General features: G+C 52.3%; 1 protein-coding gene across 1 annotated transcript; it reads right to left on the bottom strand.

Annotated features, from left to right (window-relative positions):
- Positions 1 to 64461: 64461 nt before the first annotated feature.
- TBX5 (T-box transcription factor 5) lies at positions 64462 to 126672 on the bottom strand. Its single transcript, XM_075534572.1, has 8 exons — positions 126526 to 126672; positions 124737 to 124831; positions 122542 to 122661; positions 121433 to 121580; positions 117100 to 117252; positions 96319 to 96410; positions 76619 to 76845; positions 64462 to 65033 (listed from the first exon to the last, which is right to left on the bottom strand). Exons 1-8 carry the CDS (start codon positions 126670 to 126672, stop codon positions 64462 to 64464), a joined length of 1554 nt encoding a protein of 517 aa, XP_075390687.1.
- Between the last annotated feature and the right edge of the window lie 16711 nt (positions 126673 to 143383).

Genomic DNA, 143383 nt, shown 5'->3' with positions numbered 1-143383 from the left:
CCAGGGCACCATGCACATGCCAGCTCCTTAGTTACCTGAAAAGCCAAGCCACGTCTGCCTTGAGCACTCCGCTCTTCTTAGCTCTCTCTGTCCAAGACCCAAGGGAGCTCCGACGGAGTGGTGGTGACATGTTGGGCTGCCCACGGCAAGGTCAGCAGTTCCACACCACCGGCTGCTCTGTGGGAGAAAGAGAGAGCTTTCTATTCCCGTCAAATGGGGCAGTGTTGGAAGCCCACAGGGGCAGTTCTGCCCTGTCCTGTCGGGTACGAGTACACATCAACTCACAGATCCAACTGACAGTGGCCTCTCAACAAAGGTTGGATGAGAACCGCAGGGGGACAGTGAGTTTTTGCTCTTTGGGGAGGGGGAACAACTCAACTCAGAAAGGAGGGTGAGAATGATTGGCCAACAGAAGGAATGTCATCGGGGGTGCGGAATTGTACTTGTGGAGACGGTTGAATCCATGCGTGCTTGTGTTGTGTCGATTCACGACAACAGACATAACACTTGAGACCAAAAAAAAAAAAAAAAAGCCAAGGGAGTTCATACTAAAGTCTCTACCAAGCCCAGGTGACCCTCTGGTTCTCAGAGTGCAGGTGTGCTGCACAGAAAAACAGGGCAGGGAGCTACGAAGGGCCAAGAGCTGCTGTAGTTCAGGTAAGGGCCAAGCTCTAGGGCTCCGGCTTAGGCTTAAGAAGAAGGTCAGAACAGAGGAGTCGGGGGGGGGGCACTACAACCAATGCCAGCCACACCACAGACCTGCCCCAAGTGTGTTCTGTACTCACCACTGGGTATTTGGTCCCTCTGAGATGCCAGGAGTGGACCCCAGGGGTCATGTGATCTGAGATCCGGGGACCAAGGTGCTAAGCAACACTGCTAACCTGGTAACACAAGCAGGGAGAGGAGAGAAGAATGAGGGGTGTCCCAGCCTGGCTGCCACAGGGCTCTCGAGCCAGGGCCAAGCGAGCCCACAGCCCGTCTACAGTGTGACCTGACTCGGTGGCCCCCTCTCAGTCAGGATGAGTTATGACCTCTGTGAGCTCAGTGGCTTGCAGGACATTTACATGAACCAGAAGATGTGTTATCTGATGGAAATTGCTTCATTTACTATCCTGTTTGACAGGCCCAAGAACTGTACCTCTCTGGAAGAATCTTCCGGGGCTGGGGGTCAGGTATGTTTCTTGCATCCTCTTTTTTTCTTTTTCCCAACCTTAGGACTTAAGGAAAACAACTGTTATCCCCTGCTCCTGAAGCAGAAGACAGAGAAAAGGTCACGGATCCACACGATGCTCCCAGGACTCTCTGACTACCTGCTTTCATTGGATGTCACATGGCCATGTTCAACCAGGTCCTGGGACTCATGTGATCTGGTTTTACGGAAAGATGTTCGATGCATCTCTTTGGGGTTAGGGGCTACTTGTTGAGGAATCATGATTCGGGGTAGAGATAGAATTCCTTTTTGTAAAAAAAGCACCCAGAGAGGCTATAACTAGTGTGCTAAGCACCCTGAAGGAACAGTTGTTAGAGATCAGCTGATGACTGGAAGGTCAGTGGTTTGAAACTACTGGCTGCTTCGCAGGGGAAAGACGAGGCTGACTGTGTTACAGCCTCAGGACTCACAGCTCAACATTCAAACTCACTGCCACTGAATCCATTCTGACTTGCAGCACCCCCTAAAGGATAGGATAAAACTTCCCCTGTGGGTTTCTGAGACTATTACTCCACAGGAGTAAAAAGCCTCATCTTTCTCCCACAGAGAAACTGGTGGCTGTGAACTTATGACCTTGGGATTCAAAACGCATGAGCAGCCATCTAAGATACAACTATCAATCTCTCCCGATCTGGGGGAATAAGGGTTATGAACATCTAATGATATATGGAAAGAATGGGCCCAATAGGCTAATGGACCATGCAAACCCCAGCCTTCCCAGTCCTGAGACCAGAAGAACTAGATGGTGCCCGGCTGCCTCTCCCAACCATTCTGAATGGGATCCCCTTAGAAGGTCCTGGAGGCAGGACTCAAAATCATACAAGAGACCAAGTATACTGATCAGATAGACACCTGTAGAAACCCTAAAAGTGCTGTCCATCATGACCCTTCAGGACTGGAACAGACTCACCCTCCCTGTTACAATAGCCAACTGTTTAAGACCAACAGGGCAGCCTTTCCTCCAGAGCCAAGTTCAGAAGAGGCTGAGGAAAGAAGGAGGGATGGAACAGGAAGCCCAGGGAGGAAGCCGGATGAATGAGGATACCCTGAGGAGGAGATGGAAAGAGATGAGTCCAAACTAAATGTGCATGAACTCTTGAATGTCAAACAGAGGATCTACTCTACGAACCTTCAGCCCCGCTCACACTAAAAAAAGAGAGAAAAGTTCAAAAGATAGAAAGACAAGGTATCTTTAGAAATTAAAAAAAAAAAAGATCACATCCTGCGTCTCCGCTCATTTCTCTTTAACACCTTGTTTCAATGCAAAGCAACTGAGGGCTCATCACAGGCTAGGCCAGTGGTTCTCAGACTCGGGCACTTGTGCTGGAAGACCAACGATGGACCATTGAAGAGATGGGGAGGTTATCTGGGCTATCCTGGTGCTCGGCTCAGCAAATTTTAATGGAAGATTTGGGAATGATAAGAGTTTCTGCCAAATATGTGCCCCGGGTTCTGGCTGACCAGGAAAAAGAGCATCAAGTGGAAATATGTCGTGCTTTGAAAGAACAACTCCAAAGTGACTCGGACTTTTTCCCAAGGTCATTACTGGTGATAAGACATGGTGCTATTCTTGTGACCCCCTAAAACAAACATCAGTCAAGCCAGTGGAAGATGCCATCATCACCTTGTCCCAAAAAAGCTCCTCGAGTGAAATCAAAGATCAAGACGATGCTCATTTGTTTCATTGATGTGAAGGGGATAGTGCATTTGGAGTTCATTCCACCAGGTCAGACTGTTAATCAAGTTATCTATTTAGAGTTTCTGAAGATTGCATAACAGTGTGCAGCAAAAGGGCCTGATTTGTGGCAGACGGGGGACCAGTTTTGCCACCACAACAATGCACTTGCTCATGCAGCCATCTCAGTGCACCAGATTTTGGCAAAACAAAACAACCTCCCCCCCAAAAAATCCCAGCATACCTCTTTTGCCCCACGCACTGTACTCACCTGACCTCGCTCCATGAGATTTCTTTTTTTTCCTCCGCAATTGCCGAGGGGCATAAAAGGACAGCGAATTGATGACATAGAAGAGGTGAAGAAAAAAAAACGAAGGAGGTGCTGTCAGCCATCCAAACAGTTAAGCTTGAGAAAAGTATTTCCAAGAATGGAATTGCAGATTTGACAAGTGTATTAAGTGTCATGGAGAGTGCTTTAAAGGTGATAAGGTTGTTTTGTAAAAACAAAAAACTTAAATAACATAGCTTTGGAGAAAACAATCCGGGTTGTTTTGCGGGGAGGAACCCCCTCGTGTGTGGTGTGTGTGTGTGTGTGTGTGTGTGTGTTTGTATACAGAGACTACAAGTTGGTGTGTTAGTCAGGGTAGACTAGAGAAACAAACTCATGGACACTTACATGTGTATAAGAAAGAGGTTTACATACAAGAACAATTGAGTATTGAGAAAACATCCCAGCCCAGTCCAGATCAAGTCTGATATTAGCCCATATGTCCGATAGCATTCTATAAAGTCCTCTTCAGACTCATGAAACACATGCAATGATGCCAAATGCAAGAAGATCATAGGCCAGCGGGTGGGAAGTCTTGTGGATCCATTGTAAGCATCTCAGCGCTGGCCGGGGTTTCCAGGGGTCTCCTCCAGCTCAGAGCACTGGTGTAGTTCCATGTGCTTTGTCAGCTGCAGTGTCTCCAGGGAGGGAGCCTTGGCAGTAGAGAGTCTCCAAGGGAGTGAGCGTGTGTCCCTCCTCCAACGAGCTATTTTATCTCCATAGTGCCTCCAAGTGAGGTCATCAAACTGCGATCCCATTGACAGACTAGACTCTCCTTCACTCTTCCATCTCAAATTGACAACAGATGATGTAACGACCACAGTTGGTTACTGCAAAGGCAGATGGAGAGGAGTGGAAAAGATGGGGGGTGGTGGAAACAGTGCCTAGATGGAAAGTGTGAGGGCAGCTGAGAGTGTTGATCATGTAAGGCTTCATAGCAACTTTTACAAATAAGTTGAAGAGCTCGATGTTTCTTCTTCCTATTAGGCAGTAAACCCTCCAGAACACATTTTAATCTATAGAAGTCGGTGGATGATTTGTGCTCGGGGTTTCAGAGGTGCCGTTGGCTTCTTTACAAGAAAACTTTGAACTTTTAAGCTCTTTCTGTGCGTTGGTAGAAGGTTGGGTCATCTTACAACTAGGCTGGAGCGTTGTGATTTCAATAAAGGAGTGTGAACTCTGCCAGATTTACTTTGGGTCTCTGATCATTTGAGTCTGTGTTTATTGTACCAGACTCACCACCCGCCAATCGGTTGGGGCTCATAGTGACCCTGTAGGACAGAGTGGGACTGCGTCTGCGGGTTTTGAGCCTTTCCATCTTTACAGGAGCACTGAGTCTCGTCTCTCTCTTGCAGAGCAGCCAGTGGGCTCGACGAGTTGACCATGCGGTTAGCAAATGCATAACCCTTTATGCCATCGGGGCTCCTTATTTATTGGGCAGTCACGCCTCTTTCTGCCCCCCCCCCTTAAGATAACAAATTGGCACCACCGGCTATTCTGTTCCTATGTGGTAGTTATATAATCTGGTGTCAATTTGAGGATTAAGAGTGAAGAGGTGGAATCTAGCCTGTCAATCAGATCACAACCAATGAGGCCTCTGTGTGGGCATGAGCTTTTCCTGTGAATTCTGGGAACTCCTGGATTTCCTCCTTGGAGGCATGAGTCTCTCTCTCTCTCTGCGAACTTCCTAAGGGATGATCTACTGACAAGACACATGGAACTACGCTAGTGGCCTGAGCTGGAGCAGCCACTGGAGACCCCTGCCAGCACTGAGATGCTTCCATCACCACTGGAGCCACAAGACTTCCCACCCACTGGCCTGGGATCTTCCTGCATTTGGCGTCATTGCATGTGTTTCCTGAGTCTGAAGAGGACTTTACAAATTGGTATCGGACATATAGACTAATAACAGACTTAGGGACTTGATCTGGACTGGGCTGGGATATTTTCTCAATATTCAACTGCTCTTGAATGTAAAGCTCTGCCTTATACACCTATGTGTCTCCCTGGATTTGTTTTTCTAGTCTACCTGGACTAGCAAAATCATAGTAAAGGCGAAATGATACTTGATAAAATTCCAAGTTCATGAAATATGCAGTGTTTAAATATATCCTTGGATCAAAGGGCACCGTGTGAAGTATAACCCAACGTAAATATGTAGCACAACACAAACTACTTTAAATAAAGCAGCGTGTGAGTCTCTCCCTCAGGCTAGCCAAGACTAACACTAAGTTCTCTTTATTTTAATGGGTGAGCGGGGTGAAGAGCGGTCGAGGGTGTAATTTTGTATCTCAAACACTAGCCCACCGGGGGAAACTGGTGTCATTGTTGCCATCAAAGATACCCAGAAACAAGTGTAACAGTTGTGTGCTGGACCGTGTTAGTTCCATTGTTGAGTGGTGAGGTGATACATCTGTCCCGGTGAGCGGGAATTTGAGCAGATTTTCCAAGGACCCATTCCCTCTCTTTCGAAGCCGTATTGTCTAAGTCCTCACCTACACCAACCTTGTAGATGAGGAACTGTTTACATGCTCTTGGTCCAAGCAGGCTCTGGTCCTCTTCCTGTTCCTGTGGGCTGGTGAAGTCTTGCTTATTGGCAAGGCATTTGCAGTCCAGATCCAGAGGCCCTTGGGGACTTTGCCAGCGCTGTCTGTGCATCCATCCCACCACCAGTGAATCAGAATCAACCCGATGGCAGCGAGTTAGGTGTTGGATAAATTGCTGAGCTCAGGGCTTAGAGCAGCAGTTCTCAACCTGTGGGTCAAGACCCCTTTGGGGGCTAGAAAGACCCTTTCATAGGGGTCGCCTAAGCCCATCAGAAAACACATATTTCCAATGGTCTTAGGAACCCAGACACCATTCCTCTATCCATCTCCAGACATGTCCACTCATGCATATACGCCCACATATGAGTACCCGGCGTGAAGACTGTTACCCATGCTACACCATGCTTCAAGACAAAATGTCATTTACTTGTCATTAGAAATAAATATTTCACAATATAGAGTGACATAGTTTTTGTGATTAATCACTATGCTTTCATGATGTTCGATGTGTAACCATGAAAATACATGCTGCCTATCAGATATTTACATGATGATTCATAACAGTAGCAAAATGACAGTAATAAAGTAGCAACGAAAACGTTATGGTTGGGGTCACCACCCCATGAGGAACTGCATGAAAGGGTCGTGGCCTGAGGAAGGTGGAGAACCACTGGCTGAGTCTGGCTCCTAGCCTCTGAAGAAACAGCGCTCTGAGCACCCACCACAGGGCCAACTTGCTGGAAACCGACCCAACAGCACATGCTTCATGTTTGCCCGATGGTGTGGGCGGGGAGCCAAGCAGGTCTTCCATTTCAATTAGGCGCCCTGTCCAGATAACTTGGGGAGAGGCAGGGAGTAACTGCGATAGTCACAGGCACAGAAGGGGGTGGCTGAGGGCACCCACCGCTCTCTGAAATCTCCCACGCTCTGCCCTTTGCCCCCACTCCCAGCCTCCTCTCTCTCCCCTGCCTTCAGAGTGGGGGTCCCTCCACCCTCCCACTGACCGCCCAGTGGAAAGGGGGCTTGGGAGAGAGGGGAGTGGGGAGAATACTGGGCTAGGGAGACAGCCTCTGGAAAAGTCTCCGAGGGCCAAAATATGAGCTCACTGCGCGTGACAGCTGCCTCCAACCCAGGGCACGTACAAGAAGCACCAAGCTCCCAGGCTCCTGTGGCCTGTGTGGGGCAGCCTCCATCGCTGGATCTAGGTTTTCAGTCCCTCCCATGTAGCAGAGAAGACCAGCCCCATGGGGGTTCCCAGGATTTCTTCTTGGATAAAAGGAGGTGGCTGGGTCTTTATCCCGTGGGTCCCGTGGTCATTTCCAGCCTCGAACTCTTTGGTGGGCAGCTAAGCGTGCTTGTGTTTGGGGGCACCATGGAGAAATCCAACCCAAACCAAACCCACTGCCATGGAGTTGGCTCCAACTCATGGCAACACTACCTAGGGTTTCCAAGGCTTTACATCTTGACAAGAGCAACTAGCCTCACCTTCTGTCATGGAGCTGCTGGTGGGCTTGAACCACCGACCTATCCGCTAGCAGCCCAATGCTTACCGAACAGCACCATCGGGACTTCCCACGTGGATAACTCACTCCCTTTAGAGAGGCCTGGTGCGGCAGATTCACCCAACGCAATGCATCCTTGGATCTCTTGGCTGCTGCTTCCATAGGCTTGGATTGTAGAAATCCTTTATGGCACGACAATCCTTCTCAATCAATGACTCACTGTCATCGAATGGATTATGACTTACTATCACTCAGAGCCCTGTGTCCCTGGGGGACAGTCCTACCTATGGCGGTCATGAGTTTTGACTGGCAGTTGTAGGCTCCTTTGCATGTAGAGAATGGACTGTGATAATATGAGTGGAGAAGAAAATAGGTCTTTAAACAAATGTTTATGGCGGTACCATTTCAGCGGGGACGATTCAGTGACATTCCGGAAGCACTGCATTGGGCGACTCTATGACCAGACTCCAAACCAAGCCCACTGCCAGCCAGTGGGTTCCGACCCTGCCGGGTGGACCTGCTCCCTAGGGTTTCCGAGGCTCTGCATCTTCAGAGGAGCGCAGTCTCATCCTTCCATGAAGTTGACCATGGATTTGAACTTGCAACCTTGCAGTTAGCAACCCAGCATGTAACTCTGTATGCCACTGGGCTCCTTTGCTGGAAAAGACCTCTTTAATGTGTAAATAATAATAATGATAATTCATTAGTATAAGCAAAGGTTGTCACCTGGAAGATTATGATGGGTCAGTCCCAAGCCTGGTGTTCTCAGTCACCTCCAATTCATGTGAAAGTTGGGCAATAAATAAAGTAGACTGAAGAAGACTGGGTGCATTCGAATTAGAGTGTGAGAAAATATCCTGGGGACTGCCCAGATAACAAACAAATTGGTCCCGGAGGAAGTACAACCAGGATGCTCCTGAAAGGGGAGGAGGGTGAGGATTTGTCTTGCTTACTCTGGACATGTGGTGAGGAGAGACTGGTCCCTGGAGAAGGACACCATGCTTGGTACGAGCAGAGGATGACCCTCCATGAGATGGTTTGACACCATGGCTGCCCCAATGAGCTCCAACGTGACAACCATGACAGCCATTGTGAGGACAGTGCAGGGCCGGGCAGTGTTTTGTTCTGTTGTGTACTATGAGTGGGACCAGCCCTGCTAGCACCTAACAACACAAGTCATGTTGGCCATGCCGTGTAGCCAACACCACTCGCCAATTCCAAATCTGCCATTGCCTTTAATAGAAACTCAATACCTTTGAAGCAGCACATCCCTATTTCTCCCTCCCACCTCCTCCTGGGAATCTCTGAGAAGCACGTTGGTCTCTGTGCATTTGCCTATTCTGAATCATTCAATTGAGAATTCGATCTTCTAGGAATGCCGATAGCTTGGAACATCAATTGCAAGCATGAAATATGCATGCCAGGCGTACTGTGGGGATGAGAATGATGGAAACCTCTGATCCAATCCAACCCCCTTTTCAAGAGCTGAAGAAACCGAGGTCTAAGGGAAAAGTGCTCAGACTCTCCCATGGTGATCAGGCCAGATCCTATGCTTGTAGGATGCTTGTTTGAGACTTGCTGACAGGCGTGGGTAATTGATTAATAATAAAACCAGTCACCCATGGCCTGAGACCCAGTTTACAGCCCTGATGTTAATGGACCCCAGAGAGGCGCAGGGTGCTGGTAACCACTTTGCCCTCCTCTCCATGGGCTAATGGCTTTATGGGGGCCATAAACTACTGAGTATTCCAATGATGAGCCTGACCTCCCTTGGCCAAATGACCCACAGGCCTTGATTGACATGCAGGCTTGACATTCCTCAGAGTTGCAGAAACCAGTGATTCCCTGGACCTGTGGGTCTCCACCAAGGGGCCCTGGAGACACCCTGGCTAAGTGTTCCTCTGCCCACCAAAAGGTTGGTGGTTCGAACCCACCTGCCACTCTGCTGGAGAAAGATGTGACTGTCTGTTTCCATAAAGAGAAACTCTATGGGGCAGGTCTAATCTTTTCTTGTAGCCTCCCTGTGGCTCAGAATTCAATTCAGTGATGAGGAGTTTAGGTTTGGGGTTCGGTGGCACCCTAACCAAGACTCCTCCTATCCTGGGAATTTTCTAGATGTGTTTAGGAGTTGGAAGCCTTGGCTTTCATGACTCAAAACAAGAGGCGTGGAGTTTCTGTAGTGAATGGGTAGCTTAGCCCAAACTCAGTTCCCAAAGGTGGTAGTTATATAATCTGTTGTCAAGTTGAGAGTATTAAGAGCGAAGGGGTGGAGTTTAGCCTGCCTATCAGGTCACAGCTTGATGACCTCAATTGGAGGTGCTAAGGAAATAAATAGCTCGCTGGAGACAGGATACACACACACACACACACACACACACACACACACACACACTCCCTGTGTGACATTTCTGCAGACAAGACACATGGAGCTACACTAGGGCCCTGGAGCTGGAGGAGCCATGTGGAGACCCCTGCCTGTATTGAGAAGCTTCCACTACCACTGGATCCACAAGACTTTCCACCCACTGGCCTGTGATCATCCTGCATTCAGCATCACTGCATGTGGTATGTGAGTCTGAAGAGGAATGCCTAGATTGTTATTGGACATGTCGGCTAATATTGGAGTTATGGACTTGATCTGGACTGGGCTGGGTGTTTTCTTAATGTACAATTAATTACTTTTTATATAAAGCTCTTTCCTATACACATGAGTGTCTATGAAATTGTTTCTCTAGTCTACCCGGACTAACACACCAGATCATTCCCCCATCTCTGCCACAGGAAAGCTTGGAAGGCACGAAGAACCCGTCTCATCTAGTTCAGCCTCGTCTGATCTTGCACCCAATCATTTCTTCAGCATGTGCTAGTGGTGTGGTGGGCAGCCTCCAACTTGATCCCATTGATCCCAGGCCTCCTGTAACTCCTCTCACTGGACTCTCCTACACGAAACAGGGCTGACCTTTATGGAGCACGATGGACGCGACAGAGTGTGACTTCAGACGCCAGGTCCTACAAGACACGGTGCTTTCTGCTTTGCCCCCGATCTTGGATCCCTTCTCTCAGGGAACCCAGCCGCCACCTTGGGAGGATGCTCAAGCAACCTTGTGGAGAAATCCACATGACAAAGAACTGAGGCCTCCTGCCCACGGCCAGCATGATCTCAGCAACCACAAGAGCATGCCACCTTGGAAGTGGTTCCCCCGGCCCCAGTTAAGCCTTCAGATGATGACAGCGCCAGGCAACACGCGGTCTTCTTCAGCCTCATGAGAGATGGCCCCTGAGCCAGAGTCACCCAACCAGGTCAGTCACCGATTCCTGACCGAGGGACACTGTATGCGAGTCTTTTTAGACCACTACATTTGAGGGCAATTTAGATAAAGACAGTGAGTTCCTATGCATGCCAGACCTCAAACGAGACACAAAATTGAGCAAAGCACTGATCTTCTCATAATCTCAAAGCCAGCCTGACGATGAAGGCGGGGTTCACCTTAACAAGATCCGTCCTGGATAGAAACTGGACCCTGGTAGAAGCCCCGGTGGTGCAGTAGGCTACAGCATTGGATTGCTAAGTGCAAGGTCAGCAGTTCAAAACCACCAGCTGCTCCTCGGGAGAAAGACAAGGCTTTCTACTCTCATAAAGTGTTACAGTCTCAGAACCCCACAGGGGCAGCTCCTTCCTGTCTGATGGGGTCACTGTAAATTGGAATGGACCCTGTGGTGGTGAGATTGGTTGTCTTTGCATTAAAATTGTGCGTGTGGATCTGGGGAACAGACACAGACCTTCTTGTGGTGATCTACCTTCGTGTGGTGATCCACCTTCTCCTGGTGATCTCCCCAGCAAAGGACAATGGAAGCAACAGGACATGCTGCCTGTTTCTGTGTGGTTTTATTGGGCTGTGGTTTGGGGGCTATGTATGTAAATACATACTCTTACTTTGGCATACCTTGCATTTATTTCCTCTTCTATTTTGTTTAAAAACCGCAGGTTGACGCATGGGAGTGTGCTGAGCAGGCTAAGGGGCTGGATTGGAAAGCGTGGATCCCCGCAGGAATGTAGATAGAGATTTCCAAACAGATTTCCATGGTTGTTTCTGCTGTGACCTGCTGACTAGTTGACCCCTGACTTGTGGCCACCCTATGCTCAATGGGACAAAACAGGGTCCCATCCGGAGCCTTCTCCATGATGACCGGGGGTCAGAATACCATGGTCTGTCCAGTTTTCAGCAACTGGCCTGCAGTAGTAGATGGCCAGGCCCTTCTCCAGAGTCGGACGCCCTGCAGAAACCAGCTCAGCCCCATAGTGGCAGCACGTGAGCCCCCACTGACCGACAATGGGGTGCATCGACTGGGGATGGAGCTCCACTCTCTGGGCTGGAAGGAGAGACTTCTTTCTCTGCCACGCCACTGCCCTCCCCCCCCCACCCCCCACCCCCACCGGCCCGGAATCATGAACCTCGAATGCAGGAGAAAGAAAGGGGAGACTTCCGGCTCCTGTGAAGATCCACAGCCTCAGAGACCCACAGGGACGGTTCTACTGTGTCCTATGGGATCACTATGAGTCTGAATTGATTTGATGGCAGTGTGTGTGGAGGGGTTGTTTTGTTTTCTGGTTGGTTGCTTATTTGTCCTTCCCTGGCAGCTGGGATAGACCAGTCCCCATGTTCTGACTGGCCTCTCCACTCTTGTCAAGAGATCCTTCAGCCTCTGGTCCAGTCCTGTGGGTGGGAGACACCCTGGGTCCTTGGTCCAAATGAGGAGCCCAGCTCTCCTTCAGGAAGCCCAGATCCAGTAACACATCCCTTCATTGGGGAAGATCCACCTCTCTCAGGAGCCCTCGCAGAGTCAACAAGCTCTGGCCAGCAGCCCCCAGCTTTGGCTCCGAGGCCGGACAATGGAGGGGCCTGATTTACTGCCGCCCAGGACCGTGCAGAGCGCAGCAAGAAAGCCGGCAGCATTTCCCACCAGGACGGTCCTGGAAGGATTTGTGACTGAGGCGGAGAAGCTTTTAAAAGACCATAAACCGACTTCAACGAACAGGAATTTTATCGGATTGAAATGAAAGTCACAGAAGAGGAGGCGATGCCTTCAAACTTGGCCTGGGACCCCCTCAGAACAGCTCAAGTACAGCAGGCAGACCCGCCCGAAACCATCCCGCTGCCTTCGAGCACCAGAGGTCCACGGCCACGCGATGCCAGTGACTTCGCTCCAGTATGGCCTGGTGGGAACTCATAGCATCTTCAGAGACCCGGTATCCAAATCAGGTCACCTCCCCAGGTACTGGGATCCTCACCCCAGTCAGCACCTTCGGCGCCGTCTTTGTGGAGAAGCAATTCAACCCACAACCCACCTACAGAGACCTGAAGCTGTGGCAAGAATCCGAAGGGCGCACAGCACAGCAGCTGCCTGGGCGGAAAGGAGAGCAGGGCTGTGCGGGTTCAACTCCCAGCTCTGACACGGAGCACCAAATGACGTTGCACAATTGAATGCATGGCTTTGTTGGGAGGTTTATAGAAGTTCATCTCTAGAGAGGAGACAGCACTAGGCATAGAAACCCTGTAAGTGCCCCCCGTGGGCACTTTACAAGACTAAATCTTTACACGAGTCAACAGCCTCCTATTTCTCCTATAGAGCAGCTGAGGGGTTTGAACCGCGGACCTTGCGGTTGGCAGCTCAGTGCAAAGTCCACGGCACCACCGGAGCTCCTTGGCCAACACCAATTCATCCAATTCAGCTCAAACAGAACTTAAATGTACATTGTCAGGAGCCATTTTCAAGTGCGGCGCGATCCTTCCTCTTGTTACGCAGCACCTGGAGATAACGCGATGTCGTTTTTTTTCTCCATCCAAGACGCACCGAGATCCATCCCGGGCTGGAAAGCGGTCCAGGTGGCTTTTCCCACCAATCCGTATCCCTCTCTGGTTAAGGGGCCCAGCTCCGTTCAGAGAATGACAGGCGCTGATGTAAATGCTCGCTGCCACCCACAAGAGAAATTGGGTAGACTTCAGGCGAGGTTTATCTTTCCCGCCCAGGGTTTGGGTTCAGGGCCTCTCCAGCCTGCCTGGCCCCGCCCCGGTGGAGGCGGGTCTCCATGATGAGCAAGAGTCATTCATCAGCCCTCCCCCTCCCACTCCTGCCCACCTCGCCGGCCCATGTGGAATGAGCTGACCCAGCTTCCCGCCTTATCAGTGAAGGAAATATTTCCCCCAAGTCTGTGTGGAGTTTTTCTGCATTTCTAGCCTGGATGGATGCTTAATCTTGACAACCCCCAGAAGATGGAATGGCAGATGTCCGGATTTGGATTCATCAGATTGTCTCGGGAGCGAAGGGTGCTGGGAGTGGGGGGTGGGAAGGAGGCTGGGTGCTGCTGGGTGAGAGTGTTGGAGTTTGTATACAGATGACACAGGAAACGGTGCTGTAAGCATCGAATTAACCCAGGAAGCAGGGACATCTGGACAAACATCAGGGGCAGAGACAGTGCTTTGAGGAGGGGACTAACAAACAGACACTCACGGGGGCAGGACAGACACCATGACACAAACACTTCAGGAGACCTATTGAGTCTAGGCCCTGGTTGAACTTCAGACCACAGGCTTCCTGTTCCTAAAAGACCGGGTTCTCCTGGGTTAAGAGACCAGCACAGCAAGGCCATGTGTGACTTCCCCAAACTCCCTGCCATCGAGACCATGGGAGGTAAAAGCCCCATCTTTCTCCTGCAGAGCAGCTGGTGGTTTTGAACTGCTGACCTTGCCGTGAGTAGCCAAATGCAGAACCCCTATGCCACAGGAGTGTTGAACCTGTGTGCCGCCCAGGGCTATCTCGTGTACAGAGGGTTTCTGAGGTAGTACACAACCTCACTTTCTCCCATGGAGCCGTTGGTGGATTTGAACTGCCGACCTTGGAGTTAGCAGTCCAATGCTTCCCCAATAGCACCACGGGGCCTCCTTCTAGCTCACAGCAGATGCCCCAGAAAGATTTGTGAATTCCTAGATGTGTCTTTCCGGTTCCATCACTGTACTCTCCCAACGAGATGGCAAGTTCTCGTTAGAAATTCCATTTAGGCTAAGACAGGAGCAGTATCCAGATGGCCAACTGCTTCCCGGGTCTGCCTCCGTGCCTGGAGCAGAGTCAGCCCTGGCTAGCTGCCTGCTGAAGGAAGGAGCGATCATTCACCCAGAATGGAGAGGTTGACAAGAGCGGCTTCCATGTGCTCTCTCCGGACCAGTCCTTTTCTCGCACTGGAAACTGTGTTTTTTTAAAAACCCACAAGCACAGTTGCCAGCAAGAGGCTCAGGCCAATTGGAATGAGTGAGCGAATGCCGCGCCCTGGCGGAGGATGCCTGCGGAGATCACGAGGTGTCTTGGAAATCAGATGGTGCTGCGTGGGCTTTGGGACCCAACAAATCCAGGTTGGACAAGTTGTGTGCAAATGAACCCAAATCACAGGGTTACGATCCTCTTGGGGCGCGACGTGGCTTTGGAACGAGATGGGCTCGGCTGCGAGAGCTGTCCTGGCCTGCCTGCAGCTCCTTGGAAAGTTGCCCGGTGGCGGTAGCCTGCCTCCACAGCTCGTAGGGGAGAGGAGTCGGGGTTGGGTTTCTGACCACCTGGAAAGACAGCGCATCTGCACCTGACGAAGGCCCTTCTCTCTGTGACACTGGGGACTAAAGCCTTCTTTAGCACAGGACCAACTGGACCAGCCAGCAGGACCACCAAGGCTGGGGGCACAAAATGCTCCCTCCCGGGGCTCACGGAGCAAACCGTGGAAGCCAGGGAGCTCCAAGTCTGCTGGGCCAAAGGACGTTTCCAAGTTTGTTTTCATGCTTTTTGCTGGTTTGTCCGGCTCGGGAGGTGTTACTTCCTGGAGAGGATCCTGGGAATCAGTGGTAAACAATGGGTTTCAAGACTTGGGTGCTACAGGGAAAGTTTGGAAATGGAGACAGGCCACAGTGATGCGATGGGATAGATGTATTGGAGGTCACTCAATTGTACCCAGAAAAAAAGCATGAAAAGAGCAAATGTGAGGTCTATCTCTATCTATCTATCTATCTATCTATCTATCTATCTATCTATCTATCTATCTATCTCTATCTACTTATCTCTGTCTGTCTGTCTAGCTGTAAGGAGCCCTGGACGGTTAAGGTTCAGCCCTTTGCTGGAGTTCAAATCACCTCCAGCAGAGGAGAAAAAACGTGGCCCTCGGCCTCTGTAAAGATGGACAGCTTGGGAAGCCCACTGGCCAGTGCTGCTTTGTCTTACAGGTCGCTCGCTGCTGCTCATTGGAAAGCGGCCGCATGGCGCCTAACAACAAGAACACAACAGTGTAAAAAGCCAACTATTCGTAAACAAACGAAACCCACCCTGCGATGTCAGAATTGATCCAGACTCACCGGGATCGACAGGACCTGGGAGAACCAACCCCCTAGGATTTCCAGAGCTACCACCTAGAAGAAAATTGAAGGCCCCTTCTTTCTCCCGCAGGAGGGCTGATGGGGTCCACCATCAGAGCTCCCTCAACAGCCCATACAACCCCATGGTTCTAGAAACCAGCCAGTACGGTTTGCAACCAAGCACCCGGGAGTGTCCTTGTGCCTACACCGTGTGTTCTTCCACGATTGTCCCCCCATGCCCCCGAGGGGGAAATAAAGACTCGCCGGAAGATCTTCATGGTGCACAAGTCTTTTTTTGGCACTTTCTGCTCCTGCCATGCTTGCCTTCTTGAACTACCACCACTCCTGGATCCTTTGCATCCACTGTTCCCTCTGCCAGCCATACTCTCCCCTCGAGCTTTCTCAGAACCCAAGTCCCCTTTCAGATCTGAACCCCAATGACTCTTCTCTGGGGTGGACTTACTTCCCCTCCCTCTCCCCCTCCTGATACCTTGCTGTTTCCCACTGTCACAGTCGCTCACTTTTGTTATTATTTCTACTTAGCATCTCACTATCCCACTCAGGAGGTCTGGGGGAGGAAACTCGCTTGTTTCCTTTGTGACGGTGGACCCCTCTACCCAATCCGAGGGCTCATCTTCCACTGAGAAGTCCTGGCTGTGCTGGCCAGAGTAGCTGTAATGCCGTCTTCCGGGGAAGCTACAGCAACCCGGCCAGGGCTCATAGAGTCCAGAGCCATCCATCACTGCTTGACACATGACAGCTGGATGGATTAATATCCTGGCAGGCCTGAAGCTAGCTGGTAGTCTGGCTCCGGCTTTCCCGTTGCTTATAAATTCCTGTGGTGGCATGGACTAGAGTTTGCCCACCTCATCCTTCAAGCCCAGCTCAGACCCCCGTCTCCTTCCTGACGCCTTCTGCTCTGGATGAAGTGTCTGCTTCCATCTCTGAGGTCCTGCGTGAGCCCCGTCTGTCCCCCACCCCGGCTAATGAATTGTGCGGGAGGCTGAGCCCACCCTACTAATGGAGAAGACTTACTTCACTCTCTTCCTGTATAATTCTCAGCCCCCGTTCGTTCTTGTCCTTTCTAGCAGTCACTTCTTCCGGGGCTGTCATGTGGGCCACAGACGCGAGCAGTCAGTGATCTCATCTAAGACACATATGAACGCATTGTCGCCTACTCAACATCTCCAGGGGCACCCGGCTCTCTTCGAGTAAACTCCTGGATCCTGACAGGGCTCTTTAAGTCCCACATGAGCAACTTAGTTCCGACCTCTTGGACCCACTCGCAGGCTTCCTCAGACATAGTGAATGTGAGAGGTGGGTTTGCTGTCCACTTGGCCATGCCAGGCTTCTCAGTAGTTTGGCAGTAATTCCCCGTGATGTGTCCTAACATCAAGTAACCAGTTCCATGATGGAATCTGCTGTGAGCAGCCAACCCGTTGTGGAAACATTCGGGTGGAGTACAACCCCCTAACTCAAGTCCCAGCCCTGACGCAACTGGACGAGCATTTGTTCCCTTGGGGGCTAGGGGTGGTGGCCTATTTATGATCCAAGTAGACTCTGTGGAGGCCTTGTTTGCTTCTTGCTGGCCTGGATCCTGCGTCTGGCCCCTTTCCTGCTGGTGCCTTAGATTTGAGCTCACAGCTTGCCCTATGGCCTGAGGACCTTGGGACCCATCAGTGACTTGACTTTCCAGTTTGGAATTCACTGGACTCTGCAGCCACGAGCCTGACCTGCTGACCTTGGCTCCATCCACCTCTGTAGCCACCTGCCCGTGGTGTTCCTGGTTCATCTTCCTTCTTCTTGGTTCATCTGCCCTCAAAGCTACTTGGTTCAAGAAGAGCCTCCATCTTTGCATCTGACCCACTAACTTGAACTGGACTGGACTTACCTAAAATTATGTGAGACATTTTAATCATCATCTTCATCATCATCCTCCTCCTGACTGGCCTGACGTTAGTTGGTAGCCCAGTCTGGCTCAAGCTTTTTCCTTTACTTATTATAAATTGGGGGCATTTTGATGACAACATAGGGAACAAGGATCTCATCTCTAAAACGAATTGGAAATGTCAGCACCCCACCAACAAAAAAGAATGTACAGATGTGCTTTACACAATTGATGAATGCATATGTATGGATTGTGATAAGAGTTGTATGAGCCCCTAGTAAAATGTTTAAATAAATAAATAAGACACACAACCCACTTTCAAAAGTGAGCAGGATAGGAACAGACACTTCACCCCAACAGGCGTTCAAGTGGCCGACAAATGTGGAAAGAGATGCTTGTGATCGTTAGCCATGACAGAGATGCAAATCAAAGCGACAGTGAGCTGTCATCTCATGCCAGCATTTCCAGGAAAGTGGCGAAACTAAACAGAAAACAAGTGCTGATGAAGATGAGAAGAAGCCACCCACACTGCTGGGGGGAGGGGGGGGGTGCGATGTGAATTGGTACAACCACTGCAGAAACCGGCATGGAATTTCCTTCAAAGGCTGGAGATCAAAAGATCCTATGGCCCAGGAATCTCTCTCATTCACTCACTGCCATCGAGTCGATCCTGCCTCATAGCATCCCTCTAGAGCAGGTAGAATGACCCCTGTGGGCTTCCAAGAGTGTAACTCTTCACCGAAGTAGAGTGCTCCATCTTTCTCCCACAGAGTGGCTGGTGGTTTCAAACTGCTGACCTTGTGGTTAGCAGCCCGGCATGTAACCACTACACCACAAGAGCTCCCTACAGCAATCCCTCTACTTGTTCTATAACCTAGAGGGATAAAAGCTGTGACCGGAGTAGACATAGGCACACCCATGTTCATCCCAGCATATTTGCAAGGGCAGGCAGAAATAACCTAAATATCCAGCAGTGGAAGAATGGATAAATTAACTCTGATACACACACACACACACACACACACACACACACACACACACACACACACAGGAGTACCAAGCAACATTAAAGGATAATGAATCTGCGAAACGTCTCATAACATGGATGGACCAAGACGACATTGTGTGGGGTGAAATGAGTCCATCACAAAGGGATAAATATTGTAAGAGACCACTAGTGTGAAAATACAAAACAGTAACAACAATGCTCCACACAGAAAGAAGTATACTTTGAAGGTTACCAGAGGTGGGAGGGGAAGAGAGGTGAAATCACGAACTCAAGAGGTGACACTATGACCTTGGGTGCCGGAAAAGGCAAGACACAATAAGAGGGGGGGGGGGGTAGCACTAAAGGATCCGGGCAAAGGGAGACACTGGGAAAACACAGACGTTAAATACGATCACCTACCCAGCCTTGAAGTGACAGTGACAATAATCTCTGAGCCGACACAGAGGTAGGAGCTCATGTTGAGCAGGTGTGGGAAGGTACATGGCGTCACACCAATGAATCTATGAAGGTTTGACAGAGGATATTTCTACATAGGTATGTATATGTGCTGCAAATATATCTGTGAATATAATGGAGCATCCAGGGGACAAACTTAAGAAAATTTTTTCTCCATAGCCAAGCACCTTAAAAGAGGGAGCTGCGGAGTTGCAAACCCGCTTAGCAGACACAAAAGGAAAGAGCAGGCAGGCATAGTAAAGAGGAAAAAAAAGTCTGTGACATCTCATACCTTTTCCTCACAGTGAAGAAAGTCCCATCAGAAACCCAGGTGTGCACGTCCCAAAGGTGGGAGGCCGGACTGCAGTTCTTGGGAAAAGCAATGTGGTTGGTGGGGAATGTGGACCTGGTTGTGTCTCAGACAGCCCAGGGAACCTTCTCAGGATGCTGACCCAGTGGAGGGTGGAACTATGAAGCCGCTTTGGAGACTGGCTTACAAACTCTCCAAGAACAAAGGAGGCTGTGCCCCCCAAGAACAGAAGCCATCAAGCTTCTCCTGCCCCTGGAAGATGCTATGAAACCCTTGGAAACCAAGAAAGTGGTTAAAGAAAGAAGCACAGAGGCGTGGAGCCCCCTGGGCCAGGTACCTGCCCTCCCCATAGCCCTCCGGTCGTCAGCGTTTTAGAGATGGGAGCCCCCCACCTCACTCCCCTATTCTGGAGAGCAGCTCCCCAAGCATTATCCCCACCAAGGGGCTTCCCTGGCCCATCCATTCTCCACTGTCAACAAAACACACCTCGGGACCAACCAATCTTCTCTAGGTCCGTATCACGTGGAGTCGCAGGTACATCACTTGGTGAAAGGTGAGTTCACACACCTTCCATTGCATCTACTTCAAGCATCCAAGAGTAACAGCAAGGCAGGTTTGTCTCCACCCATACATGTACTTCTTCATTGTGTCTCTTGTAGTTACTAATCCTTTAACCCACGCCACCACCATACAGGAATCATACAGCAGTGACATGCACATCAATAGCTGACCCTTTTTAGAGTCACATGATCAATATTAGGATTATGATATTTTGACACAATAAATTATACATGCCTCTTACAAATCCATCAACTTCATCTCATTATCTCTGTAGGTAGTCTCATTCAGCTATTTTTGTTGTCATGAACTAAAATAATCTCAGAACACGGTACATCTAAACCAAAGCCAAACTCAAAGCCAGGGAGTTGATGCCGATTCATAGTGACCCTCCATATAGGATATCACAGAACTGTCCCCCTGTGAGTATCTGAGACTACAGCTCTTTATAGGAGTAGAAATCCCCGTCTTTCTCCCTCGGAGAGCCTGTTGGTTTTGAATTGCCGACCTCGGGGATCAAAGTCAAACTCCTAACCACCACCCCACCAGGGCTCCTTAGAATGTACATAGGTTTCACTAGGCAACATGTCCTCTGTCACATTGAGTACAATCAAGACTTTTACACCAGAAGCCACACAAGGGGGACACACTTGAAACTCAAGGTTTATTTTTATATAAAAAGAGGTCAATTCACGCTGGTTAGAAGAGTAAGATTATTTGTCATTGTAAAATTTGATCAGCATAAAAATAAAAAAGCAAAACCCTAAGAAGAAAGTAAAATGGTATCCTGAGTCCCAGGGCGCAAGGCTGAGAAGCAGCTAGAATCAATTCTTCTGGAAGCAAGAATCCTGAGGAGACAGCCCTATGAGATCGTACCACCAAAAGGTTGGCAGTTCCCTGCTTGCTCATTGTTCTGGGGCTGAGTGTTCCATTGTTTGGGGGGTGGCTGTTTGTATTTACACAATGCCATAGCCCATATCCTGACAATACATGGTGTACTTTGACCTGACTTACCAGGAAACAGGGTACCCTGTCAATACTCATGGGTTATGGCTCATGTTGCAAGAGCTGAACCTGAGGGTTGATCAGTCCATATCTAGTTTTGAAAGCAGAGTCACCCAACCAGCTAATTCAGCAGAAAGGATATCATCTAAGCCACTAGTTACAAGGGCAGTGTTCGTTCTTGTCTCTGCGTGGCCCTGGGTGACAAAGTAGAGCTGCCCAATAAGGTTGGGAGAGATTCCAACTGACAATGACCTCACGTGAGGTAGTTACATAATTTCCTGTCAACTTGATAAGTAAGTGCAGGGGTGACCTGATGAAGTCTCCTTGTGGGTGTGGTCTTCTCGTGAGGATTCTGGGAACTTTCTCTCTTCCGGGAGGTGGGCCATTCTCTTGCCCTCCCATCCTCCCATCCTCCACTGGAGTTTCCCATTGACTGAGCCCAATCAGAAGTAAGGAGGGTGCATGAGGGGGGCGGGGGTCACTGAGAGTCCTGCTTTTCCATGGTCAGCTTTCTACAGTGGATAAAAGAATGGGAACACATACAGAGGCCTGAGTGGGGGGGGGGGGCTGTAACCTGGCCTCCTCCACACTGTTGTTGGCTCCCAACATGGCGGCCGAAGGGAGCCAACTCAGGTGCAGAGAGGAAAGGGCATATGGTCCCTCCGCAATACCATTGTAGAGCCATCGCCCAGTCAATCCTGCAGCAGGGAGTGGCGCCTACTACAATCTGGGCCCAGGACTTGCCTGCCTCTGTTCGCATAAAGCCCACCAGGCCTACCGGGAACCAGAGGCCTGGCTTTGGCTGGCTGGCTCGCACATCCCTGGAAGCTTCTGGCCTCGGCTGAGCTCCAGGCCTTGCCAAGGTGGCAGCGGCCACACCCTTCCTGACTTCTACCCTCAAGATGCAAAATAAATAAATAAATAAACTGCTTGGGCAGCCCGCCCTGTGACCGTGCTTCCCCGGTTGTTGGCGCCTCCCCGTCCCTGGGCCCCAAGCCTGCCCTCCGGAGTCGCAGCCAGAGCGCTTGCTCACAGAGGCTTGGAAAGCCGTGTTTGGACCGGACGCGAGAAAGCTGGGCCAAAACTCACTTTGTGGGAAGGTTTTATTTCCACCCGTGTCCACTTGACGGGGCGGCCAGGGATTCATGCTGTTGGCTATTTTATCTCCAAAAGAGAGTGTGCTGTGTCTTTCCACAGCACATTTGTGGAATTGGTAGGAGGTCGTGTTTTAAAGGATGGAGACCAGAAGCCCCTTCTTTGGGGCTAGACTGCTAAGGACAGGCTAAGTGAGAGACGTTCGGATAGCTTGACTTGGTGCCTTCTAATCCAAGACCTGCTATGACCCAATGCCACCAAACCCAACCAAACTCAATGCCATCAAGTCGATGCTGACTCATAGCGACTCTATCAGACAGGGTAGAACCACCCCCCCCCCCCATGAATTTCTGAGACTCAAACTCTTTACAGGGGTAGCAAGCACTGCCTTTCTCCCGAGGAGTGGCTGGTGATTTTGAACTGCTGACCTTTCGGATCACAGCCCAATGCGTAGCCCCTATGCCACCTCTGGTGTGATGCCACAGGGGCCGGCTAGTTCCCACTTCACTGGTTTGGATTTGAGATGAGGCAAAGAGACCGTCAACCTCAAATGGCCTGACTAATGACCATCCCCTGCATGGCACAAGCCATTTAGACTCATCGGAGTCAGACTCCACCCGAGGGAAGTGGGTTTGCTTTGGGGTGGCTAGCCTAAAGGTTGGTGCTGCCAAAGAAAGGCCAGGCTATCAGCTTTCTGTTCAAGGTCACAGCCAAGAAAGCCCTTGGGAGTAGCTCCAGGATGTGACACCTGAAGTTGTGGTCATGAACCAGGGCCAATCCAAGGCATTGGGTTAGGGTGTTCACTTTGCTTTTCCACAAGACAAAAATGGAAAGTGGAAAGTGAGGATTTCACCGATTTATGTTCCCTAGGCCAGTGACTCCCAAGCTTTCATGTAGATGCTAGTCTAAGAGGTCTGGGACAGGCTGGAGAAGCTACATTTCTCACACATGCTCAGGGGATGCTGCTGCGACCGCTGCTGCTGGTGGCACAGAAACCGTGACTTGAATAGCAAGGCCCTAGGCCATGGTCCTATTGCTTGTACTCCTTGCATTGGCTAAATCTGTGGCACAGGATCTCTCTAAAGTCTTGAAAAGCAAGAATACTCCTTTGAGAACTATGATGGGTTTATTGTGCCACTGGGCCAATCGGAACTCATGGGCAGAGTACAACGGTCATCCATCTCCCTCTTGCTCTCTGGAGATCGGACCAGCGTGCTGCTGCTTTAGCTAGTTCTCTGCCTCAACCTGTGTGCTTCACTACCTGTGGGCCAAGCCAACCTGTGGATAGCATCGTTAGACCTTGAGGCTCCTCTGAGACCTGCTTTAACCACACTGCTGGTGCCTGCATTGCTTCAGCTTAAGGCTGGTGATCGTGTTGTTGTGCTCGAGTTCGAGATCCAATCAAGGCCTGCCTAGATAAGCTCCCAAGCTACTGAATGTTGCTGATCCACCCTGCTGTCTGCTGCCTGTGGACAGACTCTGCCTTGCCTGAGGGAAGACTCCAATGTCTGCTTCCTTGACCTTGGACCCGACAGCCCACGTGAGTTGGAGGACTTCCAATATGTTAACTGTTCCACAAAAAGTGAGTTGATTGCTTTACTCAATTGATGTATGTGTTGATTGTGATGAGAGTTGTATGAGCCCTAATAAAATTATTTATTATATAAATAAATAAATAAATAGTTGAACTGCGCCCTCTGTATGACTGCGTGGACTAATTAACTGTTACATTCTTTCTGGCTGTATAAACCTATTTATATCTTTATATCTATGTCTCTATCTATTTATCTATGTATAATCACAAGTATCCTGATTGTTTCTCTAGAGAACCCTGCCTAACACAAGGACTAAGGTGCGTGCCTGACCCAAGCCATGATATTCTCAATTGCTTCCTACACATGGGACAGTTGGGCATTGACTGAGAAGACTGGAGAAGAATCAAGGCCTTTGCATTATGCTGATGGTGAAGAATATTGACAATACCTCAGCCTGCCAAAAGAATAAACAAATCCATCTCAAAAGAAATACAGATAGAGGCTCTTTAGAAGCAAGGACAGTGAGACTTCATCTCAGGTCTCTTTGGACATGGTATCAGGAGAGACCGGTCCCTGGAGAGGGACATCATGCTTGATATAGTAGAGGGGCAGTGAAAGGGAGGCCCTCAACACAGTGGCTGCATTGATGGGCTCAGACATCAGGAGAGTTGTGAGGATGGTGCTGGACCGGGCAGAACCTAAGAAGAATAACAACAGACTGTGGTCGCTTCTGGTGGGTTACTCTTAGATTGCTAGCGTCAAGGTCAGAAGTTTGAAACCACCAGCCGCTCCTCGGTTGAAAAATGAGGCTTTCCTCTCCCATAAGGATTTATAGAAATGCACAAAGGCAATTCGGCTCTATCCTATCTGATTGCCATGAATCAGAATCGTCCAGAAGGCAATGAGTGAGGTTCTCGTCTACAAAACGGGGTGCATGGAAAAACTTATTTGGGGTTGGCAGGAGCACAGCAGAATTTCCACGAATATTCATTTTGTAGTTTCTATTCAAATTTTTCCATGGAGTTCAATGTTCCTCATGTATCCCATGGCACTCAGAGAGCAGCCATGCACCAGAGTGTGCACACTGCCTCCTTGTTATCTCAGGGATGGGGTGAAAGCAGTGTGTGTGCAGTCTCTGATCGGGTTTTGGGGTTCCCTCCTAGTCTGGTTTCTTTTGAGGCTGAGATGGGTCAGTGGGTAGAGTTCTCAGCTTCCAGGAGGGAGACGGACCCATAGGGCAGGGTAGAACTGTCCCCTGTGGGTTTCTGAAACTGTCACTCTTTATGGGAGTAGAAAGCCTTGTCTTTCTCCCTCAGAACAACTGGTGGTCTTGAACTACTGACCTGGCAAATAGTAGCCCACCTGTAACCACTAAGTCACCAGCGCTCCCTACAGGGTCACTATGGGTCAGAATCGACTTGATGGCAGTGAGTTTGGTTGTTGGGGGAAGTGGGGCAGAGACTCGAGGTTTGGTTCCTGGCCAGTTCACCTCATGTGAGGCCACCACCCATCTGCCATGGAGGCTGGAGTGTCCCCGTGAGACTGCAGGACAGGTTTCAGCAGAGCCTCCAGACTCTTAAGACTGGGAAGAAGCTCCGGGTGATCTAGTTATACAAATGATCCAACAAACACCCCTAGACAATCCAACGACCCCATTTGGAATGGGGCCACCAAGAGTTAGGGGCTGACTCAGAGGTAGGGAACAACAACTGTGTCATTTTGGAAAGAAGCTCCCTATTTTCCTTAAGAGCTTGCTATGCTGCCGGGGCCTCGGCATAGCTTTCGGGATGCACGAGCTCACTGAATCCTCACAGAAGCCACGAGAGGGAACCACAGTGAGGACCCCTGAGGATTGCTAAGGGAAGCCCACCGTTCACAAGGCATGTGGCAGGCGAGGATACCCAATGTTAGGTTTGGCGTGGGCACCAGCTGCATCTGTTCCCAGCGTGCAGGGTTTTAAGTGAAGGCCCCTCTCTCAGCCACCTGCGGCCCATGCTGTGGTCCTGTGTTCAACAGGGTCACTGCCCTGACATCCCGCCAGCTTGGAGTGTGGAGAGGCACCGTCACACCGCAGCACCGCCCTGGGGCCCAGGTGACAAGCGGACAGGGGTCAGCCACGGCCACAGACACTGCAGTCCCAGCGAAGCACCCCGGCAGCAGCATCTCCAGGGGCTCACAGTTCACCGGGCAGGGGTTCTGCCTTCCCAGAGACGTGGTCTTTGGAGCCAGTCAGCATGGGGCCTTGGAGCAGCCAACAGAGCCAAGGAAGCTGCCGCCAGGGCAGGGTTGGGGAGAGGAGGATGCTTCTTTTTAAAGTCACAAGTTGAAAGGGTCTCTGAGCAGAAATGGTCCCAAGTGCCTTCAAACCACCCTTCCTTCACTGCACATGCCTGGGAGGCTCGTGTCGTTGGGGGTGGGTGGGTTGGTGGGGGGTTGAGTGAGAGGGTGAGTAGGAATGTGAGCGTGATAGTGTGTGTGTGTGTGTGCGTGTGTGTGTGTGTGAACGAGTGTGAGCAAGAATACGTGTGTGAGAGGATGTGTCAGGATGAGTCTGTGCAGGCGAGTGCATGTGAGTGAGAGTATGTGATAGAATCTGGGAGGGTGGGGTCGAATATGGGAGTGTATGAGAGAAGATGTGAATGTGTGCAGATGTCTGTGTGTGACTATGCAAGTGCACATGTGTGAGTGTGTGGGAAAAGGGCTGACGCCCAGGGACCCTGTGGAGCAGGGTGGCACTGCGCCCTGTGAGTGCCCGGAGACGAACTCTCACGCGAAGCAGCTGGTAGTTTCCAGCGGCTGACCTTGTAGATCGCAGCCAGACAAAGAACCGCTGCGCCACCAGCGTTCTCAGCCTTCATGTCAACACGAATTTTTCCCAATGGCATGAGCCCTATCCCTGCTACACTACCAACATTCAACGTGGTCACCTTGATAACCAGTGCCCCCCAATCCCCCAAGTAGACACTCTGCCCAGCGAAACACTGAGTGGAGGCGGGTGTATGAACGGGATGGGCAGTTCACACACCCCTCCTTCAGTTGAGACGTGAGGACTCCGTGAAACTGAGATGCAATTTCAACCTTGAACCCAAACCCAGGTCACCTTTGAGCGAAACAGCAGGTTAGCATGCAGAATAAAGGGTAGCACTCAGGAGTAGTGCACCATTAAGTCCCATCTATATGAGATCTCAAGGTCAGGCTACCACCCCCTTTTAAGAAAAAGAAAAGCTCAAAGTCCCTCTGGCCAATTAAACCTTTTGGACTCTAGCCCAGTGGTTCTCAGCCTTCCTAATGCCACCACCCTTTCATACAGTTCCTCAAGTGGTGGTGACCCCAACCATAACATCATCTTCGTTGCTACTTCATCACTGTCATGTTGCTACTGTGATGAATCGTCATGTCAATATCTGATCGGCAAGAGGTATTTTCATTGTTACAAATTGAACATCATGAAAGCAGAGTGATCAGTCACAAAAACAATGTGTCATTCTATATTGTGAAATATTTACTTCTAATGACAAATCAATGACATTTTGTCCTGAAGCATGGTGTAGCATGGGTAACAGTCTTCACACCAGGTGCTTGTATGTGGGCATATCTGTATGTAGGTGGACCGGCCTGGAGATAGAGGAACAGAGTCTCGGTTCCTAATACCATTGGAAATTTGTTCTCTGATGGTCTTAGGTGACCCCTGTGAAAGGGTCATTCGACCCCTGTGACCCACAAGTTGAGAATAGCTGCTCTGGCAAAGTGTGGCCGTTAGATTTTATGTCAACTTGACCCTGTGTGAAAGGGTAAGAGTGGAGCCTAACCTGTGAATTAGGTCACAACCTGATGATGCCTCCCTGGGGGTGTGGCTTTTTATAAGGGAGAAACTGGAAACCTCTCTCTCTGTCTCTCTCTGTCTCTCTCTGCCCCTTCACCTTCCTGTTTGCTGGGACTCTGTGCCTGCCTCCAGGGGTGACCGCATGTTAGCCTGTTGACCCTGAGAGCTGTCCGCCACCCTGCCCATGTATGTTCCCACCAACCTTGGATCCACTCAACTCTGTACCCACCACCCTGAGAGCTTCCTGCTTCCCACTTCACCTTTCTGAGTCATCAGCCTGCACCTAAGTGAGTCCGAAGAGGGTGCCTGCTAGCGTCGGACCCATGGACTTGAGTTGGACAGGACCAGGTGCTTTCTTGATACAAAGTTACTTCTTTATATCAAGTTCTTTCTTACACATGTATGAGTGACACTGCCTTTGTTTCTCTAGACAACCCAGTCTAGCACACCCCTCGTCTGGGATAAGTCTAGGTATCTGCTTTTGCAGCTAATGTGCAACATTCCAGCACCCCGATTTTGGGAAACACTGCTCTAAAGCAAAGAAGAGAAGACGAGGGGACAGGGAAACTAGAGCCCTGGGGAGAAAACAACCTGAAAACAATTACAGAGACTGTTGACACATAGTGGAAAATTAAAAGGAGCTCTGGTGGCATAGTGGTTGGGCTGCGGTTGGAAAGGTCAGCAGTTTGAAACCAACCGCAGCTCCTCAGGAGAAAGATGGGCTTTCTACTCCATAAAGAGTTAGTCTCAGAAACCCATGGGGCAGTTTGACCCCGACCTAGAAGGTCTCTCTGAGTCAGTATTGACTGGATGGAGGTGAGTTTAGTTTTTGCCACTGTTATTTGGTGGCACAAGGGTTACTCAAGGTCAACCGTCGGAAACCATCAACCCTTCCACGGGAGAAAGCCAAGGCTGTCAATCAGGAGTTACAGTCTCAGAAATCCTCAGGGGCAGTTCCTCCTTGTCCTATAGGTTCGGTCGAAGGTAGCGAGTGAGAATCCCTGACATGGTCAAGTGACAACTTAATTGGCTGTATAACATTTCACCCCGAATCAAACAAACAAACCCCCAAATGTAAAATATTATTTACACACTAAAATATTATTGATAAAATAAACTTTAAAAAAAATCATATTCCTAAGAAGGAAAATGCCACCCACCGCACTCAGACCTTTGTCTCGGAGTGCCCGCTGTGGGGACACTACCAAAGACAACTGATGAACACCATTAACAGCAGCAGTAAGCCAGCTGGCGTTTTGCACGTAGGGCTAGGGGAGCTGTACTTTGTCCTCCCTGTCTTCTCTTTCAGGCAGGGGTCCCAGAGATGCTGATACAAACTATGGATGCGCTCAAGGGGTGGGGGTGGGGGGCGCAAGTAATGCCACCTAGACGTCACATTCCTTGCAGCCCAGGTTGGGAATGACCGCCATATCTGCCAGGGGACCACCTGGATCAGCAGGCTGGGAACACACGAAGGGATGCAGCTCAGCCACTGAGAGACTGGAGGTCCCCGTGTGACCCCGGCCTGGGAGAAGCGTGAGAGCCTGGGCTCAGTGTGGAAGCGCGCTGCAGAAGGACAGTGCTGTAGGCGCTCACCGGGGAGGAAGTAGACGCAGTGCTGCCAGAGCTCATGCGTGGAGAGCGAGGGCACTGGGTTCCTGTCAGAATGGCCATGGGACGGTTTGGAGAAGGACAGTGAGGGTGGCCGCAGCGGGGGCGGCAACCCACGCCACCGAACACCACGTGGAGGAGTGGTGGAGTGGGTACCCCCTTTTATTCCGTAAGCGCAAGCCCAAACAGCAGCCCAAGGGTAAAACCAAATAAATAATGATCTCGCGTGAAGAATGTAATAATGCTTACTTGCTTGTACATGTAGAGCTGGCCGGATTTCCAAATGTTTGGATGTATATATATTCATAGTAGAAAGAAGAAGAGGAGGAGGAGGAGGACAAAGGAACAACAAGTGATTCAAAATTGAGGGCAAGGAGGGTGTGGGGGACCTGGTAGGGCTTGATCAAGGACAATATAGCCAAGAGGAATTACTGAAACCCAAATGAAGGCAGAGCATGATAGTGGGACAAGAGGAAAGTAAAAGGAAATAGAAGAAAGAACTAGGAGGTAAAGGGCATTTATAGAGGTCTAAATACAGGCATACACATATGTAAATATAAATACATATATATAATGGGGAAATAGATATATAGGATGGGGAAATATATCTGTGTGCATACATTTATAGGTTTAGTATTAATGTAGCAAATGGACATTGGTCCTGTATTCAAGTACTCCCTCAATGCAAGAACACTTTTTTTTTTTTGGTTCTATTAAACTGGCATTCCATGATGCTTACCTTCCTGACAGGATCACTGAAGACAAAGTGGGTGCATAAGCAAATGTGGTGAAGAAAGCTGATGGTGCCCGGCTATCCAAAGATATAGCGTCTGGGGTCTTAAAGGCTTGAAGATAAATAAGCAGCCATCTAGCTCAGAAGCAACAAAGCCCACGTGGAAGAAGCACACCAGTCTGTGTGATCATGAGGTGTCGATAGGATCAGGTATCAGGCATCAAAGAACAAAAAATCATATCATTGTGAATGAGGGGAGTGCTGAGTGGAGACCCAAAGCCCATCTGTAGACAATTGGACATCCTCTTACAGAAGGGTCATGGGGAGGAGGTGAGCCAGTCAGCGTGCACTGTAACACTGATGAAACATACGACTTTCCTCTAGTTCTTTAATGCTTCCTCCCCCCAAATATCATGATCCCAATTCTACCTTATAAATCTGGCTAGACCAGAGGATGTACCCTGGTACAGATAAGAAGTGGAAACACAGGGAATCCAGCACAGATAAACCCCTCAGGACCAATAATGAGAGTAGCGATACCAGGAGGGTGGAGGGAAGGTGGGGTACAAAAGAGGAACTAATCACAAGAATCTACATATAACCCCTCCCTGGGGAACAGACAACAGAAAAGTGGGTGAAGGGACATGTCAAACAGTGTAAGATATGACAACATAATAATAATTTATAAATTATCAAGGGTTCATGAGGGATGGGGGTGGGGAGGGAGGGGAAACATGAGGAGCTGATACCAAGGGCTCAAGTAGAAAGCAAATGTTTTGAGAACGATGAGGGCAACAAATGCACAAATGTGCTTGACACCATGGATAGATGGATGGATTGAGATAAGAGCTGTACGAGCCCCCAATAAAATGATTTTCAAAAAGAAAAGGAAAAAAGAAGAAGATAGAGGAGCAGGAGGATAAAAAAAAGAGAGGGAGGCAGGGAAGACCTTCACACATAATGCCCCTCTAGGGCTCTGAGTCTCCAATGGTTTGCCCTTTCCGCTGCTAACTGAAGTGTTGGCGTGCAAACGCTGGGTGCTACGGACCCACGTCCATAAGGATCACAGCCGAGAAACCCCTCTGGAGCGGTTCTACCCTGCAACACAGGAGATCACTATGAGAGGGAATCAAGGAGGAAGGCTGTGTGTGTGTGTGTGTGTGTGAGAGAGAGAGAGAGGGGGGGGGAGATGGGGAGACTCAGAGGAAGCCCTGGACAAGCCAGCTTCTTGGTCCAGCGCGGTGGCTTGCTCGTACCTGCTCATTGCAGCAGACCCCCGGTGGGCGGACCCCAGGGCCCTGCTTCAGCTGGCTTTGAGCACATCTTCCTTCAAGGCTCCAAACCCCAGACTAAGCAAAGCGCAGGCGCAGCCCTCTGTGGGAACCTCTGCCCGCCTTGCGACCGACCCAGAGGGCCCCGTGGTTGTTTAGGTTGCTTATCTGCTGGCCCCGCGTTCACCTCTTCCACAGCGCCCTGACGCCTCGCCCTCCACGGAGTCGCCACCGACTTCAAAGCCCTCTCCGCCCTTGGCAGTGGCTCGTGGGGGTGGGGTGGAAGGAGGAGGGGTGCAGGGGAGGCCCCCCGGTCCTGGGAGTACTGGCTAGTCAGGGAGGGCCGCAGCCACGGAAAAGCCAGTCTGGGCCGCCCCACCGGCCCACTCCCATTTCCCATGGGTGGACCCTGGGTCACCACGCAGGGCTCTTGCTTGGCGATTTGATCATGTTGTAGTGGTGAGGCAGGGCAGGACCGAGGCAGCCTGCCTGGCTTCCACCGGAACCCGGGGCTCGCTTCCTCATGCCTCAGTTTCCCTACCGAGGAAGTGAATCTCTTCCACATCAGGTTTTTTGAGTTGTTGTTGTTTGTTTGTTTGTTTTGAAAAACAAAACAAAACGGGAATCGGTGCTGAATGAAGGAGCAAAGGGCACAACAGAAACCTCTGTCCTGGAGTCAATTCCAACTCGCAGTGCCCCTTGCGTGTCAGAGTAGAACTGCACTCCGGGGGCGGGGTTTCAAGGGCAGCGGTCTTTAGGACGCAGGTGGCCAGGCCTTTCTTCCAAGTCGCCTCCGGCTAGACAGCCCCCCAAGCTTTCCTGTTGGCAGAATTAACCATTTGCCTCAGCCTCCGTGCCTGTCCCCCGATAGACCTCCGGCTGACTTGCCCCTCCTTGACCCTTCATTCCATGTTTAAGCTCTCTCCTCTTCCCTGGTTAAGTGCTCCCTTCCCCAAAGCCCTCCGAGCTTGAAATGTTTCCCCCAGGCATTGCCCAAGGGCATGCCACCTGGCATCACCCCAGGGGTCCCTCTCGGAGGCAATGAGCTCTTTCTTTGTGCAAGAGACGCCGGGCATGTGAGATGTGGTCTGGCTACAGGCCCCGCATTCCACCCCGAACAATATCCGCTCTATGGAGGCTGAGCCATAAATACCAGCCCTGCTTATCCTAAGCTGGGAAGAAGTCTCCAGGGCCAAGGGGTTGCTTGCTGCTCGCTTATTGATGGGGAAAACTGCTCAGACCCCGCTGGTGGTGTCTGCAAAGGCCCTTCTTGATGTGGGAGATGGGAGGATCCGCCTGAGACAAGTCACTTCATCGATCAGTGCCTCGATGTCTTCATTGGGAAATATGCCTTGTCCTGCTGGTATTTGCACAACAGCTAACAGTAAGGATGGCACCCTGTGAGAGGTCAAAGGGCCCACTGCATTGGGTAAGTCTGCTGCACAAGGCCTCTCTAAAGGAGGTTGCTTTGAGGACTCAGGTGGGCCTGGCCCAAGCCATGATATTTTCCCTTGCTTCCTTCTGATGCATATGCAAGCTGGACGCTGATGTATCAGAGTTGAGGTGCTATCAACAAATACCGAACATACCAGAGACCAACGAAAGAAGGGACAGATCTGTCTAGGAAGAAGTACGGCCAGAATGCTCCGGACAGGCAAGTTGGTGCGACATGGTCTCCAATACTTTGGGCATGTTCTCCGAGTGCACATCATGTGTACAGAGCAGAGGGGCAATTGAATAGAGGAAGGATTTTGACAGGATGGACTGACACAGTGGGGCCACATCCAGGGGCTCAAACATAAAAAAAATGGGGAGGATGGTGCCGGATCTACCGGTCAGTGTTTTGCTCTCTTGCGCATGGCGTTGCTATGGGTCAGAACTGACTCGATGGTACTTGGCAACCACCGTAGTGATGCTATTAAGAATAATAAGCATTAACCGTGTCCCAAACACTGCGAGGAACATGGTGGCATCGTCACTGTACCCAAGTCTCGAGTGTGGGAACTGAGGTTCAGACAGGTGACATTACCTGGTCAAGGTTATACATTAGTCAGAGGCAGAGGCAGGAGTTGAACCTGGGTCCACTGGACCTCACCGGTTGGCCTTAACCCTGTACCCCCTATAAGCTGTCGCTCCGAGCCTGCTCCCCTACTGATGGATGATCTGATCAGAAAAACCCACAGCGTGTGATCAGCCCTGGGTGAGATGGGATTTGTTCTTTCTGGTTATTATTTTTATTATAAGGCCAGTACATCCTAGTCACGGCCAGCCCCCGCGGCCCAAACAGGCGGTAACCATGCTTGTTGTTAGGGTCAGCCTCACCCAAGAGCTAATAAAGCATTCCATGCGACTGTGGTCCCTGGGAGCTATGAGCAAGCTCATTCCCCTATAAAATCAGAGAAGCCAAGCTGGCTCTAAGCTGCTGCCTTCGTCATACGGAGGCGGAAAACGCCTGCGCTTGCTCCCTCGGGGTCCGGCCTGATTTGACTGTGGCTTTGGAAAGACCCCGGGGCTCAAGCATGCTGATGGGAGCATGCTCTTAGCTCCAGGAGAAGGAGAGTGGACTCAAGTTCCTCCCCTGGGAAACCTTCCGGAGCTCGCATGGCCCCATTCTCCTCTAGGACGCTCCAGAAGAATCAACAGATGGAGGTTTGAAGTTGCAGGGGCACCCCAGAGTCCAACTGCCCAGACCAGAGGGAACACCCCACTCGCCAGAAGCAGCTGAGCTGGGCAGATCTGATGCTCTCTGTTCTTGGGAACCTACCACGTACCAGCTTCAGCTCAAGGACAGGGATGGAGTCCCTGATCTCATGGAGCCTCAAGGTAGCAAACTTGGCTCTCCCTCTCTAGACCCTTGACTGTCTCTTCCTTGGAAGCCCAAGATACTCAAGTCTTTTTTGGACATACGGACTGGCTGCTTCCTTTAAGCATCTTTCTTCTCCACCCATCTCTCCTTCCTCCCCTGGCCTTCATCCACCCCACAGTGGTGACACTGAAAGAAGATGCAAATGCACAATATGGGGGGTGGGGTGGCGTGCAAGACTGGTAGGAACCTGTGCATACATCAGTGTTTGTTGCAGCGCTAGTGACAACAGCCAAGAGCTGGACACAAACCTAGTGTCCACCAGTGGGATGGATGGGTGGATGCAATGCACCGTCAACCTACAGTGGGGTATTATTCTGTCATGAAGAGGGATGCTGTATCACACATGAACCCGGAAAACAAGTCACCTGACAAAGAACAAACGGTGTGTGTGAGTTCACCTACACAAGACAGGCGCCGCATGAAAAACCAAAGGTTGTCCGTGGTGATCAAGTGTAGCGGTTAGATTTTTATGTCAACTTGAACTTGCGTGAAAGCGTAGGATGGCGCCTCGCCTGTCAATCAGGTCACAGACGGATGATGCCTCTGTGTGGGTGTGGCCTCTTTATAAGAGCAACCCTGGGCCCTTCGCCTTTCTCCTTGCTGGGATGTTGTGTCTACCTCCTGGGGTTACCCACCTGGGAGTTGTAAGCACCCCGCCAGGTTTCCATCGACCTTGGATCCACTCCACTGCACCCACCCAGCCTATGATCTCCCTGCTTTCTGCTCTGCCTTTCGGCATCATCTGCTCCTCGAGTCTGAGGAGTCCCCGGCCAACATCAGACCCATGGGCTTGAACTGGACTGGGCTGGGAATGCCTTCTTGATAGAAAATTACTTCTTGGCATAAGTGTCTTTGGTTTTGTTTCTCAAGACAAACCAGCCTAAGGGGAAGTTGGGGGGTGTGGGGGGGTGAAGAATGGAGAGCAAATCATCCTGAGTATCAGAGGGAAAGGAAATGTTCTAAAATTGATCGTGGTGGCGATTGTACAACTCTTCTTATGCTGACTGAGCTATTGAATTGGATGACTCGTGAATCATATGCCAATATGTCAATTAAAAGTAAGTAAATTAAAAAAATCAATCAAGAAAGCACACCAGCAAAAAGGCAACCCACTGGAGCCTAGCACTCCAGGGACGGGAGGGAGGGGGTTGAGGAGTCATTACAGAGAAAGCACTGCGCGGCCGTCAATGGCAGTGGAATAGTTGGGAAAGGGTCGTGATCCCAGTTGCGTAACATAATGAATGTTCTCTGTGTCGCCGAATGACACATGTACAAAAGGGTTTATTGCTGCCCCGTGTTGTGTTCTTTCGTTGTCACGTATTTTGTTATTTAGCACAATTTTTTTTTCAACTAAGAGGACATGACCTTCAACAGTCAGCAATGGGAAGGCAGATCCATGTGGTCCTCGATGCTGGACTGGACCATGCAGATCCCTGCTCGGGACGGGAGGGTTTGGTCCCTCGCTGGGTGCTGGGAGTGGTGGCACTTCACTGATTGCTCTCGGGAATTGCTCTTGGATGGAAGGAGCTCACCCACTTCTTGAGGCAACCCCCACTCAACAACTACCCCGTGCTGGCCCCCCCTCTTCCAATGCAGGACAACTCAGAAAGACTCTCCCGCCTCCGGTGCTTCATGTGGGGTTAGCAGAAGGCTTGCTGTAGGTGCCTGACCTCTCAATAGCTCTCTCTTCACAGTCCCCTTCTCTTCCACCATGGTGGGTCCCCTTGGTATAACACCCTGCACATCCATCTCCATCTGAGAACTCATTTCCCAGGGGGCTCAACCCTCACTGCTAAGGACTCCTCAGGGGAGGCCTGGACTGGCAAGGAAGGCCAATGGGCCAAAGAAAACTCCATGCATGGATGACAACAGGCATGAGGATGTCAGGAGTTCATTCCAGTGTGCATGGATGCAGACACCATGGGTCAGGGGCCCACATGAGGGCAGCTAACAACAACACACAGAGAAAGACATGGAAGAGTCCCAGGCCGGCACACAGGAGTAAGTGCTCAATTGCTAACCAGAAGGTTAAAGGTTTGAACCCACCGAGAGAAACCTCCAAAGAGAGGCTGGGTCACATGTCTGGGTGGCTCTAAAATCCCTGGTCTTCAGCATTCATCCAGTCTTGTGCCTCCCACCCCAACACAGTCCTGGGAGACTAGCAAGGCAGAGCTGTTCGCCCCCACTTCACAGAGGGGTCATTAGAAGCACCGGCATTGAAGAACACCTTCCCAGCCATCCATCAGTGTCCACGAGGGCACCGGGGACCAGCTAGCCTCTTGGAAGAGAGCGCCTTGCGTTGGAAGAAGGGTGGTAGAGCAGAGAGTCCCGGCAACAGCGGATTCTAGACATGCGTGTGAATTGAGCACTTGGCACGCACTCGGGGCTGAAGCGCTGGGCTCCTGACAGATGGGAGTGCAGGCTGGCTCCTCCGGTGATGGATGGGCGCTCTGGGTGCCACAGAGACCAGCGTCCACGGGGGAGAGGTGGGGGGGGGGGAACGCTTGCAACTCCACAGCCCCCTCCCCACATGGATTTCCCAACCCCAGTCTGCGAGGCCCCTCTCCCCCACCCTTGGCTCCCCAGAGAGGGCACTGAGCTTAGTGGAGGAGCCTTATCAAGCGTTTCCTGCCCCTGGCCTCGCCTGTAAGAGCCCTGCCCCCACCCCTCTCACCTTGGCTCCAATATCTGCTTCTCATAAATCACACCGCCATGTGAACTGTCTCTCAATCAATCTCTTCCAGGTGTTGGCTCAGACAGTCTCTTAAGGAGAGCGTCTCTCCCCGCAAGGCCTCCTCGTCTGGGAACAGTTTGTAGTCAGATAGCTTCTCCTCCTTCTCGGGGTCTCCTGGCTCAGGCTTGAGACCCCAGGAACCACTGACTGCAGAGAGTGTCGTCGGCAGTCCAGGGGGTGTGGTAGGCCAACTCCGAGGCTCTGGAGACATGAGCTGGTGGCTGTGAGCGATGCCCAAAGGGCTGGTCAATATGGCTGTCACTGGATTCTCCCGCCAAGCAGGGATCTGGGTTGGGGGAGCTGAACCCCAAAGCTGGGGCTGGAAGCTGAACGTGTTGGGTCTTCCAAATTCCATTGTGAACAGTGGGCTGTGGTGGTGGAGAACTGTCATCTCAGAGTGTGGCAGAGATCATCCCAGGGGAGCATAACACACCATCCTCACCCTTTCCTTCTTGGGATGGGTCTTTAGATCCAAGACGTGTGACTCGCTCCTGGCCACTGGGAAGTACGAGTTGTCATGGAGAGGGCTCTTAACTCACGGAGGCCCCGTGTGAGATACGGCAGAGCTGCGTTCTATGAGATTTTCAGTGGTTGCTTTTATTTTTTTTAGCAGTAAATCAATAGGCCCTCCTTTCGAGGTGCCTCTGGGTGGATTCGAGCCACCAGGCTTCCAATCAGCAAGCAAGCCCATTCACCCAGGGTTTCTTCAATGGGCGACAGTCAGACTACATTCACAACATCCAGACTTGGCCGTAAGACCATGAGACCCCTGTACACAAGCTTCTTCCCTTTCCTTGCTGACCCAGGAGGCTGTGCATTGAAGATGGAAGGTACCGGATCCCTGAGTCACCCCTGGGAGGAGAACTTCCAAAGATGGTTGTCCGACCCATAGGAAGCGGAGATGAAAGTGAGAGTGTACGCCACAAGGATTGGAGAACTTGTTGCTGAAGCATGGCCTGGCCCGCCCTGACACATCCACTTAGATCCCAGGGAAGACTGTCCACTTACGACTGCCTCCCACTCACGTGCCACTGTGCACAAGCCAGGGAACGCCAGAGACTCTGATCAGGGGACGTCTGTGGTTGACATTATAACTAGAGTATGTAAACCAGTCCCTGGAGGAGGACATCATGCTTGGTGAAGCAGAGGGGCAGCGAACAAGAGGAAGTCCCTCAGAGAGATGGATGGCCGCAGCCATGGGCTCAAGCGTAGGAACGACTGTGCGGATGGCGTGGGACAGGACAGTGTTTCGTGAGGGGTGGGAACCAATTGGATGGCACCTAATGTAAACCAGGCTATCAGTTTGCCCCAAGCCAGAACTTTAAATTCCATCAGGAAATCACAGAGCTGGTCGAATGATTGTCCCTTGGTCCACGCACAGGTTCCACGTGAGCGCAGTGAAGGGTTCTGGAATTCCCGTTCTTCTCAAGGCTTTCCGAAGTCGTGGCCTCGGGCAGACTTGGGTTCAAATGTGGCTTGGTTGCCTAAAGCAGGTGAACCCGGGCCGGCCTTGGATTTCAAGTTCCTCCTCTGTGATGTGGGATGTTCTTGGAGGCCGACACTGCAGGCTTCCCAGTTATCTCTGTCTTTGGGCTTTCAACTACTTGTGTAAATCCCCTTCCTTTGAGGAAGGGCAGGCTTGGAGTCGTGCTTCCAATGGACGCTGTTATTTGTTGGCATCGGTCTGGCTTCTGCTCACCGTGACCTTATGTAGGACACAGGGGACTGCTGTCCGTCCTGCGCCATCTTTGTGGCTGCTGCGGCTGCGTCTGTGTGTCATTTTCCCTGACCCTCTGCGTTACCAAACAGGATGCTCTTTCCTGGTGATGCATCTAAAGTAAGCGAGCTGACGTCCTGCTCCTCAGGAGGATTCTGGTTGCATTTATCTGAGACGGATTGGTTTGTTCTTCTGGAAACCCATGGAATTGTGAATGCTCCCTCCTTCTGTCTCTTCTAACCAACAAAACTCAGCCAAGGTGTGAGGATAGTATCCTTTCCAGGATTGCATTCCATGAGAATCTAAGGTCTCTCTTGCTAGAAAACTCTTTCCCTTGTTGGCTTGGATGTGTTAAGTAGCCATGTTGAAGAGGTTCCGTGGGATGAAAGGAACTAAAGGGGCTGAGAAACTGAGACTTTGGTATCTATAGTCTACGGCAGTGGTTCTCAACCTTCCTGATGCCGTGACCCTTTCATACAGTTCCTCATGTGGTGGTGACCCCAACCATCACATTAGTTTCGTTGCTACGTCATCACTGTAATGTTGCTACTGTTATGAATCATCATGTAAATATCCGGTAGACAAGATATATTTCCATTGTCACAAATGGAACATAATTAACACATAGTGATTAATCACAAAGACAATATGCAATTCTATAGTGTGAAATACATTTCTAATAACACATGCATGAAATTTTGTCTTGAAGCGTGGTGTAGCATGGGTAACAGTCTTAATATAACAACAGTAAACGACATTGCTATATTTTGCGACAGCGTGCGTAAAAAGTCAATGTCAGTGTGAAGGTTGAGATAGCTTCTTTCTCACCAGATCAGCATATCTGCATGTGGACAGACCCGCCTGGAGACAAAGGAGCAGTGTCTTGGTTCCTAAGACCATCAGAAATATGGGTTTCTGATGGTCTAGGTGACCCTTGTGAAGGGTCATTCAACCCCCCAAAGGGGTCGTGACCCACATGTTGAGAACTGCTGGTCTACAAGGAACTGAATTCATCCAACAACCATCTAAGCATGGAAACAGATCCTTCCCTCCTTGAGCCTTCTGATGACAACCAGCCCTGGCCAGCACCTTGACATTAGCTGTTCAAGGGATATTGAAGCAGAGGCCCCGTGAAGCTGTGCTAAGACTCTGGACTCTGACCCCCCAGGCACTGAGCTAGTCAACGTGTGCTCTATTCAGCAGTTGTTGGCAAAAGATGACTAACACCAAGTTCTCGATGAGGTCCGTTGACCGCCTTACAACCCAACTCCACTGCTCACTGCCCCTTCCTCCCTTGCATCAAAGGACTCCATCCCAAAAGGATGCCTTCGTCACCATCATCCCCACTGAACTCCATCTCCGGGTCTGTGTGATAGCTGACGTTCTGTGTCGGCTCGGCAAGGCCATGATCCTCAGTGGTCTAGCAGACACCGAACCGGGCTGCCGTCGCACTTGTTTTTAGGTGCCAACAAGTCGGTTCCGACTCATAGTGACCCCACGAACCATGATCCATCACTATGACTTAATGATGTTCAGTTTGTAACAATGGTTTTGTGCCATGGTGTCCGCACAATTGTTTCCCTTGAATGCATTGTGGCGGCCACTGTGTCAGTCCATCCCGTTCAAGGATCTTCCTCTCTGTCGTTGCCCTTTCTAGTGTATCAAGCGTGATGTTCTTTTTCCAGGGATGGGTCCCTCCTTATGTCCAAAGGATGTGACACCAAGTCTTGCCGTGCTGAGGAGCATTCTGGCAATGGCCCTTCCATGTGCTTCAAGTCCCCCTCCTTTCGCCGAGCAAGGCTGTGTCCTCTACACACCGCAGCCTCCCTGAAATCCCCATGCCGTGTTCTTCTTCACAGTCCGGCTTCTGGGATGGTTTGCTCAGCACACAGATTGAATAAGTAGGGTAAGAAGATACAACCCTGACACACACCTTTCCTGATTTTAAACCCCGCAGCCTTCTCTTACTCTGTTTGAATGGCTGTATGGCAGATGCGTTTCATGAACACAATGAAATATTCTGGAATTTCCAGTCTTTCCGTGCCCCGTGTAGTTGGTTGTGATGCACACAGACGAATGCCTTGGTATAGTCAATAAGACACAAATAAACATCTGTCTTGCACCTTCTGCTTTCAGCCAGGATTCAGCCAGGAATATCAGCAATGATATTCCTCATTCCACGTCCTGTGCTGAATCCAGCTTACATTTCTGGCAGCTCCCTGTCAATGTGCTGCTGAAATTATCGTCAGCAAACTGTTCCTTGCATGTGATGTTAATGATTTTGTTCAATAATTTCGGCGTTCTATGAGGTCACCTTGCTTTGGGATAGGTAGACATATGGACCTCCTCTAGTTGGTTGGCCATGTAGCTAGCTTCAAATTTTCTTAGCATAAAACAGTGCATGCGTCCTGGGCTTCGTCCACTTATGGAAACATTTCTGCTGGTTATTTTGTCAATCCCTAAAGCCTTAATTTTCCCGACTGTCTGCAGTGAGGTTTGGACTTCCATCTAGCTCATATGCCATTGGTTCTTGAACTGGTTGGCTGTTGACTAGTGGTTTGGGTTCTACTAACTCTGTATTCCGTCTATCTTCTTTGGATGCTTTCTGCATCGTTCCGTATTTTTCCTATTGAATCTTTCAGATTTACAACTCGAGGCTTAAATGTTTTTTTTCTTCCGTTCTTCCAGCTGGAGATAGGTTCATCCTTTGGGTTCCATTACTCCAGGTCTTTGCATAATTCATTCCAATGCTTTATCTTGACTTCTCCGGTTGCCCTCTGGAATTTTCTGTTCAGCTCCGCATCATTGCTTCCATTTGCTTTTCCATTTGCATTTCCATGGAGAGCAAGCTTCAGAGTCTCTTCTGATGTCCACTTGGATCTTTTCTTTCTTTCCTGATTCTCTCTTTTGAAACAAGCTCTGGCCAGGTTTATTCAAGATAAATATTGCAGGATTTATTTTTCACCTGTCTGTTCTGGCATGCTTCTAACGATATCAGAAGCACCTGGATCAGTGGCGGCCAGGGTGCATACTCTTTTTAAAATTATTGTTAAATTCTTTTCTTGGGGGTTCTTACCTGTCTTATCACAATCCGTACATTCCTCCAGTGTGTCAGGCACATTTGCCCACCTGCTGCCATCATCATTTCTCAGAGCATTCTCTTCCCACTTTAGTCCCTGATATCAGCTCCCTATTTCTTCCCCCTCCCTCCCCCACCTGCCCTCCCTCGTGAACCCTTGATAAGTTATGGATCATTATTTTCATATCTTACATCATCCTCCATCCCCCCTCGCCCACTTTTCCATTGCTCATCTTCCTGGGAGGGGGGGATAGGTTGATTCTTGTGATCGATTCCCCTTTCTGCCCCCACCCTCCCCTAATCCTCCTGGTATCTCTACTCTCATTGTTGGCCCTGAGGGGTTTATCTATCCTGGATTCCCTGTGTTTCAGGCTCTTATCTGTAGCAGTGCGCATGTTCTGGTCTAATCTGGTTTGTAAGGTAGAACTGAGATCATGATAGTGGGGGGAAGGAAGCACCAAAGAACTAGCGGAAAGCTGTGTGTTTCATCAGTGCTATACTGCACCCTGACTGGCTCATCTCTTCCCTGTGAACCCTCTGTGAGAGGATGTCCAATAGTCTACAGATGGGCATTGGGTCTCCACTCCATGCCCCCCACCCATTCACATTGGGTATGGTTTTGTTCTGGGTCTTAGATGCTGATACCTCATCCCATCGACACCTCGTGATCTGCTGTTCTTTCTTCTTCCATGTGGGCTTGGTTGTTTCTCAGCTACATGGCCACTTGTTTATCTTCAAGACCCAGTGTGTCCACTCCTGTAGTACGTTCCAATATGGTGCCCCAGTTGGTATTTTGGCCCCTGTAATGATGACCACCGGTTTGGGTCAACATGGCATAGTACTCTATTCCGATTGCCTCAAGGCCAGGCAGTTGAGGGCCAGCAGGACCAGTTTCTCTGCGTCTGGCCCAGCACGTTATTTTCCACGTTTCATAACGAACTGGAGCCCAGACTTGATGGACTCCAGGGCCTTTCCATTTTCTTTACGGCCGCCTTCCTGCCTTGTGTGTAGGACGGCCCCCAACCAGGATTGCCACCAAGATGACCGGGGATGGAGAAAGCTGCTCCCTGTCTTCTTAAAGGCAACTTCTCTTCATCCTGTATCATGTTCTTGATGTCGTCCCAACAGCGCATCCGATCCGGTCTTCTGCCACTTGAGTTCAGTGAGTCAAATCTGTTCTTAACGTGTTCTTGAAATCCCGGCGAGATACGTTCAACGTCGATATCTCGACCGTTTCCACCACCCAGGGCCTCTTCCATGTTCCCCAAACTAAGAAAACCCAATTCACTACCATCGAGTCAACGCTGACTCACAGTCGCCCTGTGAGTTTCCAAGATGGTCACTCTTTGTGGGAGGAGAACGCCTGTCTTTCCGCCGAGGAGCTGCTGGTGGTTTTGAACGGCTGACCTTGAGGATGGCAGCCCAACAGGTACACTACACCAGGGGAGCTTGTTTCTATGCTCCCGTTAGCTAGTGAATGCTGGCACCTAGTCGGTGCTCAACTAACATGTGTGGCATCGATCACGGCTTTAACTGCCTCACAGAAACTCACTGCCAATGAGTCCATCCTGGTGCACAGTGAGCCTACAGGACAAAGCAGAGGGGCTGCTCCCCTGGGTTTCTGAGAACTCTTCTTTTGGGTTCCTGAGGCTGTCAATCTCTCCAGGGACAGAACGCCCTCAGAGGGAGCAGCTGGTGGGCTTGAACTGCTGCCCTTATGCTCACAAGAAGATAGATAGGAGGGATTCCTTAGACTCCCTTGAAGAACCACAGAGTCTTCCAGCGTCCCTGTCTGCTTTGGCTTCCCCAGTCCAAGTGGGGCCCTCTGCATCTCGGCATGTGACAAATGCATCAATGTGCTCTGATCTGCCCCCATCCAGCCCCAGACATCAACACAGCGCTCGTTTGATCGCTGACCGCCACCCTGCTCTAAGAGAGAGAGAGCTGGGAAACAGAGAAACCTGTCAATGTACACTCCCTGGACACGACACTTATTAACAAAACCAGCCGATGTCAGTCTTGGCTCCAACCAGATGTCCACAGCCCCGGGAGGCTATGGAGCTTCCAGGGCAGCTGCAGGGTGGCGTGGGATAGATCCTGGAAGGGGAGGGGAGGAAGGCGGCATCTCTGCCTCCAGAAATGAGTTGCATAAATTACCCCTGGCCTCAGAAAGGCCTGCTGCCCTGGGCGCTCTCAACCCTGTTACAGTTTACCTGCCTCCTGTGACTATTCTCTGCTCACCTGTCCTCCTGTGGTTCAAAACCCAAACCAAACTCACAGCCAGCAAGAGGACGCTGACTCATAGCAACCCTGTAAGTCAGGGAAGAACCGCCCCTGGGACTTTCCAAGACTGTCACCCTGGAGGGGAGTAGACCCCCCCCACCCCCGTCTAGTTAAGTTTTCGGCTTGTTGTTGTTTGCTAAGTGTGGTTGGGTTACTTCCAACTCCCGTGCAACAGAGTGAAGCACAGCCCAGTCTTGCTCTCTCCTCAAATCTTCGCTACGTTTGAGCCCATTGCTGAAACCACGGTGCCGATCCATCTTGTCGGGGCGCCTTCTGAATCTCCACTTGACCAAACATGATGTCCCTCTTCAGGAACCGGCCCCTCCCGATGACGTGTTCAGAGTACATGAGGTGACGTCTCAGGAGCATCCTGGCTGTACCACTTCCTAAACGGATTTGTTCATTCTTCTGGAAGGCCGTGGTCTAGCCCAGACCACCACCCCCACCCCCCACCGCCATCACTGTAATGGTGATGTGCCAATTGTCCAGCTTTCCCATGCATGTGAAGGGATTGAAAATAAATACCATGGCTTGGGCCAGGTGCATGTTCGTCTTGAAGTAACATCTTTTATGTACTGGCCACACCGATCTGTTCTCCTTGTTTAAAATGACTTAACGTTACAAATAAGATTGTGTGCCCTACACACACACACACACACACACACACACGCTCTCCACGTTGTCCCCTCATTCTATCCTAGGCTGAGCTACTGACAGCATTCTGGACTCAAGGACAATTAACAACATCAGCAACCACGCGTGGACCTTCCCAGCATTCATCTGATGCTAGACCTACTCTGCACTCCATGCAATAGACGGGCTTGCGTTGCATGTGTAACTGTTGGTGGGTAGACTTGCCAGGAAGCAGCTCTGGCGGTACAATGGATAAGCATTTGGCTGCTAACCAGAAGGTTAGAGGTTTAAACCCAGGAGCCGCTCTTCAAGAGAAAAGAGCTGTTCCCCTGTTTCCAACAGCCTCAAGGACCCAATGGGGCCGTAACCCAATGGAGCCATAATCTGATGGGGCCATAACCCGATGGGGCTGTAACCTGATGGGGCAGTAACCTGATGGGGCCATAACCCAATGGGGCCATAACCCAATGGGGCCATCGATGGGGCCATAACCCAATGGGGCCATAACCCCATGGGGCCGTAACCCAATGGGGCTGTAACCTGATGGGGCAGTAACCTGATGGGGCCATAACCCGATGGGGCCATAACCCAATGGGGCAGTCCTTCTCTGTCCTATGGTAGAGCTGCCGTGAGTTGGAATGGGACCCAACACACACAGCATGAATGGAGTTGGCTGGTGGACTGGAGTTGGCATGTTTCTTCTTCTTCCCCATCCCCCTCCCTGTGGTCAGTACGAGGAGTCCTGGTGGCGTAGTGGTTACCAGTTGGCCTGCCATCCTAAAAGTCAGCAGTTCGAAGCCACCAGCCAGTCTGTGGGAGAAAGATGGGGTTTCCTGCTCCCACCAAGAGTGACCATCTTGGAAACTCCCAGGGCAGTGCCACCCTGTCCCCTGGGGTCACGATGAGTCGGTAGTGAGTTTGGTTCGGTTTGGTTTATTTGTGGTCAATATACAAGAGGACTTCCGAACATGTGTGGGAAAATGGAATTAGAGAAGGGAATTTCCCCCGGAGCTTTTTGAAGCCCCTTCGTGTGTGTAAAGAAACACGTGCCATTTCAACATCCTTCGCACGGAGAGTTTGGTGGCATTAGCTATGTTTGCTGTGTCGTTGAGCCACCGCCTCTCTCTGGTTCCCGTCTGGCCTATCGCCTTCAAGAGGCTGGGTGTCTAGTCCGTTTGCCTCTTTTTGCCTGGGGGATGTCACCGTAAGCACATGCTTCTGCAACTGGCTTCTTCTACTCCACAAATATATAGGAAGTCTGGACACCCAGGACCATACAGGTCACCCCTCCCCCTCCCACGGATGCATGACATGCTGGTAGATCTAAAATCTAAACCAAACCCACCACGGTCAAGTTGATTCTGACTCACCATGACACTTTCCGACAGAGTGGAACGGCCCCAAAGGGCTTCCAAAGCTCTTTTTAAAAATCATTTTATTGGGGGCTCTTACAGCTCTTATCACAATCGATACATTCATCCATTGTGTCCAGCACATTTGTACATATGTTGCCATCATCATTTTCAAAACATTTTCTTTCTACTTGAGCCCTTGGAATCAGTCCATTTCCTCCCTTCCCCCTTCCTCCCTCATGATCCCTTGATAATTTATAAATTATTATTATTTTCATGTCTTACACTGACTACTGTCTCCCTTCACCCAATTTTCTGTTGTCCGTCCCCCCAGGAGGGGTTATATGTGGATCAATGTGATCGGTCCCCCTTTCTCCCCCACCGTCCCCCTACCCTCCTGGTATCACTACTCTCATTATTTGTCCTGAGGAGTTTATCTGTCCTGGATTCCCTGTGTTTCCAGCTCTTACCTGTTCCCGTGTACATGCTCTGGTCCAGCCAGATTGTAAGGTAGAATTGAGGTCATGATAGTTGCGGGGGCGGGGAGCATTAAAGAACTAGAAGAAAGTTGTGTGCTTCATCAGTGCGATACTGCGCCCTGATTCATTTGTCTCCTCCCAAGCCTCCTTTTTATGGAAGCTGACCACCATGTCTTTCTCCCGTGGAGTTTCTGGTGCATTCCAACCACTGACATGTTGGTGAGAAGCTGAGCGCTGGACTTAACAACTGAGAGAGCACCTAGTTTATTCCATGCTGGCTGCATCTCCAATAAGAAAGGGGGGGAAGGGGGGTGTCAGTCAGAGAAGGATTGAGTCAGAATCTCTGAGAATGGCATTGCTGTGGCAGAACTTCTGCAGCATGGGTATAACCAGCATCCTGCTGCCCACTGCCTCCCCCAGCCTCCAAGTCCCAGAATGCCACACTGCTCTGTGTTCTGGAATCGAGAGGATTAATCCAGGACTCCGAAGGAGAGGCAGGAGTGGAATTCTCGCTGAAGGGGAGGGCAAGACACTGATTCCTCCTGCCCCCACCTTCAGGTTCGGCAGCAAAAGGGGAGCATAGACCCAATCTGGGTCCCTCTGAGATCAGCGTGTGTCCTGGTGGCTCCTGGGCTGTACAAGAGAGGGGTAGGCTAGGGAGAGGGAGCAGGATGAGGTGAGCTGTCCTGAGAAACAGGAAGAAGCTCCCCGGTGGGGAGGAGGGGGTGTGTGAGGGTGAGGGTGCCTAAGAGTGCGTGTGTGTGTGTGTGTGAAGGTACAAGTATTTCTCTGCACAAGCATGGGGGAGTGGAGGTGTCTGCATGTGTCAGGGAGTGTGAGTGTTCATGAGTGTTTTGAGAGCATGTGTTTGTGTGAGGATATTGTGCATTGGTGAGTATGTGTGCACATGTGTGTCTGTGTACCTAACTGTGTACATTTGTGTGTGTGAAGATGTACAAGAATAAGTGTATGTGTCGGAGAATGAGAGTGATTAGATGCATGTGAATATCTGAGTGTGTGTGAGCACGTGTGAATTCATGTGTAAGTGAACATGTGTGTGTGAACGTAAGCCTGTGAGTGTGTGTTTGTCTGCCTGTGTGTGGGTGTGTCTCTGCTTATGTGAGTGTGGAAGGTGTGCATGATTATATAAGTGTGTGAGTGGATGTGTCAGGAAGTGTGAGTCCATGAGTGTGAACATACATGTATTTGTGCACGTGTGTGAATGAGCATTATAAGTGATCATATGTGATTCTGTGAGTGTGTGCATGCGGGCACGTGGGTGTACTAGTGAGTATGTGCGTGTGAGAGGGTTGTACATGGGAGAATGTCTGTGTGTCTGTGCATGATTTTGTGAGGGTGTATGAGCGGATGTGTCAGTGAGTGTCAATGTGTGTGTGTACATGTGAGTGGGCATGGGCATTTGTATGAGTGGGTGGAAGTGTATGTATGGGTGCGGTAGTGTGCATGAGTGTGAGTGTATGTGTCAGTGTGAGGCTGTGGATGGGAGTACATGTGAGCATGTGTGTTGGTGTGTGTCTGCATGGAAGCATGTGAATGTGTGGGTGCACACGTGAGTGTGAGGATTGTGTAAGTGTGAGTGTGTGTATGTGAATGTGTGTGTCTGGAAGAGAATCCCCCTGCCCATTCGAGGAGCAGGAGGCGGGGTGGGGGGGGGCAGCTGCAGGGCGGAGGTGGTGTCTCTTTCAGCAGATAAGCCTGGGGCCCATCCATCTCCTCTGACACTATCGGCTGTTGTCTGAAGTACTTACAGTCCCTGCTCCAGAAGAGGAGGCCCAACACTGCCCTGCCTCGATGCTGGGGGAGGGGAGCAATCCTTGGGCCCCCCCGAGGATGGGCACCCTGGCCGCGCTGCTTCCCACCACCGGGCCAGGAAGGTTTACAGATCAGAGCCACCCCCACCCTGGCCTGGCCTGTTTTTATCTCAGCCCTGAGTGCTGGGGAGATGGCTACCCCCGGCCAGCCTCCTACCTGGGGACTATTCCCAGGGGACCACTTGAAACTGCAGCTTGTCCTTCTCAAGTGGCCGGGAGAGTGTGAAGGCGGGAAAGGGAGAGTGAGGAGGGGCGGGAGGCTCCCGCCCACCCCGGCTACCCCTTCCAATGGGCTCCTCTCAAGCATGGAAATGGGTATCATTAGGACCACCGTCTGTCTTGGGTGCCGCAAATGGTCCACCCCAGGCCTGCCCAGCTGTTGAGAAAAGGTGGCTGTCTAAGAACCCCAGGGAGCTCTTCTCTGCTTGGGCAAACGTGGGTCAGAACCGACTCCCAGAGAGAAGGCCCGAGGCCCATAGAAGGTGAGCCATTGCCTGGGATCACACAGCTAGTGTGGTAGCCACCTTGAAAAGCTGGTTTCCAGCCCCCCCCTTTTTTTTGGCTTCTCCCCTCTCCTTGATGTCAAGTACCCTGGTGATGAAAGGTGGCCCCAAGGTCAAGGAAGCCCGGCCTTTTTTCATTCATTCAACAAGCGCCAGGAGAGAAAGGGCCTGCTGGTCTCACCGCTTGATGGGTTCTGTAAAACAGCATCTTGCGTGGAGCCAGACCAACAGAGAGCCTGCCAAATAGGCCTTATGATTCCAACCTCCCAGAAAACTTGCCCCCCGGCCCTCCATTACACTGGGGTGTTCTCGATCGATTGAGGGGACCTGGGAGAAGCAGCCCTAGAAGAGCTGCTACTGGGTCTCCTATGGAGGCCTGATCAAGGGTCCCCCAAGTCCCCAACAGCACCACCCCCCTACCCCGTGTCTTTCCAACAGCCCGGGGCCGGCTCCCTTCTGGCTTTGCGCAGACACCTCCGTCTGTTTGTCATCTGGTCAATGCCTATAATTCTCCCCCTGTTTAGGCAGCGAGGAAGCACAGCACCAAGGAAGTCCCGGTCGCTGTGGCTGAGAGACTGTTTGACAAACAGTCCCCAAAGACGTTTCAGCGGCACTCTGATGTGCTCCCTGGGCTCCGCGGCGAATTCTCGGGAATGAGGACAGGTTGTCGTAGGCTGATGAGGTCAAACCCGGGGGTTGGTGGGTGCTGGCTTTGGGGAAGGGGCTTTGATTCCTTGCTCCTTGCGTCAGTCTCTCTGGGCAGGTGGGTTGGGGTCTCCTCACCATATGCTATCTGGGTTTCAAGAGTGAGGTCCCAAGAGGGGGTGAGAGAGATGCGGGGAGTGGGGGGTCTGCTAAGAGGAAGCTGTATAATATCCCATCATGGATCCAGACCCAGGACGTCTCCACCTGGCTACCACCCGGGGATGGCCTGGCCTGTCTGTAGCTCAGCCCTGAGTGCCGGAGCATGACGTCACCCTTCCTGCCTGCCCCTGCCCCACTAGGGTAGGAGGAAAGGCCTGGCAGCCTTCTTCAGAAAATTAACAAGGGTACCCTGGTGGATTCGCGGAAACCCTCGTGGGTCAGCACCGTGCCCTCGTGGGCCGGAGGACGAGCCCTCTGGGTTGGAAGCACCAGTCACGGACGATCATGCCAAGGACCTGCACATACCTGGCAGGATTTGGTTCTGTTGTCCCCAAGCAGTTGCTGGCGCATGGCAGGTAACAGCCATGCCAGCCTTGCCCTCTGGGGTTTTGTGTGTTCACTTGCTCCCTGTGGAGCGAGCAGGAGTCTCCATGGAAACAGAGCAGAGGCCGATGCCCACGGCAGCCAGGGCGTCTGTGCACCTGACTCGTTACCACCGGGTCACGGGCCAGCTCATGGCGGCTCCACGCACGTGTCTGGGGAGAACCGTCCTCCAAGGGCGGTGATCTTTCAGAAGCAGGTCGCCAGGCCTTTCTTCAGAGGCGCCTCTGACCAGACTCGAACTGCCAACCTTCTGGTTCCTTGAGGAGCTCCTCAACCGCTCACACCACCCAAAGAGGCCCACTAGGTACCTGGCACACTGCAGAGCTCCCTGAACATACCTCTGGTCATTGCGTTCACAGGTGACCCCCACGGTCACGATTTTATAAGGATGGAAACCAGAGCCCACAGGGTTGAAGATACAGGTTGATGGGGCACTGCTCAGACGCGTCCAGGATGGGACCCTGTCCCAGCGCTGTCATGACCAGCCGGCCCACATGCCCCGGGTCCTGCCCTGGGAGCCTCCTTCCATTCCAGGACTCCGACTTCACAGCGACACTGCGACACTGGACACGGATTGGCCGTCCTTCTCACCCAGCCGCATCTTGCGGCTATGCGGAAATGAGAACCGTTCCACACGGATCTAGATCCGCATTCTCTCCAACTGAGATCAGGCAGCCTGCCGGCAGTCTGGCAGACTCTACTGAGCACCCACTTCCTGCCAGACGCTGCGCTGGCTCTCAGGAATCCGGGAGCAAGTCACTGGGTGTCACACTGGGCCGGGAGCTGCTTGAGGACAGGGAGCGGGCTGTTGTCAACTTGGTTGGCCAACGCCGTGGAAAGTGACTTTAGAAAGCTAAAGGATTTGTCCCCGCAAGCCACCGCCCTCCAAAGCCTCCATTTCCCCACCTGCAAGCCGGGTGCCATGACAATTTCTGCACACATCAGAGGGGATCTTACAACGGAGTGGTGGTGGTGGTGGTGTTTGTTGCTGGTAGGTGACATTGATCTGGTCCTGAGTCAGCGGCCCCGTGGACAACACAGCAAAACACTGTTGGTCCTGCACGCTCCTCACCGCCGTTCTTACGTCCGAGCTCACGGAGTCCATCCATCTCGACGAGGGCCTTGCTCTCTCTCTGCCCTGAGACGGGTCTCTTCGCGTAACATGTCCAAAGTACACAAGACGTGGTCTCACCATCCACAAAGGAGCAGGGCCCCTGGGGGCTTTGACAGCTAGCAAGCTCACCAGAGATCCGGGGTCTGGCCTGATAAGCTGTCCACTACATGCCTGTCAGAGTATTGCGCGGTAGCGGCTTGTGTGTTCCTGTCCTGCTGGGAGAGGCCAGGCCACCGACACTCCACTGCCACCATGGTGAGGCAGCTGTCATCAGACCTCTGTGCCTAACTTCGCCAAGGGGAGTGGCAGGGGGATGGCTCAAGCCAACCCAAGGGCAGGCATCTCTCCTCCTTCCCCCTTGTTTGGGGAGCCCTGGTGGCAGTGTGGCTAGGCTGCGGGCTGCTCCCCGCAAGGTCAGCCGTTCGACACCACCAGCGGCTCCGAGGGGAAAGATGCTTTATTCCCCTAGAGACTTTCCGTCTTGGAAACACACAGAGGTGGTCCTGCCTACCCTGTCTGACAAGGAGGTGGCATCGACTTCGGGGGTGGTCAGTAGGTCTTCCCTTTTAACCCATTCTGATGCCAGGCGGCCCTGCAAGGGCAGGCACTCTCTACTTCCCTGTTGGGCTTGGCGATCCGTGGCAATGGCCACACGGAACTCACAGGGGGCACTTGCGACGAGAGGGTTTTTGGGGAAGACCCTCTACAAGATGGATTGACAGGGACGGCGACAGTGGCCCGGAACATAAGGCATGATGGTGAGCAAGCTTCAGGGCTGGGCAGAGATTCCTTCTGCTCACGACACAGCAATGGGTTACAGCGGCCGCTCAGAAGCAGGACAGGTAAGAGCTCCTTCCCACACCCTGGGGGAAGGTGTCCTCCTAGTCCCTTCAGGACAGGCCTCTTCTCGCGGCCCTTGGCCTCACTTGGACCTGGCCTGTGCTTGGCCCCAGCAAGTGTCACCGAGCTCTTTAGCTCCCCTGGGGGAACCCTGGACCCCGCTAAAAGGCACTCAGCTCGCTTGCTCTGTGAGTTGGCACATCCACAGTGGCTGCCTTTCCCAGCCAACCGGCTCAGTAGCCCACCACACCATCTAGCCTGGGCCTCCTGGTCTGCGGTGGCTGCTGCTCTGCCACTGCATCCTGTCATGCTTGTCCTGCGTCTTCTGCCACTTCCCACCGTATCCACGATTCCATCCTCTCTAGCTCCCTGAGTCTAGGAGGTTCTCAGCACAGGGACCCTGGTTCCAAAGGACACACACTGCTCCTGGCTACTCTTCTGGATGGTAGTGAGGTCCATCACCCCCCTTGTCAGCTTCAAGACTGACAGGATGGTAAAACTGACCAATCTCGTTGTTAGGGTTCCATACACCTTATATGCATGGTCCCACCCTCACAACGGTGCCACATACCTCATATGCATGCTGAACAAGCTGTCTAATCCCCTTGGTGGGCCACAAGCATTTTACTTTCATCCCCCTACCCAATCCTTTGGTGGAAGTTACAAGACCATGGAGAGAGAAGCTATAGCAATGTGTCACCCATGGTGGACAGATATCAACAGGGCTTCGGAAGAAAGCTCCCAAAACTGACCCAAAGGAAGATCTATGGGCAGGCAGGCATACCTGGATCAGATTGCCTTGTCTGAAACTTGGACAAGGCAACTTTGAACACATCACCAGGAAGGACCAATTTCTGAAGGACATCGTGTTGGATTTTTTTAAAAATGGAAGCCTTCAGTGAGATGGACTGACACACGGCAACAACAATGAACCAAACATGGTGGGGGGGGGAGGAGGAGGAGGAGGGGGAGGTAGAGGTGGAGCTGGAGGAGGAGGGGAAGGTGGACGTGGAGGAGGAGGAGGACGAAAGGGGTAGAGGTGGAACTGGGGGAGGAGGTGGAGGAGGAGGAGGAGGTGTTGGTGGAGGTGTTGGTGGAGGTAGAGGAGCAGGTGGAGGTGTTGGTGGAGGAGGAAAGGGAGGAGGAGGAGGTGGCGGTGTTGGTGGAGGAAGAGGTGGAAGTGAAGGTGAAGGAGGAGGAGGAGCTGGAGGTGTTGGTGGAGGTGGAGGTGGATATGGCACAGGACTGGGCAGCCTTTTGCTCTCTGGCAAGTAGGGTCACCATGAGCCATAGTCAACTCCAAGGCCACTAACCACAGCCACCCTGCTAAGCACACAAGGTGCCTACCACCCAAGCAGCTCTCCAAACCAAAAATCACGGAAGCTGTCTGGACCTGGAACCCCAAACTCAAATGAGGTTCATGACAAGGAGGCGGGGGTGTGAATGGAATCTTGAAGCCTTCGACCTCCCCCCACCCCATCCCCACTCTCTGGAAGTGGCCACCTTGCTACCTTGCCTTTCTCAACCCCGTTGTCTTGCGTAACGTGGCTGCGTGGGGGTGTGATTGGATGATTCTTCCCAATGCTGCAAGAACAAATGGAAATCTCCCTTCAAAACATTCTTTGGGGAAACCCTTGACCTTGATCCCCCAAGCCAAAGTCTCGGCGCCAAACATCGGAAGGAGTGGGTGGGTATAACCATATGCAATCGATGACCTTGAGCGTGTGACTTGGAGCGGGAGGAAAATGGCCGCCCCATCAGAAGGAAGAAAGGACATAGCCCCAACGAGCAGGTGCCACCGTATCTTTATCGGCCCAATTAACACAGGCCTCTCTTTCCATTTAGTTTTTATGTGGGGTGTGGTTGGAGAGTCGGGAAGAAAAAAGAGCTTCGTGGTTTGTTCTTTTCCAACTCTTGGCAATATCAAGAATACTTGGCCCTGGAAACAAACCCCAGGTCTGGGCTCAAACAGCTAAATCCAGATATGTTATATATTTATTCAAGGCAGCAATTGGCCAGGAAGCGGCTATAAAACACACATTTTGAATAAGAGGGGAGATTTATGGTGCCTGTGCAAATCTGAGTCATATCTCTCTGCCTCCCTCAGGCCAGGAACCCTTAATCACTAACATTCCCATAGCCCGGACACTCGGTGGGCACTGATGGCTTCCTTCTCGTCCCGGCCGGGCCCAGCTGAAGACGTGATAGGTAAGATGCTACTCTATCTGACAGTAAATGAATTGCCAATCGGCTCAGAGCTGAAATGGGGGTTGGGTTGGGGGCGGGTATTTTTTTTTTTCCCATGGGAAATTTTTTTTAAAAAGGTCGGGGGAGGGCGGTCCTTTCATATGGATCTTTGATCCGCTGGGACTTGACAAATTATTTTTCCTAGGAATTTCTCCAACCTTCATGCCACAAGTGGGGGGCTGGATTTACTCTAGCAGCATGGCTTTTATGTTTCAGAAATTAGAGCGCCGTAGGAGTTTGTCTTCTGTTCTTTTATCTGTCTTTCCTTCTCTCCAATCAGCTGTCCTTTCTCTCCGGGAAGGAGTCAGGGAGCAGATGGAGCAGGGCAGCTCTTTCAAGTGTCATCTGGTGGCTCAGCTGTCAAGCGTTCCGACGGAAAGATTGGCGGTTCCACGTCAGCCCTGGGAGAAAGAGCTGGTGCCCCGGAGACCCTCAGGGGCCAAGTTCTGTAATATGTAGTCACAACGAGGCAGCATCGCCCTGATGGAGCTCCCAACAACCTCAACCTACCCTCAAAAATCAAAACCTCCCTGCCATCAAGGTGGATGCTGACTCATAAGGACCTTATCAGACAGGGCAGAACTAACGGTCCCCGGGGATTTCTGAGACCGTAACTCATTACGGGAGTAGAGAGCCTCATCTTTCTTCCTCGGAGCAGCTGGTGTTTTCGAACTGCTGACCTGGCAGTTGGCAGCGTAATGGGTAACCACACCACCACCCGCTGTCTCAAGGAGAGAAAACACTTCACTTAGCAGCCTGGATCCCCTTCATTCAGGCTTTCCCCTGAGACAAGGACTCAGACTCCAGGCTTAGTCACATGATGAAGGAGCTATGAGACACAGCAGGAAAGAGAACAAGGGAGGGTGTATTCATGGGTGGGGTGGGGTAAGGAGATCTTCTCTGTGAGCGACAGTGGGGGCGAGGGCTGTCTATCTTGCTGAGGACCCTCTGAGAAGCTGTGCAGAGCACCCTCCAAGTTGCCCACCCAGGGGAGATGAAGCCAACTCTTCTTCAGTGCAGAAGAGACACGCCCCCCAACTCCCTGCCACTCACTGATACCAACTCAGAGCAATGCCCGTCCCCTCATCCCCTGGAATGTCCAAGGCTGTCATCTTTCTGGAAACAGCCACAGGTGGGTTTGAGCCCAATCTTTACTTGCTGTACCACTAGGCTCCCAAGAGACATTCGAAGGGATTTAAATCCCTTGGCATGACAGCCTGACCCATGCCCGGGCCAGGAACGCACTTTCAGCCAAAGGCTTGGATGCTTGACACAGATAACTGTTGGGGTGCATGGCGACTGTCTTCCAAAACTGCCTGCATGCGCTTCACCACTGCAACCACAGGCAATGAGGGAGAGGCAGCTTTCCGAGAGGAAGCTTGGTTTCCATCTCCAAACAAAGGAGGAGTGGACACAGGGAGGCCATAAAACACCAAGTAGTCAGTACCTGGGGATTTCAGAGCAATACAACTCTGCCCAAGGTTGTAGCCCCCATCCGCCACTAAGCAGCCCTTGGGTGAGTCAGTGCCCCTATCACTGCTTTGGGCCTCCGTTTCCTCTTCTGGGGAGCCTGTAGAGCACTCCCGGGAACTCAGAGATCGAAAGGGCTCCTCTCTCAGTGGTCTAGGGAGACCAGGTGAAGCACAAGGCTGGTTGGGCTGCCCTCAGGCATGGTGTGCCCACTGAGAGTCTGATAAAGGCTATCCCATTGGGGCTCAGGGTTTAGATACAGTGTACCTTACAGAGAAAAGGGAAACCACGGACTCAAAGAAGACATGAGGCTGCAGGACTATTCAGTCAGAGACCAGAAGAAGTAGGTGGTGCCCAGCCTCTCCAACTGATTTTTCTCATCGGAGGCCACGGTAGATAGACTTTGGCAGAATAAGGGGAGAAATGTGTAACTGAGCCTCAGACTCCTAAGAAAGATCAGGTCTACCGTGCTGGTTGAGACTGAAGGACTTGCTGAGACGATGACCCCGGATTCTCTTCAAACTTTGAGGTCACTTAGTAGCTATAAATAATAAAGGGGCCAAACAAAATAATGAGTACTGTGATCCTTAAGAAAAATCACAAAAAGAGGCCATATGGTCTCCAAATGACTTTAAAATAAAGAGGAGAAGGTAAAGGGTCAGGGAGACCAGATTCATGGAAACAGAGCAACCCGAATGGACAGCATGAGAATGAACACACGGTGAAGAGTCTTAACCAACGTCACTGAGCAACTTGTACAGAAGTAGTTGTGAGGGAGCCTAAATTGCGTTGTAAGCCTTCACCAAAAAAAGTAACACAATATCCGTAGAGAGAGAGAGAAAGAGAGAGAGGAGCCGAGATGGGGCTGTTGGTTGGGGTCAGAAGATACGGGGTGGGGAAGCAGGGAGGATCTGGACTCACTACAGTCCACCCCATAGAGTGAACACCTTCCCAGGTGACATGCCAGCAGATGAGACGAGCAACTTCTCTGCCCTCACAAAGCTCCCCTGGCCCCAGGAGAAGCCCAAAGACCTACAGGCGTAACCTTCTGACCTACACACCCTGCTTTCCCCCTCACGTGACCGTTCTAGAACAGAGACCCACGAAGCTTATGAAAACCAAAACCATTGCCATCGAGCCAGTTCTGACACCTACAGATCCTAAGCATGGTTTCCAAGACGGTCAATCTTCATGGAAGCAGATGGCCTCATCTTTCGTGTGCAGAGTGGCTGGTGGATTTGAACCATTCGTGTACTCAGTAGAATTGGATAGGAATTTTGTAGTTGGGAAGAGAAGGTGCACGATCGTCCGCCTTTTGGGCCCCGTGGAAAGTATGACGGTTGCCTCTCCTTCATCAGAGAAGATCCGGGGTGGACCGTCCCTTGCCAAGCCAGCGACGTCCATCATCTTTGAGATGATGTCTCAGGAGGGGTCGGTGGTGGTTCAACTATTTTCGAATGAGATGATGAGGATGTTGCTATTTTCACAGCCTCGACGGAGTTTAAGTCTATGGAGGATATTTTGTGAAGGAGAGGAATTCATCCCAATAAGATTAGCCCATCTCTTGGTCAGCTCACAGTTCTTCGGCCAGGCATCATTTCGCTGGGGCAGGCACTGGGCTCTATCGACTCAATGTGCTTTATCTATTCATTAGTTCTTCAGTCGGACCCACTGAGGTTAGGCTTTCTACCTGTCCCCATTGCACAGGGGGTGGTACGGAGGCTTGAGAGGGGGAAATGAGTCACCCCAGGGCAGATAACATTTATAACTCAGCTCCTTTAGACTTCGAAGGTGAGGTTCTTACCACTGCTGACTCAATGTTTGTGTGCGTGTGTGTGTGCTATGATCAGCAAGCTGCTGAGGCGCTCGTACTCAGTTGTCAGTAAGCAGGGCAGTAGTTACGCTTCATCCTCAGAGCAGGCAGGAGAGCCCCTCCCTCCCTCCCTGAACGAACTTCATTCTGTCCAGTCATCAACAAGTTAACTAGATTTTATTTCACGTACCATCACGCGGGTGTGACCAATGTCATCACAAAGGTACCCCGGAGAAGCATCTATGCATTCAGACCATGCTGCTGGCCAAGACAGGCACAAACAGACCTGTTTTGGAAGAAGTAGGGTCAGCATGCTCCTTAGAAGTGAGAATGGCAAGATTGTGGACATGTCCTCCGGGAGGAGGAGATCGCTGGAAAAGGATATCATGTCCGGTGGACCAGAAGGTCAGCAAAGGAAAAAAAAAATCCTCACCAAGCTGGATGGACACAGTCGCGGCAACAATGGCTTCAGATGTGCCAGGGATCTTCGGGATGGCACACAGGAATGGGCAGCATTTCTCTCTGTTGGAAGAGCCACCAGCCCCATGGCTGATGGCCTAATGGCGCTCCTCATTCCAAAATGAACCCACCTTGATCACAGACAAGGCAGCGCACAGCCAAAAGGACCAAGAATGCTGACACTTCACGACTCTCACCTCCATTACTGCTATGTTATGTATCCTCCTGGTATCTGCATTCTCTACCCATGAATGACAGGAAGCGAAAAACCAAACTCAGGGCCATCGAGTCGTTGCCGACTCACAGTGACCCTAGCAGACAGGATAAAACTGACCCTGTGGGCTTCCGAGACTGTCACCTCTTTAGTGGAGCAGAAAACCCCGTCCTCCGGAGGAACTGCTGATGGTTTCGAACTGCTGGCCTTGAGGATCATAGCCCAACTCGGAAGTGCAACTGCACCCCCAGGATTCTTCGTGACTAAAATCAAGAAGCGAACTAAAATAACACCCTTGAGTTCATCTTCCCAGATGCATGGAGGTGCCCCTGTTTATTTAACCAAGCCCACCTTTGGAGGGCATTCAAGCTATTTCTTGCTGGCAGACACCATAATGCTCACGGAAACAGCGCAGTCAAGAGATCAAAGGATGCCCTGCACTGGGTCAATCTGCTGCACAGGACCTCTCTAGATGGTGGGTAAGTGAGCAGGTTACTCTGAGGGTGAAGGTGCACCTGAGCCAGCCCACAGCATTTGCACGCTCCTCCTAGGCATGTGAAAGTTGAACACTGAATCTGGAAGACTGAAGGCGAATCCTTGTGTTTGAACGACGGTGCTGGCAAAGAAGCTTGAAAGTGCCCCAGACTGCCCACAGGACACCCACACCTGGGCTGGACGATGTGCAACCAGAATGCTCCTTAGAGGTGAGGATGGCCAGACTTCACCTCCAGGACTTTGGATGCGTTCTCTGGAGAAGGACGCCATGTTTGGTCAAGTAGAAGGACAGTGGACAAGAGGAAGCCCTTGAATGAGATGAACCAACAGACACCATCTCGGGACCAACAGACACCAACAGGACCAACAGATGGACCACAGGGGCTGCAACAATGGGCTCCAACATAACAGGAACCATGAGGCAGGCGCAGGAGCGGGCAGTGTTTTGTCCCCTTGTACACATGGTCGCTGTGAGTGAAAGCCGACTCCCAGATACCCAACAAGGCTATTTCTAATGATTGAGCATAGTTTTGGGGAGGTGTTTTTGTTTTTAATGCCAGACACTTAAAAATCATGATGAACTTCTCAGGCAATAAATATTTGCGCACATCTCAGATTGTTTCTTGAGGGCCAATTCCTCCTAGTGGAATTGCCGGATTAAACGATTAGCACATGGCGAAGGCTTTTGAAGTCCTTTGGCAAACACTCCTCCTGGGAAGTTGGAATATTTTCATCCCACTCGACAGTTTATGAGAGTTCTTATTTTCTCCATCTTTCATGAACCGCAGGTTTTTGGTGTTTTCAAATACACATTTGCTGAGCCCATTAATTTAATGTATATACATGTGTGTGTGTGTTTAGCTTGCTGTGGCAGTTACATAATCTCCTATCAACTTGAGCAAGGGGGTGGAGTCTAGCCTGTCAATCAGGTCATCACCAATGATTCCTCTGTGTGAGGCTGACCTTCTTCTGAGGATTCTGGGAACTCCTGTCTTCCTCCCTGGAGGCGGGATACACACTCTCTCTGGCTACACCTTCCTGTTGACAAGCCACATGGACCCACACTGATGGCAGACAGAGCCCTGGAGATGCGTCCACCACCACTGGACCCACAAGACTTTCCACCCACAGGCCTGCGATCTTCCTGCATTCAACGTCATTGCATGTGTTGCGTGAGTCTGAAGAGGACTTTGTAGATTGGCATTGGACATATGGGCTAATGTCAGACTTATGGACTTGATCTGGACTGGGCTGGGATGTTTTCTTAATATACAATTGCTCTTAGATAGAAAGCTCTCTCTTACACACATAGGAGTTTCTCTAGCCAACCCAAACTCACACCTTTACCTTCCATGACTCGAGGTCTTTTTTTTTTAAAGGGCATTTATTGAACCTCCACTGCATTAGGTACTGGGCTGGGCTTTCCATGAGATCTAGTCTCATTGTCATCTCACCACTGTCCTTTGAAACAGGTAAGTGTATCTCTCTACTAGAGGAAGAAGCTCAGGCTTGGACCCATTGCGGCTCCATTCTGAGCTCTGCCACATGCCAGCTTTGTGCTCTTGGGAGAATTCTTGACCTTTCTGAGCTCCGGAACACCCCAAGAATCTGCCTGTAAATGTCTTGGGGATCCATCCACCTTCAGAACTTCAAGCCTCCGAGTCCCTCGGTCAAATTTGATGAGGAGGCTGGAAGATGTGGTGACAGCCCTGTCTCAAATGCAGAGAAACGTACCAGCCCAAGTATCAGTCAGGCTGGATCGGTTCCCTACAGCGATAGGGGCTAGTTGGAAGTGTGCCCAGCACCCTTAGTAGGTGCCCAATAAACAAAGGTGTCCACCACTCAGCGTGAGTCCTTGATGTGTGTTTGCTGAAGAAGCGAGTGAATGCAGACTGGGTGATTCCAACCCATCCAGGGGCCTACCATTATGCTTCCATCGTTTCTGCTCCAGGGCCTTGGTGCCTGCCATCCCCTGAGATCCAGAACGCGTCTCTTTCTCTCTGTCACCTGGTCATTACTTTCTCGTTGCTCAGGATTCCTTTGAGAAGACACTAACCAAGATCAGGTCTGGGCCGTGTCTTCTCTCTTATCTGCATGCTTCCTTCCTTGATCTCCCCATGCCTGCAAGCCAATGGCTATGGAGTCTGTTGCCTGAGGGCTGTTTCTCACACTAGACACCCGGGTGGAGCAAACAGCTCACCCTCTTGGCCTACTGATCAGCAGTGCCTCAGAAGAACAGCCTGGCAGTCTGCCCCACAAGGTGAGGAGAAGACCCTTCTACTTGGGAACATCTGGGAAGCTCCATGACTCAGATTCAATGGAACTGCTTTGGTCTGGGATTCTTGGTTTCTCCCTCCTGATAACAGAGTGGAGGCTGCCTTGAGCTGCGAACCACAAGGTCAGCAGTTCAAAGCCACCAGCCGCTTGCAAGGGAGAAAGATGAGGCTTTCTACTCTGGTAAAGATATACAGTCTTGGAAATTCGCGGGAGCAGTTGTCCCCTATCCTCTAGGGCAGTTACGAGTTAGAATCGATTGGATGGAAGTCAGTTGTTCTTTTTCCCACTAAGCCACCAGCTACAGGCGGGCACATCCCCTCTCCGTGTGTTCCCCACTGGGGCCCCAATACTTAGCATGTGCTCTGCCCAGAGAAAGCACCCACAGTGTATCTTGTAGCCTGCAGGAACTCGTGTGATGTCTCTTGGCATCTGATTGTGATAACAAGACATCAACACGTGAAATGTGCACCCTTGAGTATTCTGGGAAGTGGTCCGTTATAACCCTGTCTTGGAATCCCAGAAGTGCTTGCATTGCTAGGAGTGGGGAGGAGGTGGCAGAGGAGGGGGAGGGGTGTCGCAAATTGTTCTTTTTCTGATGTGTGCAATGGCTGTGAAAAAGTTTCTGATGGTTTTCCAACAGTGGCAGCTATCTAAATGCTGGGGGGCAGTGGTGGGTGGCGAGGTGGCGCACATGAATTCGGTTTGGGGATGACGTTCTTGGGAAGGGAGATTCTCGTATTGGTGCCTAGTTCTTCAAAGGCCTTTTAAAAAAAATCACAACACACGTGCGTTTGGCGTGCAGTCAGCCAGCCCTCGTTCAGTGAAACTTGACTAATTCCATCTCTGAGGGGAATAGAAAGACCACTGACCTAGTTTCTCCATTGTGCTCACAAGCAGCAGAGGGGTTGCTGCTTTATAATTAATTCAGGACACCAGGGATGTTCTTTGCCTAGGGAAGGTCCCAGGAGGAGCCGATGGAATGAAGAATTAGTCATCAATAAGCCAAGGTTCCTATCTCAAGGGGAGGGGACACAACTGCCAGTTTTGATCATCCGAGGGAGGGAGGGGCGCTCTGTAACCATGGAAACCAAAAGCGCCTGGGGATCTTTGGCTCACACCCATGTGGGTCACTAAAGACGAACCCCCAGACTTACATGAATACTGGATCCACCGGTAACCCCTACTGCAGTTCTGTATTGAAATAAACAAACAAATAAACAAACAAACCTCAAACTCATGGCCATCGAGTTGATTCTGACTCACAGAGACCCTATGGTGGCGGATAGGACTGCCCCTGTGGGTTTCTGAGATGGTAACTCTTGATGGGAGTAGAGAGCCTCATCTTCCTGCCATGGAGTGGCTGGTGGTTTCGAACTGCTGACCTTGTGGTTAACAGCCCAACGTGTAACCCACTACACCACCGGGGTGCTTAGCTTGGCACTGGATCCCCCAAACACTTGGTTCCCGCATCCAATTCAAAGGAAGAGACCTTTCGGAAAGTCAAGCACAAGGACCCACTCGGGCTGATCAATCCTTGGAAGTTAGTCCCTTGTGGGTTTTCTGTTCAAATGGCCGCGTCGGGTCCGTGGAGACAGATGACTTCATTCCGGGAAGCGAGCCCGGTCGGAAAACACACTCAGCTCCACCACACTCAGGGACGATGGATTCTCAATGCCCCCAGACCAGCAGGCGAAAGCAAACAGGATCAGGAATTCATGAGCAAGGTCACCGCTCCATCCTGTGTCCTTTACCTACCAGGAGCAGCCACCCCAGGGTTGACTCCGCCTCACGGACACCCCATGTGTGTTAGAAAGGAACTGTGCTCTGCAGGGTTTTCCACGGCTGGTTCTTCAGATGCAGATCTCCAGGCCTTTCTTCCGAGGTGCACGCAGGAACTGCTAACCTTCCGGTGAGCAGCCAGCCGCATTGGCTCTGCTCCCCCTTCCAGCCGCATTCCCCCTCGGTTCAATCAGCAGAAAGAACAGGGAAAAGAGGGGGGGAAAGAGGGGGGGAGGGGGGTGTTTTCAAGGGCCTTGTACTTTTTGAAGCACATGGTCTTTATTAGGTATTAATTGGCACTCAAATATATGGAACGAGTACTGTATTCTCACCCTTCCCCCTCCCCCCTTAACAACGTACAAGAAGACAAAATCGCATACAAGCATACACTCGCTCACGTCTTTGGACATACTCAGTCTTGCGAATTACCCTGTACTCTTTATTAGGGTGAGTTTAAAATTAAAAGGGGAAAGAAAACGCAGAAAGAACGAAAGCAAAGCACCGTGGAAAGGGCTGGGGGGCGGGGGCTGAGGGGGGGAGCGAAGCAAACTTGGTTTTGAGTATCAATAAAATTAAAAGCTCTCGGCCAGCTCCCACGCTGGATCTCATCTCGTGTTACTTAATTAGAACTCCTATTTATAAATAAATAGTACCAGTAAAATATTACATCTGAAGAACCCTGCAATAGCGTTTTACTTACACAGTTAAAAATAAACAAGACAAAAAAAGAAAAACATTGCTCTCTGCTTTTCCCTAAGCACAGTCTCCCGCGCCCGCATTCGGTGTCCACGTGCTTTCTGGTGCGGTGAGGCGGCGAGCGTCTGGCCGCTTCTTGGGCATCCGGGGTGGATGCTGTGTCCAGGCTGGGCCATCATCCACGGATAGCGGTGGCGGGGAATCTGGAGCTTGGGGCTGGCTTTGTGTGTTTTATCAGGAAGCGTATTTGTGTTGGCTTTGTTCGCCACGCTTGTCAACACAGAGCTCCAGATCGGCTTATCACAGTTCTGCCCGCAGGTCGACCCGGGACTTTGTGAAGTTGTTCAGAGCGAGCTTTCCGGTGGGGAAGCTGTAGGCCACGTTTCGGCGACAGACGGGTGGACGGGAGAAGAGCAGGAGAGGCGGCGGGGGGACTGGGGACAACGTGGCGCCAGGGGGAGGCCCGCGTGATCCTGACTCCGCTGGGAAGCACAGGGTTGGATGGAGCCCAGGTGGGTGGGGAAGGCGGGCAGAAAAGGAAGAGAAGCCGGGGGGAGGGCACATTTCCAGAAACATCCCTCGGCAGAGGTAGGTGCTGACTTCTCTTAGTCAAGGGGAACCCAGTGGCTGTCCCGTCTGCTGTACCTCATGGTGATCCTGCGTGGGTCCGAGGGGAGCTGGGCTCCACGGGGCCTCAGAGGCTGGAGTTGGAGCAGGTGTTCACCAGCCCTTTCTTCTGAGGTTCCTTGGGGGCGGACTCAAACCTCCCACCTTTCCGTTAGCAGCTGAGCATGCTCGTCTTGTGCACTCCCCGGCTGCCCCAGCTATGGGATGGAGGGTGGTGAATTTAGGTGACAGGGGTCGTTTGGTGGGGGGGGGGGCATGAGCCCCACATATTTGGAAACACACCTGCCTCAGGCTTTCTCCCAAATAAGGGACTGGGTCCCTTTGAGATCATTGAAAGGGGGGGTTTAATATATTATTATTTATTATATAACAACGTCAACATTAACACCAAGACAGGCAGGAGACTTTGACTAGGCCCAGGGAGGAAGCACTGGATGAGGCAAAGACTCTTGGGAGACCTAAGGGAGAAGTCAGAAGGGGCGCCTGGGGGTGGGTTGGGGTAGGGGGGCAGGAAGGTGGCCGTAGATGAGTGTGGGGCTCATGGAAGGTAGGGCGGGCCATCTTCTTTCTGCTGGCTTTGCACGTTCGGAGGCAAAAGGGCAACATCACATTGTTTTGAATGGTGGCTTCAAGCGATGGATGGATTCGCCCTTGTCTGGGGAAGGGCCCTTGTGTGCCGGCGTGATCGAAGAAATAAGAAAGTCTTGTCCGCGGGGTTCTCTGTGCTACTATCTGTCTCTCTCTCTCTCTGTGGTCAATGTCTGTGTCGATGAAAGACTGGTTTTAACTGCTGTCACTCCACTCTGGCACCATGCCCACCCCGTGCACTGAGTGGTACTGGTGTGGGGACAGTGTCCTCGGCACCCCATGAGAGTACAGGAACTCGGGGGGCTGGAGGCCTCCGGGGGACTGGAGACCCGTTTGCGGCCCACACTGTCTGACCACCGGCTGGTGAGCCACGGGGTTCTGATGCTGGAACATGCCCTCGCCGAGCTGTGGAGACCCGTGGTTGGCCACGCCCGCCAGCCGGGGGACCAGGGGCCCCGAGGTGAAGTGAGCGGAGAAGTGCTGATAGGGCAGCCTGTCCATGGGCTGCACGGTGGTGACAGTGCAGCTGCTGTAGGAGGGCATGCCGGGCCAGGTGTTGCAGCTGATGTCCTCTAGGCTAGGTACCGGCTCACTGGGCGGCGCTGAGCTGGCGTACATGCAAGCCTGCCGCTGGGCTGACTCGGTCCTGTAGGAGGCACTCAAGCCCTGCTGTGGGTAGCTGGAGCGGTAGAAGGGATCCTCGTCACTGGGTGACGTCTCCATGTAAGGCTTCTTATAGGGAAGGTCTGTAGTGGGGCATTCTTCATCTGCTAAGACAGGAAGAGAGAGACCAGTGAGGCCAGGGGCAGCCACCGGACAGCTCGAGACAGAGAGGGCCAGCACTACATGTGGGAGAACAGCTCTAAACCGCCAGTCAGATACCAAGGGGTGGCCTGTAATGCCCAAGGTCCTGGACTGCCTGCGTAGCTCCAGGCAAGCAGCTGGACCATTTTTCTGAGGTCAAACGCTTTTTCACAGGAAAGAGAAGAACTTTCCATAAACACTAACCCAACACTGTTCTCGTCCCTCCTCAGAATGTCAATTGCTCAGAGGCAGGGCATGGCCTGTCTTCCCGTTCCACTTATTGCCGAGTAGACTCTGACTCACAGTGGCCCCCCGTGGGTCCAGGGTAGGACTACACGCCAACGGCTGAGTGTTCGGACTGCTAGGTCCTTCTTCCGAGATGTCTCTAGGTGGATGTTTCTTGGACCTTGGCTTTCCATTAGCTAGCAGCCGGGCACATTAGCTGTTTGTACCACAGTTATCCCCCAGTCTATTCTCAGAGCCCCGTAGATACTGTACACAGTATGTAGCCATGGTAACAATAACCTCAACCACTGTGGTCCAAACAAACACCGATAGGATGCTCACTCTACTCGGCACTATGCTGAGCACCCTCAAGAAGGGATTGGCTGTTTTCATCCTCATTACAACTTTAAGAGGTGGGGCTAATTAGCATACCCATTTTACAGCTGAAAGAAAGGAGAGACGGAATGCTTAAGAAACTTGCCCGTTATCGCTTCTCGGCCTTTTGGCTAAGATCAAGTGTAGAAACTTGCCCGTGGTCGCACTTGGCTAATAGACCGCGGAGCCAGGATCGGAACCTAAATAGCCTGGCTACAAAGCCTTCCTTTGCTCCTCAGAGAAGCAGTCCTTGTTACACAGATGAAGAGATGCAGTAAATATTTGGAGGCTGGATGGATGGGCGTGTAAATGAACTCTCGAAGTCGTACTTAATGCCTTCGGTAAGCAAGTACTCAGTTCATGTTTGTGGAGTTGGGATGATTCATGCGTTGCTATTTCCTGGGCAAACAAACTCCGTCCCTTTTCTGTGCATTAGTTAATCCCTCTTTAAAAACAGCAGTCTGCGTGGGGTAGCGGGGCTAGTTGTGTTGCTGAAAGCAGGGCTTCTTGTTTAACCACTTTGGAGTGACCGGCTTGTTTACTTACCGGTGGTCGAGTTGATTCCAACTCAGAGTGACCCTAGACGGAGTCTTGGAAACCGTAAATATTTACAGCAACCAGCAGCCTCGCCTTCATCCCACCGCGCAACCGGTGGGTTTGAACTGCGGTCAGTTAACCCACAATACTACCAGGGCTCCTTCGGGGAGCTAGGTACTATCAAAATGTTCTGAAACATGAATTGTTAAAATCTCACGTGCCCCCAAAGTTTCGCATGCCAACTGCGGAGGCTCGAGGAGACAGACCCTAACGCCTGGAAACCAGAAGATAGCAAGTACATGAGTCTCGTGCCCAGGATCTGTGCGACACAAGCGCTCCCTCTACCCTCCCTGTCCTCGTGCCTGATGCAGCGGGGATGCCCGCCACAGGGGGCGGCTGAGAATGAAGTAAGGCGGCACCTGTATCTCCCCTGACAGCAGCTCTTGTCACCGGTGCCCGCGTGTTCACAGTCTCATTGCCCAACCTCGTCTAGAAGGAATCACACCTGACCCAGATGCCAACGTCAGCCCAGGCCCCATTCCTTCGCGGGAATTCTACCCCTCCACGTGGGATTTTCCCTTCATCTTCTGACCTCTTTCGAACCCTCACAGGCTCATCCATGATGCCTGTCTTTCAGGAGAGTCAGGCAGCCCGCTGTGCTGACCAACGATCATGAGAGGACAATGCAGGACGACATCATGGAAGGCATGAGTGTTGCTATTGATTGAGTCCTGGTGGCCCAGAGGGTAACCCATTGCACTGCTAACTGTGAGGTTCGTAGTTCAAACCCACCAGGCACTCCAAAGGAGAAAGATGAGGCATTCTGCTCCTATAAAGATGTCTAGCCTCAGACCCCCAAACAGGCAGTTCTACTCTGTCATCCAGAGTCGTTGCGAGTTAGAAGTGACTCAGTGGTATTGCGTGGCATTTACTGAGGATTTGCTAAGTGACGAACGCTCTCCTTAGGGAAGCTTTAATCTCACTCATGGCAATTCCTCGAGAGAATGGCCCTCAGTCCCAATCCACATAGGCAGGTTCTGAAACTCCTAGGCTTGACTTGCCCAAGGCCACACAGCAGGGAAAGGAGGTAAATTGGAAAGAAAATCAGGTCTGACTAGCCCTGGCTTCCAGCTCTCCCGATTTCTAATCTAAGCCCCACGGCTCTGGATCGGATTGTGAAGCCGTTCCCCAAACCAGGTAGAGTCGCGTGGGTCCTCCAAGGAGGATGGCCCTCGCAGGTCAGGCAAAAGCCTCCCTATGCAAAGCACTTAACAGATCTACTCTCAGCTAGGCTCATTCTGGAGCACATCTGGGACGCACAGGATACCCAAACATCTGAAACAGAAAAAAAAAAGGGGGGTGGGTGGGTGAAAAATGCAGTCACTCTTTCAAGTGTTTTATCTGCATCATGCCAACCATCCAGATGTTTGAAAACATCCAGATGAGTGGGCGGTCACATTTTCCACCTTTCAACTCCGCTGTGTGTGTGTGTGTGTGTGTGTGTGTGTGCGTGTGTTCCCTTGGAGGCAGGGCCCATGGGGAACAAGGGGGTCCAGGAGACATTGCCACACTCCGCTTGTTTGTCCGCCGTCCCGTGTCCTTCTTTGTTCCTCTCCTCTCAGTCTTCCTTCCCCCACTAGATCCATAAATCTGATTTTTTTTCCCCATTGCTGCTGGAATCATAACCTTTGGGTTTCATTTTTTTTTTCTTTCTTTCATTTAACCAGGGCGTTCCCCTTCTCAATAACAGAGTGTACAGCTGTGGAGATCCCGTAGCAAGAGGGGAGGGAGGAGGAGGCTGGGTGAGGGGGAGCGGGGGAAGCGAACGAATCGTTCCAGAGTTTCTGAGCCCCTTCCAGATTGGTTACAAGTTTTTGGTTTTTTTTTAAAGGGAAAGAATAATATGAAAAAGGCCAGGGCACATTTTGGAAAATCGTAAAAATCCTACATTCCAGGCTTTAATACCCCGACCGAGCTAATGCACAGTCTTGAGAGAAAGGGGTTGCTGGCTCTTGGTAGACACAGGCCCTGAGGGGTCCCAAGTTCCTCTTGGGCCTCCTTGCATTGGAAAGAAATTCCAAAGCTGGTACCCAAGTTTCAGGCTGTTCTTGAGACGTGCTCTGGGTGTAATCTCCCAAGGTGGCTTATTCTGCTCCAGCCCCATTGGACATCCAGGGTTGGGGAGTGGGGTGTCATCAAGGCGCCAGGCCACCTAACACTTGGTTTGAGAACACCATCTCCAAAGAGTGACTCAGGACATCCCAACGATCCTGAACCCAACGGAGCCTGCTTGACGGCCGTAAAGGGCTGCCTGGTCACGGCACACACCAAACACACCCACTGCGTGATGGAGGACTGGGCTCCACGGGGTCTTCAGGGTCTGAGAAGCTCCAAACTTTCCATTGGCACCATCAGTGTCCCCCAGGGTCCGTCTCTGATCCCTGCACAGCGCTGTGAAGACACTGGCCCCTTGCCTTGCCCCGGGCACTTTGCATTCTCGATAAAAATGACTGTGGTGAGTTCAGAGCACAGTTCTGATGCTGACAGTCGCCGCCCTTAGGGGAATCACTGGACCCTCCAGGCTCAGTGTTCTGGCCCATTCAGTGGGCTCTGACTGACATTTCTGGTGAGAAGCAAGAGACAGCAACATGGCCAGTCTAATTTTCCTAGCACAGGAAGCGGGTGTTCAATCGTATCTAGGCAACCAATGTCTACTGTCTTCCTTGATCCCCTTTCCCTCTCGGGGAGCATGACAGACCACCCAGCACTTGCAGGTGTCTGGGTCGGGGGGCAGGGGTTGGTTCTAGAACTGAAAAACTCAGAGATGCTTTCCAACCACTCAATCGTTGAGTGCATGTGTTCCCCAGTCCAAGATGGGCCACCTCCCTGGCCAGTGGAGTCCATTCAGAGGAAAGGCCACTTGCTTCATCTTCATGGGGACCCTAGAGCCCAGGGTGGTCAACAATCAGTCCCCAGCTGAGTGACCTCCAACCAGTAAGCACTACCATCCAGGTTTCCTGACTCTCAAAATGAGGCTCATCCTAACCCATCCTCAGCCTTTCAGTCTTCATGTGTTCAGGGGACGTGGAAGGATGGGGCCAGGTTGGTTGGGTTGGTTGGTTGCTTGCTTGCTTGCTTGTTTAGTTGGTTGTGTGGTTGGTTGGTTGGTTGGTTGCTTCTTGCTTGCTTAGTTGGTTGTTTGGTTGTTTGGTTGGTTCGTTAGTTGATTGACTGATTCTGTGTGTGTGTGTGTGTGTGTGTGTGTGTGTGTGTGTGTGTGTGTGGTCTTAGAGTCTAAGGAAACGGGAAAGGCTGGAAAGGCACGGTAGGAAGATTCTCAGCAGACACTTAAATGACACTGGCTCCGATCTCAGCCTGGCACCGTCCAACATCACTGACTATGTCTTTGCCTCCTAGCAGCCTCCCTCCATTCAAACCCAAGTTCTAGGTGAGGCGAAGCCATTTCTACCTGGCCCTACCTTATTTCCCAAGACAAGTGCCCACAACATGCTTGGTACTGTGGAGTCCACTCCCACCCCTGCCAATCCCTGTGCATCAGAGTAGAACGGGGCTCCCAGAGGTCTGCAATGGCTGGATTTTCATCAGTCCATCGCCAGGCCTTTCTTCTCAAACCCCTTTGTTTGAACGCAAGACTCCCCAACTTTCAGTTAGCAGTTGAGCGAGTCAACCATGTACACACACACACACACACACACACACACACTTGTCCTGGGGCTCCAGCCCGTGGTGAACTAGTGAATGCTCAGGAGACCTCTCACTGAGGGATGAATCCCAGAGCTGTCTTTCACTAGCTCATATCGAGGGCCTCTAACTCCGTCTCTCAGTTGTCTGGGTGCTCTCTGCAGATTGTGGGGGGGTGGGCACCACCACTCCGACTAGCTCCAAGACCGGAGCTGGGAGGCAGTGATGTGAGATGGCTTGAAGAACGCCCCCAATGCAGAGAGAAGGCACCCCAGAAAGCCCTTTACAATGCTTTCCCTTTGGATCGCCAGCCCCTGTAAACAGTATTGACCCACCATCTCTACTGGGGTTGCCTCTGGTCTAAAAAAGTAGGGAAGGAGGTAGACAGGCAGGGCATCGTGCTCCCAGGTCCTTGGATCCAGGGTTGATGGAGTGGCGTTGATAAAAGGCCTACCCGGATCCTTCGGCTCCACCCATTGGCAGAGAGATAGTTTGCAGACAGCCAGCTGCGAACACAAGGGAGCCCTCTGACACTTCAGAGGGCCTGACTCCGAGACCCACTGGACAGGAGACAGACAATGAGGGGAAGTCAGATAGCGGGGAAGGTGGCGGGGCAGGGGGCAGGGGGAAACCACCCAAGGAGTTATCACTTAGCGGGAATCCCAAACTGGAAGGAAACTTCTGTTGATTTCTTATCACTTTACAATGTGGAGCCTGTTGATGAATTGCTTTTTGTTGTCTCCAAGGAGGCCCGGCAGAGCTTGACTGGAATGCCCCCCCCCCCCCAGTCTCCGGGAGATCCCTTTGGGGACATGGGAAGGTGAGAAGGGCAGGGATCTGCGGGAGGCCCAGAGGAGGTCTGCAGGGGACCCCAGTGGGACTTCTAGGCCGAGTCCCTCCGTACGTGGCCGCGTGCCATTGGGCAAGGTACACAGTCTCTCCCAGCCTCAGTCTCCACATCTGTGAAACGGGTGGATCCATTATGTGGTTATCTCCACTGGGGCGCCGAGCCAGGTGCAGGCCACAGGCCTGTCTCCTCCCCATGCTCCACTCCACGCCACCTTCAGCTCCCACCCCAGCAGCCCAGCAGCTGCCCGTCAGGCCTGTGGCTTCTGCTCCAGTCTCCTCCACCAGAGCATGAAAAAGATCACCTGCATCACAGCCACGCAGGCCCACACATTAGAGTCCCCCCGGTGAAGTCCTCTGAGTGGCTGACAGCGCTGGTCGAAGGCAGCCGCCCTGTCAGCCATTCAATATGGGGTCAAATGCCACCCAGCCGGGCCACCCCCATGGTCCATTACAGTCAGTGCCCCTGCGACCCATGAGGTTTTCACCGGCTGATTTCCAGAAGTGCTTGACCGCCAGGCCTTGCTTGCCCGGTCCATCTTTCCCACCTGGACGCCCTTGCTCTGGGCACTCTATTGTACCTACTTCCCCCCAGAGGCAGGGAGTCTCCCTTTGTCCGGAGTGGGACAGACTTTCTTCTCTGCCCGGAAGCCTTCACTTGACTCTCTGCTTTTCTCTCCAACTATAACTCTACGAAGACATCATCATATGCCCTCCCTGGTCCCAGGCCCTAACCAGACACTGGCTGGATCGTCATTAGCCCTCTGGACTTCTCCTTGCAAACACCCAATCGCAATATTAACTAAGCAACCGCATCGTTACTGGAGGTGCAGTGGTGGGTGAGCGGTACACTCTCATCCTCCCCGGTGAAGAACACTGAGAGTACCATGCTCAGTCGAAAGAACAAACAGATCTGTGATGCAGGAGGGACGGCCAGAATGTTCCTCAGAGGTGAGGAGGGCGAGACTTTGCCTCCTGTACTTTGGATGTGCGTGGTGGGGACATCATCTGGTGTCAATTTGAGACTTGAGAGAGAAGGGCTGGAGTTTAGCCTGCCAAACAGGTCCCAGTTTGATGACCTCATTTGGAGGTGCTAAGGAGATAAATACCTCATTGGCGGTATTTATGCTCACTGCCTGTGAGACATTACTGACAAGGAGTCTGATGGAGCTATGCTGATGCAGCCAGAGTCTTGAGAGCTGGAGGAGCCACGTGGAGACCCACACCAGCGCCGAGATGCTTCCACCGCCACTGGATCCCTAAGACTCTCCATCCACTGGCCTGTGATCTTCCTGCATTCGACATCATTGCATGGCTGCGTGAGTCGAAAGAGGGATTTATGGACTAGCAGTGGACATAGGGGGCTAACATTGAATTTATGGACTTGGCTGGGATGTTCTCAATGTACAACTGCTCTGATATAAAGCTCTTTCTTATACACGTAGGAGTGTCTCTGGATTTGTTTCCCTTGTCCACCCGGACGAACACAACTTGTCATCAGGAGAGACCAGACCCCTGGGAAAAGGTCACTCATCATGCTTGGTAAAGTAGGGGGGCGGTGACAAAGAAGAAAACCCTCCATGAGGTGGCTGGACATCACGGCTACCATGGCAGGCGCAAACAACAGAACCGTTGTGAGGCTGGCACAGGACTGGTTCCTACTGCAGTCCAGCGAGTCAGTAGGGGCTGGAACCGAGTGGACAGCACCAAACAACAAGAGGCAGGAGACCCGTGCTCAATACCCCCGGCCAATGCACCTCCCGTGCAGCCATTGCCCACCTGTCAGCTGATGCTCGTAGGTCGTCATGATGCTGAGCAGGTTCCAGGTGATGTTAGATGATCAAGAAAGGCCTGGCAACCTGCTTCCAAAAACTCAGCCCACGAACACCCTGGGGAGGGCCACGGGCCCCTGCACTGATGATCGCAGCGCCAGCGCAGGACCACGCCGGGCTTTGCACCCGCGTGGCTAAGGCATCGTGGTCAATCCTAGGAGCTTGTATCCACCCAGGGCTCTGTGTGGTGTCCAGCCTGCCCGCCACAGAGCGAGCTTCCGAAGGGCATGCCGGAGACTAGCGGGCGCTCGCTGGATGCCAACATGCGTCAGGCACCACTGAAGGTGTTCCACGGGCTTCTCTCATGCCCTCGCCTGACAATGTGATCGGCCAGGCAGCGTGGTTCTCCTGGTTCTCAGAAAAGGTAGCCGTGGCCCAGAAAGACGCAGCAAATGGTGCAGGCTCGCCCAGCGGGAAGCATGCTGACCCACTAGAAGGATGACGGTCCTGGGGTAGCCCTCCTTCTCCCACCAACTCCAGCCTCTCCCCGGAGGGGGGGCAGGCCACACATGCCACAGATCATGCCCCTCCACCCCCCAAGGCTCCTGAAAGTGACTCGTGAGAGTCAATAGCTCACAAGATGAGAGCCACCCACAGTGCTGCCCTCACCTGCCTCCCCATCGCTGCTGCTGCAGCCTGGCAGCCTGCTGGACCCTGCCCTCGATACCACCACTGCTGGGAATACCAACTAGTGAAAGCGCCGGGTAGCCCTTCACAGCTCCCTGCCCGCCTCGTGGTCCGGCACTCCCCTCATGAACGGAGCTTCCCATGAATCTGGACAGGGCTTGACCCGGCACCCCGACCCGCAGCAGCTTCTCTGGGGAAGGGAGCGATTTTGAAGGGGGAACTGATAAGCCAGGGTAGAAGAAGCCAGGCAGGAGGGGACAGCGGTGAAGGGCACCGGCCATGGAGTCCACAGACTAGGCTTCGGCTTGAAGGCCCACCCTCCAGACCTTCCACTGAGCAACACCCATCCCTGGGCGACCTTCCTGGTGAAGTGGATTCAGCCCGGTCTTCGGAGCAAGGGAACAAGGAGATGGCGAGGGGTGGGCTCGAGTCGGGAGGAAAGACCAGTTGCTTTTGAGCAAGTGGAACTCAACTACTGTCCTCCAGCCCATTCCGACTCCGAGCAAAGGTTGGAAGGCCAGGGAAACAGCTCCTTCTGGGTCTCCCAGGGCTCCACCTCCACGGAGCAGGCAGCCTCGTCTTCCTCCCACTCAGCGTGAGTGAGGCTGAAGGAAGCCCCCTAGGAGGTGGACTGACAGAAGGGTCTCCACCAGAGACTCCAGCACACCCGTGGCAGTGACCGTGGCGCAGGGCAGGGCTGCGTGTCATTCTGTGGTGCACAGGCTCGCCATGAGCTGGGGCCGGCTCCACTGCACCGACACACGACGGCAGCAGCACACCGCCCATCCTGTGCCACCCTCACTACCGTTGTGACGCCTGGACCCATTGTCACACCACTGTGTCCTTGCATCTTGGGGGTCTGCCCTTTCTTTCGTTTAGCTGCCCCTCGACTTCCCCGGGCACGATGCGAACCAGATGCTTGTAAACGGCTTCAGCCGGGGTGGGACCTGGCTCACAGGACACAGGTGTCTGCCTGTGGATTTCGGTTTCTTTTATATATTCGGTGCATGCTCTTGGTCTCATGAGCCCTGTTGGGCCACATGTGACAAGTGGAGCTGCTAACGGTAAGGTCAGGAGTTGTAAACCACCAACAGCTCCGAGGGAGGAAGAGGAAGCTGTCTGCTCCGGTAAAGATGGATAGCTTCTGAAGACCCCCTCCTCCCCCCCTAGAGGCAGCTCTACTCTGTCCTGTGGGGTCACGAGGAGTCAGAGTTGACTCAGTCTCCATGGTCATGAGTTTGATGCCATTTGTGGCTTCCTGGTTTTCGGCAAACAGCCTGCTCCACACCAGGATTGACAGCATGGTTCATAGTGGAAACAACATGGACTTCCAAAAGAACAAGCCCCCGCCTCCCCTGCCAATCAATCAATCAATCAATTAATCAATAAACCCACCAAACAAAAGAACAAGCCTATCTTTCTTTGAAGACCAATGGCCAGCATACTCCTTAGAGGCAAGGATGGCAAAATGTGGTCTCAAGTACTTAAGATATGTTGTCAGGAGAGAGCAGCCCCAGGGGTGTTTGGAAGAGCATCACCATTTACAGAGCAGAAGGCGGGGGCTCCAGAAGGGTAGGACACTTCCCCAAGGTCACATGAAGGACTAGTACCAGAGTCATGATAGGAACTTGGGGCTGCCCGGCCCTTTCTGCCTCCCCACTGGGCCAGGCTGCCGCTCATACCCAGCAACTGGTCTGGGAGCTGAACCCAAGCAGTCCCTTCAATTCTGGCTCAGGAGCTAGCCCTCCTGAAAGTCCCTTTTGTTAACACAGCCGCTCCGGACGAAGGACTTAGTCACCTACTCCCAATTTGGCCGTAGACCCGAGCACAGTCCAGTTAAAGAGGAGATGCGAGCTCCAAGAGACCCTGGGCATAAACACTGGCATGTGTGCCAGGGATGGAGGGCCTGCAGGCAAGAGGGTTTCCCAAGGTTCATGGGGAAATCCCACCCCCTTTACATCCCAGGTGCCCAGGAGCCTTGTGGTAGTTACAGGATCTGGTGTCAACTTGCTGCAGAGGGGTGGAGTCTAGCCTGTCAAATCAGGTCGCAGCTTGATGACCTCATTTGGAGGTGCCACGACGATACATAGCTCACTGTAGACCAGATACAGACAGACTCACTCTGCTTCCTCTTTCCTGCTGACAAGACACATGGAGCTACGCTAGAGCCCTGGAGCTGGAGGAGTCCCGTGAAGACCCCTGCCAGGGCTGAGATGCTTCCACTGCCACTGGATCCACAAGACTTTCCACCCACTGGCCTATAATCTCCCGGCACTCAGTGTCATTGTATGTGTTGCATGAGTCTGACGAGGAACTTATAGACTAATGGACTTGACCTGGACTGGGCTGGGATGTTTTCTTAATGTACAATGGCTCTTTGATATAAAATTCTCTTTTACACACCTATTAATGTCTCTGGATTTGCTTTGCTAGTCTACCCATACTAAAACAAGCCTCTCAAAGGCCCCCCCCATCACTGGGAATCCAAGCTCTGGGGAGCCACTTCCTGTCCCCTCCAGGAGGTGACAAAGTAAGCTCTGCTCCGCCTTTGAATGACATAAGCGTCAGTCCTCACAAAGATGTGAAACATATCCCAAGCAAGTGACCGCAGAGACGCAGGTTGCAAAATGGGTACAGAAGTGTGTCGTTTAGGTTAAAATGAAGACATAACTATCTGTGCATGTGTGTGTGCGCGTGTGTGTGCGTGTGTGCAGTGCGAAGGAATAAAATGGACCCGGGCATTTCAATTACTGTATATACTCGTGTATAAGCCGAGTTTTTCAGCACAAAAAATGGAGTTCGGCTTATACACAGGTCAGTGGTACCCCAGCAAGGTGTAACATCTTGCAGGGGATTGCCGTTCCTCCGCTTCATTCAAAACCCCGCTGATACTGCAGGGCTTCAAATGTTTGTTTACTCACATCTAACCAATCAGAGCCGTCCTACGACGTGGACGGTTCCAAATTCGCAGAAGCACCCGTAGTGATTTCACTTACGCCGGCAGCTGAACTGGTAAGGATGTGTCTGTGGCTGCGCTCCGTCTCTCCCCTCTGGTCTCTGTGTTAATTCACATCCTGAATTTCCCACCCTAGGCTTATACTTGAATCAATCGGTTTTTCTGGTTTCCCAGGTAATAATTAGGTACCTCGACTTATACTCGGGTCGGCTTATATTCGAGTATATATGGTAGGTTTCCTCTAAGGAAGGGGCTGCCCCTGGGGGCAGATGGACCACTGGCGTCTCTGTATTCGAGGTCACACTTCACATTTCTGACCATCTCCACGTCCTCATGCGTTGGTTTCGTTTTTAAAACACACATAAGTTTCTGCATACAGTTTTTTCAAAGGAAAGGAAGGGAGCGAGAGGCAGGGGGAGGCAAGTCTCACAGGGGCTATCACACCTACCTTTCCTCTTGGTGCAGTGGTAGATCTGCCCGTGCTCCTGGGGCAGAGGGTAGGGGTTTGGTGGGGGTAGCAGGTCCTGGGAGGTGCCGGAGACGCCGTTCTCACACTGATACTGGGTCCCCAGGTTGGACGAGGTGGAGAGTGCCCTAGATTCGCTGCTGAAAGGACTGTGGCTGGAGGCGACTTTCTGCCTGACCGTGCTCCTGGGAACCACGGGGTATTCTTTACTGAAAGAGAGGAGACGAGAGAGACCGTGAGTGACGGCCCTGACACAGAGCCACTTCCTTGCCGAGCCACAGGTCCGTGGATCCACCGGGAAAAAACCACAAGGGAAGAGGCAAGGACGTCTTTGGTGAGTGATGCCACCCGGTCCTCTTCGTGTGCGGGGAATGCCGTGAACAGTTACTGGGGCATTGACTTGTCATGGCTCATGCCTTAGATAAGCAGGTGCATGAATCGTTCTATGCATATGCAGACAGCGGAAGACCACTCTCGGCCGACGAAAGCAAGAAGCAGCCTACAAGCCATCATCCATTCATCGCAAAGCAGATGCTGGAAAAGGTCTGCCATTCGATGCTCTCTTGTCTCCATAAGTGCCCCACCACAGGGAGCTGTCAGGAGCCCTGGTGGCATAGTGGGTTACAGGTGGGTCTGCCAAGCTCAAGGTCAGTGGTTTGAAACAACTAGCAGTTTGAAGCCCTACGAGAGAAAAAGGAGGCTGCCTGCTCCTGTGAAGATTGCCTCGGAAACACACACACACACACACACACACACACACACTGGGACAGCTCTGCTCTGTCCCACAAGGTCACTGGATGGCAGTGAGTTTGGCTGGGAAGCTGAGGCAGAGGCAGGACACATCACTTGATCTAAGTGGTGAGATGGTAGCCGCTGACTGCTCCTGGTGGGTAGAAGGATGGCAACATCTTTAGATCCCAGACCCCTCGGTGCACATCAGTGTTATTGTTGTTGCCGGTGGGTGCCGTCCAGCCTATTCTGACTCACAGGGGCCCCAAGGGACGGAGCAGAACTGCCCCACATGGCTTCCTCGGCAGCAGTCTGGAGGGGAGCGGACAGCCAGGCCTTTTCTCTTGCAGAGCCTCCAGGAGAATTCAAACTACCGACCTTTGGGGGTGAGCAGCAAAGCGTCCCACCACTGTGCCACCCACCCACCCAAACCCCCGCCAGCGAGTTGAGGCCGAGTCCCCGCCAGCGAGTTGAGGCTGCCCCTTCGGGTGTCAGAGTCTGCCAATCCTTCTGGGGGTGGTATAACCCCTCCTTTCTCCCTAGGGTGAGTTTGAACCAGTGACTTGGTGGTTGGCAGCCTGAGCCACAGCACCACCAGGGCTCCGTCTCTATCTGTTAGCACTTGGCTTTGCTAACACCGAGAGCCTATGAACACAAATAGTCCCATGTTGAAAAAGAAGAAGAAAGATGGAGCCAGAGGATGAGCACTTGGTGGGGGGGGGGGGTGCACACACCTGCAAGCAGAGGGGGCAGTCCCGGAGCCCAAAATGACATGTGACATCCCCCTCCAGGTGCCCTTTCGCCTCTCCCCTCCTTCCCCGGCCCCTCAAGTACCATGCCACTGCGAAAGCACAGAAGCAGCTGAAAGACACAGAGTAACCCTGCTTGAGAGACGAGCCAAATAGAAGGGAGGAACAAGATACACAAAACACCCTGTCCTCCCCCAGGGGGTGAGGCACCACGGGCAGAAATGGGCAGAGCAGGATTTGGCTCGGCTGCAGGGTCAGCGTAGGCCCAGAGAAACCAGGGCTCTTTGTGTCAGTCTTCATACATGCCCAGCGAGGAGTTCTCCATCCCACAAAACCATGGTCCAAGCAGCTCAGTGCCCATGTGAAGAAGCCCCATGATCTCACAGAAGGGAGACCGTCTACTCCAGCCTCCATTTCCTTGTCTGTAAACTGGGGGGCGTGACAGAGGTTCTTTGGAGAAGCCAGAGTACTGCCTCCCGAGCCCCTCAAAAACCTGGCTAGCCCACCTGATTCTGAGTTTACGTGGGCATCTAAGAATAAGGTGCATCCAGGGAATTAAAGATGCTGGAATTAGGGAGGGCGCATGTTCTAGGCCAGACCTGCGGTCTACTTGGCTGAGATACAAACTTTCTGAACTTCCATCTCCCTACTTGTGCACTGGGGAACCCACTGATAACGATACCCATTAAAAGGCTGTACCTGGGACATGGGGCATGGGAAAGTAGCGCTTGGTGGCTCTGTGGTTAAAGCACTCACAGAACGGGTGTGGGGGGGTGGGGCTGGAATTCGCCAGCTGCTCCATGGGAGAAAGATGTGGAAGTCTGCTCCCAGAAAGATTCCGGTCTTGGAAATCCGATGGGCAAAGTTCTACTCTGACACATAGCGCCACCAGGACTCAGAATTGACTGGGACAGCGGGACCCAGTTCACGCCAGAAATGATGGTCATTTCTTTTGCAAAATGCGTTGTGGTGGCCCCAGTCCATACATTCTTCAGGAGTCTCTCTCCCTCACTTGGAGAATCTTAACTGGGGGACTTGTAAGGGTATGAAGTCCAATTGGATATTCCACTGGCCACTGGTTGATGTACCCGCCCTTCTTTCTATTACGGAGGTAGGCAATGAGCCACCGTGATCTTAGCAGCCCTGTGACGGGTGAGCCCTGGTGGCGCAATGATTAAGTGCTTGGATGCTAACCAAGAGGTCACTGGTTCCAAACCGCCAGCCCCTCTAGGGGAGAAAAAAATGTAGCAGTCTGTTTCCATAGCAACGATGGCTTGGAAGCCCACGGGGGCTGTTCCACTCTGTCCCAAAGGGCCACTGGGAGTCTGGATGGGCTGCCAGTAACGGATTTTAGCATGCGCCATCGAGAGAGACCAGATCCTTTCGTATCGCCTCGTAGTTGCTGCGCACACCACAAACGACCTTTGATGCCCATCACTACTTCACAAGGGCAGCTGTTTCGCACCTGCCACTGGATCCTGTCGCACAAGGTAATCTGCAGAGGACACGTATTACTTACGGTGGCCCTATTTTAAAATATTTTGATATTCCTATTGCAATATGATTGGTTTCCTAGGTAATGGGTGTGCTATGTATTATATCAAACCAGGAAGGAGCCCTGGAGGCACTGTCGGGTAAACCCTGGACTGGTAACTGCACGGCCGGTGGTTTAAGACCACCAAATGCTCCTTGGGAGGAAGATGAGGCTGTCTCTTCCAGTAAAGATTTAAAGCCTCAGAAACCCTCTGCAGGGTTTGAGCTTTATTCTGGGAGGGGGTTCAGTTGCCAGAGGGGCCCCCAGCCTGGAAAAGGCTAAGAACGCCTGCTCTAGAACCGGTGTCAGATGACCCAGGATGCACTAGCTGACTTGTGCTCATTTACTAATCTGTGATGGACAAGTTCACATAGAAATTCCTGCTTCACATAGAAAGCACGGCTGACATCGGCCTCTCTCCAAAGCCCACAGCCCCTTCCTACAGAATCAAAGCCTCTTTCCAAATGCACAATCCATGACTGGGATGGGGGACCAGGAGGCCAGGTCAACATGGGCTCACTGACTCATTTGTCCTGATCAGTGTCATGCTGCTCATCAGGTGGTTGGGAGGCATGTGACCCTGTTCACGACAGGTGGATCTGTAGAGCCCCAATCTGCTCAATGGCAAGTGAAATTGTTCACTGCAGAGGAGGAAGTAAGCAGAAATGAGCAAGTGCTTACTGGCTTATTGACTAATCTACCACCCACCCCACCCCCGGCCACCACACACACACACACACACACACACACAAGTAATCTCTCTGAGCAACAACATCTGCCTAATTTGGGGCTTTGGGGTGCTAACCCAGTTCTTCTGATGCAACTGAAATAAATACTAAGCTACCCGAATGAAAGGGTCTCAAGTACAAGAAGCACTATCTCTGGGATGCGACATACCTGTGAAACAGGTACTGCTATCCCTGTTTTACAGGTTAGGAAACAGAGGCCCAGGGGACGTGTCCAACGTCACAGAACTGGAAAGACACGTACCCAAGATGGCAACCCGACAATCTCCTCACAACTTCTATACAATCTCCTTACTAATTGCCTGTTGTTTTTGTATATGTGCTTTTTAATATTGTGCTTCTTTGTTTTCTTCTTCTTCTAGCTTACAAGCAGCCATCGAACATACAGCTCTCGGGCTCTGCGTGTCTGCAGTGAAAGAGAAGGAAGTTCACAAAGCAGAGAAGGACCATGACTTCAGGGCTCAACCCCTCGTGAGCCATGAGACCAAGAAGACTAGATGGTGCCCGACCACCACTGCCAAAGACTCTGAGCAGGGGCAAAGTCCGTGTATCCCGACAGAAAGGAAGGTGACAAGGAACCGATCTTTCCAGAGGAACTGGCTCTACAGAGGCTGAAGGAGCCTCTGAGTTCCTCTTCAAACCATGAGCCCCCCGCCCCCCTTGGACTCATTAAAGTGACCATTTCCCTCAAAGGGTAAAGATAGTCACTCTTGAGTGCTGCTTTTTCCTTCTTCCTGAAAGCTGTCTACAGAAGACCCTTGGGTTTTCAGTGACTGATTCCTGGGAATCAGATAGCCTGTTCCTTCTTCGGAGTCCATTCTATATCTGGAAGCTCTGCTGAATCACCCCGTGCACATGGGGAGACCCTGCTGGCATCGGAAGTACCAGTGACCTAGCTCCCAGCACCACAGCGACCCCCGCAAGCTGCCCCAGGACGACATCGTAAGACTGCCCAGCACGCCCCCTCCAGGGGGACGAACAATAGAAAGCAGAGGGGAAGGGAGACAGCGATTGGTGTGAAATATGAAAATGATAACAATCTGTCATCTATCAAGGGGCCCCGAGGGGGGCGGAAGGAAAGAAAAAAGGGAAAAAGAACTGATCCCAAGGGCTCACTAGAAAGTAAATGTCTAGGAAGATGGGGACATATGTACTAATAAGCCTGATACAATAAAATGATCTTTAAAAAAGAAAAGAATGTGCCCTTCGGGGGCAAGAATGGGGCACCTGTGACTCCCCACCCCCCACGCCAAACCCCAAGCCATCAGCCCGCCGCCTGGAAGGGATGTGATGGTCTCATATGATCGTGTGGTCAGGTGGGGATGCTGCCACGTGGGCTAGGTGTCCGTGAGGCCCCCAACACCCTGGGTCCCCTCGTGGCGCTCTGTGGGGGCTTTCAGCCTCTTGGAGCCCATGCTGGGGCCACCCTGAGCAGCCACAGCCAGGTGGGCGGGCAGAATCCTCCCCCCTGGGGTGGGCGGTATGAACGGAACAAAATGAGCTTTACAAGCTCCGGGCAGCGACGTCATGGAAAAGAGGGAAAGGGAGGAAAGCAAAGGGAAATAACAATGGCCGTAAAACACTACAAACCTGGTCGGGTCTCCCAAGGGATGGCGTTTAGAGCCCCTGGCTTCCAGGGCCGGCGGGGTGGGGGGACATCTCTCTGAGTGTGTAGCGGTTCCATTGGGACTTCTTGTTTTTTGTTTTGTTTTGCTTTGTTTCATTAAAGAAAATAAACCTCCCCTCTCCTGCCCAGCACGCCCCCTTCAAAGTTGCTAGGAAGGTATTTACAAGGGAATGTATCAATGGACTCTGTGGAATTCTGCGCCCCAGCCAGGCCAAGTCCTGCTTTACATTAACAGCCTTCACAGGAGGCGGCCATCATGTCCTGTCCACCGCTGGGCCTTGGCAGCCTGTCCTTCTCCAAGGAGCTCAGGAGCTCGGAGCATCCGCCCCTCGGCCATCACCCTTACCCAATAACCCGACCCCACTCTTCCGATTCAGGGTGGCCCTATAGGGCACAGGGAAATGGCCCCCAGGGGGCTTCCGAAGCTGTCGTCTTTACGGGAAAGAGTCCTGGTGGCTTAGTGAATTCAGCATTGACCTGCTAACCACAAGGTCAGTGGTTCAAGTCCGCCAACCACTTTGCAAGAGAAAGATGAAGTTGGCCGTTCTCATGAAGAGGGAGTCTCTGAAACCCTGCAGCGCATTGCTGCTTGGATCTGCAGGATCGCTGAGTCAAAATAGACTAGGTGGCAGTGGGTTTGTTTGGTGTTTGGTAGTTTGGTTTGGTTCCTGCCTGTTGTTTGAGTGGTGTTGTTAGTGTTAGCTTTATGGGAGCAGACTCCCAAGTCTTCCCCTCATGAAAACCTGGGGTGAGTGAATCCACACCCCCTTTCAGTGTGTGGACGTGGAGGTGGAAGAGGTGGTGAAAAGGTGGAGGAGGAGGTGAAAAGAGGTGGAGGAAGTAGAGGTAGAAGAAGAGGAGGCAGAGGAGGAAGTAAAGAAGGAGGTGGAGTGGAGATGTTAGTGTTGGTAGAGGTGGAGGTGGAGGAGCAGGTAGAGGTGGAGATGTTGGTGGAGGTTGAGAAGGAGGAGGTGGAGGAGGTAGAGGTGGAGGTGGAGGTGGAGGTGGAGGTACAGATGGAGGAGGAAGTGGAAGTGGAGGAGGAGAAGGAGGAGGAGGTGGAGGTGTTGGTAGAGGTGGAGAAGGAGGTGGAAGAAGAGGAGGAGGTGGAGATGGAGAAGGAGGTGGAGGAGGAGGTGGAGGTGGAGGTGGAGGTGAAGGAGGAGGAGGAGGAGGAAGAAGAGGAGGAGGTGGAGGTGGAGGTGGAGGTGAAGGAGGAGGAGGAGGAGGAAGAAGAGGAGGAGGTGGAGGTGGAGGAGGAGGAGAAGGTGGAGGAGGTAGAGGTGGAGGTGGAGGAGGAAAAGTGGTGGAGGAGGTGGAGTAAGAGGTAAAGGTGGAGGTGGAGGAGGAGGTGGAGGTGGAGGGGAAGGAGGAGAAGGTGGAGGAGGAGGAGGTGGAGATGGAGAAGGAGGTGGAGGAGATGGAGGAAAAGGTGGAGGTGGAGATGGAGGTGGAGAAGGAGGTGGAGGTAGAGGAGAAGGTGGAGGTGGAGGAGGTGGAGGTGGAGGTGGAGGTGAAGGAGGAGGAGGTGGAGGTAGAGGAGGAGGTGGAGGTAGAGAAGGTGGAGGTGGAGAAGGAGGTGGAGGTAGAGGAGGTGGAGGTGGAGCTGGAGCTGGAGCTGGAGGTGGAGGAGGAGGTGGAGGTGGAGGAGGAGGTGGAGGTGGAGGTGGAGGAGGAGGAGGAGGAGGAGGAGGAGGAGGAGGAGGAGGAGGAGGAGGAGGAGGAGGAGGTGGAGGAGGAGGTGGAGGTGGAGGAGGTGGCTCCCCAGAGCACTGGGAATATGCTCCGTTGAGAGCTTAGTTGTCCGACACAAGCAGGGGTCCTGAGCACCCTGGCTCACCCTGGAAGTCCGAAGGGGTCTTCTGACCAGCTTCAGCCCGACTTGACCCCCACCCCCATCCTGCCTCATACACACATATTCTCACTCCCGTGGGAGCGCAAGCCATGAATGACGACATTGTCGCAGGTCTGGGTTGTAAAACGTTACAAGGGAATATTGAAACCCACAGCCAAGCCGCATCCTCAGCCAGCCTATGAGGCCCCCACCCACCCCCGCCCCCCCAAAATGTGCAACCAGAAGACTGAATTGGCCTTTCACAGGAACAGGTGGCAGGGGTGCTTAGGGCTTGGCGGGGGTGTTTGCCTCCCCTGACGGTGCTTACCAAGTTCCTGGCAGCCCCCTTTTCAAGCAACTAAGGCAGCGTATGGAGGGGGAGGAGCTGCAAGCTGTAAACCCCCAGCCTCATGAAATAGACACTTCTCTGGCCCTTTCATCCGTGGGTAAAAATTTTTAATAGGCCACCTCGTGCTGCTGTGGCCCCTGGAGACCTTCCTGGATTTATGAATTTTCTAAGCTGCTTAGGGAACTGGAAGGAGCCCTGGCGGGGTGGTGGGTTATGAGCTGGACCACTCACCGTGAGGTCAGCGGTTCGAAACTACCAGTTACTCCATGGGAGGAAGAAGAGGCTTTCTACTCCTGGTAAGAGTCACAGCCTCAGAAACCCACAGGGACAGTTCTACTCTGTCCTACAGGGTCACTGGGTGTCGCCATGGACTCGGTGGCAGGGTGGGTCTTTGCTTTTTTAGGGAAGTGGTTTTGAACTCAGGCGCTGGGACCCTGCTGGGGCTGGGGCTGGGGTAGGCGCAGCCAGGGCGGAACCCGGCCCAATTCAAACAGGGCATCACTGCTCATGAGTTCCCGCTGATAAAACCCCAGGCACCACACCAGCAGGCCCGGGAGGGCACTCCAATGCGGTCTGTCCTCTCTCTGGTGACACTACAGGGGCACAATAAGGGTGTGGACAATTTCTGCCCATGGTCTCGACCAGGTCTGCATGGTTGAGGGACACCAAGAAGCCCAAAGGCCCTTCCCGCTCTGACTCTGGGCACACCTACCTCCCCTCTGATCAGGAATCATTGACTGGGTCCGCCCCACCCTCATCATGGGTTGAAGCTTGGACTCTTGTGAGCTGCGGGGTTTTCATGAGCTCTTATTTGGGCAGAGATTTCCAGGCCTTTCTTCCTCGGCTTGCTAAGTCTAGAACAGTGTCTCCCAAAGAGAGTGACAGCACCTCTGGCCAAACCCAAAACCGAGTTCACTGCCATCGAGTCGATGCCAACTCCCTGCCACTCTATGGGGCAGGGAAGAGCTGCCCCTGTGGGTTTCCAAGACTCACTCTTTATGGGACTACAAATGCCTCATTTCCCTCCCAGGCAGCGCGGCAGGCTGTGTCAGACTGCTGGCCATGAGGTCAGCAGAGTCCAGCGCATAATCACTGTGTCATAGGGTCTTCCCAGGCTGTCGGATAAAAGCTGGTAATTGCCAGAGGGTGCGGGCAGGAGGGAAGCGGAGTACATTTTTTTTTTCTTCCAAAAAGGTGACATAGCCCAAATAAGTTCGGGAATCCATGCTTCACCGCACGGCTGAAGTCCATTGGGCACATCACAGCCGCAGGCAAACCTCCCTTAAGAGAGGGGATGCGGGTGGGTTTGCAATGCACCGACCAGGGACGGAACCAGGATCTCCCACATAGAAGGCAAGGGTTCTAGCACGGAGCCACCAGCAAGGGGGGCCCAGACTGGCTGCAGCTGGGGAGCTTTGGAAGGTACTGATGGCTGTTCCAGTCCCTCGGGGAGCCTGACATCATGGTCCCCAGCGTAGCCTGAACATGGGTCCCTTGAAAAGCTCCCAGCGGGGCGAGGCTTTACACAAGCATATGTACTATGAACTTCTATCCATCTGAGTCCCTACCAGGGAGCGTCCAAAAGTTCCCAGAACAATGGAAGCAAAAGATAATGGAATTTCCCCCCATGAACTTTTTGAAGGCCCCTCGGGTAAGAGACAATCGGCAGTGGAAAATATCAGAACACGGACCCACCCCACCCCTTCTGCTCAAACAGGGCAGAGGGGAGCTGGCAGCAGGGGATGAACTGGGCAGGGGTTCGCGGGGTTGATGGAAACATTCTGTCTTTTCTGAAAGGGCTTGGGTTTCCAGAAAAATCCAAACCCAACTCACTGCCCCTGAGTTGAGTTGATTCTGACTCACATTTGTCAAAAAAAAGAGACTGGCGGCACTGAGTGTGTGTGTCCTTCACTGACGGCGAATCTTACCTAGACTAAGAAGTCACAAACCCCGAATGCGTGACATGTTTGCTGGAGGGCTTGGGAGGGGAAATGTGTACTTATGTCTGCAACGTATTTGGAAATGCATCCGAAATAAGTAAGTTGGTTGGATGGATGGATGGATGGATGGATGGATGGATGGATGGATGGATGGGCAGAGAGTGGCAGGTGGGCAGAGAGGCAATAAGCAACTATATTACGTATAGCATCCAAGCAGTGGGCAGAGGAGCTGTATTCCCCAATACACTTATGTTTTCTAGCGGTCTTAGAACTCCCCAGTGATAAACTGAGCACATACTCTAGATCAGTGGTTCTCAACCTGGGTCGCCCAATTCATCACAGAAGCAAAATGACAGTGATGAAGTAGCAACGAAAATAATGTTATGGTTGGGGGGTCACCACCACATGAGGAACTGGATGAAAGGGCCGCGGCATGAGGAAGGTTGAGAACCACTGCCCTAGATCATTCTGGGATTCATGAGAAGTCGGGCATTCAGCCAATAGCCAGCTGTCTGTCTGATACACACCTTTCCGACTAGGGCCTCTGTCTGCAGAAAAGGCCGTGCGTTCACATAGTCCTGCTTGTTGGTTTCTGGGGGACTCAGGACTGCCCCAGGAGGCACTTAAGTTCCCCTCAGAATCATCTGAGCCTTCCTAAAGCCACCCACCCCAAACCGCGGACAGTAAATTCTCCAGACTTGGTCTTTTAACACCCTCCCCAGGTAATGATGACATCCACCCAAAGGCAGAGCAGCCGACTCCCTTGGCAGTGTGAGCGACTTGCTAAGAGGGACTTTCCGGAAGGGCAGGTGTCCAGGGAATGGGGTGACAGGGAGTATCACCGCAGGTAGGGAGGCTGTTCTGAGCATCCATGCCTTTGCAAACAACCATGCTGCAAACAATTTCTTGGCAGACTGCCATGAGCCAAGATGGTAGTGGAGACCCCCTCACTGATGCTGAAGCCGGCTCCGCCCTTCCCCCGGGACAACCCATTCCCCACCTCTTGGTTTACATGCATGCTGGAGAAGACCGTGGTGGTGGCCAGCCAGCGTTTCAGTTGTCCATGGAGCCTGTGTCATGCCCAGGACAGCATCTCAGAAACCACCTCTCACCCACCAGACGGTCCGATTGTGTTTAACCATGAGCCTGAGACCAGGGAGCGAAAAAAAAAAAAAAAAAGAAATGAGCCCTGGCAGTTATGAGCCGAAGAGAATTTTAACATCAGGAAAGAAGAGGGAGAGGAGGGCAGGCTGCTCCACTGAGAGGCATTTAACCTTGTAGAGGTCCAACGGAAGCACTGGCTAAGCTCTTCACTGCTAAGCAAAAGGTTGGTGGTTCAGGCCCACAGTAGAACAGACCTGGATGTCTGCACCCACAAAATGTTCAGTGTAGGAACTCCTTCATGGCAGGCCCACTCTCTCTTCCGGCATCGCTATGACACCACAGGAAAGCAACCACAAGGGTCTAAGATGCCACGGCCCCCTAGAAATGAGTGGTTGGCTTGGTTTGGTTTTGTTTTCTATCTATATGCCGTGTTCCTTTCAGAGGTGATAGTCCCTCTTGCTTTGCTTGGATTTTCCATGGAAGTCTCAGAACCAGATCAAGATGTCCCACCTCCCGGGAACAGGAAGACAAGATTGAGTATAGACACCATGGAGGTGGGAATGGTCTGGTTCCCATGTGGCTGCTTCCAGTGGCGAGGCATAGAGCTGTCCAGGGTCTGGAACTGAGTGATGGGTGGGCCTTGGCTTGCCTGGGAAATCCTGAGTGCCAGACTCTCTCATCTGGTCTTCAGTGAAGTGCCTCAAAATAAGCAAGGTCTCTGGGTACCACTTGTCTCCCATGTGTCAGCAGACCACTGGGGAAACAGGGACCTGGTCCTTCCGTAAAGACCTCTGAAGCTATCACAGTGTCCCAGGTGAGCTAGGGGCCCATCAGCTACCTCCCGGGGAAGGTCCATAAACACTGCTTATGGCCAGTGGGCCAGACAATGTTCACGGCCACTCAGTGAAGAAGGGAGAAGATTAGCACAGGGGTAGGAGGGGGTTCTCGCCACCTGAGGGACCCAAGCTCACAACCAGACCTCTGTCTCTTAACTGTGTGACCCTGTACGTGCTAGCCTGGCCTCTGGTCTCACCCTAGAACAATTGAGCATCCCTGTTGGACCATGGCTGAGCTAGGGCTTCCCTGCTGCATCTTTAAAACATGGGTGACTGTGATAGATGGGTTTATTGTGCCAACCTGGGCAATAAGAACATGTAGGATTAATAAGATCACAGTTAATTGGAGGGTCAAGAGATAAATGGCTTGGCAAGCCCTGACTTTCTCTCTCTTGCTCTCTGATCAGACCAGTGTGTGGCTGCCTTAGCTAGTTCTCTGCCTCAACTTGTGAGCTACACTACCTATGCGACACCCAACCCATGGACCATGTCGCTACAGCTTGAGGTTCCTTTGAGAACTGCTTCGCCACACTGCTGGTGTGTACATCATTAGAGCTGGGGACTGTTGGACCCTGTCATCAGGCTGACTGTTGATGACCTGCCCTGCTGTTTGCTGCCTCTGACCAGACTGCCTGCATTGCTCTACGGAAGACAGCTGTCTGCTTCCTTGACCTTGGCCCCAACAGCCCTCGTGAGTTGAAGGATTTCCAGTATATTAACTGTTTCACAGAAGTGAGTTGAGCTGAGCCTCTGTACTGCTGTGTGGACTAATTAGCTATTATATTCCTTCATGCTGTATATATCTATCTATATGGATGGATATATATATATATATATATATATATATATATATATATATATATATATATATATATATATATATATATAAAATCATAAGTGTCTTGGTGTTGTTTCTCTGGAGAACCCTAACACAATGGCTAACTGAAAGTCAGTCATTCGAAACCACCAGCCACTCAATGGGAGAAAGATGAGGCTTTCCACTCCCATAATGACTTACAGCTTCAGAAACCCAAAGCAGACAGTTCTGCTCTGTCCTAAGAGAGGACTGCGAGTCAGAACGGACTCAATGGCGCTGTTCTCTGGTTTGTGCACATCCTTTGGTGCTCCTCTTATCAAGAGGAGGGTCCCTTGACCCCTCGTACCTAACCTGGACCTCATGACCTACTTCTGAAAACCAGCCGGTGAGAACCACATGGATGATAGCAATGCAGGACAGGGCAGCGCCGTGTGGCTGTGTGAGTCTCAAAAGCAGTAGAGGTCCCTAAAACTAAAATAGACTTTCACGTGTCAATCTCTTGAGTTCCAGCCATCGTCCCTTACTTTGAGGACACTCCCCAAATCTTCCTATTTCGCTACTTCTATTGACCTAACATTACCCCTACATTAACTCCCGTCCAACTTCAAATTGAGTTTCCCCCTAAGCAGTAGCCTGGAGCCCTATTAGCCTAGTGGTTACGCATTGGATGGTTAACCCCAAGGTCAGCGGTTTGAAACCACCAACCGCTCTAAGGGAGAAAGAGGAGGGTGCCTGCTCCTGTAAAGCTCTACATTCTCAGAAATCCAAGGGGGCAGACCTACCCTGTCCTGTAGGGACAATACGAATCTCAGTCAACTCCGTGGCACTGAGTTTGGCTTTGGAAGCAATACAGTCACTGCCATCGAGTCGATTCTGACTTGTAGAGAGGAGCCCTGGAAGTACAGTGGATTTATGCATCAGGCTGCTAACTGCAAGGTCAGCAGTTCAAAACCACCAGCCACTCCATGGGACAAAGATGGGGTTTTCCACTGCCGTGAAGAGTTAGCCTTGGAAACTCACAGGGGCCGCTCCACCCTGTCCTATAGGGTCATTAGGAGCCAGCATTGACTTGATGGCACTGAGTAGTAGGCTATCTATAAAAACACAATTGCCACATGCTGGTCTGTCCGTGTCCTATGTAAAGCCACCTGTTGTCACCAGTGCAGCAGTACTGAAATTTGGAGGTGGCGGGGGTGGGTATTCACAGAGTGTAGGGTAGAGTCTCTAGGCTGTCAATCTGGAGATAGCCAATGAGACTTCTGTGTGGGCGTGGCCTTCTGAGGATTCTGGGAAATCTGGTACTTCCTCCTTGGAGGTGGAAGACACCTCTCTCTCTGCTACTCCCTGGGAGACATTGCAGAAGACAAGTCACATGAATGCAAGCAAACCTCTGAAGCCAGAGAAGCCACAGAGAGACCCCTGCCAGCACTCAGATGCTTACAACGCCACTGGACCTAAAGACTTTCTACCCACTGGCTTGTGATTGTCCTGCATTTGGCTTCATTGTATGTGTTTTGTGATTCTGAAGAGGATTTTATAGATTGGTCTCGGTCATATGGGCTAATATCAGACTTATGGACTTAGACTGGACTGGGTTGGGCTGTTTTCTCAAGGTTCAATTCCTCTTTTATATAAACCTCTCCCTTATGTACATATGTGTGTTTGCGAATTTGTTTCTCTAGTCTACCCAGGCTAACACAGGGGGTGTAATGTTTAAGGCATGTGCTAACCTCTCTAAATAACCTTGGCATATACGAGCGGACTTCAAAAAGATCGAGGAAACTGGGTGAAAGGCTCCTGGTGATTTCCCACAGACTCTTTGACGTCCCCTGACCTTTCTTACCAGAAAACCAGACCCCCTGGCAAGCCCCTGTGCTCCAGGGCAGGGCAGCCACGGGGCTCTTCTTGCCAGTCATCTTGACAGAAACAGATCACCAGGAGTTTCTTCCCAGGGACTGCTGAGTTTTAGGTTCAGGGTCAAGTGCAAACCCTGTGTGTCACTGGGGAGAGATTTTTTTTTTTAATCATGGTATTTTTCCCTTTCTTTTGGCGCGTTCCTCTGCACCTCCTCATCTCACGTGTTGTTTGCTTTCATCTCCAGAGGCTGGAGGCGGGCAGCAAAAGCATCCTCTGGATTTTCCAACACCAGGGGATCTTGGGGGGCGGGGGAAGATGGTGGGGAGAGCACTCAGACCTTGACCCAGCAAATCAAGCTGTTACCAACTCAGATAACAGCAGATGAATGCTCATAATCCCCCCCATAATCCCACCCTCCTGTCCCTCTCCCCATCATGGGGCTCAGAGGAAACCTCATCTCCCCACACCCACCCCGTTGTTCTCCTCAGGCAGCCATCACCAGGTATGTGCAGGACAGGAGCCAGGATGCCAAGGTTAACAGGAAGTCCTGCCATTCGGCCTGGCTGATGCTACTCTACCCCACCACATTCCACCACCACTACCCCCCCCACACACACACACACCTTACCCTACACATACACACACACCAGAGCCAGGGTCCCCATGTTCACCCCTACTACATCTTGGCATTCTGAACCAAGCCAAACCTGCAAATCAGGTAAGTTGCTCTCGCTCCCCTCTCCCTACTGGGAATCCAGCTCTCTGCCAGCATCTGCTTGGTGGCCTTGGGCAGCGGCCCCTAGGGAGTGGAACCTATCTCTGTGCCCGTTCTCCAGATGAGGAGACTGGGACTCCTCGAGGGCAGGTCACTTGCCCCCGGGACGTGTGCTGACAAAGGGCAGAGCCAGGGTGGAAAGCCTGGTTTGTCTGACTCCTTTGCCTTCGGTTGGAGGCCGTTCCTAGACAACTTGACAGATGACCCTGTGCACTCCGCCAACCTGGCCTCGGGCCTGGCCACAGAAACACAAAACCCAAACCAGCCAACCACCCACGCTCTGCCATCGAATCGATATCGACTCATAACGACCCTGTAGAACAGGGTAGAACTGCCCCTGTGAGTGTCCAAGACTGTAATTCTTGATGGGTGTAGGGAAAGCCTCGTCTTTCTTTGGGGGAGCGGATGATGGATTCAAACTTCTGACCTTAAGGGTAGTAGCCCAACGCATAGCCACTACATCACCAGGGCTCCTGCAGAGACACAGGGACTCATTCTGGGAGGAGTCTAGCTCCAATATGTCAGTGGCTGAGCCCCTACTAAGGAGTCCCTGAGAGAAGCTCAAATGCTCAGCTACCAGTGGGAAGCTCAGTTCAAACAGAACTGAGGGGCCTCAGAAGCCAGCCCTGGAGATCTGTCTCCGGAAGGTCACTCTCTTCTGAGGCACAGGGCATGGCCAAGTGTTGGGATCCACGTAAGGGCAACTAATGATGGGGGTGACCTGCCACAGTTCTCCTTGCCTCCACCTGCAACGTCCCCCAGAAGGTGATCTGGTCAAGCGTTCAGAGGCCCTGCGGTCGCTGGTGAGATGACCCAGCAGGACAGAGTTGAACTGCCCCGTGGGGGTTCCCGGGCTGCCATCTCGACAGAAGCCACCTGCCTCCTCTCTCTCTTAGGGAGCCGCAGTGGGGTTTGAACCTCTGACCTTCTGGTGAGCGGCTGAATGCTCAGCCACTAGGGCTCCTAGAGGGGAGACCGGGGGCCCACTCCAACGGTGAGGTGGAAACAGATGTGTGGCTGTGGCTGAGGGCCTCGGAGGGGCTCCCCACATCGCTGAAAGCTAAGCGCTTCAACACCTGCACTTTCCCACCTTCCCCTCCCTGATGTCTACCAGCTGTCCAACTAAGAAAGCAGTGGGGGGCGGGGGGGACTGGGCACCACCCCGCCGTCAGCCCCTCAAGCTGAACCAGGAGGCTGTTGCTTCCAGTTAGGAAGGGTGGAAACCTCACTCAATCTGGAGCCAGGAGACGCTTTCTGGTGGAAGGACTCACTCACTGAAAGCAGACCTGGTGATGGGCAGGTAGGTGGTGGCAGGAGAAGCCCACTGCATTGAGGCACCCCGCCCGCAGAGGACGCGAGACGGAAAGAGTCAACTTGGGGTGCAGCACCTCTTTGGGCACCACAGAGAGAGGTGTAGAGAGGGGCTACTGGAGGGACATCGAGTTAGTGGGAGAGGCTGGGCCAGATGCGAAAGGTGTGTGGTCAGCCCAGCCACCGCTGAGGACAGTAGCCTGAGAGCAAGCAAGCGCAAGCAGAGAAGTAGTGCAGGCTGGAGCCACCTGGCCTGAAGAGTGCTTACAGGGGTCTCAGTGCGCATGTCCGGGAGGAGGATGGAGCTGAAGTCTAGGACCAGGTAAGTTAGGGGAGCGTGGAGGCTGGAACAAGAAGGTAGATTCGGAAGCAGAGTCAAAGAACCTGGTTGTGGGGTGGTGGGGAGGTGGAGGGATGGTTGTGACATCTTGAATCCATGATCCCACCTGCCCTTGACCTCTTGAGAAGATGCAGAACATGAATGAAGCCCCCGGCCCCCGCCCCTGTACCTGGAGAAGGACACAACCTCACTTAGCAATGACTTAGACGGTGAGGTTGTAAATAACCATCGGAATCCGATGGGATGGGATACTGAACATGGTGGGCAGAGAGCAAGCCAACAATAATTAGATCCCCCTATGTTTAGATGTGACGTCTGCTGTCCACACTGGGTAAGTATGAGAAGATCAAGCTACGATTCCATAACCATATAGTCACAAGGGAAAAACTGGCTACTTTAGACCCAAGAGGACCTTGCGTATTCTCTGTCGGGACCTAAATCGAGTTCCCTCAACACAAGTGGTGGACTCCTAACTCGTGTGCTAACACAGTGTGATCACTTCCCAGAATGCAATGAGTGTCCTGAAGTCAGCAAGTTGAGGCCACGCCTGTGTAGGGTGGATCCTAAACCTAATCATTTCTGAATTCTAAAAAACAGTGGCACGGGCACTACTGAGAGTGGCGCAGAGGCACACAGAGCTGGGGACAACAGGGCAGATGGCTGCACAAAGCCAGGGACACCAAGGCTTGCCAGGTACTAGAGGCTTAACCAGACCCCCCCACACACACACACACACAAAGACCTCCTCTGGGGCCACACTCTGAACTGTCAGAAACATACATTGCTGCTTTCTAAAGCCTCCTAAAGTGAGCAGTTCGAACCCACCCGCTGCTCCCTGGGAGAAAGATGAGGCTGTCTGCTCCTGTAAAGAGGTACAGCCTCAGAAACCCACAGAGGCCATTCCCCTCTGTCCTATAGGGTCGCTAGGAGTCAGAATTGACCCGGCGGCAGGGAGTTGACTTTGATACTACCTTTCCAGCCCCTCCAAGACAGCGCCCTTTGTCCTTAATCATGAAGGACCAAGGACAAGCCTGTAATGATGGACACGAGAGCACGCATGTGAGTGTGAGGTGTATGCACACACCTGACACCCATGCACTGATATGCTTGCAAAATCAAAACCCGAAAGCCCCAATCCCACCCCGTCTCAAAGCCACTTCCAGGGCATGTCTTTCTAAGCCTGTGGGTAGACCGCAAAGCACCAGTCTTCTGCACTTCTTCCATCTTCCCTCTCTTGTCCTTGGAATGAGGACAGCCACCTGCCCGACCCACCATTGTCATGTCTCCCAGAAAGGATGGGGGAAGACATCCCAAATGACCTCGCTTGAAACACAAAATCCACCAAAGGCAACCCTGTATCTGCAGGAGTTAAGCACGCAGGGGCTCCGGGGAAGGTCGGCCGTTGAAACCCACCTGCTGTTCTTCGGGAGTGAGATGTAGCAGTGGGCTGGTGGTAAGGCGCCCTGGTGGGGCCATCAGGTAAAGTGTAGGGCTGCAAGGTTGGTGCTTCAAACCCACCAGCCACTCCTGGGGAGGAAGATGAGGCTGCCTGCTCCCATAAAGATTTACCCTATATAGAGTGGCTATGCATTGAAATGAAATCAATGCCAGTGGGTTCTTATGGTTTGGTTTTGTTGGCTACCTGTCCAGCTTACAGCCTTGGAAAGACTAGGAGGCAGCTCATTCTCTGCCTTCGCGGTTGCTACAAGCAGCATCAACTACATGGCCACAGTTTGGACCTTTTTGGTTAATATCCAAAACAAAACAAAACCCCCCAAAAGCAGACACATACAAAGAGATCAAGACATGTGTCTAATGCTCTTGGCATCTGGGAAGGGATTTTGGAAGTCGGTCGAGAGGCCAAGCGTATGTTTGACAAAATTGGCGATGCGTGTGCGATCCCTTCCAACCAGACTCACGTCCCCACTCTGCTCCTGTGACCACAGGCGGTGTCAAAATACCGAGCGGTTTTTAGCACCCACCTCCAATCTCCCAGCACCCTGGACAACACACGGTGTTGAGTCTGACCGAGTGTAATCACCCCCAGGAACTCAAGCCATCGACTCCCCTTTCACTGACCAAGGACCGTGGCCACAGGAAAAGTCTCCCATCCATTCTGATGGGGAGGTAGAAGGGGGAGGTTGTTACCAAGGGAAGGAAGAGGGGAGTGGGGGAGCTTCGTAAGACAAAGGGAAAAGATAAGCAGAGAAAGAAGAGAAAATGGAAGCTTTTGACCCCCCCCCATGGAGTGTGGAGACCACCCTGCCCTCCCCTCCCCACCTACATTTTCTGCTTTTTAGAAGATCCACTGCTGTCCTAGCTGTCTGGCAGGACAGCCCCCGGAAACTGGCCTGGAAGAGGATCCTTATCCTCAACTCTGTCTACATGGATCCTTCATGGGTAGCCGGACTGGTACCTGGCATTCTACAGGCAGGGAGGCTCTAGAGCAGGGTTCTCAACCTGTGGGTCATGACTCCTTCAGGGTTAAACGACCCTTTCACAGGGGTCGCCCAGGGTCATCACAGTAGCAAAATGACACTGATTAAGTAGCAACGAAAATAATGTAATGGTTGGGGAGTCACCACCACATGCAGAACTGGATGAAAGGGTCGCGGCGTGAAGAAGGTTGAGAACCACTGCTCTAGAGGGTTACTGGTCCACCTGGCATCTCTGAGCTGGGCTGGGGGCGGGGTTAGGGGCAAGAAAGAGCCCTGGCGGCCTACTGGTGAAGGACTTGGCTACTAACCAAGAGGTTGGCAGTTCAAACCCACCAGGTGGCCCCATGGAGAAAAGCCCTGGTCAGCATGCTTCTAGAAAATTGACAGCCACGGAGACCCTCAGGGACAGTGTTGGCTTGTCCCCTGGGGTGGTTATGAGTTGACAACTCTTCCAGCTGTTCACAACAGTGTCCGAGGCACAGTGCGAGGAGCCCAGAAGGTGACCCTTCCTGGGAGCCTGCAGACTGGGGCTCAGAGAGGTTGCTCCACTTGCCCTAGATCACACAGCCAAGGAGGAGGAAAGCCGAGCTTCCAGCCTGAGTCAGGGCCCTCCTAAGCTCTGGCCAGCAGCGGTTCATGAGAGGCTCTGGGGCGACAGCGGGGAGGTCGTGGGGAGCTGGACAGCCAGTGTCCTACCTCTGCATCCGGGACATTCGGTGCAACTCCATGTCATCGCTGCCCCGGAATCCTTTGGCGAAGGGATTGTTCTCGATCTTTAATTGGGTGATCTGAAGCAAGGAGAGAACATTGGTCTGTCACTGATTGCCACAAGACGACCTGGGCACGTGAGCTCCCAAGTGTCGTCCGCCAACCAGCTGCTCGCTGGCAACGCGGAGACCCACACGGGGCGAGGCCAGTCACATCAAGGGAGCCCACCCCTGCATCGGGGCGGAAGGCTTTGAAAATCGTTCCCCATCGGACTGATGCAAAAGGGGGGGAGGAGGAAAAAAAAACCTGGATTCGGTTTGTCCCTTAATTGAATGCATGCCCTTGACGGCGCTCCAAGCCGTTGGTGTCGTGTGTTCGGGTTTTGTTTTCCATATCGGGCTCTTCTGGGTTTCAGACACAGTTCAGACCTCCATGCTTGACACATACCCACACACACACAACCACCTCCCCTGTGTTGGGGACATCAAGCATGTGGCACGGTGGTCTCATGGCCAAGGGTGCCAGTCTGCATCGGAAAGGGTCAGACTGCGAGATAAGACACACTGGTCACTGCTCCCCAGACCCGCGGCCGGCTGGGCCTCATCCCTCATCCTGCGGTTTCCCAGGGAGCTCCCTGGCTCGGGTGGAAGATGCTGGTCCAGCAAACGCGCCCCGATGCCTGCGCACAGAGCCCGAGCATGTACATGCGGGGGGACGGCAGCACTGCAGGGTTCTTAGGCCCCTTTTTAGAACCAGGGGTCCCTATAAAGCCATTTTTTAAAAGTCATCCTTGAAGAACTTGGGCTATTTTCCACTATGAAAGTACCTGACTACAGATCCAACCTGATCACAAGGTTGGATATATCACACCCCACCCCCACCTCGAGAGGGACAAATAACAGAAATGTGGGTAAAGGGAGACAAAGGACGGTGTAACATACGAATGAACAATAGTAATATAGCATTGATCAAGGATTCACATGGGTGGGAGGGTGGGGAAGAAAGAGGAGCTGCTACCAAGGGCTCAACTAGAAGGAAAATGTTGTGGAAATGAATGATGGCAAGCTATGTACATGTGTGCTTGATACAATGGATGTGTGGATTGTGGCAAGAGCTTTAAGAGCCCCCGACAAAATGATGGCTAAACAAATAAATCTTTAAAAAGGACCTGACTAATGATCTCCCGCCTGTCAGTTGGATTATTCTCCCCTGAAGGATGATGGTGCCGCAGGGAAGCACTCGGCCGCTAACCAGAAAGGTCGGTGGTTCAAACCCACCCCACCACTCCTGGAGAAACAGATCTGACGAGCTGCTCTGGTAAAGGTGGCAGCCCACCCTGTCTCACGAGCTGGCTGTGGATCAAAATCAACTTGGTGGCACCCACACATGTGCACACGATGTTGTGGTTGTTGCCTGGCGTCGGGTCTCGGTTCTGACTCACAGCAGCCCCGAGTGCAGCAGAGTGAGACACCACCCGGTCCTCCACCATCTCCACAGTTGTCCCTACGTGTAAGCCCATGGAGGCAGCCCCTGGGTCAATCCACCTTGTCCAACCGCCTCCCCCCAATTTTACCAAGCAGGATGTCCTTCTCAAAGTACCGACTGGTCTCTCCTGATAGCAAGTTCTCAGTCTGTGAGACAAAGTCATGCCATTCTTGCTTCTCAGGAGCACTCTGGTCCAACTTCTGCCAAGACAGAGTGGTTGCCCTTTCGGCAGTCCGTGGTGCTCTCAAGAGCCTCCTCTAGCACCGCCATTCCAATGCATCCTTCTTCTCAGCCTCCCTCATTCCCTGGCCCACGTTCACACGCATGTGAGGGGCGTGAAACTCCCATAGCTTGCTTGGCGTGGGAGCGCCTTAGTGCCCAAAGCAGCACCCTTGCTTGTCAGCACTAAGAGGAGGCTTTGCGCAGCAGATGTTGCCAATGCCACGCGTCTTTTGATCTTTTGGCTGCTGCTCCCACGAGTGTCGATGGTGGATCCAAGCATGACCACATCCTTCACAATTCGATCTTTTCTTCATTGACCATGATGGGACCAGCTGTGAGGATTTGGGTATATACCTATGTATAGATAGATAGATGGATAGATAGATAGATGATAAATAGATATAGATGATAGATAGATTGATAGATATATATAGCTGGATGATAGATGGATATAGATGGTAGATATAGATGATAGTTAGATATAGATGATAGATATAGATATATGATAGATATAGATGATAGATAGATAGATATAATAGAGAGATGATAGATATTGATAGATAATAGGTAGGTAGATTGATAGATGATGGATAGATGGATGGATGGATCAATAGATATAGATAGATAGATGGATGATAGATGATAGATATAGATAGGTTATGGATAGATAGATAGATATGATAGATAGATAATAGGTAGATATATAGTAGATAGGTAGGTAGGTATAGATGATAGATAGGTCGGTAGAGAGATAAGATTATATATAGATACATAGATAGATACATAGAGAGATATGGAGATGGAGATAGACATAATCTTCAAAGGGCTTGCGTGGTTGGTAGATGGTGCCTACTCCATCTCAGCCACAGCCACACAGCGTACAACTAAACCACACTCAGTCCAGCACAGCCCTCACCGTCAGGGCCATCCCTGAGTCCCTGTGGCAGCCGCGTGTCAATCCATCTCAATGAGGGTCTTCCTCTCTGTTTTTGCTGCCCCTCCGCTGTCCCAAGCAGGATGACTTTCTCTAAGGACCAGTCTCTCCAGACAACGCACCCGAAATCCGTGAAACAGACGTCTCGCCGTCATCCCTTCTTAAGGCACATTCTGCTTGTCCTTCTTCCCGGGTGTCCCATAGGAGAGGGCTTCCAAAAGTCCGAGGGAAAGTCGAGTTCTGAGATAATGGGATTTCCCCACAAATTTCTGAAGGCCCCTCAGATACGGCCCCAGCCGCTTTCGTTTCCCAAGCAAGGAGGATCGGACCTGCTCTTTGGGGGAATCTGCGCTGCAGTGAGCAAGGCTTATGACAAGAACCAAAGCTTTTTGAATCTGTTGGCTCAAGACCCAGGCCATTGGTATAAGGCATCAAGGAAAAAGATGTTAGCAGGCATAGTAGAAGCAGCAGAGCCTCGTGGTGTCGTGAGTTAAGCGTCGGGCTGCTAACTGCAAGGCCAGCAGTTTGAAACCACCAGCCGTTCCTCAGGAGAAAGATGAGACTCTGCTGTGGTCAAGACTGGCAGCCTGGGAAACCCACTGGGACAGTTCTCCTCTGTGCTTCAGCTGGCAGTGAGTGCAGATGGCAGTAAAGCCCACCCCGGGAGACGAGTGCTTCCTTCTGAAACATGTAGTACGTGCAGGACCTCTAAGTTCTCTGTGTTGCCCAAACAGATAAAGGAACAAACCCCACTGCGACCAAGTCAACTCAGACTCACAGCGACCCCGCAGGACAGAGCAGAACCATCCCCTGTGGGTTTCCGAGACTGTCCATCTTCACAAGAGTAGACAGCCAGCCTCCTCTTTCTCCAGTGGAGCAGCTAGTAGTTTCAAACTGCTGACCTTGTGGTTGGCGGCCGAGGTGTAACCCACTACGCCACCAAAGTCCTGAGTGTGTAGATGGAATGTCTGGGTCTTGAATTGCTTTAGAGGCATGGGCACAGTATTACTCAAGCTTTAGTCCTTCAAGTCTCACCTGGCCAACCTCGGGCACCTGAGATGCAGGTTGCCTGAATATTTCCATTTCCACCAACTACATTTGTCTTACATCATGTTCACCCAGAAACACACTATCACTTCTCTAGAAGGCCGTCTAGTAACACTCGCTATTCAGTTTAAAAAAAAAAAAGAGGGAGAACCAGGCCTGATGTTCCAATATTGAAATCTTCGGACATTTCAACGGAGCCTTGATGGTGTCATGGTTAGGCTTTGAGCTTTGATCTGCAAGGTCGGCCGTTCGAAACCACCAGGTGCGCCTTGGGAGAAAGACGAGGTTTTGACTCCCGTAAGGAGGTACCGTCTTGGAAACTCACACAGGGGGCAGCTCTGTCCTGTCCTGTAGGGTTGCTATGAAAGGACAGCAACTCAGTAGCAGTGATTGGGGGTTTTGAGTGTTAGGGGGTGCATTTCGAACGCATTCAAATGCTTTCTACCACTTTCAGAAGAAAAGCACAATACCCCAAACTCAACTTCCTTGTGTGGGAGACCAGAAAACCCCACAAAGGGACACTGGAAGCTTTTAGAAAGGCCTTTCACGCAACGGAACCCCCAGCTGCTGCATAGAGTTCATGGTACCAGCTGTTGAGGTGCCTGGGAAGAAAGACCTGGTGAACCCGAGAAAAATCAGCCAAGCGGAGCGTGGTTCTACCCAACCACACCCACGGTTTCCAACAGCCATTATCACCTTGAGTACCAGCCCGAGCCTGGCTCCATGCTGCCCAGAGATTGGAAAGGTCGTTGAGAAGGTCAGCCTCCTCTCTGTGGCCCCATCACGGTCAAGACCACCTGGCAGGGAGTCGGGTTTGGCTCCCAGGAACGTGAGTTCAGGCTAGAACTGCTGTCCACTTGGGGGCTGCGAGGCTGAACATCTTGAGGGGAGCAGACAGCCTTGCCTTTCTCCCACTGCAAATCATCTCGTGGACCACCCGGTGTCTGGTTCTAGACCAGAAGGGTCCATGTGTAGCTCACCAATGGGCCGGTAGGGCATTCCTGCATCTACCCTACAAAGGTGAGGGAGGCAGACAGGTATCATATTCTGTTTTACTGGGAGAGACTGCCTGTAAGGTTTTCCTTCCAATGTGATAAACATGCATCACCGGATGTCCGTCTAGATGTGTATAATCACGGTAAAAGAAAACACGCGTGCAAAAATCCACTTTTTAGAAATTGCATTGGCAGGGACATGCGCGCACATGTCCTCTGTCTGATCCTTAACTTGGCTGTGCTCTTTCCCCAGGGGGCCAGTGGGTCTGGGCGCCTCAGAGTGGACAGAAAAGTCTTTCCAATTCTTTTGGAAGACAGTTTTCATTAGGCGTGTTCCTGAATCCAGCCCCACGTGAAAGGGATCATTACCTAGTGGGACCTGCCTGTCCCCAGTAAGATGCAGCTCACTCAGCCCTTAAACAACAAAAAAAAAGACAAAACAAGAAAAACTCCCTGCCATCGAGTGGGTGCATAGTGACCCTATAGGACAGGGCAGAACTGCCCCTGTGGGTTTCCAAGACAGACACTCTTTAAGGGAGTAGAAAGCCTCATCTTTCTCCAGAGGGGTGGCTGGTGGGTTGGAAAGGAAGACCTCTTTAGAAATACACCATTCAATATAGGGTTCTCACAAAGTTAAATAAAAGCAGGATCATGGAGAATGAGGGGAGTCGGGCAGAGACCCAATGCCCATCTGTGGACAATGGAACACCCCCCCCAGAAGGGTTGCAGGGAAGGGATGAGTCAATCAGGGTGCAGTGGAGCACTGAAGGATCACGCGATATACATCTGGTTCCTTGAGGCTTCCTCACCCCCCCACTGTCATGACCCCAGTGCTGATTCCTACTCGGGGCTGGATGGGAACATGTGCATAGGGTTAGGCAAGAGATAAAGCTCAGGACACACGGAATCCAGGAACATGAATGGGAAAACCGATACCAGAAGGGTAAGGGAAAGGTGGGGGGAGAGGAGGGAGGAAGGGGAACTGATCACAATGATTGGCACATAACCATCTATCAAGGGGTCACGAGGGGAGAGGGAGGGAAAAAAGAGGAGCTGATCCCAAGGGCTCAATAGAAAGCAAATGTCTAGAAAAGACTGATGGCAACCTATGTACTAATATGCCTGAGACAATTGATGCATGGATTGTAATAAGAGCTGTAAGAACCCCCAATAAAGTGATCTTTGGGTTGAAAGAAAGGGGGAAGCAGGATGATTTGAAAAGAGGTGGCCGTGACCCTGTTCTAACGCAAATGAAGCCCTGGCCCGGGCCACAGCTAGAGGAAGCGGACTACCACACCGCTGGGTGAAAGAAGCCAGACACAAGGCGCCTGTGTGAAACAGGGACCCAAGCTTATTAGTGGGTGATTAACAGGGCTGGGAGGGATGGGGAGAGGGGGACACTGCTTCCAAAAAAACAGACCGCTTCCTGCCATCGAGTTGTCTCTGGCTCACTGCAACCCTGCAGGACAGAGTGGAACTGCCCCTGCGGGTTTCTGAGGCCCAAACGCCTGATGAGAGCAGCTGGTGGGTCTGAACTGCCGACCTTGAGGATTGCAGCCCCGCCAGTAGCCACTCCACCAGCAGGGCTCCTTCACAGACTGGTACAGGGGCACTGAGTTTCTGGTAGGAGTGGGAGTGGAATGGGGATGGCTGTTCAGCATGAAGTGACCTCTCACCAAGGCTGAATTGGCCTGTGTTTGGTGATACCAGGGGGCTTCAAACCAGTCCAGGGTAACACCCAGCATCTTTCTGTTCCCTTTTCCCACCCACTTTTTGAAGTCCCCCTGGTGGTACATTTGTACTACAAGGAAACATTTCTTAAGGAATGGGAACCCTCTCTCCTCGCTCCTCGCTCAGCATCACAGAAGCTGGGCCCCAGAATCACTGGAGAAGTTAAGGGCGAGGCATCGGACTGAATTAACAGCCCGTTCCTGAAGCCACTGTCTCAAGAGCTCGTAGCAAAAGAACTGCCAGGGGGTGGGGTTGGGGAGTGGGGACGGGGACACAGAGAGTATGTTTGGGTAGAAAAAGCAAAGGTCTTTTGCTCAAATTGGTCACTTGGACCTCAAACAGGTTTTCTCTGGCCTATATAATTCATGATCGTATCACCCTTTGTGTATATGTGCATATATATACACACACATCATATATATACATATGTTTGTGTATACCCTTAGCTGCATTGAGAGGAGCCCTGGTGGTAGAGTGGTTACACACTGGGCTGCTAACCACAAGGTCAGCAGTTCAAAACCACCAGCCGCTCCAAGGAAGAAAGAGGAGGCTCTCTGCTCACCTAAAGAGTCGAAACTCAGAAACCCACAGGGACAGTTAGTTCTACCCTGTCCTGTAGGGGGCACTCTGAGCCGGAATGGACTGAGTTTGGTTGGTTTGGGAATGGTGTTCATCTTCCTTCTCTCTTATTGTATCAGAGCAGAACTGGCCCCATGGGATTTTCAGGGGAAGATCACCAGGCCTTTCTTCTGAGGCACCTCTGAGTAGACTTGAACCTCTAACCTTTCATTCACCAGCTGAGCAGACCAACCATGGACACCACCCAGGGCCTCCTTATCTGTCTGTCTCTCCCTCACTGTCACTGCCAGCGAGCTGATGCCGACTCAGAGAGACCCTAGAAGACAGGTTGGAATGGCCCCTGAGGGCTTCCATTCCAAAGCAAAGGCCTCATTTTTCTCCCACAGAGAGCCCGGTGACTTTGAACTGCTGCCCTTGTGATTTGCAGCCCAACGCATAGCCACGATGCCACCAAGAATCACCCTTGGGAAATGTTACCATGCAAGCCAATGGGCGTGTGCCTGCCTCTGTGCCTGCCCAGTCTCGTGGGAAAGCCCTGTCTAGGAGACCCCGTCCCTCACACGCTGCCCGTTGACCAGTGGGTACACAAACGCACACCTGGGGCCCACATACCCCCCTAGAGCCCCCGCTGCACGTTGCCTCTATTTGCCATATAAACAGCCTTCCCTAAAATCGGCATAAAACCGGATCTCTAGGAGGGGCAGTGGGAGGGGGAGCCGGGAGGGGGAGAAAATAAATATAAATACCAGTTCCAAGCAGGGAGACAGAGGTTGTAAAAATTAATGAGAATAATTGTTGTGAATTCTTTGCTTGGGGAGGGGGGGCCCACTCGACAGGGCCAAAAATCTTAATTATTTCTCTCTATTAGGGCTTCATTTCCTGGTCTCAACCAGAAAGCTCATACCTCATAAATACAGCTCCTTGCACGATGATTTAAGCAGGAGGAAGACGCCTGTTAATGGCGGCGCCGGCGAGGACCAGGGAGAGCCTGGCCGCGCAGACACAGTCATTGTGGTGCGGGCCAGGGAACCGCCATGCTCATGTGACCTCTTTTTAGCACCTGAATATTTCTCGGAGTTTCCATAGGAGCTGCTGACAAGCCCGGCGCGAACCTCACAGAAACGTGTTTCACAGAGAGAAGATGGGAGTTTTTTTAAAAAACATCTTTTGGGGGCTGTCAACCATCTGGGGAAATAACTCCCCAATCCCACCCGGGATCACAGCTGGGCTGAGGAAATACATCACATCATTAGGAACCTGAGGTGGAGGGTCTTGTGACTGGAGGATTGTCCACGGCAAACTGTGCACCATCCGGGCCTCCCCCTGGCACCTGCCTACATGCTAAGCACTCAGAAAGGCAGCCTCAGAGGCAATGAGCGCCCATCATGAGCATGTCTTCTCCTCGATTGTCCTTGCCAATTGAGGAGCCCTGGTGACGTCACGTGTAATGCATTGGACTGCAAACTGCAAGGTCAGCAGTTCAAAACCACCGGATGGGAGAAAAAGATGAGGTCCTCTAGTCCCTTAAAGAGACTTCTGTTGTCCGTGTTTTGGGTGATGCAGACCTTGAGGGGCCCTGGTGGCAGTGTGGTTATAAGTGGAGCTGCTAACACAAGGTTGGGAGTTTGAAACCACCAGCCACCTCTCAGGAGAAAGATGGGGCTTTGACTCCCTCAAAGAGTTAGAGTCTTGGAAACCCACAGAACTAGTTCGATCCTGTCCTATATGGTCGCTATGAGTTGGTATCAACTCAGCGGCAGCGAGTATGGTTTTGGTTGGTTGGTTGGTTGGTTGGTTGGTTGGTTGGTTGGTTGGCTGGTTGGTTGGTTGGTCAGTTGGTTGGTTGGGTGCTGAGAATAAGGGGATTGGTGAAGCTGTCAGTTGGTGGCATCCATATGAATGGACTTGGTACCTACTCAGTGCCAGGCACCACACACTCTTTATGAGCTTTCCCATTCAACTCCTATAATGTCCCTAGGAGGTCGGCTCTATTATCATCATCCCCATTTTACAGATGGGGAAACTGAGTTCAAAGTCAGATGGCTTTGAACCCAGGCTGTCCTCCTAATCCTACCCTATACTACGGTGGATCAGACCCTGGGGGACTTCTGAGGATGGAGGCAGGAGGCTACACACCAGGTCCACTGGGACATTGCTTTACGGAGGGTGGGTTCACCAATCCCACAGAACCCTGGCTGCCGGTTGGTACATCCAAAGTGGAGACCACCTGCAAGGACTCCGGGCTTGCCAGCCTGGATTTGCTCTTGACAGAGGAAAAAAAGAGGGGAGGGGCTATTGCTTCTCGGTACTCTACTCTGTGCCTTAAAAACCAGGAAAGGTGTGTGTCCCAGTGCGATATCCTTTCCTATAGTTATCCAATCTGTAGGCAAATAACCTGAGAAGCTGGGCTCAGAGGAAAAGAATGCAGCATTCGGGTGAGAAACAGGCTCACACCCAGCCTGTGATATGCAGATGACACAGCCTTACCTGCTGATAGGAAAGAGAGGAACCCAGGCCCTTGTGGATGAAGACCAAGGCCTGCAGATTTCAGCTCAGTGTAGAGAGAACCCAAACCCTCCCCCCCAGTGGACCAGCTGAAGGGCTGGCAGTAGAGCATCATGAGAACCAAGAGCTGGGACGGAAGCTCAAGATTGCATGTCACTTGGATTCTCAATGAACACTCATGGCCGCGGCAGTGGAGAAATCCAAGGAGCTGTGGCATATACCGCACTAGACCGCTTTGAAAGGGCAGAGCGGGAACAAGGGGATATTCCCCTGGTTCCGGACAATGAGTGAGGAAGGCCAGAGGAGAAGGGATGCCTTTGAACTAAGGCCAAGGAAAGTCACAGGGCCTGGATCCCAGCAGAAGGAATAAATCTTCGCTGGAGGAAGCACAGCTGGACTACTCCTTAAATGCGAGGATGGCAGGGCTTCATCTCACAGACTTTAGACATGTTATCGGGAGAGACCAAGCCCCGGAGAAGGACATCATGCTTGGTAAACATGCACACACACCACACACACACACACACACACACACAAACACCCCTCACTGTCATCAAGCCAAGAGTGACCCTACAGGACAGGGTAGAACTGCCCCTTGGTGGGTTTCTGAGACTGTAATTCTTTGCAGGAGTAAATGTCTCGGCTTTCTCCTGAGAAGGGGCTGGTGGTTTTGAACTGTTGACCTTGTGGGTGGCAGCCCAAAGTATAGCCACTACACCACCAGAGCTGAAGAGGAAGTCCCTGAGAGAGATGGGATGGCCCAGTGGTGACAATGGGCTCAAACACAGCAGCGACTGTGAGCGTGGCAACGACAGAGCAGTGTTTCCTTGTATGAGATCTAGAGTCGCCTGAATTGGATCCCACTGAACGGCATCTAACAACAAACAAGAACTCCATGTGTGGGGTGAGGGTGGTGACAGCTTCTTTCAGGGTATTTAGGAAGCTGTCAGGCTGGAGCTGAAAAGACTTTGCAAATAGTGCAGACAGATTCCCTGACCTAATACACACCCAGAAAAATGTACTTGGATTTGGTGTCTAGACCCTTGATGTGTTCCTCAAATCTACATCGATTCCAATACGTCTTTTGACACCCACATGTTTAGACCTGCACCCTTGTAGGCACTCTCCCCACCCCTCCATGTTGTCCCCACTCCTGTGCAGACAGTATAAAGCATTCCTGCCAATTGTTTCTGAGTACACTGCTGGGAGAGCCATTCTAGAAAGAGATTTTTTTTTTGGGGGGGGGGGTTCCATAAGAAGACCTGGAGGCACAATGGCTAAAGGAGCTAGGCTTTGAGCCAAGCAGTGGGTGCTGTGGACCGCGCTTTGAAGGAGAAACAGCAGGCAGTCAGCTTCTCCAAAGATTTACAGCCATGAAAATCCTATGGACTTCCTGTAGAGCCCCAACTCTATCCTGTAGTGCCCCTACTCTATCCTAGGGAGTCCCTAATCTGTCCTGTAGAGTCCCTACTCTATCCTAGAGAGTCCCTACTCTATCCCATAGAGTCCCTACTCTATCCCATAGAGTCCCTACTCTATCCCAGAGAGTTCCTACTCTATCCCATAGAGTCCCTACTCTATCCCATAGAGTCCCTACTCTATCCTAGAGAGTCCCTACTCTATTCTGTAGAGCCCCTACTCTATCCTAGGGAGTCCCTACTCTATCCCATAGAGTCCCTACTCTATCCCATAGAGTCCCTACTCTATCCCATAGAGTCCCTACTCTATCCCATAGAGTCCCTACTCTATCCCATAGAGTCCCTTCTGTATCCTATAGAGCCACTGCATGGGAATCCACTTGATAGGATCATGAGGGACGGTGATGGTCATGTTCCAGGTGAATGCAAGAGAGCTTCCCCCCACATGGTGGACAAACCATGCCATGATCTTTTCATTCAATGGATTCCACCTATGATACCAAGGGCCCTTGTACATGTGCCAGGCTGACCAACCTGGATACTTCAGATACATGCTGTGCTGTTGCTGGGTGCCATCAATTCAGTCTCCCATACGCAGCACCCAACGTGTCTCAGAGGGTTGTTTGGGCTGCCATCTATCTATCTATCTAGACAGAGATATAAATCATTTTCATTGGGGATTCATACAACTCTTATCACTATCCATACATACATCCATTGTGTCAAGCACATTTGTACATATGGTGTCATCCTCATTCTCAAAACATTTTACTACTTAAACCCTTGGTATCAGTTCCTGATTTCTCTCCTCCCTCCCTCTCTCCCTCATGAACCCTTGATAATTTATCATTATTATTTTTTCATGTCTTGAACTGCCTGATATCTCCCTTTATCCCTTGTCTATTGTCCATCCCCCTGGGAGGGGGGTATAGGTAGGTCATTGTGATCAGTTTCCCCATTCTGCCCCCACCTTCCCTTTACCCTCCTGGTATGGTTACTCTCAATATTGGTCCTAAGGGGGGTTATATGTCCTGTATTCCCACTGTTTCCAGCTCTTATTTAAACCCATGAACATGCTCTGGTCTAGCCAGATTTTTAAGGTAGAATTAGGATCATGATAGTGGGGAGAGGAAGCATTAAAGAACCAGAGGAAAGCTGTATGTTTCATTGGTGCTATACTGCACTGACTGGCCCTTCTTCTCCCCACAACCCTTCTGTAAAGGGATATCTAATTGCTTACAGATTGGCTTTGGGCTTCTACTCTGCACTCCCACCCCACCCCCACACACACACCTCTTCACATTATGATTTTTTTGCTCTGGGTCTTCGAAGCCTGATACCTGATCCCATCCACACCTTATGATCACACAGGCTGCTGTGCTTCTTCCATAAGGGCTTTGTTGCTTCTCAGCTAGATGGCCACTTGTTTATCTTCAAACCTTTAAGACCCGAGACACTATATCTTTTGATAGCCAGGCACCATCAGCTTTCTTCACCACATTTGCTTATGTACCTGCTTTGTCTTCGATGACCATGTCAGGAAGGTGAGCATCTCAGAATGCTGGGTTATTAGAACAAAGTGTGCTTGTGTTGAGGGAGTACTTGTGTCTGGGTTGCCATCTTGATGGGACAGGTCACCCACCGGGCAGCTAGTGGAGTTGAACCACCAATCTTTGGGTTCACGGCCACAGGATTAACCACCGTGCCTCCAGAGCACCTTCAAATCAATGCCGTGTTTTTATATCATGTAACCCTCAGTAGGGCTGTGGGGTGGGGGTGGGGTGAAGGGAGAGCAGGGAGGGAAAGGATCAGAGAAGGGAAGGGGGAGAGAAGAAAAAATAAAAGGAGGCTAAAGGAGGAAGAAAGAAGGGGAAAAGATGAAGAAGAAGAGAGAGATGGAGGAAAGAAGACATATCAAAGAGCATGATACCAGGGATCTGCCCACTCCTCGTGGCCCCTGTCTACAACCACTGCCACATGGAATGTCCCCCAAAGGCCTCAGCACCCATACGTGTCTTGGCAGCTCCCGAGTTCACATTCCATTCCCACCCTGCCTATAATTCCCGGAGGAGCCTGGGGACTTGCTGGGTGGCAAGCAGAGCAAAGAGCCTGATGTATGTTAGGCCCATTCATCAGGTCAAGGTTGTCTCTCAGCTACACATAGGGGGCACTAAGCTTCCTTTTTCCTTTCCTTTTCCATTGTCCTCCCCTGTGGTCATCACCACACAGCTAACCATCGGATCTGAGTAGCCACAGGAAAACAGGTTCCAAGCAGCCAGACTCAAAATTAGCCTGGAATATTTTTCTGCAGCTTGCAAGGCACTGGGCCTTAGCTTTTTTATCGCAATAAGTAAGAGGGTCGGGGGAGGGGGAGGTGGGGGGAACTCATCATTCCGTTAAGAAAAGAACGGTGCAGACGAATAACTTGGAAGCTGAGGGTCTGAATTGCATGATCCATCAACTAGACTTAATGGGCATAGATGGAGACCCTGCCCCCACCCACAAACAGGACCATACACATCCCACTCCAAGGCCCATGGGTCACGCCCTAGGACAGACCACCTGTCGGGTCAGAAAGCGGGTCCTGGTTGCTTTTAAGAGGCCAGAGTCACACAAACCATTTTCTCTGGACAATGGAGGAAGGCTAGAAAGAAACAACAGGAAAATATACAGACATGTGTGAATGAAACTGCACCCTGTTAAGCCAAGGAAGAAATCAAAAGAGAAGTGACGGGCATCTTTGCGCTCCATGAAACCGAAGCGCGGCATCTCCACCAGGTATGGGATGCAGTGAAGGCAGTACTTCCAGGGAAGGCATAGCAATAAATGCCTACATGGAAAAACAAAACAAAAAGAACTCAGATTCACAGCCTGACTCCACAACCCCAGAGACAAGATAGAGAAAAGCAAGCAACACGTTGGCGGGGAGAGGAAAAAAGAAAGATCAGAGCAGAATGAAATAAAACTGGAAACAGAAAGACAACAGAGAGTCCATACAAACCTAGAAGTTGGCTCTTTGAAAAGATCAAAGGAATTGATCGATTGGCAAAGGAAAGAAGAGAACGTGTGCAAATGAACCAAGGTAAAAAAGCGAAGGGAAATCAGTGGAAATAAAGAGAAAAAATAGAAATAAAAATCAATAGAAATAAAAAATAAATGATGACAGAATATTACAAATATGGTAACCAGGTGGCAGTAGCTAGATAACCTACAGGGCGTATACAAATTCTTAGAAGCGCGCAGCCCACCTGACTTGGCCCAAAAGTTCATTAAAAAGTTCCAAGAAACCTTTCACAAGTGGAGAAATGAAATCAGTGACAAAAACAATCTCTCCCCCACTCCCCTCAAAATAAAGTCTGGGTCAGATGGCATCACCGGGAAATTCGGCCGAAACACGTAGAGAACAATTGACACCAATATTAATTGTTTCAGTTCTTCCAAAACACAGAGAAGGAGAAAATTCGTTCTATGAAACATAGCCCTGATCTCCAAACCAAAGAAAGGGAACACAAGAAGAGAAAACTATAAGCTAATCTCTCTTAAGCGTAGCTACGTAAAAATCCTCTGCAAAATTCTAGCGAGCAGGATTCAATAGCACAATGAGTAAGACTCATAGACATTGCACAACGAGGTTTGTCCCAAGGATGCAGAGATGGTTCACCATTGGGACACCAATCAGCAGAACACACCACATCAGTAGAACAAAGGAAATGACTAGATGATCGTCTTTGGGGATGCTCCGATCAAATTCAACATCTTTCTTTCTTTTTTCTTTTTAAACATTTTATTAGGGACTCATACAACTCTTATCACAATCCATATATATACATACATCAATTGTATAAGGCACATCTGTACATTCTTTGCCCTCATCATTTTCAAAGCATTTGCTCCGCACTTAAGCCCTTTGCATCAAGTCCTCTTTTTTTCCCCTCCCTTCCCGCTCCCCCAACATCTTTGTTAATGGCAAGCTCTAACGAGGATTGAATTGGAAGGGAACTTCCTCAGGATAATTCATGGCGTATATGAAAAGCCAGTAGACCACATGATATACGTAATAAAGACTGAGAGCCTGCCCCCTGAAGTTGGGCACAAGACAAGGCTGCCCTCTCTCACCACTTCTATTCAGTGATGTATTGCACGTCCCAGGCAGAGCAGTAAAAGGAGCAAAAGAGAAAAATACCCAGACTGGAAAAGAAGAAGCAAGATTATCCGTATCTCAGATGACATAATCCCATATGTAGAAAATCCCGAATCCAAAAAAAAAAAAGTTTAGAGCTAAAAAAGAAAGAAAGAAAGAAAATATTGAGAGTTCATAGAGGGACATAGCAAAGCTGCAATCTACAAAAGGTCCAATGCTGATTTTTTAAATTGCTTTATTAGGGGCTCACACAACTCTTATCACAATCCATTCATACATCAATTGTGTCAAGCGCATTTGTACACTCGTTACCCTCATCATTCTCAAAACATTTGCTCTCCACCTAAGCCCCTGGCATCAGCTCCTCACTTTTCCCCTCCCTCCCCCCTCCCCCCTCTCTCAGGAACCCTTGAAAATGTATAAATTATTATTTTGTCATATCTTACACTGTCCCTTCACCCACTTTTCTGCTGTCCATTCCCCAGGGAGGAGGTCACATGTTCCCCCTCTCCAACCCATCCTCCCTCCATCCTCCCAGTATCACCACTCACACCACTGGTCCTGAAGGGATCATCCGCCCTGGATTCCCTGCATTTCCTGTTTCTATCTGTACCAGTGTCCATCCTCTGGTGTAGCCAGATTTGTAAGGCAGAATTGGGATCATGATAGTGGGGGAGGAGGAAGCATTGAGGAACTAGAGGAAAGTTGTATGTTTTCATCGTTGCTACATCACACCCTGACTGGCTCGTCTCCTCCCCGAGACCCTTCTGTAAGGGGATGTGGATATACTGGGTTTTGTACAAAAGGCCAACAAACAAAGATCAGTTGGATATGCCCGCCATGGGAAATCTGAAAAAGAAATTAAGGACATGATTCTTTTTACAATAGCATCTAAGAGACTATACTAAGAATAACTGTAACTATGGACTCTGATGATGAGAACCATGAAACACTGCTGAAAGAGATTAAATAAACCTTAAATAGCTTAAAATATGCTGCGTGTTGTTGGATTAGAAGACTTAATATTGTTAAGATGTCAGTCCTATTCAAAGCCATCTATAGGCTCAATGCAATCCCAATAAAAATACCAGCAGCCTTCTTTAGAGAAGTGGAAAAAAATAAAGCCACCCCACTCCTCAACCTTATATGGAACGGCAAGAGGCCCCAAATATCTAAAACAGAGTTGAAAGAGAACAAAGTAGGAGTGAGTTTTTGCCATTCCTGATTTTTAAACACACGATACAGCTGAGTAATCAAAACAGCCTGAAAGCGGGTGTCACCATAGACACAGACCAAGGTCTACTGATCTGAGGGTGCTGAGTCCGATTGGATGAAGAGAGAAGAGTCTCTTCAGCAGATGGCACTGGGGAAAGTGGCTAGCCACGTGCAGAAAACGAAAGCAGGATCCTTGTCTGCCCTCATACACAAAAATCCAGAACCAACGAAGAACTTCAAGGTGCAAACTCAAACCGTAAAAATCTCAGACGAACAAGCAGGGACCACACTGTCGGGCCTCGCTTTCAACAATGGATAATCTCTCACATCGTGACTAAAGGCAAAACACAGGAATGGGACCTCATATAGATTACAAACGCTTGTTTATCAAAGGACCTTACCTTACCAGAACAAGTGGGGGGGGGGGGCTATGAACAAGAGACTTTCAATATCTTCCAAAATTATATATCCAATAGAATCTACTAACCAAATAGCTACCTAATTAAAATCAACAAGTCAGCTACAAAACAAATATCCCAATCACAAAACGGGCAGTGAACTTGAATAGGCATTTCATCAAAGAAGGGATTCAAATGACCACCAAACACACGAAATGGTGCTCAGCATCGTTGGCCACCCAAAACAAGCGAGCAAAGCAACCGTCCTGTTGATACCACCAACACAGAGCCCTGCAGGGCTGAGTAGAGGACCCAAGGCTGCCAATCTTTATGGAAGTAGATTGTCACATCTCCCTACCATGGAGCTGATGGTTCAGTTTGAGCCACCGGTGATGATTTGGTTAGCAGCCTCAACGACATCAGGGCTCCTTGGAAGGAATTAGCCACCAGAGAGATGCAAGCCAAACCTCTGCCGAATGAAAAGACACCAGCTCGCTCCCATTAGAACAGCTAAGATTGAAAAACAACAAGCAGCAGGTGCAGGGCAGGGTGTGGGGAGATAATAAGCCTTTATCCTTTCCTGGTGGAAAGGCAAAATGTTCTGGTCCTGTGGAAAGCAGCGTAATGGTTTCTCAAAAGGACTACCGCAGTGGTGCTCCACCTTCCTCATGCCGCAAGCGTTTCATACAGTTCCTCGTGTGGTGGTGACCCCCAGCCATAACATGATTTTCGTTGCTACTTCATCACTGTCATTTTGCTACTGTGATGAATTGGGTGACCCATGGGAAAGGGTCGTTCTACCCCCAAAGGGGTCGCGACCCACAGGTTGAGAACCGCTGGAGCAACGCCAGAAGTACCATGTGTCCCGGCAAGTCCACCCCTAGATATATGCCCCCAAAGACTTGAAAGCAGAGGCCCAAGCAGAGATTTGTACCCAACGTTCCTTGCGACGCTCGTTATTTACTATAGCCAAAGATGGAACCCATCTAAATGCCCGTCACCAGATGAATGGATAAACAAAATGTGGTACTGAACATGAACTAGAATTCGAGGCAGCCAGCAGGAGAAATGAAGGCTTAACAGCCACGTGGAGAGAGCTTGAAGACATGCTGAGCCTAACAAGGCAATCACCAGAGGACAAATATTATCTGACCTGGCTTACATAAAAAGAGAATAAAGGGCAAACAGAGCTAGGGGGTTGTTCCGAGTGACCAGGGGAATGGATGAACGGCGGTGAAAAAATTGCACTGATTAAGGGTTGCATCGCCAATCATTGTAATTGCTGTCCATAACTTGTACACTTGAAAAGAATTTAATTGGCAAAAGGCTATACATGATAGTCCATTCGCAGCCATGACAGAGCAAGTAGCTGCTGGGGCTGCTTATGGACAACCAAACACCTCATGGAATTTAGTTTCCTAGTTTGGAGGTTTAGGGTCATGGGTTCGTGGCACATCTCAGTTAATGGGCCTATTAATAGGTTTAGTGTTTCTGGTCTACCTCCTAGTTAGCTGTGTATCTTAACAGTATGCAAGTGACCATCCAGGTCCCACAGTCCGTCTCTGTTCACCTAGAGCAGGGACGGGGAACTTCAATACCCATCACACATGTTTCGTCCAGGGGAAGAAGTTCCAGTCATCACAGGAACGATGAGTCCATTAAAGGTTTGACCAAATACAGCCAGCTAATTTTTTAAGTTGATAATCTTATATGGCCCTCAAATGATGTTATCAACATGCAAATAGCCCTTGGCAGAGAAGTTTCCCCACCCCGGCCTTAAAGTAGCAGACGAAGAAGGAGTAAGGAGGAGGTGGAGGGTATGGAATGGGTGACTCATTGCCACCATGAACAACTACCTCCTTTTGTCATGAGACCAGAAGAACTGGATGGTACCTGGCTCCATTACTAAACATTTGGATCACAGATTTCATTGAAGAATCACGATAAAGAGGGGGGAGAATGCAGAAGAGAGTGCCAACCCCCATGGAATCCTGACTTTTGGGAGTCCTGAAGAGTAGATGAACCCCTCAAATCATTGGCCCGAGATCATCTTGAAACCAAAACTATACCCTGAAGTCATCTTAAAACCAACGATAGTTTTGGTTCCTTAGTTACTTAGTGGTCTTGATCAGTTGGCTCTTTCAAGAAGTATCTATACAGGATCCAGGCGAGAAAGCTGAGGCTGTCTACTCCCACCCAGATTCACAGCTTCTTTTTCGGAGACCTGACTGGGGGTTACCTATGAGTGAGAACATTTGAACAGCGGCAGGTATGTTTGTTTGTTCACTTTCCTTTTACCCAGGATCCAATTGACGTCAACAACTCAAAAGGTGAGACAGAAAGCTGAAGGGGCAGAGAAGTGATGTGAGGAGGTAAGAATTGTGCAAGAAAGGAGGGAAAGGTTCCCTAACTCAGACACATGGAGAGGTTGCTGCACTTTGTGTGTTTGTGGGTATCTTCTCAACAAGAACAAAAGAAATACAATTTAGAAGAACATTTAAAAAGAAAGAATTGTGTTTGGGGAGGCCTTTCTTCTAGAGCAGCGGTTCTCAACCTGTGGGTCACGACCCTTTGGGGGTCAAATGACTCTTTCACAGGGCTCGCCCGATTCATCACAGTAGCAATATGACAGTGATGAAGTAGCAACGAAAATAATTGTATGGCTGGGGAGTCACCACCACATGAGGAACTGTATGAAAGGGTCACGGCATTAGGAAGGTTGAGAACCACTGTCTAGAGGGAACTTCTTCAGATCTGGGCTTCCCGGCTGACTGATAGAGAGGCCACAGGGCTCCAGGACTATCTATCCTGGCTTTGGAAGTGACCCACAGGCTTGGTAATAGCAGCCCCAATGGGACCTCATGTGCTGCCTGGCCCGCCCTGGGTCTGGTGACTGTCAATTGCTGAATGCCTCTCCCCCATTCCCAGGTCTTCCTGCCTGACTCCCCAGAACGGGAAGCGCACCCCTCTCCCCTATCCACCTCTGCAAGTTACCCAGGTGATCTGTGCTTACTGACCCCAAAGAGGCCCCTTTTGTCCCCCTCCCACTGCCACCTAACCCCACATCACAGCTTCTTTTTGTTGTTAGGTACCATCAACCCACAGCGAGCGACCTTACGCGCACCAGAAGGAAACATCTGCCATCCTCACACTTCTTTCCGTGCTTGTCATAGTGTGTCAACACTTAGTACTCCGAAATCGGCGACCACCCATCAGCAGCCCCTCCCCCAGCCCCAGACTTCACCCCCCTTCACGCCGATGCTAAGGGACCCACCAATCAAATCCCTCTTCGATCAAATCAATCCTGCAGGCAGGTCAGGTCTCCACAGGCTCAAGTCCCAGCCAGTCCCTTCTCCTGCCGGCCAGGGGGTGGAGTGGGGGAGGGATGAAAAGCTGAGTCCCAAGCAGCAGTGTGGTGACACCCCGCTGCAATACCATTGTCTTTTTAATGTGCAGAAAGAGGCCTGAATGGTGACCAGCGAGGGGTCTGACCTTTACACAATCCAGGCAGCCTCCCTCACCACTGTTCCACCCTGCGGGGTCCCAGACGTGAAACTTCAGGTTCTCAGCGTGCTGGGGGGGAAGGGGGGGGGGGTCGGGAGATGCTGGGTCTCCTTGAAGTCCTGGGACCTGAGCCCTGCTTGGCCTTCATTTAGGCTCCGTTTTACAATGCCAGCCTTGCTCGAACACGCGGGTTTTGGACAGAGCCCTGGTGGCATGGCAATTAAGAACAAGGGTGCACACCATGGAGGATGGGGGTTCGAGCCCAGCCATCGGGTCCACGGGAGAGGAGCTTGGCCACCAACTTTCACTGAGATGGCAGGCACAAAAGCAAAGCAAAGCAAACAAACCCCGAAAACCCACGGGGCAGTTCTACTCTCTCACGCACCAGGACAAGCACCCAAGCCCAATCTCAGTTTCTGGTACCAGCCCCCAGACCTCTTGTTGGGTGTTAGGGAGGAAGGCCAGGGCCTCCCAGGAATCAGAGAGCTTCCGGCTGATGACGTCCACACACAACCCCCAACACCGCCCACCCCCACCTACGCATGCAAATGAGCAGGCGGGCCCAGGAACCGGTACGGCGGTGGGCGGAGCTTACCTTGTGGTTCTGATAAGAAGTCACCGCGATGAAGGCCGTCTCCGGAAAGACGTGTGTGCAGAACGCTGTGTTCTTTGAGCCGAAACCATTGTTTTCGTCGGCTTTCACGATGTGCAGCCTGGGCTGGTACTTGTGCATGGAGTTTAGAATGATCTAAAAAGAACACGCAAAAGGCCAGCGAGGTTAGAGATGGGAAACGCACCCACCCACCCGCCGGGAGGTCCTCCGGTCGAATAAGCCACCTTTGGGTTTGTTGGTTTGTTTGTGTCCCCCTCTCTCCCCGTCTTGTTTTCTTGAAAGGGGGCCAGTGATTTCATGAAAAAGAAACATTTCAACAGTGACAATTTCCAACCCCCAAAAGCCAGGCGAATTTTCCAGGAATCTACCCAAGACACACAGGGCGGTACATCAGGATGCTTAATAAAGTTTGCTTAATAAATTAACTCCCTGCGAATGGCACCTCCCTCGGCCCCATCGGCTGGGAAACCGCTCTCTGGGCACACCCAACAAAGCTGGGTGACAGTTTTGGAATGGAGAGAGGCAAACAAATAAATAAATGTCCCAGTAGATCCTCAGAAGGCTAAAGGTGACAGGGATCTGGGCTGGCGGGGGAGGGGAGGACCACAGGTCGCTCTGCGAAGCTTTCCTGTGTGTTTGTGGAGACTCCGGATCCTGGCCGTTTGTTGAAGCAGCGGGCAAAGAGAATTCCATGGCACCAAGAAGATGTGGGAAAGAGAGCCCACCTCCACCGTCAGAGAAGGGGCTGGTTCCCCCTCATTTGAGTTCTCCTTTCTCTCCCTTGTCAACATTCAAGTCCAGCCCCTCCACTGGAACTACCTGGAGGCTGGCCGCTGCCAGCATGGCACAGCTGGATCTTAGGGGACTTGCTCCTTCCACCAGGGGCTCCCCCAGGGAAAGTGGAAGCTGACCCACTGTGGCTGCCCTGTTGTCCTCCTTACAGCCATGACTCTCAGGAGACCTGGTGGGGTCTTCAGTTACACCTTGGGCTGCTCACTATGAAAGTCAGCAGTTCGGAAACCACCAGCTGCTCCTCTGGAGAAAGGAGAGTTTCTGCTCCCATAAAGAGTTAACACTCAGACACCGGACGGTGTCAAATAGGGAGATAATAACAATTCACAATTTATCAAGGGCTCAGGAGGATGGGAGGGTGGGGGAAGGGAGGGGGAAAAGAGGAGCTGATACCAAGGGCTCAAGAAGAAATACCATGTTTTGAAAAGGATGATGGCAACCTACGTACACATGTGCTTGAGATGGTGGATGGATGGATTGTGATAAAAAGCTGTTTAAGAGCCCCCAATAAAATGATTTATTTCACAAACAAAGAGAATAAGAGCAACCATCTCGGAAACCCACAGGGGCCAGCTCTAACCTGCCCTGTAGGGTCACTGTGCGTCAGAATTGACTCAGTGGTGGCAGCCGTGAGTCACTATCTAGCTTCAGGATCCCGTGGGTGGTGAAGCCCTGGACAGGTGACGCAATACCCTCAGGTGCTCCTCACCAAGGGGTCTGATTTCCACACACACACAGAGGCTGGAAGCTGGACCCGCAGGCCTGCTTCCTTGAAAGGCTGGGATCCGTGGGAGTCCGGCTTGCCCAGCATGGTGATTCCGTTCTGAGCGCTCCGGGCTCCTCAGCTTTGCTGCAGCCAGGCCGGCCTGTGAGCAAGCAGCATCTTTCCTAGTAAAACGCGGTTTGTTGTTCTAAAGACTGCGCTTTTCACAGCCCAGCAGGCCGTAACGCTAATATTTATCCAAACGCTCCCAACACGCGCACACACCCGTGCAATGGGCGGATTACCCGGTGTACCGCCCTGGAAATCGGGCCTGCCTTTTCCCCCTACCTGCCCACCCTCCGCCCCAAGACCCCAACGCGGAGCATCGGAGGTCGCCTGTGCGTCTTTGATTATTTGCATGGATGACCCTGGGGCAAAATTCTTGGGTCAACGCGGGAGGAAGGGCCTCAGGAGGAGGAGGGGGAAGGGAGTCCTAGCCCGGCCGGGGGAGGGGCGACAAGCTAACTCTAACCTCCACACCCCCACTCACACTGGGCTGCGCACTCTAATCTCAGGCCACCGGACTGGGCCGCCTCCCTGGCCGATAGCGACGCCGGCCTGGGCGGCGTGGCGACAGAGAGACGCAGCGGGGGGAGTGGGGGGACAGTAACCCCGGCCCGGCTGGGCCATCCCCAGAGCTTAGCCAAATTGCTTTGACGGCCTGCGACAGCATAGAGACAGCAGTGTGAGGGCGATCTAATGGCTCCTAATTCCATGAGGGTGTGCGGAGAGCCCTAGGTCTGGGGCGGGGAAAGGAGGCAGTGGGGAGTAATGTCTGTTCAGAGGACCTGCCCTACTCCTGCCTTGGAAGGACCTGAAATTGGCAAGGGGGTGAACCCACTGGGTTGAGAGTCTTGTGGAGTCCTGGGGCAGCATCATGGGGGCTGAAGCCTGTCTCACTTCATGGCACAAGATCTCCCAGAGCTCCTAGAATCCAAAGCATGCCAACATCAGACCTTCTTTCTGGCCGGCACTTACACCTAACACATAGGATCAATGCTAACAGGTTGCCCCCTCTAGCCCCCAGTCCCCCCACCACACACACACACACACACACACACACACACACACACCTCAGCCCCCATGTCACCAGTCAGTGGCCTACACCAGCCCCAGAGGTCTCTGAACAATGGGAAATGGGAGGACCATTCCGGCAACTTGGCTTAAACAGGACAGGACAGAGGTTGGCCTTTCCACCCTCTGGGCACTTATACACAGGCATGGCTGGACAGACTCCTCTCCCCAAAGCTAAGCTAAATCATCCAGCCCCTCACCACCAACCAGCCACCCCCCACCACAGCAGGTGTCTGATTTGCATCTTCCCCAGACCCCCTGCCTACCTTCAAAGTTTCCAATCTGCTGCCCCAACTTGAGGACCTATGTCTGCTGCAGGCTTGGTTTTTCTCTGGAAAAGGCAGCAGCTTGCTGAGCCGGGGAACCACTTTGGGAAATCGGATGTGGTCTCAAGTCCCTGAGGCTGGTCCCCACCCTGCTGGGGCTCAGGGCTGACCAGGCAAGGCCTGTGTGGTGCTTGTCCCCTCTGGGTTGCTCAGAGAAGCAAAGGAGCAGGAGCTACCAAGCCCACCAGGGATGTGTGTGTGTGTGTGTGTGTGTGTGCAAAAATTGTAAGGGGGGAGGAGATTCCATTATCTTTCATTCTGTTTTTCCACAGAATTCTTGAGGTCCCTTATTCTGAAGGGCTCATCACCTTAAGGGGGTTTTAGACATTGGATCGGAGGGGCAGTGCTTTCCCTGGTCATTGTCGCCCAGATTGACTTGGGAACATTTCCCCAAAACCAAACCAACTAACTACTGTTGAGGAACTAGTTCAAAATTTCATTAATTTTTTTTTTTTGTGGTGGGCAGGGCATAGGGTAGGATGAAGCAGGAAAGATGGAACCCTATCTTACTGGAAGATGCGGTTGCACACTTAGCCCTTTTCTCTCTTTCACACACACACACACACACACACACACAGACACACCAATGTGTCTGCAACTCTCCTCTACAGCCTCTCTCTTGGGCCCAAGCTAAACTAACTCAACATTGAGGGCCCTGGTCCAGGCTTGCCTGAGCTGATCCTGGCGGTGGAGGCTGGGCATTGGGGGGAAATGGGGGCCGAGTTTTCTTCACAGAGGTTGATGTAAAAGAGAAGATGGATGCCCTGTGGGGTTTCCCCCAATAGTAAGGCAGGGTTTGCAAGAAGGGGTGAGGGGTCTGGTGATACTCTTTGGACACACCTGTCTGCAGTCTGTGCTGACTATTCGCTGGCCTTGACTGTTTTCCACAGTCCCCTCCTCCCCCATCCCAGATGGGGCTGGGGCAAAGGTCCGGTGTCTGTCTGTCCTAAGGTGGGCTGCACAAGGCATCCATGAGAGTCTCCAACAAAGGGTCCACAACAGGGACCCTGGGACACTGTCCAGGAGAGCTGTCCCTGTCCTCCAGTCAGCAGGGGAAGCGCCGAAGAACCAGACAGTGACTTAGGGACCTATGTCCGGGAGCGAGGCAGGAGCAATCAGATAAAAAAGAAAACTGAATTGGATGGTGAGAGAAACGAAGGAAAGGGAAAGACAGGCTTGATGGCAAAGGGAGAGAAAGGAAAGGTCGAGTGGGAGGCGGAGAGAGGACTAGCACAGGGATGGAGCCAGGAACGAGAGAAACAAAGAGGAGAAAGGAAACGGGCAAGGAAGTGGGGGCGAGGCGCTGGGGACGACGCGGAGTGGGCGGTGCACGCGCCGCGCAGACGCTCCCGGTACTTACGTGCCCAAACGGATCCAGGTGGTTGTTGGTGAGTTTGAGTTTCTGGAAAGAGACCAACTGCCGCATCCAGTGCGCCCCGGTGGCCGGCGAGTCTGGGTGCACGTAGAGGCGGCCCGGCATGGCGGGCTCCGCTTTGCCGGTCACAGACCTGGGCCAAAGAGAGATGTGACCACCAGCCGGCGCGACGTGGAGTTTATGCTCCGCGGCGCGGCCGGCTTGGGCCTGCTTGGGTCCCCTCAAAGCCCGGTGCCAGAGACCAGGCAGCCTTGACCAGGCGCCTGTCGCTTCCGCCTCATTCGTCCGCAGGGGCGGGAGCACCCCATGATAGTCCTGGCTCCTTAGGAATGATGCGGATCCTGGGAGAGGAGACGTTAAGGGAACCTCTGGAAAACGACTTGAGCCCTCTGAGCAGCCAGGAGAGCAGTGGAAGGAACGAACAGAGCAACGGCTCTCCTTTCTTGCCTGTTTGAATTCCAGTGGCACGGGCCGTTTTGCTATTTCATAAACGGGTGCCTTCAAAAGCAGGTCTCTCGTAAAAAATAACTATAAATGGCTTTAAGCCCCCAGAAAAAAATACCTCCAGTGATTGGTAACAATACCTTATAATAAAAAAAAATTCCTCACGACCTGTGGGTCTGATATGTATAACTACCTTGCTTACTGGAGCCTCCGTTTTCTCATCCAGAAAAAGGGAAGTAAACGAAAACTTTCTCTTCCTTCACCTTATCACTGTCAGGAAAGTTCTGAAACTAAAGTCCTGGTCAGGAAAACTCTGCCACCAACGCCAAGCCATCAAGTCCGTTCGGACTGGAAGCAACATTCTCCAGCAGAGCCCAGTGGCTCACTAGGGTTTCCGAGGCTGTAAACCCTCCTGAGAGCACACAGCCTCATCTTTCTCTCCAGGATCAGCTGGTAGGTTCCAAAGGTCGACTTTGTCCTTAGCAGCCGCAGTGCCTACACAGCCTGCTAGGACATGGGAACTCCTGGTGCCAAGGTTAGGATCATAGAAGCCTCCAGCACACAGCAAGGACTAACAATAGGTTGGAACGCGGTAGCTGGGTGGCTACTTTGACCCCCTCTACCTTTCCCCCCTTCCCTCAGTCGCTTACCATTTATTATCTGCGAACTTGTATCTGTGGTCGTCAGCGGGAACGATGTCCATGAGGAGAATGTACTTGGTTTTGGGGTTAAGACCTGTCGCCTTCACCTTGTAACTTGGGAACATCCGCCTAGGATGAAGAGCCGAAAGGAGAAGGGGAAAGGGAAGGAGGCCCTGTTACTGCCAATATTTGGACACGCGGGCCCGCGGATTTTAAGGAAAGTGGGTCGCGGAAGACTAACTGGTAGTATCCGCTCCGCTTGAGCGCTCAGATCCATCTCGGGTTTCCCCGTTAGTTGCGGGGTGGCCGAAAGGGAGCGGAGGAGAAAGAGCGCAGCAGGCGGAAAATGGAAACCAGGAGGCGAGCGGTTGTGGGGACCATCCACGTTTCCTTCTTGCTTTTTTGCCAGAGCCAGGCACCTACATTGGGGTGAGCAGGGCTTATTAGGTACAAAGTAGCCAGTCTTTGGGCCCTGCCAGGGGCGTTGGACCTTCCCAAGGTGTCAGGACAACACCCAGGTGTGCGTGGCCTGTAGAGACGCCCTCGCGACGGCACGTGCGTGGGTGACCACGCCTCTTGCCAGATCGTGGGGACGCTTGCTTCCCGAAATCCAGATCGGTGACTGGACTTTCTTTCTAAATGTTCCAACTTTCCCTGGAAGCCTAGCAGGCTTCCTAGTCAAGAAATTCCCAACCCATCCGGAGTGGGGAACCGGAGGAGCTGAGCCCTGAACTAGGATCCGGTGGATGGAAAGGCAGCGCGCGCGGGGGCCCGCACTGCGCGCATTCCCGCGTTTTCTAGGGTGCACAGGCGCCTTAAGCAGGGCTCCGCAGGGCTGGCCAAGGAGTGGAAGGATTCGTCCCTGGGACTTGGCTCACTCAGGGATGGCGGGAAGGGGCGCTTGGAGGCCTCTCTCCCTGGAGCCGCTCCGCGTTTACTGCCAGGCCCGCCTGGAGGCGGAGGCGCAGGCAGCTGCTCAGGCCTTTTATAGAGAAATCCTCTGCGCTCAGACGGGCTGGGGAGAGACCGGCCTGGTGTTTCGTTCTTTGGCGAACGGGGCAGAAGCCCTCCATTCGCTGGTGTAAACAGTCGCGCCTCCTCGTTCATCAGGCCTCCAGGCGGGGGTGGAGGGGAGCCGAGGTTGTTTAATTTTGAATAATAATAAATGTCACTGTTTCTCGTTTACTGCCAGAGGCTTGGCTAGAGAGGGTGGGGGGGGGGGCTGGTCAAGAGGCTTCTTTCTCCCTATTCACACAGCCGGCGACCCAACCCTACGGGCCTGTCCCTTCGCTGGTCCTCCAGGACGACCTGGACTCGAGGTCTTCCAAGACGCAGAGGGCCTGATGGGGCCAGTAAGATCCCCGGCTCTGCATGCACACTCGCTTCGCGAGGGTACACACACACTTAGAGAGCTGCACCACTGGTCCCACGACACCACCCCCCCCCCTTAGTCAAGCATTGGGAGCTAGAAGTTTCCAGCGTTTAAGAGGAACTTCAGCGAGAATCCTGGCGAAGCTGCGTGTTTATCGGTGTCTGTATATAGAGGCCGGGCCGAGCGCCGGTTCGGTTTCAAAGGCTCCGCCTGCTTTCTATAAACAATGAAAGAGGTAGCGAATACAGTCCGAGTTTGACCGTGGACGGGTGGGAAGCTGGAACCATTCCAAGGTCACCGAGGGCAGGAAGCTTAGTAAGCGGGGACAGCAGTGAAGAACCAGGGGTGAGACTCCTTGAAGCCCAAAGCCGGTGCAGTTCCAGGTTTTCTCTGAGCTGGTCCGCTCCCCTTCAGTCGCCCCCTCCCCCGCCACTCCTCTCTCAGCTCTTTCTCCCCTTACCAGTCAGCCCAGCGAGTATGGCCGCCCCTACCCCACCCACCCACCCACTTTCTCCTGTCCACTCCACAACTGGCCAGCGGAAGGAAAGCACAAGTTTCAGGTATTGAGAGTTTCCCTAATTCACCCCACCTGCTTGAGATGGATGGGGTAGGGAGATGGGGGTGGGGGAAGAACTGTGTTTTTCCAAAAAGAACTGAATCCAACCAACTGCCCCCCCCCCCCATCTCTCTCCTGTCCTGTGCTTCAGGATGGCTCTCTTTTCCTACTTCTTTGGGTCTCTGCCGGGGAAGGGGGGTGGCCACCTTCTCTCCTCCTCCACCTCCTCCCTCTCTCCCACAGCGTCCCAATTGTTCCATCCAAGTGACCACGCACCTTCCGGCCTTTGTTATGATCATCTCTGTGCCCACGTCGTGGAACTTCAGCCACAGCTCACGCTCGTGGAGGAACACCTTGATCCCTTCCATGCCCTGCAGGAAGCGGCGAGCAGTCAGACCCAGGCCCAGACAGCAGCCAGGGGCGAGGGGACGGGCTGGCCCCAGTGTGGAGCACCGATCTCCAAGAAAACACAGGGGGCTGCTCCTTCCGACCTGAAGCCCTGTGGGCAGGAAGGTTGGGAGCCTCCAGTCCGCTGGGCAGTATGCAGGAGGGGAAGAAGGGAGGTACTGGGAAGCCAGCGGCAGCTCTGGCCCTGGCCCTGCTCTCTGAGTCTGCTCAGCCCCGGGAGTTGGTTTGCAATAACCTCCTGATGTCCCAGCGTCCTCTCCTTCTAAGCAGCTCTTGGACCGCTAAGGAATAATTAATTCCTCCATCTTCCTCCCCCATTTTCCAGGGTGCCCGTGGGAGGAAGAGACCAGGGGAAAACATCAGGTCTATTTCAATTCCCTTTCGTTGAGGAGCAGGAGTGTGGATGGGTGTCTGGATCTAGAGAAAGCCCACTCGGGATCATTTTAGACAAATTCTCCCAGTGTACACACAGATGTGCAAATACTGCTAACATGTATATTTATTCTCCACCGCTGTGGGTGCAGATATGAAAGCCTGTGACTTTTCTAATTAAAAATCTTTGTATTTGCCATAATCTGATCTCATAACCCAGAGGGTGGTGTGTGGGGGGGTGGGGGGGGGAATAATTCTCAATGCCCTTACTGCAAAGCCTTCCCTGGTCCATCCCAGCGCCAGCCAGCTCGGATCCTGCCCAGCTGTTTTGTTTAAGGGGTGCTAGGTGAAGCCATTTAACCTTGCCACCCGCGACGAAGTTATTTTACAAAACCAATGCCAAAAATAAAAATCATGTACAAAGCGTCTGCTTTGGGAGAGTGTTTAAGCTTCAAATCAATGGATTTGCGTTTTTCTCTTTAAAAAAGAAAAACCTGGGGAGTGATCGCAGGGTCTCCCTGCTTCCCTACAAAGGTCACATGAGCCTCGGAGCACAAATAAGAAACCTGTATCGGCCAGAAAGATCATCGAATGGAATGGAAGGTATTCCTTCTGTTCCAACACCTCTCTGATCAGCTCTACCCGCTGAGCGCCATCTGGCACCGAGTGCCAAGAGCGTAGAAGTCCATGAGGCAGAGGCGCTGGAAGGCTCCGCGTTCTGTTGGGGGCCCAGCGCGGGTCTGCTGAGCCTGCAGCCCCGCCGTCCTCCCCGTGTGTTCAGAGGCCAGGCTCGGCCAGGCCAGGCCCCAACCGCAAGACAAATGGTGCTGGGTGCAGGACTGGGCCCTGGTTTTCGGAGGCCCGTGCAGGCAGAGGCTAGGCAAGATCTAAAGAGGGGTCAAGCCATCGCTCACGACGACCTGAAGCGGCCGCTGACCCGGCCCTTAATGAGCCCTGTGCAGGGCTGAGTCTATACCTAGCGAATTAGCCGGCGGTCTCTAGTTAGTCTCCAATGCTGGATAATGAAGGTTGTTCTAAAATAGAGATGTGCACCTTTCCCCCCAGCTCCCTGGCATCAGAATCATTCCTTCAACAAGGTGGATTTGTTCCTGCTTGGGGAGGCTGATCCCATAACAGCGGGGTGAGTGGGAGTTATTTTTATTTTATTTTTTTTAAGAGAGAGCACAAGAGATAAAACAGGCCATGGATTTCTCCACCCCCCACCCCACCCCCGCCCCCTCTGGCAGGTTTCAGTCAAAGGGACCCAGGTCTCAGGGCTTCTTACCTGCTGGGTGAAGGCAGCCTGTGGGGACGATGGGGACTTGTTGGGGACCCCCAAGGCGCTCTCAGGTTTGGAATCACAGGGCAAGTCCTTTGTGTCCGGCTCCAGGGGTGTGTGAGCCAGGCCAAAGCCCTCGTCCGCGTCCGCCATAGTGCACCCCAGGCCGGGTGCCCGCGCCGGGATCTGCTCTGAGGACAGCAAGGGCAGAAAACCCGGCCAGCGCGTTTGGAGATGTCCTTCTAGAACAGGAGGGAGCGGTCTGCCTCCTCCGGTATTCCACACCGAGTCCCTCTGCCCTTTGCTACCAGTGTTCTACGGCCACTCCGCACTGTCTGGCTAAAGCCCCACTGGAGCGTCAGATCCCGCGGGGGGCAGGCCCGCATCTCCCCTGCACCTTAAGCAGGCCCCCCAGATAAGCACACTGCCCGTCAAATCTGTCTGGACTTTTGGAAGAGCCAATAAAGATAAGGAGTCGGTATTTTTGGAAGCCATTGGGTACGAACCAAAACAAAACAAAACCCAGTGTCCCTTTGAGACATTTTTTTAAGTCCAATTACACAAGGTCGACAACGGGCCTCTTTATGAGACACCTAGCAGGAGGGATCTTTTTCTGCATGGGGCCACATGCTGGAACGGACCCGCTTCTTGCAAAAGTTAAAACCCTGGAGGGGAGAGAGGGAGGTGATGAGAAAAGCCTGGTCCTAAAGAGAATGTGTGGTATCTGTATCCTCACGTATCCACGCAGCGCTCTCCAATTACTGCCGGCCTTTATTTAAAAGTAAAAGCCCTCTCCGTCCCCTAACCTGAAGAGAGAACGCTTAAAAATTAAGGCGTTCGGCTAGACAGAAGGCTGGCGGCGAAAGAACGTGACTTCGCAGCAGATCCCAAAGACTGCCACTGGCAGTGCTCAGCAGCCGGCCGAGGGGCGCCTTCTGCGGCTTCCTTGGCTCGGCTCTCCAGTCTCCAGCGGGCATTTTGTGAAGCGGCCGGGCCTGGGCTTTTCAGAGTTTCAGCCCGGCCTGCTTCAATGGGCTTCTGGGCCCAGGCTGAGGCTTGGCCCGACAAAATTGGCTGGAGCGCCCAGTGGTGTCCTAGCAGCCCTCAGGTTCTGAGTAGGAACCCGAAAATAGAACAGCCAGAGACATTTAAGTCCCCTGAGCCTACCTCCTGTTCTCGGATCGCCTTCCAATTTCGCCCACCTTCCTAAGTAAGGATTGCGCTCTTCAAAATCAAGAAGACGGAGAGGCAGATGCAAAGGACACTCCCCGCCCCAATACCTTAGCAGTCCTCTAAGAGAAAGCCTGCACCCGGACACCTCCTCCATCACAGCGGCAAGAGTCCCAGAAATGGGGCCCAGGCCTCCAGGAAGCTTGCTGAAACTCGACCAGCGGTTGGGGTAGGAGTGATTAGAGCCCCGCAGTCTTCTATCGCAACAAAAGGGATGGGGGCTGGTGACTGGTGCCCCCACAAGCGCTCCCATTCTCTCCTGGCCCCTGGGAGGCTTCACCCCACTCTCTCTCTCTCTCTCTTCACCCCATTCTCTCTCCAGGATCCAGGCCAGCTCAGGGCTGGTGCAACCGAACAAGACATAAGTGACAGCACCAGGCCCTGCGGTCTACTATCCTCCGCGCTGCTCTCGCGGACACAGACGCCTCCGCGCTCGGCTCCACGCGCCGCCCAGGAGCTCTCGGGCGCCCTAAGGTTCTGCCAAGATCGGGCGCCCAGATCGTCCTAGACCAGGCGGCTGGCGTCCCTCATTCGCGCCGCCAGGCACCCTCCCAAGCCTCCCGCGCCAGCTGCGGGGCGGGTTACCTCGCTGGGTGACGCCGGCGCATTCACTGCGTCCACGCTCGCTCGCTCCTAGCAGGGAAGCCGGTGGTGAGGCGGGGGCGCGGGCATAGTGGCTCCCCGGTGAGGCGAGGCGGGGGACGGCTGGCTCAGGCTAGTAGCTACTGCTCCCTACAAAGGAACACCCACCGCCGCTGGAGCCTCGGCGGCGACTGCCCACCTCCAACACACCTCCTCCGCGCTCGCTCTCCCTAAATACTTCCAAGTGGCCTGGCGCCAGGAGGGCTCCAAAGGACGGGAAAGCCACTACCTTCGGACGAGCGCAACCGAAGCGTCTCGGGGCCGCCCCGCTCGCTCCACTGGAGGGAAAGTTGGGAGAAAGGAGGGAGCAGGGCGAGTGGTCAGGGTTAAAACTCTGGAATCCGAGATGGAGGTAAGAGGGTCTCTCTCTCTCTCTCTCTCTCTCTCTCTCTCTCTCTCTCTCTCTCTCTCTCTCTCTCTCTCTCTTTCTCTCTCTCTCCTCTCTCTCTCTGTCTCTCCCTCCCTCCCTTCCTCCCTCCTCCTCTCTCTCCTCTCCTCTCCTCACGGTTTCTCTCTCTTTCAGGAATACAGGCAGACCCAGCGGAGCGCGGTGACGTTGGGCTGCCTGATGCTTGGAAAGTTCTGAAATCGCTTGGGCGACTGCTCACAGTGCCCGCCGCCTCTCCCTCTCCCTCTCCCTCTCTCTCCCCTCTCCCTCCCTCCCTCCCTCCCCCACCACCTTTCCCACCAGATTTCCCCGAACACTCAAACCACCACGCGACTCACCAGCCCAGGCCTCCCGGTCTCCCCCTCCTCCCACCCCCTTCCCCACCTCCATCCATCTCTGCTTCTCCCAGAGCAAGCGCCTTGGCTGCAAAGAACCTGCCGGAATCATCGCCAACCCGGCCGGCTTCTGCTTGGGAAGTGGTCTCTCAGTGACGCCGGCTGCCGGCTGTAGCGGCGAGGGGAGCACGAACATTCTGCGCGAGCACGCGCGCACACACACACGCGCGCGCGCGCACACACACACACACACACACACACTCACCGCGCGCCTCCTAGGCTGCCTCCGCCGGGATTCTCTGTTGCGGGGCTGACCTCTAGGGCTTAGAGCTGCCAGGCAGAACCACGCCACCCTGGCCCGCGCTGGCGGGACTGACCTCTCACTACACCTCGCTCATCACCCGGACTTCTCAGTGACTCGGGGTGAAGGCAGAGTGAAGGTGCGTTTGGATGGGGGCCTGAGATTTTTAAAACCCCAAGAAATCGCCGGGGAGCCCTCTCACCCCAATGGCGAGTACGTGTGCTGGTGCCCCCAGACTTCTCGGATTTGAGTCCTAGATAGGGCAGTGTCGGGGTATGTGAAAACAGCCTTACCGGCATTGGGGTCTGCCTGAGATGGTCATCTCCCCTCGACCCTTCTTCCCGCCCTCCCCCTCCTTGAAGCATATTTTGAGGGTCGGGTTGAAGAGGTCACGGGAAGCAAGTGTAAACACGCCGCGGTCTGTATCTTCTCCGCCTGAGAGGAGCCAGCCAAGGATGCCACGTAGTGCGCATGGGATTTGGAATAAATGCCAAAGGTCCCATTCTCTGCGCTCCCCTCACCTCCTGTACCTTCCTCTCCCAGTTCTTTCCCCACTCAGAGAGAGACCAGACCCTTCACCACCCAGAGCAGCGCCAGCTAACCTCACAGCTCAGGAGGGGCACAGCGTGAAGTGACTGTCCTACCTCCTACAGAACGTTGGCACAGCCAGAGAGCAACCCAGTCACCTCCCAGGTTCCTTGTCCCACAGGCCCTTGCCAAAGTCGGTCATTTGCAAAGAGGCCCTCAGCTGATGAACGCCAAGCCTTTGAGCTACCGCCTCTGCAGTCTAAAGCCAAAAAGCAAAATAGGGCCTCAGGAGCCTGGTTCACAGCGGGTCTGCTGCAGGGAGGGAGATCTCTAAAAGAAAGATCCTTCCAATCCCTTTAAATTCTCAGAGATTTGCGGATAAAATAAATTCCCATAAATAATCGGTAGGCCCCTCCGGAGAGGGAAAAGGTAGACTCCTCCAAGTCATGGTCCAGCCAAATTCGCTTAGCGCCTGAAGCACAGGTTGTGCAGCCAGTGCGCGGGACACCAAGCTCTATCTGGATTTGTACCTGGCCCAGCTGACACACGCTGCCATAACGCCAGAGAATAAATAGGTGGTTTCGATCCTGCCGCGGAGGGAAGCTAATGCCCAGCCAGGCCAAGTTCGAGCAGGGGAAAAAACTGTTACCATTCACCCGCCCCTTTAGTTCGTTTGGGGGATACTCACCTCCCCAAATCCCACCGCCTCTTTCCAGAGCAGAATCCAAGAGTGGCGCCTGACTGGGGAGTGGGTCTTCAGATGAAATGTGCAAAGAAGCCCCCCAAAAGCGACCCTTTAGGGGCCAGGTCTCTCTCCAGGAACTGTCAAGGCATGCTAGTACCTCCCAGCTCGTGGTTGGTTTGTGGTCTCCGACAAATTAAATATTACTGTTTATTACCAGGCCTACCCTAATAAAAGAAAGAGGCAACCAGGCGATACCGACTATCTCACCAGCCGCTGCACCTATAGGACGTGGAGACGTCACCAGTCACGCAACTGGCCCGCTTGAGCGCTGTCACACGCCCGACTGGGGCCTGAGGCTGCGTGAGGTTCAGGTCTCTGTGGCTTCATCTCTTAGTCCTGGGTTTGCACAGAGCCCAGTCCTGCCCCCTCCGGTCCGGTCCGGGAATAAAGAACGAAATAAATAAATGCAGCCCTCTGGGGGATGGGAGTGGAGCGCATTGGGCACAAAGAGAGCAGAGATCAATTTTAGGGGGAAGAAGGAAGGAAGCCTTAGGGAAGGAAGGGGGATAGAAGCCCACCTCAACCCTCATTGGAAAGAAATCAAGTCTTTCTGGAGAGAGAAGGTCTTTTGGCAAGGGATTGTTCTGATTTTTCAAGTTTCTTGTCTGAGAAGGAGTTCTCTCTGGTACAAGAGTTTTGATCAGGTTCCAGCTAGCTGGTTGGTGTAGAAGCAATTGCAGGGTTATTGATAGGAGTGAGAAACCACCGTTGCTTAACAGTTTCTTGCTAAGAGAAAAACCCATTCATCCCCAGACCCCCATTAGCTTGAGCTCCAAGCTACTCAGTCCCGAGTTGGCCCGCGGGGGGCGGGGGGAGGGCGGCGAATGGGTGGGTGGAGGTGCCGAGAAGGCTAATTTCTACAGAGAGAAATTTCAGCGCCAGGGCCCGCCGAGGGACAAGGCCCTCAATTTTGTTTTGTCGGGATGATGGTTTCTGCTTGGGGTCTGGGTCAGTGGACAGAATTTCTAAGCAGCCCGGTGGCGGAAGCGCGCAACCCTTGGAGCGCAGCTGCCAACCCCCTAGGTTCAGTTGCGAAACGTACCGCGTAGACGCCCCTGGCGGCCCCAAGAATGATCGGAGGGCCCTCCGGAAGGGTAAGTCCCGCGCCCAGAGGCCCCTCACCCCGAAAGCCCGGCGTCCGAGTCTGCGCTTGGCCCCAGCCTTGGGGTCCGATCTCAGGGGGGAAAGCGCAGCCTGCCTCCAGGGCCGCCGTCTGGCTGCAGGCCCGGCCCGCCCGCAGCTAGAGCGGCCGCGGACTCGGCGGGAGCGCGACCGGCCGGGGCAGCTTCGGGATCCAAGGTCAGGCCCGCGGGGAGAGCGGGCGGTGGCTTACAGCCCCAGCCTGGGGCGCCCGCCGGAGGGCTGCGCGGCCGCAGCCCCGGCCGTTTGCAGCGAGCAGAACCCGCGTCCCTCCCCGGGGCCAGGCCGCAGAGGTTTCGGAGCTGCGCTTTCGTTTCCCAACTTATTAATAAGGCTCCTTGCCCAGCCCAATGCGAAGCAGTGCTTGCTCCCGGAGGCCAAGAACGCGACCCCAAATCTGTCTCTCAAACGCCCCTAAGAGCTCCGATTTGACTTCGGAGCGGAGGGAGCCCAGAAACTGAGGCCGCGGCCCAGCGAGGCTGGAAGGTGAAGGCGAGCCTGGCGCTGGAAGCTTTCTGGCCCGGCTCCTCTCGCGTCCTCTGCGGGGGCTCTTGCCACAGCCCGCCCCGGCTCACCACGGACTCCGCACGGGCATCCCAGGCCCTGCGGAGCCCGCATCATCTGGCGTGACCAACGGAAGCCTTCCAGGAGAATCAAGTCTCCCCATTCTTTTCGGTCCAGCGGACTGCACCCCACAATCGCCCCCCTTTTTGAGGGGTGTTCTGATGCTCTCCCCCACTTGCTTCCCAGTTCGATGATCCCTTTCTTCCTAGATGTAATTTCCTTTCTGTTTTATTTTTTGGGGGGGGATCCCTGTCCCAATTTTGAAAATGCCATCGATCAGGAGCAGAAAAGTAGGACCATTTTCGCAACACGAAACAATAAACAAAGCAAACCTGCAAGAGACAGTAACTGCTGCCGTTTCCTCATTCATTGGGGCACTTCTGTGTGTAAGGAAGTTGGAGTCTCCCAAACCATCGTCTTTCTTTCCTTGCAAAAGCCGCCTCTGGGAAAATCCCCGTTTTACACTGTGTCCTCCCCAGACCTCCGATCTTTGCTGGGGGGGGGGGGGTGCGGAGAGTGAAGAAAAGTTCAGCTGGAGCTGGGAGGAAAAATTAATATGAATACAATACCAATAAAATGGTGGGAGAAAAAACATGAACTTTAACCAACTCCGTTGGCAAAAGGGAGTAAGTCGCAGGGTGGGATGTGCTGTGGGACTTCCCTGGGGTCAGCTTCCCTCTTGCCAGCTTGCTTTCTTTTTTCCCAAGACCATCACATCTCCTGACTCAAGGTTCCAGTCAGCTCCTGCTTCTTTTGACGGACAGTCTCTGACAGCCAACCTGGCTGGGGGTGTGATGGTCCTTTCCAGGTCCCAGGGCCCCTCTGATTTTTCCCTCCAGGAATTCTGGAGGGAATTATTCAAGTTGGAGGTGTTTCTGGTACTCTGGGGACTAGTCCTCTGCCCAGGCTGAGTTGGGTGGTGGTAAATGGTCTTTGGAAGGAGGGAGCATCTCTCTAGGGGCCCCTGCTGATACCAATGCTGGGACATTTCAGCCAACTCCAGAGCGTGGAGGAAATTGAAGCCAGGGGGACTTGGGGACCTAGAAAGACTGGGGCTTCTAAACGGCCCCCCCCCAATGCCTGAGGAAGAGCAGGATGAGGGGCTTAGGAGATGAGAATTTGGGGCTGCCTTCCCCCCCCCCCTGCCCCAGCCCCAAAACACTGCAGCCCACCGAAAGGCCTGTGTCCAAGTCGTGTCTACACCACCAGCTTTTGAGCAGCCACCACAAAGGGTGTGGAGAGCAAAGAATCTAGGACTCTACCCTCTCCGGGATGGAACCTCCACAAATTACCCACAGTCTGAGGTGCTGGGGGTGGGGGTGAGGGGTAGATGTCTGGACACTCCACCCTCAACTCAAAGGTGCAATGGAAACTCGGGAGCCAGCACTCTCTGGGGCTCTGGAAAGACAGATTTTCTTTGGCAAAGGGACGCAGCTGACTATTTTTCTTGTTCCCTCTCGTGGTGGGGGCTGGTGGGGGGCGGCGGTGAGAGGGGAAGAGAAAAGAAAGCCAGGGAAATGAAACCCACGCTCAAAAGGCCAGATTCAAAAACAGAGACCAAACTGCGTCCCCAGGTCGGGCTGCTGCCCGGGACCTCTTTTCAGCATGCTCGGTCTCCCAGAGGAAGGTGACAGTACGGGAGAGTTCCAGAAAGACTAGTTCAGGGGGGCAGGGGGAGGAGAGGGGCCATGGTGACCCCAAAGAATTCCAGGTGGCCCAACAGCAGTGAGAACAAAGGAAAGGCGGCTGTGGAACAGTTCCTTAAATACAACTTAGGGGGTCGCTGGCAGTCGGAATCAGCCGCCTGGCAGTGAGTTTGGGTTCTTTTGAGTTTTAATGAAAATTCCTCCATCAACCAAAGACAGCCGGTAACGTTCAGCCCAGGGCCAAGGACTCCAGACCTGTGGTTCCCGGGGTAGTTGGTCCTAAGGTCCACCCAGGCTTGGGGACCAGGGGTCAGGAGCAATCAACAAGCTGTTTTCTCCATGGCGCTGGAATGACCCGGCTGATCTAGCATGCGTCTGGCTTCTAGAGACCCTTGACCAGGGGAGCCCCCAGCTCCCGCTGCAGCGGAGGTCTGCTCCTCACAGGGGATAGGGGGTGGGGGAGGCCACCCTGCCTGGAGCTGCAAGTGAAAAGTCTAGTAATGACCTTGAGAGGTGAAGGGAGGTGGGTGGCTTTGGGGGCGACTAGCTGGGGGCCAAACCCCCAACTGGCCGGAGCAATCACTGAGACGCTTTGGTGGAGACCCATCATTTTTCTTTGCTTGCAGCCAGAACACCCAGCTGGGCTGCTCTGGCCTGCGGAGCGCTTGGCTTTGTTGCACTACAACCAACCTAGGGACCCTGTCTGCCACACTCCCCACCCCCACAATTACCCCCGGAAGTCAAGGTCGAAAGCCACGCGGCTCATCTTGTGGAAGAAGAGCTCCTGACGATGTCCCAATCTCCAGAGCAACTCCGCAGGCACATGGGACACGCTGCACAATGCAGCGCCCAGCCGGACAGCACAACACAGCACAACATTGGCGGGGCCACAGCTTCTCGGTTCCTCCGCGGCGGGTTCGGCCCAGCCGGAACTTCAATATCACCACCCTCTTGGGACATTGGTGACAGAGAAGTTTAGTTGCTGCTCGGTCAGGAGAAAATGTTCACTTCTCCGCTCAGAACAGGAACCCTTGTGGCTGCCCTACCTATCCCCACCCAGCCAGGGATCTGGAACGTCAGGATGCCCAGCTCTGCACCTCTAGGTGCATCAGCGTCGGAGCCCCCAGCGCCTCCACCAGCCCTTCAGCTGGGAACTAGGGATGGTTAGCATTTTGTACTGCTAAGTCTCATGGGGGGGCCGCATACCGTAGTTTGGTCCTTTATCTTGGAGAGAAGGATTGTTGGGGTTGGAGACTAGGATTTTGGATTACACTGCTTTCTTCTAGAATTTACACACACACACACACACACACAGAGAGAGAGAGAGAGAGAGAAAGAGAGAGAGAGAGAGAGAGAGAGAGAGAGAGAGAGAGAGAGAGAGAGAGAGAGAGAAAGCCTCTCTTTTTGGTGAGTGGTGAACAACCTGGCAGCGGCAACTTTCCTATTTGTATTTCCCAGGCAGCCAACTCCAGGACACAGCAGTGGTCAGCGAAAGAAGGCCTTGCCCATGTCCTCTTCACAGGCTCCTGTACAGATGGAAGGGAGTCTCCCGCTGGCCTCGAGAGGGGTCTCCTTGGGCAGTGACTCCTCTGGATCCTCCCAGACCTGAGACCACCCACCCCCCTTCCTCTCCTGGCTGAGCCTGGACACTCCACTTTGATCCTCTGTCTCCACTTTAAAAGCACATACAAGGGTCCCCTGAGCACCTGGCTGGCCCTGCAGTGCTCCGACCACCCCTGCCTGTCCAGAGGCAGCCTGGAAAGTTTCCCCTCCCTTCCCCCTGGTCTTCTCCCCATTGCACCCCCCAACTCCCACCCCCCAGAATATTGTAGTCCTAGTGTCTACACAACCACAGAGATCAACATGACAGATGCCACAGAGATCAACATGACAGCCCACGTTTCCGCCTGCTGAGACCCAGTTGTAGCTTACGCTCCTCAAGCGGCTGACTCCGCCACTTCCTCAGTGGGTCTTCGGAGTTGCTCCTGAGACTGAGTCTCAGTCACACACACACACACACACACACACTCCACAGAGGGTGCTTCAGGGTCAAGGAATCAAGGTCATGACCTCCTGGGGCCAGGATGGAAACCCAGGCTGTGGGACTCCAGCACTGAGGAGGCGGGGCTTCTGCGCCCAGCGGGGAAGGACAGGCCCTGGGAAGAGAACTGGTGTTCCAGGCAGAGTGTGAACACAGCCAGTTCTAACCTCTTCCTGCTCCCTCCGTGAGAAACCGGAGGTAACTGCTCCTGGGACCCCAGAGCTCTCTCCCTCTGGTGGCCCCCTCCTTTCTCTGGGCCCCCACTGGGGACCTCCAGGACCAAGCAGAAGGTCAGAGGGCAGACAGCACATAAGATGGGGGAAGGAGTGAGGACCTCCTTTCCAACCCCCTAATGCTCTGTGGTAATGCCCTTTCTGGTGCCAAACCTGGTCCCATCTTAATGGGAGGGGGGTGAAGGAGGCTCAAGCTCCTGTAAGATCTTACAAGGAGGATGGGAGGGGGGAGGGAGAGAGAGGGGAGGGAGAGAGAGGGGAAGGAGAGAGAGGGGAGGGAAAAATGCGGGAGGGGGGGGACAGGTAGGATGGGAGGAGAGTGAGTGAGGAGAAGATGTGCCTCCTTTGGGACCTTGAATTAGGTACAAAGCAGGGTCACCCATCCCTGCTGGGAAGGCACAGCTCTGGGGCCCACAGGTAGGACCCTCAGTGTCCTTGTTCAGATGCTGTGTGCTTCCTGTGCACAGGCAGCTTGCTGAGGTGGGCTCAATCTGTGGGGGGGGAGTCCCAGGGGAGAAAAGGGGGCTTTCTGCTGTGGATGCCACTCAGTGGATGGTGGGGCCCTGCCCACTCCATCTTTGTCCTCATCACTGGGCATGGGGTGCGCTTTCTCTGGCCAGAAGCTGGGCGTCTCATCAAGGCCCCAGACCTCTGACCTCCAGGGACACTAGTACAGACCCTACAGCCGGACTTAACAGAATCCTCACTTTTCCCTCTTCTGAATCCTTTTCCCTGCTGCCTGCTCAGCTGGCTCCCACAGGCTGCCAGCACTGGGGGTTTCGAGGGGAGAGTGACGATGCCTCCAGGATCCTATACTTCACACACACACACACACACACACACGTGCGCACGCACACACACAGGCACGCACGCTCAGGGTCTGGGGGTCGCACAATGGTTCAGCAGTCACAGGACCCTAAGGACCTGACTCATCAGCTCCTAGTCTCCCTGAGCCCAGGAGAAAGGCCCTGGCCCCCCACAATGGAGTTGAGACAGGCGAGGGCCAGTCCTGCGGAATGCCCAGCGCCTGTCCCCACCTAGCCCTTTTTATGGTACAATGGAAGACCCCCATCTGCCCGGCCCACTTGTTCACACGCCTGCAATTCAGTGGTGCCGAGGGCCTCGTGTTGTGCAAACCCTCCCCAGTATCTGTCATCAAACCTTCCCTCCTCATCCACAAAAGCTCCCTGCTTCCTAAACAGTGGGGCCCACCCCCTGGCCACCCAGCCTGCCTCGGGCCATTGCCATTAAACTCTATACAGTTGTCTGCTCTGAGGATTGCAGATTTATAAAGCTGTCCCTTCGGGGCTTGGCTTCCGTCCCTCAAAGCAATGTGTTTGAGGCTCATCTGGGTAGCAGCGTCTGGACTCTCTTATGACTGAGTCGTGGGACCGTGGACGGCGCCGCCATGACCGGTGGTGCGCATGCGTGGTTGTGTCGCTGCTTTCAAGACTGCGCAGTGGTGGTGGCGAGCGGCGTCCACAGTGAACCACACACATATCGCCTTCGAATTGATTCCACTCGAAGTGACCCCACCAGACAGGGTAGAACTGCCCCTGTGGGTTTCTCCAGCTCGCAGTCTTTCCCGAACCCCAAAGTCTCCTCTTTCTCCCTAGGAGCCGCTGGTGGGTTCAAACTGCCGACCTCATTTGTTGGAAGCCAATGCCTAACCCAGGAAGCCTGCAGGGCTCACTGAGATCTCAGTACCTACTGGCAAAGAGGGCTTTGTATGTCCCTCTGCTCTGTGTGTTAGTGTGTGGGTGTGGATGTGAATTTGTATACTTTTGCGGTCTCGTTGTTATTTTTAATGTGGAGGTTTTTTTCCCTCACCTTCCGTGAAAACAAACACCTGTGCCCCTGGGGCGGCTGGGCCCTGAGTGGATGGCAGGCGTGCAGTGGGGCTGCGTGTTCCTTCGGGAAGCCCCAGGCGGCAGGGGAATGGAGGGCATTCTCTTGTGAGGCAGCCACCACCCAAACGCAAGGTCAGTGGGGCCCTGGCCTCCTACCTGAGTGCTCTGCTCCCTGCCTTTTTTATGGGCTGCTTTTATGATTATTATTTTTACTACCAGCTCCAGTGCAGGCCTATGGGCCTGGACCCCCTGGAAGGCAAGCCTCGGCCCTTGCTGGTCTTCCCCCAAGGATCCCAGGGGCCCCCTACAGGAGGCCTGGACCATCAGAATCTATATTTGGAAGCAAATTCCACAGCCACTTCCTGGGAACTGGGGGAAAGGTGCCTGAGTGTGCAGGGGATGGTGTCATAAATGCAGAGCCCCCAAGCTTAGGGGGAGCCCCCCAAACAGTGTAGCATCCTGTATGTGAGCAGCTGAGCCACCCAGGAGGGATCCACAGTTCTGCAGGAGTGGAGGCCCCCCACTTCTCTGCAGACAGACTTGGGGATGCTGGTAGTGAATGGTGCCACTTACAAAGCCCACCCACTGGCCCACAGCGGTCCCTCCACTGAGCATACCCAGAAGGGTCAGGCGGTGGACCTTACACCCAGGAGTTTTGACACAGGGGATCTGCCACCTGACTGCCCAAGCCTGGCTACCTCAGGCCTCCTGACCCTGAGGGAGTCCTTGACAGTGTCCTCACGTCCTTGGGCCTGGTGGACCCCACCGTCAACCTGTAGTGCCAAGTACCTGGGCCATCGTACATGGACACCTCCCGTGAATGCCTGCCCATGCAGCAGCTCCAGGTTCGGGCAAGGCTCAGCACCACAGCACAGCCCCTGGTCTCCATCAACCTGGCCCCACAGCACTGGGAGGGGAATGAGGACCCGCCTGCTCCCAGTGACCTAGCCCCTTGCTGCTGCTGCCACGCCCGGCCTCTGACCTCAAGGGGATAAGCAACAAGATGGCCCAGCTGGGGGGTTGCTTGTAGCGCGCACAGCCTCAGCCACCCCCACTGCCCTTCAAGTGCCATTCATTCTGTTCTTGCTCTCTGTCTCACACACACACAACCACAGCCAGGTGGATGGGAGTTAGCTGCTCGGACACACACACACACACACACACACACACACAAACTGCAGTTGTCCACACCCATCCCACACTCCCAGAGGCCACACAAGCATTCCCACACTCACTGTCCACACAGACACACACCCACATCTACACAACACACAGCAACCCTCATGGCCACATACCACACCACCACCCCGATGTAGTGACATACGCCCTTGGTGACACACACACACACACACACACACACACACACACCGCAGATCTGTACAGGTGCACATAACACATCAGCACCCACATAAGTGACACATGCAATGCTTGGGCTTACTACCACACGCCTGGTCTTGCACAACCTCATACAAGCCCCTGTGCACACGCACTTACACACGCTTTCCTATCTATTGTCCCACAAGGACACGTGCTAGCTATTTACACCGACTCAGGCACCTGCAAACACACGATCCCAGGTGCACGTCACCGCCTGCAGGCAGACAGCCCACACACGTGCACATGAGCTCAGTTCTGTAGCTACTTGCCACTGGGCACACTTGCCCACAGCCTTACCAGGCCACACACCCCAGTGCGGTCTCTTGCACAAAGGGAGATGTCCACAAGCCGCGCACATATGCACACTCACTCGCACTGGTGCACAGGTCCTCGCACAAACTCACGATGACGTTCACACGACGTTCACCAGGCCTTCTTGCACACTTGTACAACAGCACACAAGAGCAGATACACACACGCACGCGCCTGAGCTCACATGCATCCACTCACAACTCAGTCTGTCCGCTGTGTCCCCATGCCTCCTCACACTCGCCCTGCTGTGTCTTCTTAAGCTGTCACACCAAGCTGCCCCTGCCCAGTCTGGCAGAAGCAGCTGGGTGGGTGTGGCCAGGAACCACTGACTAAGGGCAGGGTCAAGTTCATCTGGAGCAAGGCCCCGGGAAGGGTCATCCATTTAAGAGGAGGAAGGACAGGGGGGTGAACAGAGGGTGAGGGAAAGTCCACCTCCAACTGCAGCCCCTCCCACCCACAGGGTCACCGGTCAAACCAGCCAGGAGGTCCCATCCCAGAAGGTGGGACCTTAGCAAGAACAAGACCACCTCTTTCGGTTTACAGACCAGAACGCTGGGGCCAAGAGGTGCGAGGGTAGGGAAGCGGTGGCAGCAACTATGATTTCAAAACACAGCAACAGTTGTGAGCAGGATGAAGTGCCAGGCCGTATCTCACTTATGCATGGGGCCACTGTGAGTTGAAACTGGCCTGGTGTCACCTAAAAACAACACACCCGTGTGTGTGTGTGTGTGTGTGTGTGTGTGTGTGTGTGTGTGTGAGCCAATATAGATCGTTGCTGTTGCTAGGTACAACCAAGTTCACTTTCAACTCCTGGCAACACATGGGGCTTTCTAGGCTGTCATCTTTATGGCTACAGATCGTGTCACTGGCAGCCAAGTGCTTAATGGTGACACCACCAGGGCTCCTTCTTCAAGATGTGCTTTACATTTATTCTCACCCAACTCACTGCCATTGAGTTGATCCCAACTCCTAACAATCCTATAGGGCAGAGCAGAACTGCCCTTGTGGGTTTCCGAGACTGTAACTCTGTAGGGGAGCAGAAAACCTCATCTTTCTCTGCCGAGTGCTGCTTTTGAACCGTAGACCTTGAAGTTAGCAGCCCGATGGGTGTACGCATAAGATGTGTTTAATATGTGCTTCCTATATTATATCCAAGACTTTGTAGACATGCACTGTGCATGGATTCAGTCTGAACATGAGATCACATACATTCAATGCTTTTATAAGCAGATACTTAGTAGTATCCAGCTAGATAGATGGATGAATGGATGGATACATGATAGCTAGATAGTCAGGGGAAACCAGTCCGTGGAGAACAGCATGCTGGGTAAAGCGTAGGGACAGCAAGAAAACAAGGCCCTCAACCAGATGGATGGACACCATGGCTGTACCGACGGACACAGGGACAATTGTGAGGCAGGTGCAGGATTCGATGATAGCTGACAACACAGCAACCTACACAAAACCTTTGAAGGACCCTCGGGAAAAAAAAACCCTTCATTTTCTTTTTACTTCCATTTTCCGACAATGGTCTGAAGCTAACCCTTCCGTCCAATGACTTAAAGGTGTTGCCATTGGTGTTGCTGTTAGGTACAAGTGGCCCCGACTCAAGGCAATCCTGCACAGGACAAAGAGGATGGACACTGTCTGATCCTGCAGTGCGTCCTCACCTCCCCACTGTTGGTATTGATGTCGGAGCCCCCCCTGGTTGGAGCCACGGGCTCAGTCCATCTCGGTAAGGGTCTTCTCTTCTTCCCACTGACCTTGAACTTTACCAAACAGGATGACCTGCGGATCCCTCTTGATAAATCACGCCAAGGTGTGAGTGAGATCATTTGACTCTCCTCGCTTCCAAAGAGACTTCTGACTGTACTTCTTCCAAGACTGAGGGCCAGTTCTCCTGGCAGTCCACGGTATATGTAACAGGCTTTGCATGCTAATTTCCAAGGTACTAATTCTTTGGTCCGGTTCTCAACCCAGCTTTTGCACACCTAGGAGGCCATTGAAAAATACCGTGTCCAGTGGGCCTTGGTCCTCCCAGGGCCACCTTTGCTCTGGGACACGTTGAACAAGTCTTTTGCAGCAGATTTGCCCAATGAAATCAAGTCTTTGGTTTCTCGATGGCTGCTTCCACGAGCGTGGATTGTGGATCCAAGCGAAACCACATCTTTGGGGACCTCTGTCTTTGCTCTGGTGACAGCCATGCTGCTTCTTGGGCCAGTTGTGAAGATCCGGGCCATCTTTACCTTGAGGAGGAATCCCTACATGGTCTTGGCTCTTCTCCTGAAGGGCTTCCGGGCCCTCTTGGACTTTGGCAAACCCAGATCCCAACCCACTGCTGTGGATTCCATTCTGACTCATAGCAGCCCTTTGGAGTGGAACTGCCCTGCCGGGTTTCCAGTCATCAGTCAGCCACATCTTTCTCCCACAGAGGGAGTGACTAGTGGGTTGGCAGGACTGACCTTTCTGCTGGCATTGGGACATGTAACCAGTGCACACCAGGTCTCCTTTATTTTTTTTTTGAACATTTTATTAGGGACGCATACAACTCTTATCGCAATCCATACATACATCAATTGTATAAAGCACATTTGTACATTCTTTGCCCTCATCATTTTCAAAGCATTTGCTCTCCACTTAAGCCCTTTGCATCAAGTCCTCTTTTTCCCCCTCCCTCATGAGCCCTTGATAATTTATAGATTATTATTTTGTCATATCTTGCCCTATCCAGCGTCTCCCTTCACCCCCTTTTCTGTTGTCCGTCCCCCAGGGAGGAGGTCACATGTAGATCCTTGTAATTGGTTCCCTCTTTGCAACCCACTCACCCTCTACCATCCCAGTATCGCGCCTCACACCCCTGGTCCTGAAGGTATCATCCGCCCTGGATTCCCTGTGTCTCCAGCTCCTATCTACACCAGTGTACATCCTCTGCTCTATCCAGACTTGCAAGGTAGAATTCGGATCATGATAGTTGGGGGTAGGAAGCATTTAGGAACTGGAGGAAAGCTGTATTCTTCATCGGTGCTACATCGCACCATGACTGACTCATCTCCTCCCCTAGACCCCTCTGTGGGGGGATCTCCAGTGGCCGACAAATGGGCTTTGGGTCTCCACTCTGCACTTCCCCCTTCATTCACTATGGTAAGATGTTTTTTTTTCTGATGATGCCTTATACCTGGTCCCTTCGACACCTCATGATCGCACAGGCTCACACCAGGTCTCCTTATAGATAAATGCAATGTGTAGATTCAATATGTACTTTATAGAAATGCATTAAATCTATACTGTATATCATCAGTATATAGACCTGTAAAAAGTGCCCTGGTATGAGACTTTTGGAGGAAATGTATGTATGTATGTATGTGTATGTGTGTGTATATATGTATGTGTGTGTGTATATATATATGATTCCTGAGTCTGGGTGCCCAGAGAAGCCTTATGTCCCCCACCCTGGCTCTCTGGCCTTTCTTCTGTCCAGCCTTCCCACCCCTTCCCCGGAGCCTGGACAAGGAGCCAGCAGATAACCAGCATG

Source organism: Tenrec ecaudatus, chromosome 16 (assembly GCF_050624435.1).
Source record: "Tenrec ecaudatus isolate mTenEca1 chromosome 16, mTenEca1.hap1, whole genome shotgun sequence".
Classification (NCBI taxonomy): domain Eukaryota; kingdom Metazoa; phylum Chordata; class Mammalia; order Afrosoricida; family Tenrecidae; genus Tenrec; species Tenrec ecaudatus.
Note: the sequence above shows the minus strand (reverse complement) of the source record. Positions and strands in the feature narration are given on the sequence as shown.

Coding starts and splice junctions, on each gene's coding strand:
- TBX5 (XM_075534572.1), bottom strand. CDS start 126,672: ATGGCGGACGCGGACGAGGGCTTTGGCCTGGCTCACACACCCCTGGAG. Junction 122,662..124,736: donor ATCATAACAAAGGCCGGAAG/GTGCGTGGTCAC, acceptor TCTTCATCCTAG/GCGGATGTTCCCAAGTTACA. Junction 117,253..121,432: donor ACCTGGATCCGTTTGGGCAC/GTAAGTACCGGG, acceptor TGTTCTTTTTAG/ATCATTCTAAACTCCATGCA.